Source organism: Sciurus vulgaris, assembly GCF_902686455.1.
Source record: "Sciurus vulgaris genome assembly, chromosome: 1".
Classification (NCBI taxonomy): Eukaryota; Metazoa; Chordata; class Mammalia; order Rodentia; family Sciuridae; genus Sciurus; species Sciurus vulgaris.
In genome coordinates this window covers 118,268,191-118,378,710 of record NC_136461.1, presented here as the reverse complement: position 1 = coordinate 118,378,710, position 110,520 = coordinate 118,268,191, and the positions used below count along the sequence as shown (strand labels likewise).

The 110,520-nt window shown below is 39.8% G+C and overlaps 1 protein-coding gene and 1 pseudogene across 2 annotated transcripts; both read left to right on the top strand.

The window, feature by feature from the left end:
* Window positions 1-20,913: 20,913 nt before the first annotated feature.
* LOC306643300 (Fc receptor-like protein 4) lies at window positions 20,914-53,223 on the top strand. The gene is made up of 13 exons (XM_079109358.1): window positions 20,914-21,032; window positions 22,723-22,743; window positions 29,346-29,597; window positions 30,665-30,916; window positions 31,203-31,487; window positions 32,758-33,045; window positions 38,237-38,350; window positions 39,671-39,698; window positions 40,597-40,679; window positions 40,911-40,979; window positions 50,500-50,531; window positions 50,621-50,733; window positions 52,845-53,223. Exons 1-13 carry the CDS (start codon window positions 21,002-21,004, stop codon window positions 52,885-52,887), a joined length of 1,611 nt encoding a protein of 536 aa, XP_078965484.1. The 5' UTR covers window positions 20,914-21,001; the 3' UTR covers window positions 52,888-53,223.
* A 9,309-nt stretch (window positions 53,224-62,532) lies between these two features.
* LOC306665083 (Fc receptor-like protein 4) lies at window positions 62,533-94,834 on the top strand (annotated as a pseudogene). Its single transcript has 13 exons — window positions 62,533-62,651; window positions 64,336-64,356; window positions 70,941-71,192; window positions 72,259-72,509; window positions 72,796-73,080; window positions 74,343-74,628; window positions 79,802-79,917; window positions 80,342-80,465; window positions 82,167-82,248; window positions 82,491-82,547; window positions 92,092-92,123; window positions 92,213-92,325; window positions 94,456-94,834. The product of its transcript is annotated as an Fc receptor-like protein 4 (transcript).
* The last annotated feature ends 15,686 nt before the right edge of the window (window positions 94,835-110,520 follow it).

The window sequence follows — 110,520 nt, the reverse complement described above, 5'->3', positions numbered from 1 at the left end:
AAAGTTCACATCAAAATGCTAAATAAAAGAAACCATACAATGACAAAGGGGGGCCACAGATTTTGGAATAGGTATTAAAAATCAGTATCTATGCCTAAAGTAATCCTCTCATAATTTCAAAGAATATTTTCTTAACATGATGAAGAATATGCATTCTAAATTGACATCCAGTGTTATACATAAAAGGATAGGATTAAAATTGCTGTTTAAATTGGAGCTAGAACTAAAATGTCTACAATTAACATCATTTGCAATAGTATTTAAATTCTAGCAGGCACACTAGATTATGAATTAAAATAAGTGGCATGCATAGTGGAGACTAAGATTTTTAAAATCATTATTCATTGTTTATTTGTCTCAACACGCTTCTTTAGCACTTGCTTGTTTGTTCTTACTGCCATGAACCATATAGCCTCTGCTCTTGATCATGTCATGTATGTGGGGAAGTTCAAAACGTGACCATGCCAGATGTGGTGGTGCATGCTTGTAATCCTGTGACAGGAGGCTGAGGCAGGAGGATCGCAAGTTCAAGACCAACCTCAGCAACTTAGTGAGACCCTGGCTCAAAATTTTAAAAACTTAAAAGAGCTGTGGGTGTAGTCAGTGGTAAAATGTCCCTATATTTGATCCCCAGTACCACCAAAAAACAAAACACAACAAACACAAATACACATTAGTTAGAAATATGTAAGATAAATATCAAAAAACAATGAAATCCTCGAATATTGTCCATCACCAGTTATAGATTATAATGAAGAAGTTACATACAAAATAGCAATAAAAGGGGAAAAATAGTGGAAATGTTATAAAAATATTGGTTCATCTCAAGTCAATGAGTCTATTCTGTACAGTTTTGAACTATCTGCAGAGTTTTCCTTGGAACTCAATAAAATATTCAGAAGTCTGATCTGGAAAAAAATATTGGTGAGAATATCAAAGGAAATATTTTTTAAAAGAACAAGGTTGAAAATCTACTTCCATATAAATATAAATCAGTGTAAAATAACATAAACCCAGAAATAAGAATATAAATAATATAAACCTAGAAATAAATCTAATCATATATTACTTAATGCATGATAAATAAACATCATCAAACAGATATTTTCAGGTTCTACTATAAATTTAAAAGTAAACTGTGGATTATTACAAGAAAAGTAAATTTTTTAATTCTCCAAAACATGATGGAAAATTAAGGCTATTTTAAAATAGATTACCTTCATAAACATTGATGTTGTGGAAAAATCAGAGATTTTATAATACAAAAACTAGAAATTTATGGTATTATAATAACAGAACTAAAGTAGAAACTAATTTTGCATTGGAAAAACATTTACAGCAAGCAAATCAAAATGTTGAGATATAAATAATTCATATAAACTGGGAAGAAAAACTTGAAAGTGTTACTGAGTAACACTGGATAGGGAGCATGCTTATATAAAACAAAAACACTTCCTCCAGCCGCTGCTTAGCTGGTCATGAGCTTCACAGGAACCACTGTTTATCCCCAAAACCTATCAGAGCACCTAGTACATAGCTTATGCTCAATAAATATTTCTTATGTGAATGAATGAATTCATTCAAGAAATACAAATGGAGGTGCAATTTATAGTCATTAAATTTATAGCGACGGCAACCACCCAAAAAAGGCTAAATGCTAATTAACCAGTGTGGGGAGATTGGCTGAGAGTGGCAGAGAGAGGCATTGCTGCTGGCAGCACAAACGGCCAAGCTCATTGGAAAGCCAGCGGGCAAAAACTGATGTATATTTTGACACGGTAATCTCAGTACCAAGATCTAAAATAAGTGTGCAGAAGATGTACACAATGATGTTCATTATAGTTATTATGATAATACTGAGGAAATAAAAGCAGAATCCTGAACCATATCTTAACACCTATTAAAACTAGGTTAGGACAAAAAAGAAAAAACCTAGGTTAGGGGGATGGAGATATGGTTGAGCGGCAGAGCAATTGCCTAGCATGTGTGAGGACCTGGATTCAATCCCTAGCACTGCAAAAAGATAAAAATAAAAATAATTTAAGTTAAGATCATGCATATACAAATAGTGAAACTGTTCATGAAACAAGATGAGCTCGAAAATTGAGACCGTTTTACTTTTTAAAATATAACTAACGTTCAACATATTTGAAAAAAATGATAAAAGAAAAAAAGGATCTCCAGCTTTATCATAATAGGCTTCACATTTTAACTCTTATTCCTGTAATATCCATGCTACACAAAGGGTCTTTTTTCTTTGGGGAGAGGGGATTCCTGGGGATTGAACTCAGGGGCACTCGACCATTGAGCCACATCCCCAGCCCTATTTTGTATTTTATTTACAGAAAGTATCTCACTAAACTGCTTAGCATCTCACTTTTGCCCAGGCTGGCTTTGAACTCGTGATCCTCCTACCTCAGCCTCCAGAGCCCCTGGGATTACAGGCATGTGCCACCGTGCCTGGCATAAATGCCTTTCTTAAACAGTGAAAGAAGTTGCATGCTATCGTCAGTGCTCTTACAACTTCCATTTCCCACTGTCATCGCTCTATCACACTGAATTATAACTGCTTTCTTACTTTGAATTTCCTTTGTTAGACTGTAAGTTTCTTGAGGGTAGGGGCAGGGTTTCACTCTTCTTGGTAACTACACTATTCATGCCCAGGAGGGCACAGTAAGTATTCATGGAGTTGTCTGTTGAAGAATGAATGAACATGGAAATTGTTTCCACTGGGAGCTCTTGCAAAGTTGTTGTACCCCAAGTAAGATTTTGGTGAGACCAGACATATGTCAAATCCTCCTTTGGACACTAAAGCCAAACCAGCAGTTAGGAAAGATCAGCTTCCAAGAAAGGTGAAGGACTAGACTTCATTCTCCATTGCCTTCCTATTTCTGTGCTATTCCACATCAGTGCTGGGGATCAAAAGAGGGAACTGCTGAAGGAGCCTAGCAGTACTGCTGATGAACTGGGGAAGTATCCATCAGCTGTCACCTGCTCCTGGATGAAGGATAAACCTAGAAAGGAAAAACATAATTGTCACTGGAGAAGATATGAGTGGGTGATTTTTGTGGGGAAAAGGGGTTCGAGTTATCATCCACCATGGAGATGATACCAAGCAGGATCTCTATGCAAGGTATCATCAAGCAAGGGAAAATCAAGGAGTGAATTAAGTGTCCTCTGTTGCAGACCTGCTGGTTCTCCAAGTCCCACTTCCTAATTCTGAAGGAGATAGAGTGATTCTGAGATGCCAGGCAAGAGAGAAAGAGAAAATGAATGAAAAATCTTATTACGAAGAAGGGAGAAAAGGTGTTTTTTTATAAGACACTCAAGTTTCATCATACCAATAGCATCCTCAAGCAACACAGTGGCCTCCCAACAGAGATCTGTGTGAGAGCACTGCTTCTTGGGAAGGTTATCTATGGAGCAGAACTTCAAATCTTACAAGGATTGAGGTTCAAGGTAATGGCTACAGTCTAGGTGTGATAGGGTTAGATGCAAACAAAGCCTGTAGAGGGTTAGAAGACAGAGAGTGTGCTCATCAAGGTCTCGTGGGTAGAAACTCTGACTATTCAGTTGGGCCAGATCAATGGCACATTGATTTGTTTCTAAAAGACCTGCTTGCTGGTGCTGGCAGCACCAGGGCTTCCCTCCAGGAGCTCTGAGCCTCACTTATCTGGGGGTTGTCTGTTCTTTCCTCTCCCTTGAGTTGTCTCACCTCCAGTCCTGATGCCTGCACTCAGGTCCTCCAAGGGGAGCCCAATGACCCTGAACATGAGATTTGGTTTTCTCTGTAGGTCAGATATTCAGCTCCAATTCCACTTCTTCAGCCTGAGCCCTGGGATCAAGCTGAAGTAACTCCCTGGTGAACCAGGTCAGCACCATACTGAGTGAAGACTCAGGGTCCCACTGAAGTGAGGCAGAGCGACGTCCCATGTCTGGAAACAGTACTAGAGATCCTGAATCCTTGGGCAGAAGAAGTTTTGATGTAAAAGGACATTATGACTAGAAAGAAGAGAATAGAACAAAGGTATCACTTGGGTGTTAGTTCTTTCTTTGTCTGTATGGTGGGAACAGATGTTTATTCCAAAGATTAAAAGTTTAATTGGGGGCTGGGGTTGTGGCTCAGTGGTAGAGCACTTGCCTAGCATGTGTGAGGCACTGGGTTTGATTCTCAGTATCACATATAAATAAATGAATAAAATAAAGATCTATCAAGATCTAAAAATATTTTTTTAAAGTTTAATTGGGAATAAACAAATGTGTTTATTTGTTGGGAATAAATATTACAATGGGAATATGTACAATGTAGTTTACTATGAGCACATTTAAGAAAGTTGGAATGGGGGAGACTTTGAGGTGAAATGAAGAGGATTACATAAATTGTTTTGAAATAATAATCCTTGGCTATGAGAATTAATAAGGAGGGTAGTGTCCATGTAAGTTTGAATAGGCCTTTGCTGGTCAGATGTCCTTGCAGAAATAATTTCTGTGTTAAGGTTGCATTGGCCTTTGTGCAGGGCTATGGTTCTAGCAGTCTTCTGTGATCATTGTTATCTCATATGTGCACAAGTAAGATCTTCTCCTTTATAACTCCCAGCTTTAGCCAGTTAGCTAGTTAGTATTTGACATAAGCAACTCCACGTTTGATTTTGACAAATTTCACACCCTCATGAGTCCCATGTAAATAAACACACTACACATAATAAGGTGGTGTGAGTAGTTTCCAACTGGAATAAGAAAACTAGTTGAAGAGCAAACAATTAAGGTCACACTCCACATCAACAGTACACTTTTATATACATCTACTTATGCTGTAATACTGTAATGATACTATGCTCTACTACATTAATATAGCTTAATCACATGAATTACTCAAAGCCATTAAGTTTCTTGCTAAAGGGTTTCCTTCTTCATTCCGCACCTTCTGTTTCCCACTCCTGAAACAAATGAATTATATTGTCATTGTTATCGTTCTTGTTTTGTACTACGGATCAAATCCAGGGGCACTTTACATCTCCAGTCCTTTTGATTTCTCATTTTGAGACAGGATCTTGTGAAGTTACCTAGTCTAGCTTTGAACTTGAGATCCTCCTCCTGCTCAGCCTCCCAAGTCACTGAGATTAGAGGTGTGTGCCACTGGACCCAGCAGGACAAGTTAATTCTCAATACAATTTCTAGACTAACTTTCAACTTGACATCAACTTAAAAGAAAAAATGAGCATTTGACTTTCTTAGGCAATCGGGGTCTGAATATTTTTCTCTTTTTTGCATCCATACTGTATCCAGTAGAGTTTGTCTCTGTGCTTTGAATCGAGTAATTCTGACATGCTCTCATTGGTGAACTATAAATCAATAAGACATAAAAACAAGATGAGGGTCTCAGAACATCTAGTTGGTACAGTGGTTAAGAAAGATACTACAGAGTCTTAAAGATAACATAAAGTCTGTGATGTATATTTAAGGATAGACTTTTTCTCTCTCTGTTTTCGGAAGAGTCAAGATGTGGCAGAACAAAAAGAAAATGGGATTTGGACCAACAAAATGCCAACTGGTGCTTTCTAGTTGTTTGATCTTAGAAGTTTATTGTATCTCTGACCTCGAAAGTCTTATCTATAAATTGGGAGTAATTGCTTCTCTCTCATCAGGTTGTTGAAAGATTACATGAGACCTTTTGCCTGTTGCAAAAGTGGTGAATAATAAATGGTACCTATAATATCCAATCATTGTAATCATTATTATGAAAAGTACTGTCCCTTATAGACTTTCTAAAATCAACTTAGTGGGATATCGCTAATGACTTTCGCCATGTTGCTGCCACCATATATTCCCATACTAAATCTCCAAGCACAGAAACATAGGCAGAGTCCTCATATGCATTCATAGTTCTAATCAGGGGAGTAGACTCTGCAGAAAGCCCAAGTCTCCTCTTCCAATATTTGGAGAACATTTTAGTCAGGCTTCTTGGGCCTAGCAACAGAAACCAATTCTGGCTCTCTTTTTAAAAGGGGGATAATTTACTGGAAGAATAGGCTTTAAAAATGAGTGTTGGAAACAAAAAGGAATTGACAGCCCAAGCAGCAGGAAGCACTGCAAATGTCATGCTATAGAAAGTTGTTATCCACGTAGTGTAGATCCATACACTGCCGAGGCTCCACACCCTGATGTCACCAGCTCAAGTTGGCAAGTCCCCAGATAGAAATCTAACTGGCTGAACCAAGGTTCCATGCCCAGGCTTTGACAGCATTTGGATAGAGAATGGAAGAATCCTGGAGGCTACACTATTTTCCACTAAGACCATGAACGTGGTGAGTCCACTTAAAAACAAATAAAAGTGCTAACTGGAAGGCTGTTTTGTACCAAAGACATCAAATAAGTAAATAACAAGAATCTGCTAAAGACCTGGGCAACTAACACTCTAAGTAAGTAGATCAGTAGTATTAATTATATCCTGGTGTCTATCTCTTGGCATCTTAACAAGTTCCAGCTCCTACTTTTTCTTTTTTTAATCCACCCTTAAGTCATTCCATGATGTGGAGATGATGCAAGAGAGGTTGGGAATCTGAGACAGGAGGATTGCAAGTTCAAGGTCAGCCTCAGCAATTTAGTGAGGCCCTCAGCAACTTAGCGAGACCCTATATCAAAATAAAACACAGGGGGTTTTCAAGATGGCGGCCTAGAGGGTGGCTGCATTACGTGTTGCTCCAGAACTCAGGATTCAAGAGAGGAGATATTGAGACGCTTGGGACCAACTCAAAGTAGCCGGGTGACTCTCACCCCCTGGGGGGGCATCCCGGATGGGACGGGGGTCCCGGAACGCAGGAAACTTTGTGAAGTAGAACTGCCGGCGAGACGCCCCTCCCCCCGCTGGAGCGCCATAGAGGAGGCCACTCGGCACAGCGCTGGGACTCGGAGCAGCCACTGGGGCTCCAGCGGCTGCCCGGGGGAGGAGTGGCGGGGAGAACTGTGTGGACTCAGGACACCGGGGCCTGCCCTGAGGAGGAGGAGAGGAGCGTGGCCACTTGGATTCGGAGAGACTGCGCCAGAGCTGCAGGCGGTTGCCAGAGGAGAAGCCGCGCGGCGAGCTGTTTGGAATCAGAACGACGCTTCTGAACCCCGGGGCCTGCCCTGAGGACGAGGAGGAAGAGGAGCGGCCGCTTGGATTCGGGTGACTATACGGGAACTACAGGCGGTTGCCAGAGAAGGGGCTGCGTGGCGAGCTGTTTGGACCCTGACCACTTCTGAACCCCGGGGCCTGCCCGGAGGAGTAGGAGAAGGAGGAGAAGGAGCGCGGCGGGTCCTTTGGACTCGCAGTGACTGCATTAGCGCTCCAGGCGGCTGCTCAGAGGAGAAGGCGAGTGGTGAGTGGTTTGGTCTTAAAGTGACAGCTCCTGAACACAGGGGGCTGCCTGGAGGAGAAGCGTGGTGGGACACTTGGTCTTGAGGGACCACACCAGAGCTCCGGGCGGTTGCCCAGAGGACCCGTGCAGCGGGTCACGTGGATTCAGAGCCACTCAGAGGGACTGCTCCTGAACACCCGGGGGGTTATCTGGAGAAGGAGGAGGAACGGGCAGGGTCACTTCGACTCGGAGTGATTGATTGCCCCGGGCTACGGGTGGTTGGTGGGAGGAGGAGGCACGAAGTGAGTTTCTTGGACTCCTAGTGACCACACCGGCATACTGGGCGGCTGTCTGGAGGAAGAGGCCTGTGGCGGGTCTCTGGGACTCAGAGCGATTGTTCGGGGCCACAAGTGGCTCATCAGAGGAGGGGCCACGCAGCCAGGCGATTAGGTGCAGAACAGGGTCCCAGGATCTAGGAGGCTTCTGGGTGGAAGAGCCGCACAGAGACAGGCTAAGGGCGGAGCGAAGGTTCCAGGCCTATGGGCAAATTCTCTGAGGAGGGGCAGCCTAAGGAGATTCATCTGCGAAGGGTGAGGCTCCCAGGCCCAGGAGGTAGGGCCGGGCCCCTGGAAACTTTGCAGAGGAAGGCAGCCCAGCCCAGGCAGTAGCTGTAAATTGAGGGGAACCTCTAGGAGAAAACTGACCAGCGAGACCTCCCCACCGGGTGAGTCTTCCCTGCTGGGTGAGGTTTCCCACAAGGACGGTAAAACCAGAGACTCAGGCCCAAACAGGCCTTGCCTCAGCCCACAGCCTAGGTCCCCTTTGGATGACCATTGGTCAACAAGTGGAGGCACCTCTGCCCACTAGCAGGGAATATACCCCACCTGAAGGCCACCACTCCTAGAGAGGCAGCTTCCTTGTGGAGCACCGCATTATCAACCTCCTCCAAGACTTCAGCCTACTGAAGGCTAAGGGGGGATATATATAGAAATCTTCAGGGTCATTGTGAATCAACAGAGGAAATCTGCAATATCTCAGCGGTCCACTGAAACCTGAACAGTATGAGAAAACAAGGAAAGAAAATGCTGCAAACAAATCTAGATGTTACATCAATAAAACCCAATGACAGCATGGCAGAAGAAATGACAGAAAAGGAGTTCAGAATGTACATAATTAAAATGATCAGAGAAGCAAACGAGGAGATGAAAGAGCAAATGCAAGCATTGAATGATGAGATGAAAGAGCAAATGCAAGCATTGATTGATCGCACCAATCGACAGTTAAAAGAGCAAATACAGGAAGCAAAAGATCATTTCAATAAAGAGTTAGAGATATTGAAAAAAAACCAAACAGAAATCCTTGACATGAAGGAAACAATAAACCAAATTAAGAACTCCATAGAAAGCATATCCAATAGGATAGAACACCTGGAAGACAGAACCTCAGACATTGAAGACAAAATATTTAACCTTGAAAACAAAGCTGAACAAACAGAGAAGATGGTAAGAAATCATGAACAGAATCTACAAGAACTATGGGATATCATGAAAAGGCCAAATTTAAGAATTATTGGGATTGAGGAAGGCCTAGAGAAACAAGCCAAAGGAATGAACAACCTATTCAATGAAATAATATCAGAAAATTTCCCAAATCTGAAGAATGAAATGGAAAATCAAGTTCAAGAGGCTTACAGGACTACAAATACACAAAATTACAACAGACCCACACCAAGGCACATTATAATGAAAATACCTAACATACAAAATAAAGACAGAATTTTAAAGGCTGTGAGAGAAAAGAACCAAATTACATTCAGGGGGAAACCAATACGCATATCAGCAGATTTTTCAATCCAGACCCTAAAAGCTAGAAGGGCCTGGAACAACATTTTTCAAGCCCTGAAAGAAAATGGATGCCAACCAAGAATCTTATACCCAGCAAAACTTACCTTCAAATTTGACGATGAAATAAAATCCTTCCATGATAAACAAAAGCTAAAAGAATTTACAAAAAGAAAGCCAGCATTACAGAACATTCTCAACAAAATATTCCATGAGGAAGAGATGAAAAACAAAGAAGCAAATCAGCAAAGGGAGGAATTATCCTAAAGGAATTGTCAAATAAAGGAGGAAACAAGTTGTGTCAAACAAATAAATAAACAAAATTTTAAAAATGAACCAAATGACCGGGAAACCAAATCATTTCTCTATAATAACCCTGAACGTTAATGGCCTGAATTCATCAATCAAAAGACATAGACTGGCAGACTGGATTAAAAAGAAAGATCCAACAATATGTTGCCTGCAAGAGACTCACCTCATAGAAAAAGATACCCATAGATTAAAGGTGAAAGGATGGGGAAAAACATACCATGCACATGGACTCAGCAAAAAAGCTGGAGTATCCATCCTCATTTCCGATAATGTGGACTTCAAGCCAAAGTTAGTCAGAAGGGATAAAGAAGGTCATTTCATACTGCTTAAGGGAAGCATAAATCAGCAAGATATAACAATCATAAACATCTATGCCCCAAACAGTGGCTCATCTATGTATGTCAAACAAATCCTTCTCAATTTCAGAAACCAAATAGACCACAACACAATAATACTAGGTGATTTTAACACGCCGCTCTCACCACTGGACAGATCTTCCAGACAAAAATTGAGCAAAGAAACCATAGATCTCAACAACACAATCAATAATTTAGACTTAACGGACATTTATAGAATATTCCATCCAACCAAGAGTGAATACACTTTCTTCTCAGCAGCACATGGATCCTTCTCTAAAATAGACCATATATTATGCCACAAAGCTAATGTTAGCAAATACAAGAAGATAGAGACACTAGCATGTATTCTATCAGATCATAATGGATTGAAGTTAGAAATAAATGAAAGAGTAAAACACAGAAACTATTCCAACATCTGGAGATTAAACAATATGCTATTATATGATGAATGGATAACAGAAGATATTAGGAAGGAAATTAAAAAATTCTTAGAGGTAAATGAGAACAAAGAAACATCATATCAAAACCTCTGGGACACTATGAAAGCAGTACTTAGAGGGAAATTTATTTCATGGAGCGCATTTAATAAAAGAAGTAAAACTCAACAAATAAACAACCTAACACTACAGCTCAAAGCCTTAGAAAAAGAAAAGCAGACCAACACCAAAAGTAGTAGAAGACAGGAAATTGTTAAACTCAGAGCTGAAATCAATGAAATTGAAACAAAAGAAACAATACAAAAAATTGACAAAATAAATAGTTGGTTCTTCGAAAAAATAAACAAAATTGATAAACCTTTAGCCACACTAACAAAGAGAAGACGAGAGAAAACCCAAATCACTAAAATTCGGAATGAACAAGGAAATATCACTACAGACAGGATGGAAATACAAAACATAATTAGAAGCTATTTTGAAAATTTATACTCCAACAAAATAGAAAATTTCGAAGACATCAACAGGTTTCTAGAGACTTATGAATTGCCTAAACTGAATGAGGAGGACATAAACAATTTAAATAGACCAATTTCAAGTACTGAAATAGAAGAAGTCATCACAAAACCTACCAACAAAGAAAAGTCCGGGACCAGATGGGTTCTCAGCCGAGTTCTACAAAACCTTTAAGGAAGAGCTCATTCCAATACTTCTCAAAGTATTCCATAAAATAGAAGAGGAGGGAACCCTCCCAAACTCATTCTATGAAGCCAATATCACACTGATACCTAAACCAGACAGAGACTCATCAAGGAAAGAAAATTTCAGACCAATATCCTTAATGAACATCGATGCAAAAATTCTCAACAAAATTTTAGCAAATCGCATACAAAAACATATTAAAAAGATAGTGCACCATGATCAAGTGGGTTTCATCCCAGGGATGCAAGGTTGGTTCAACATCAGGAAATCAATAAACGTAATTCACCATATTAATAGACTTAAAGTCAAGAATCACATGATTATTTCAATAGATGCAGAAAAAGCATTTGATAAAATACAGCACCCCTTCATGCTCAAAACACTAGAAAAAATAGGGATAGTGGGAACATTCCTTAATATTGTAAAGGCCATTTATGCTAAGCCCATGGCTAATATCATTCTAAATGGTGAAAAACTGAAAGCATTCCCCCTAAAAACTGGAACAAGGCAGGGATGCCCTCTTTCACCACTTCTATTCAACATCGTTCTTGAGACTCTGGCCAGAGCAATTAGACAAACCAAAGAAATTAAAGGGATACGAATTGGAAAAGAAGAACTCAAACTATCCCTGTTCGCTGATGACATGATTATATATTTAGAGGAACCTGGAAATTCCACCAGAAAACTCTTAGAACTCATAAGTGATTTCAGTAAAGTAGCAGGTTACAAGATCAATGCCCATAAATCCAACGCATTTTTATACATAAGTGATGAATCTTCAGAAAGAGAAATTAGGAAAACTACCCCATTCACAATAGCCTCGAAAAAAATAAAATACTTGGGAATCAATCTCACAAAAGAGGTGAAAGACCTCTACAATGAGAACTATACAACACTAAAGAAAGAAATTAAAGAACACCTTAGAAGATGGAAAGATCTTCCATGTTCTTGGATAGGAAGAATTAATATTGTCAAAATGGCCATACTACCTAAAGTGCTATACAAATTCAATGCAATTCCAATTAAAATCCCAATGACGTACCTTACAGAAATAGAGCAGGCAATTATGAAATTCATCTGGAAGAATAAGAAACCCAGAATAGCTAAAGCAATCCTTAGCAGGAAGAGTGAAACAGGGGGTATTGCAATACCAGATCTTCAACTCAACTACAAAGCAATAGTAACAAAAACGGCATGGTATTGGTACCAAAATAGAAAGGTAGATCAATGGTACAGAATAGAGGACACGGACACAAACCCAAATAAATACAATTTTCTCATACTAGACAAAGGTGCCAAAAATATGCAATGGAGAAAAGATAGCCTGTTCAACAAATGGTGCTGGGAGAATTGGAAATCCATATGCAACAGAATGAAACTAAACCCATATCTCTCACCATGCACGAAACTAAACTCAAAATGGATTAAGGACCTCGGAATCAGACCAGAGACCCTGCAGATTATAGAAGAAAAAGTAGGTCCAAATCTTCATCTTGTTGGTCTAGGATCAGACTTCCTTAACAGGACTCCCATAGCACAAGAAATAAAAGCTAGAATCAACCACTGGGATAGATTCAAACTAAAAAGCTTTCTCTCAGCAAAGGAAACTATCAGCAATGCGAAGAAAGAGCCTACAGAGTGGGAGAATATCTTGCCAATCATACTTCAGATAGAGCACTAATCTCCAGAATCTATAAAGAACTCAAAAAACTCTACTCCAAGAATTCAAACAGTCCAGTCAACAAATGGGCTAAGGAAATGAATAGACACTTCACAGAAGAAGATCTACAAGCAATCAACAAACATATGGAAAAATGTTCAACATCTCTAGTAATAAGAGAAATGCAAATCAAAACCACCCTAAGGTTCCATCTCACCCCAATTAGAATGGCGATTATCAAGAATACGAGCAACAACAGGTGTTGGCGAGGATGTGGGGAGAAAGGTACACTCATACACTGCTGGTGGGGCTGCAAATTAGTGCAGCCGCTATGGAAAGCAGTGTGGAGATTCCTTAGAAAACTTGGAATGGAACCACCATTTGACCCAGCTATCCCACTCCTTGGCCTATACCCAAAGGACTTAAAATCTGCATGCTACAGAAATACAGCCACATCAATGTTCATAGCTGCTCAATTCACAATAGCCAGACTGTGGAACCAACCTAGATGCCCTTCAATTGATGAGTGGATAAAGAAACTGTGGTATATATATACTATGGAATATTACTCAGCCATAAAGAATGATAAAATTATGACATTTGCAGGCAAATGGATGAAATTGGAGAATATCATGCTAAGTGAGATAAGCCAATCTCAAAAAGCCAAAGGACGAATGATATCGCTAATAAGTGGAGGTTGACACATAATGGGGGGGAGGGAAGGGTTAGAGTTAGGGTTAGGGAGGGGGGCAAGTATGGAGGAAGGAACTACTGTATAGAGGGTAAAGAGGGGTGGGAGGGGTGGGGGGAAGGGAAAAAAATAACAGAATGAATCAAACAACATTGCTCTATGTAAATTTATGATTACACAAATGGTATGCCTTTACGCCATGTACAAACAGAGAAACAACATGTATCCCATTTGTTTACAATAAAAAAAAAAGAAAAAAAAAAATAACAAAGGACCAATGACTGGCCAGGAAGGGCTAACAATCTGGGTTTAAAGTGGTATGGGGGAGGAAGAATAATGGTGGCAGCAAAATAGCAGATCTGATGCCAACAACATGTGATCTTGAAATAGATCCTTCATCAGAAAAAAGGGCATGATTGCTATAATTGGTAAAATTTGAATAAGTCTTATAAACTAGTTTTCAAATATTGAAAAAAAAAATAATAAAAAATAAAACACAATCAATAATGCGAAGAGAAAGCCAACATAATGGAAGAAAATCTTTACCACACACACCTCAGATATATCGAGCACTAATCTCCAGGATATATAAAGAACTAAAAAAAACTTAAAACCAAAAACCAAAAAACCCGCTCAATAAATGGGCACTTCTGTGAACAGGCACTTCATAGAAGAAGAAATACAATTGATCAACAAATACATGAAAAAATGTTCAACATCTCTAGCAATTAAAGAAATGCAAATCAAAACTACACTAAGATTTCATCTCACTCCAGTCAGAATGCCAATTATTAATAATACAAGCAACAGTAAGTGTTGGCGAGGATGTGGGGGGAAAAGATACACTCATACATTGTTGGTGGGACTGCAAATTGGTGCAACCATGCTGGAAAGCAGTGTGGCGATTCCTAAGAAAACTTGAAATGGACCCACCATTTGACCCAGCTATCCCACTCCTCAGGTTGGGCTCCAAGGACTTAAAATCAGCATACTACAGTGATGCAGCCACATCAATGTTTATAGCACCTCAGTTCATAGTAGCTAAACTATGGAACCAACTTAGATGTTCTTCAACAGATAAGGAAAATGTGGTATATATACACAATGGAATATTACTCAGCCTTAAAGAAGAATGACATTTTCAGGTAAATGAATGGAACTGGAGAATATTAACCTAAGCAACATAAGCCAATTCCAAAGAATCAAAGGTCAAATGTTTTCTCTGATAAGTGGATGCTGTTCCATAATGGGACGGGAGCTAGGGAAGAACAGAGGAACTCTGGATTGGGCAGAGGGGAGTGAGGGTAGGGGAGGCAAGGAGGATCGTGGAATGAAATGGATGTTATTACCCTATATACATATGTGATTGCACGATTGGTGTGACTCTGCACCATGTACAGCCAGAGGAATGAGAAGTTGTTCTCCATTTGTGTACTATGTGTCAAAATGATTTCTGCTGTCATGTATAACTAATTAGAGTAAATAAAAATAAATACATAAAGCACTGGAGATATAGCTCACTGGTAAAGTGCCTAAGTCTTCAGTACCAAAATAGGGGGAGGGGATCCAAAACGTTAGGGTCCTGTGGCAGAGCTTCTCTATTAAAGAGGAAGAGTAGCTCATCATGCTGAATTGAGGAAGCTTGAGGAGAGAGAGCTCTTTTCTTAAAAATCTCCTTCAGAACACCTCTGCCACTGGCCTTCTGACATCTTGTCTTCTCTTTTTTTCCCCGACTTATTCTACAAATCCTAAATCTAAACCAAAGACAAGATACTGAAAGGGTTTTGTCCTTCCCTATTCTGTGCTCCTATTAAGAATACTATTCTATCATTTATTCAAGTGTTCACTCAACTTGTCTGTGTTTAGGCCACTTTGCTTACTGGTCTGTATTGATCCTGAAGAAAATATAAGAGTCCTAAATATAAAATACACAAATGACCACACTGTTGGCTCATATAATGATATTGCATAAATCAATTACAAATTAAAAATGGGGAGGTTTCACATAAAAATACATACTTTGAACTTCTTTTTAAAAATTAGAAAAATCAGGTAATAGCTGATCTTTAGAACATGTGCTATTATCAGTTATTGATAGCAATACTCAGAAGTTAAATACTCAGAAGTTAAATAGCAACTGCCACCTTTAAGTGGAGCAAATGTTCTCCAATTGGCCATAGTCTCTGCCACTCTGTCTCCCAATACTGAAGCCAAGGACCAGTTATTCTCACAGATGTTTGATTTACAGTAGATTTAAGAAGACTATAACTTTTATCCATTTCTCTACCAAAAGTGAGAGAATAATGTTTCTATTTTATTCTCTCAAAAGTGAAAGAATAAAATAGAAACAGAAGAACTTGTGGTTTCATGAAGAGATTGTTTCTTTATGAAAGCAGAAAAAAAGTTCCTGAATATATATATAATATATATTATACATATATAAATATATTATGTATTATATATAATATAATATATAATATAATACTATGATATATTATATATATAATATGTATATAATATATATATTCAGGAACATTTTTATTATATATTATATATTATATATTATATATAATATATATATTATATATATGAAGTGATAATTGTTAAAGAATTAAAACAGACTAGAGAAACATGGCTGTTGAAGAGCTTAAACTAAAAAATAAAGAACTGAACTTTGAACTGGGTTTCTTTAAAGTGTTCATAAATTAAATATAGCCATGATAAAATTAATTTATGTATTAAGTAGAAAACAAAAAAAGTCCACAGAAGATAAATCTGCAATCTAAGTCTGTTTAATATTTAGTGTTTATGATATATAAGATTGTGTTTTAACATATGTATGTATTGTGAAATGGCCAAATCAAGCTAGTTAACATGGGCATTACCTCATATAGTTAGTATTTTTCTATAGTGAGAAAACTCAAAATCTACTTTCCTAATGAAAAACAACACAGTAAATCCCTCCATCATGTACATCCATAAGAATGGGGTCCTAAACAGAAAAAGACATATTTCATGCTTTTATAAATATATCAAAATGGACTCCATTGTCATGTATAAATAAAAAGAACCAATAAATTAAAAACAATTTTTCAAGTATACAACATACCATTATTAACAGTAGTCATCATGATCTACAGTAAATCTCTAGAATTTATTTCACCTAACAGAAATTGTGAATCCTTTGAGCAACATCTCCCACCCTTTCCACCTTCAGCCTGGTAACCATCATCCTACTCTCTTCTCCTTTGAGTGTGACTCCTTTTTTTTCTGTTTTTTTATTTTTATTTTTTTAAAATTTTCTAACACCATATAACATGATCTATTATTAACTTAATCTCCACTCTCTCTTCCCTTCCTGGAGAATTAGGGTGTGTATGTGTGAGAAGGTAGAATTGAAAATTCCAGGCTTCTATTCATGGCTTGTTCTTTCAAGACTTCTAACTAGAACTAGACCCTTTACTGATACTATCCAAGAATCCATCAAGAGACACCTTGCTAGAACAAAAGATGGTTCTATTGTCCAGGACATTCCAAATGATTTAATAGTTGGAGTCATGAACTGCAGTTAAAGAACAAATATTAGAATAAAAGATGTTCCTAGCTCCCCTATCATTCAGGAAATTATGAGTTTCATAAACTCCATACCAGAAACCAAAGTATATTTTTTATCATGTCGCAAAAATACAAGTTCAAAACATGATTAAGAACTATAAAAATAGATTCTACATTTTGGGAGAAGCTGTAAAGTTACACTGTAAGCATATGGATACAGGGAGAGAATTTATAGCCACTTTTGCAACTTACTACATCTTAAAAAGTCAAATATAGCTTGAACACATTAGTTAACAGAATCTAGATGTGCCCCTACCATGATCTTAATATCCTAACATTGAACTTGTTAGGAAATTTAAATTCAAGATGGCAATGTTCTGCAATGACAGAGAATGTAAAGCCATCATTACATCATTATCCAGCAATCAATCTATACTAAAACTTTAGATACAGAATATGGCACAAACTCAGTAATAAAAAAGGGGGAAAACCATGAGTTAGGTAAGTTCCTGATGTTGGAAGCACAGAGAGATTAATACTTTATTTGATGAATAATATGGTGATCAGCCATACATGAAGTTTAGGAGGCACTATGTCACTATGGGTATAATTTGAGTTTGGTCAGCTTTTTATTGCTGTGATACCTGCACAAAACAACTTAGAGGAGAAAAGATTTATTTTGGCTCCTGGTTTCAGGGGTGTCAGTCCATGATCCATTGCTTTGATTCTGAGGTGAGGCAGAACATCATGGTGAAAGGGCACAGCAGGAATATACTTTCATTCATGGCAGGCGGAAGCACAGAAAAAGAGGGAAAGGGGCCCAAAGGACAACAAACCCTTCTAGGGCACACTCCCAGTGACTGTTACTCTCAACTAGTTTCCACCTGCCAGTAGTCTGTTAACCATCAATAAATTAATCCACTGAAGATCCCAGAGCTCTCATGATAAAATCGCTTCCCAAAAGCCCCACTTCTGAGCACATGAGACATTCCAGATCTGAACCACACAGAGTGTCTTCCAAAGGTACATGTTTGGAGGACTGGGGATATAGCTCAGCACTTGCTTTGCATGTGAGAGGCTCTTCAATCTTCAGTATCAATCAAACAATCGACCAATCCAAAGGTATGTACTGTCTTGGTCTGTAGGGTGGAGACATTGGGAAGTGCTGTATTTTGGGAGACAAGTCTCTCCCAAAGTGGGAGATCCTTAGGCCCTTAAGGGAGTACCCTTGGAAGATAGTTTTCATGGGACACATTGGTAGTTCTCATGAGAGGATTAATAGAAAAGCCCAAGTTTGACTCTGCCCTTCCTCTCTCTGTTCCTGGCTCAGGATGTTCTGACACAGCTGTCCCTGCTGTTGTCATCTGCTCCCCTGACCACAACCAAGCCAATGAGGTGCTATGCCTTTGAACCTCCACAGCTGTGAGATAAATAGATGTTGCTTTTCTTTATAAGTTAGTTGCCTCATGTATTTCTTTGTAGTATAGGTAGTTTACTTGCAGCATGGTGAATTAAAAGGAAATAAATTGTTTATGTCATTCGCTGAGCAAACTTGGCCTCAGCTTCTTACCAAAGAACAAATAGTTGGACTTTTAGTGTACCATGCAACCCATTTAAGCACGTCGACTACTTCTGAGATAAGCATTTGTAATTATCCAAAATAATGATCCTATTCATTGAAATCAATTTCCAGAAATAAAAAGGAATAGATTGAACTACATATCCCAAACTGTGGAATTGAAAAATGAATTCAGAAAGGAAAGATCTGAAAATAAACCAGTATAGTTGAATTTGCTTTTTTTCCAATTAATATTGATAGTGAGACTGGAGAGTTACAAATAGAAATAATTGAGGAGTAAGGCAACACTGAAAAACAATATGGCAATGGAGGACTGCCAGAATTCTACAAAGAAGAAGTTCTCCTAAATATAAAAACTATTGTGCAAAGTTCCTTCCCATGGTCAGAAGTGCCTACATTTGCAAATAATTGTTTGCCTTTATAAAACAATAAACTAAATATGGCAACCATTTGAAGGATACAAAGCTGAATCCTACATTGCATATACAATGTGAAATGTAAGTTCTGACACTGATTTCTTGGTGTAGAAGAGGAGATGTCAGGTTTCCAGTTCCCAAACTAAAAAGTAATGAATAATGAAGAAAAAACTTTATGTCTGCATTACAATTTGTACTTGTCAAGTTTTGATTGAAAATATAGTCTCTAATACATTCTTACATTGTTACAAGCATATCCAATAGTTCAGTTAAAAAAAGTAATTGAATTTTATTGCATTTTGGAAGTTGATTATTCTAACATGTCATTCCCTTCACTCTACATTGCTGATCTGGCTCCCATAGGCTTTGAATTTGCAAAGCCTATTTGAAATAGACTAAGTCAGATTAAAACAAATGCCAGGGGCACCAATCTATGAAAAGAAATCAAACCAGAATAAATCAGTAAAATGTGCACTTGCTGCGCTCCCATAAAATAAAGAGGACCCTCCAGTGCAGTTTTTTAAAATATGCCTTTCTAAAACGGGCTTTTTGTTAAATACTTTTTGTGATGTTCAGTTCAAGTTAAAAATGGACAGTCACAGATAGCATTCAGAAGTCATGTAATGCAGAGTTTAATGTTGTGTACTGGTGAATTGGGAATTTTACTTTAGTCTCTAAATTTTAAGTTCTTTTACATACAGCTTTCCAATAAATTACTGATTTGGAAAATCATGAAATCTAATGAAGAATTATAGTTTAAGATGTTTTATTTTGGTGATCCTTTTTCAAGACATTAACTCACTTTTAGCCAGCAGAAAGGAAGTAGTAAGAAAGTCAGTTACCACATTAAATGAAGTGCATGGAAAAACAGCATCACCCCTTTCCCTTCTTGATAAGTATTAGGTGACTCCATGACTTTTGAAAGGGACCAGGGCAAGAGTAAAAATGTGTGTGTGTGTGTGTGTGTGTGTGTGTGTGTGTGTATACATATAATGATATATATATTATATATGGCTATAATTATATAGTTATATTAGAAATACAGAGTGCTCCTAATTCACTCCTATGTGCATTATCCTTCCTTGTAAGAAGACCAAGGGACATTTATTCACAGGTTTGTAGGATGATGATGAAGGTAATGGACTGCCTTCCACCTTAGCCCATGCTAACTTCCAGTTCTAGAATGACATTCCTTCAACTTTCATATCACTTCCACTAGGAAGCCTCTCCTGATTCCCCACCCAAGTCATTTTCCCTCCTACCAGAGCATTTTCATTCAGTGTATAATTCCATATTGACTGTTTGTCTCCCCTACTAGAATGAAAAGCTTGTTGAGTCTTGATTTCCACTATGTTCCCAGCATCTGGTTCTATACCTAGAATACAGTTATATAATATATCTGCCAAGATATACAATATATCTGCCAAGATAGTCCTGTAGCAAATTTCAGATTTTAGGACCTTAAGTGAAAATACATAGTCATATTATATAAGAAGAGTGTGATGAGGATATAATTTCCTCTTTAGCTCATCTTACTCAGATCAAAGGTTGTGACTTCCCCTGGGACAGATGAGTCAGGATATATTTTCATATATGTTAGAGATTTGAGTTGTCTTGTGACTGAGAAATTCATCATGGGGTGGGTCCAGCAGAGGCAGTAGGGAACAGGGGAGGATATTTCTGACTGAATGGAATATTCTCCATCTCAGGGTGTTTCAGGTACATCCTTGGATTATGTGAATCTCAGGAGGACTTCAGTCTTGCCTGGTTTCTGGAGGCAGAGAGGATCAACCTTGATCTCCTGGAAAGACAGAAGCTAGAAAGTTTTGGAAATGTGACAGCTAAATTGGAGAAACTCTTCATACCATGATGTCAGAGCAACGCTTAAATATTTTCACTTTCTGGATTGTCTTACACTGTGTAACATGGTATTTTTAAGAAAGATTGCTCTACTTCCGTCTTTCACATCATTATGCAAACATCTCTATTCAGAGAAGTACTCCTGCACTCAATTCTGTGAGTAGACAGTGTAGACACACGCTGCTTTGACAGTCTGGGTTGACCTGTCTTGTCTCCTAAGATCTACTCCTTCTCCGGCTGCTGGGGCAGGACTCCATGCTGCTGTGGGCATCCTTGCTGATCTTTGGTAAGTAATGGAGAGGAGTCTGGCCTGAGCCTCAGGCCAAGCCAAAGGCCCCTCTTCTGGCTAGTGACTGTGGATTTTTTACTCCCTTTTCAGAAGAGCAGAATATGAACAAAGGAGAAGGTATTGATTTAATGGCATGAGGGAAATAAACAAAATTGATTTCCAAAAACGTGTTCCTCATCCACTTTTGCTTTCAGTTGCCTATGAAAAAGCCCTCTCCATTTTTGTTTTCATGTGAAAACAAACATACAAAAAATAACTAGATTCAGTTACCCCCCCACTAAATTGAGTTCATGAAAACCCAGATAAAAATACAATCTGAGATTCTAAGAACCATATATATTCTAATTGTGAGCTGAGACAATTGATGCTCTGCTGAGAATTGTAATTTCCTTCTCTGTATCCTAAGATCAAACCTACTGTGACTTTGCAAAGACCATGAGAAGAGAAAAAAAATGAAATGGTTTCCTTCAAATTCACCATCCCCTGCCCCTGCTTCTGTATTATTTGACAATATTTGTCCCCATGAGGCACTGAATTCCTAGTAGTTCACACTAGGGAATTTTAAAAGTCAGTCTGTGTACTTGTTAAGTGAATTTATCTTGCTCCAACTTGGATCCCCGGACTCTAACTTGGGGAAGATTTATAATTAGTGTGATATGTGCATCATGGGAACTCAGTAAATAGTGAACGGGTGAATATTCTCAGCATAGCATAGAGATGAGCACCTCAGAGAGTCGAGAGGCCTGGATATCTCAGCCTCTGCCCTCAAGAACTGACACTGATTAGAACATTGAAGTTCCAATGCCAGAACATTTGACTTGCCTATACAAGAGAAATATTACATACTGGATCATAGGATAATGGGTGATGATAACAATTGTTTCTTTCTAACTCCCATGTCCCAGACACCATTCTAAGAATATCCCATGTATTAATCTATTCAGTTCTGTAACAATCAATAGCCAAAACTGTTATAACTCAAATTTACAAATGAGGAAACGAAGGCACAGTAACTGTGGTCTCATGACTAAGATTCATGCAGCTAGAATTAGTGGTGGTGTCAGGATTCAAACCCATCATCTGACTTTGGACACTATGCATTTAACATTTACCCCATATTGTGTGTTTAATTATGAGCTTCAATAAGCTATGATAGTCAGTGTTCTGAGTCAAGAGAAGAGGGAGCTTGCTTCAGCCTAGAGACACCTGAGAAGGCTTCATGGAGGAGGTAAGGTTTCATTTAGACCCTAATGCATGGATGTGACTTGACTTGGTACTGAAGAAGAAGAACACTCCAGGCAAAACTATCACGGAGTCAAATTTCAGCAATAGCCCCATACATTTTTAAAAATAGGACATCAACCATTAATTGAGGACTTACTAATTTAATTCACTATAATAATACCATGAAGTCACTTTTATGGTCCTCATTTTTCAGAAGAGGAAACTGAGAGTTGAAAGTTTATGTGGTTTGCCCAGGGTTTACATGGCTAAAATTGAAACCAGGTTATCTGAGCCTATAACATGAGATTTGGGTCACCATGCTACTTGGCTCCTCTGAATAGGTGGAACTGCATGTATTTCTCTTCCTTTTGTTTGGAAATAGAATATAGCATGCAGGTTCTCAGGGAGAAATGGTTGGGGACACCTTACCTGTGTTGATACCTGGCTTTTTACTATTTTGCAGCTCCAGTCCATGGACAATTTGGTAAGTTCCCCTTTTCTTTTCTCTTTCATATCTCCAGATGTTCTAATAACTGTCCTCTATCTCTTGTAACAAAGACCACATTGTCTTCTTCATTTCTTCTCTGAGTGCTGCAGAGACATAAAAATATCAGTTGTTTCGGTGATTCTGATGCTAAGCATTAGAGTTTTTGGAAGTACCTTTCTCAGACCAAACTTGCCATTGTGTTGGATGAACATGGAAGACTGGGACACGTGTCACTGGAGTTCACAGTAGGAAGAGGCATCACCTCACCTGATGTGAGATTCTGGCCAAGCCTGATGTTGGAATGCGCAGAATTCTGAGAGGGAAAGACTTTTAAAAGTCATTATTACAAATTGGGAGACTGGAGCTCAGCTTTGCCCCTAACAATGTATGACCAATTCTCTGTAGACACTTTTTTCTAGAAATAGCTCAAATCGTGATGACTCTGAGCTCCCATCCATCCTGCTAGTCAGCAGGAAGTCCAGTCTGTCTTGTCTTTTCTTTCTCTCTTTCTTTCTTTCTCTTTCTTTCTTTCTTCCTTTCTTTTCTTTTCTTTTCTCTTTCTTTCCTTCCTCCCTCCCTCCCTCCCTCCTTCCTTCCTTCCTTCCTTCCTTCCTTCCTTCCTTCCTTCCTTCCTTCCTTCCTTCCTTCCTTCCTTCCTCTTTCATGCTGGGGATTGAACCCAGGGCCTTATGCATGCTAAACAAGTGCTCTACCACTGAGCTACAACCCAGCCCTTTCAAAAAAACAATTTTTTTTTTCCATTTTGAGACAGGGTCCAAGTTGCTGAGGCTGGCCTTGAACTGGCAATTCTCCTGCTTCAGCCTCCCAAGTCACTGGGATTATAGGTGCACACGGCTACACCCTGATAGAAAGTCCAGTGTTTTATAGGGAACTGTCTCACAGATGTTTGGCAACCACTGTGGAATTCCTTTCAAACACATCCTGCGAATTGCTGGTGGTTACCCTGTTTGAGTCAACAGAAACCACAGCCCCCGGGGTATACACTGTCTCCCTCTCAATGTCATGGACACAAACTATTTCCCTGCCAAAGTGAGATAGGATTGTAACTCAGCAAGACTTTGCTAATGTTTCTAGGATGAGGAAATGAAACAGAATGTCTTACATCAGTCACTTAGTGTGATTAATCTCAGAATTCAATGCCAAACCTCACAAAGGTCCTGACAAAGGGTCTCCTCCTGGTCACAGAGCCATTGCACACCAGATGGGCAGCTTACTTGAACCAAAGAAGAATCTAGTTGAACTTACCAAAGGAAGGAAGGTCTCCTTCCTTCCAGGAAAGTGCCTGCAGCCAGCCCAAGTCCCCATTCCCTTGCCCCAAGATCTTCCTAGGAACATAACTGGTGGGGATTTCTACTTTCTTCAGGAGAAGCACAACTCCATTCCCAATGAGCACACAGGGCATTCTGTCCAAATATTTAAGAGACAAAACGTTTAATCTTTCTTATTGGTGCGTAACAGTAGAATTCATGGTTATACACAATAGTAGAATTCATTATGGCATATTTTACATGCATTTTACATAATTTGATCAATTTCATTCCCTGGTACCTTTCCTTCAGAGAAAAATTTTTTTCTTTTTTTGGGGCGGGGGACCAGGGAGTGAGCCCAGGGGTAATTACCACTTGAGCCACATCCCCAGCTCTCTTTAATTTTCTTATTTTGAGACAGGGTCTTGCTGAGTTTCTTAGGGCCTTGCTAAGTTGCTGAGGCTGGCTTTGAACTCACTATCCTCCTGCCTCAACCTCCTGAGATTACAGGCGTGCACCACTGTGCCCGGATAAGAAAAAAAAAATTTTTGAAGTCTACAAAAACTCATGAATGTTTTACATTACCAAACAGAAACATTTAACCTCTTCATCTAAAACATGCATTCAAGTGACCTTACAGTTTTTTTCCCCATAATCAGAGAAAAGTTATTTTCTTTTCATTTGGATATTATTAAAAGACTCATTTGGGAACTCCTTCCAGAAAAAGTTAAGAACATTTAATATCTCGAGCTTTAAAAAAGCAATTGCTTTGAAGTCTTTAACTGTGGACAGTTCCCCCTTAACTGAGCATGAAAAGGTAACAAGACAAGAATCAATCTAAAGTGATTCCACTTAAAATTGTATAGTAAATAACAGCACCCCAAAATTGAGATTTTATTTTTGAAAAATAAAAAAACAATTATAATTTGTTTTATTTTCCACTTCACAGAAGTTGGATTATCATAGGTGATTTGTAGAACAAAGCATGAATCTACTATTGTTTTTTTTAAATGTGGCGTCTGTGAGAGCTCCAGACCTCCTGGCTGTGTTCAAGACAGGAAGGGGTATGGGGCAGCAGAGAAGGGAACTGAAGCTGTCAAAGAATTCCCAAGTGCTTCTGTCTTTCAACATAAAGGCAGACTTTCCCCCAGAACCTATTGCCTGGTGTACCTTAGCTTTATTACTCTGACATCTTTTCATCCAGACCTGGACGGTGTAGCTGGGAAGGCCAGTTGCTTTACTTTTTCAAACCCACTGATGGGCAGCAGTCTAGAGAGGGCATTAGGACTAACCTCCAGGAACCAGACTAGTGCTTTCTTTTTATTCATTTCCCCTTTTTCATTTTAACAGATCTTTCTTTATTTCACTCCTCAGTGCTGTCAGCCATCAGAATAGTGGTTCCATGTCACTTTTCCAACTTCATGAAATACTGCATCTTAGGCAGGATCTGAAATAGTAATCAAAAAATTTTCACTTGCACACCCATTGAAAGATTAGCTTACCAAACCACTTATCTTTAAGCAGGTCAGAGAATAATATTAAATTGAGAAGGATGTTTCTAATAATAATTTTCTTGTTAGCTTCACAATCTTAAAACTACAGGACTCAGAGCACTACAAATAAAATCTTCTCCCAACCCAGAAATCCTGGGAAAAACTTTATTATTTATTATTAATAAAGGAAAACACTTTATTATTGAATAAGTGTTAAATCAGAATGAAACGCACATCATAGACAAACCACTAAAAGATAGCAAAGACAGAAAGGAATTTTGTTCCTCTATTTTGGCAAGCAGATAATCCATACATACATGTTTTCAAGATAAAAAAATAATTGGTCTTCAAAAAAAAGAAATTGACATATAGTTTATCTTAACTATGATAACCAGGAGGCACATGTTAGCTGATTGACTTTTACTATAGAGAAACAAACTTCTCATATTTTTATAACAACTGATAGTTTTACGTGTTGGAGTCAGGTGAGCCCACCAGAGTTAGACTTAGTCTCCCACAGAAGCTGGAAGAAAAAGGTGCCATCTTCCCATATGCCATCTCCCCAAAACCAAAAAGGTAGCATGTCGTGTCCATGGCCCAGTTGGGTGAGGGCAGTGGGGTAGGCTGTGGAAAGGCCAAAGAAGGTACCCAGAGATGGCATATGAGACATAGGATTTATTGGGGAAGAGTTCAGTGACAGCTCATGAGGCTGAAGCAGGGGCATTGCAAGTGTGAGGCCAGCCTCAGCAAGTTAGTGAGATCCTGTCCCAAAGTGAAAAACAAAAAGGGCTGGGGACGTAATTCAGTGGTAAAGCACCTTGGGTTCAATCCCCAGTACCAGGGATGGAGACAGTGACTGCTCCAAGGGGAATTCATGGGTGACAGGCTGAACAGAGAGCCCCTCCATCAAGCAAGTGCCTCCTCTCCCTCTTACTGCTTTGCCCAGTGGTGACTGGCTCAGGAATGACGTGTACTCTTTCTACAAGGCACTCAGTTCCATAACTATCCCTACTCAGAGAGGGGTTTTATACATTAGGCTGCAGCAGCAGTGACATCTTCAGCATTAGTTTGCTTGTATGACCAGCATCTCAAGGAGCAACTTTCCCAGCATATATTCAAGAAAGTAGCTTTGGACAGATGGCACTAACTTTCCCTGGTTCCCAGTGTGCCTAAGAGAAAGCCAGGGTCCTCTAAAAACGTATGTATCTGTACTTTGCATCCCAAAGCAGCTATTGCTCCCTTGACTTGGCTGAGCTTTTAGAAAAAGGAAGGGAGCATTTGGGGATGGTATTTTACTGTCCCCCTGCCTTTTTTAGGGATAATAAATGGCACCCAGGACTTTCCTGAGGTTTCAGATTGGCCAGACTCTTGTTTAGTCAGTCATTATAAAGATTTATAAACATTCAAACGGGACAGGAAAAGAAATTCTAAAGAAAAGGGAGAGAAATCTCTTCCCTTGTTTTCCACAGGGAGCATTAGATTTTGTTTTTTTTAAACTTGTTTTTACCCTATATTCTCCAAATCTGTCCATCCATGTTTCAAAGATCTCAGGGTCCAGTTTCACACAAGGTCAATATTTTCTTGCCATCAGAGTGTCTTTGAGGTTTAGAGCGTTGAGAGTACCTATCTCCCTGCAGTCTTACCCTTTGTAGCTGTCTAGAAGTATTTCATACCTCACACAGCAGCCTGCTCCCTGTTCTCACACCTACTTCTCATTGATATTATTACTGGAGTCCTAGGCCAAAGGCCTGACTCGGAGGATCCAACAAATCAGGTTCAGCCACTCACCCCAAAAACAAATAGAAAAGGAAATGATACAAAGCACAAAGGAACTTTAATCAGTGTAGCTACACTGGGAAGAGAAGTGGTTCATCCCCTTAGCTCTGTCTTCAAGGGTGTGGGAAGCCATCGTTATCTAGCAGAAACAGACAAGGTTGAGACATGAGACACAGAGGCCTGGCTTCTAGGAACTGGCAGCCAGGATGGCAAGTATGTGATGCTGCATGGGAGTGGTTCCCTGTCTAGTTCTATGATAGTTTCCTTGAGAAAGTGGCTCCCCTAACTCCACCACATCCTTTCATCACAGAAGTCCCTCCCAGTCCGGGCCCCTTTACCTGTGTGACTATAAATGAAAGAGAGTTGGGCTACTCCATGTTGTTAGAGGCGGATCTATCACGTCCCCTCTCATTTAAAAAGAGTGCTGGCTCTTGTGTTTTTATTGATTAGATAAGTTTATGAGTAATTGATTGATTGATTTTTTGATTGATTTTTTTAGATGTTGGTAGACCTTTATTTTATTCATTTATTTATATGTGGTGCTGAGAACCGAACCCAGGGTCTCACACATGCTAGGCAAGCGCTCTACCACAGCCACAACCCCAGCCCCTAATTGATTGATTTATAGCCAATATTGTCCTCCGGCAGTTAACACTTTTCTCATCCATGTGGGATGTGGCAGAAACCCCCACACAAGGCACTGACAATGACTTTGAGGCTTTTCAAGAGGAAAATGAAGGCAGAGCTAGAAGGTTTGCAGTGCTACCAAACATGTGACTTTGATCAGGTGTGGTCTGTTTCAATATTATCTCATTATTTCAGGATTGGTCAGGTCTGACCCTGACAGGTTAAAAAAAAATTGCTGTTGCCTGTCAGGGTAGCTTCAACTCATCACAGTTACTTACTGTATCAGATCCCATTCCTGAAATCAAAGGTGACTTAGAGCAAAGGAAATAGATGTAAAATGGAGGTGAGGATGCCAAGTCCTTAATACTCCTTTTAGCCACCCATCAAACATTTGCAGGCAGAAGTGAAGAGTTTAAGTCCTTGTTACAATATGAGTAGAAATACAACTTGGACTTTTTGCATACCAGCATAAGTGATCTCCAAATTTCTGTATTTCTTCCATATGTAAGTCCAGTCCCAATATATGCCAATGCTGCATATAAGGGGAGGGGGACAATTATTTTTACTTCAGCCCATCTTAGGCTCCTTGGCTGAGGCTGATATTTAATTGGTAAAAGATTAATAGGAGAAAAATTAAGCTTTAATTACATAAGTACCCATGGGAGCTCACAAAGTCAAGTGTGGCTCAAGCAGGCAGCAGATAACTGAGGCTTATATATCATCTTAGGCTAAACAAAGTTAAAGGGGTTGGGGGTCGTGGAAAGGCAGAAACAAGTTATGGGAAGATGACCAGGAAAAGCATAGCAACAAGGGTTGTTTATTACAATTTGTTGTGCAGATCTAAGCCAACATTCCTCTACCGAGAAGGTCCAATAGAAGGAGATGCCTTTATGAAAGCAAATTTTCTTTAGGAAAAGAAAACATATGCCCTATTTTTAGAGTTTTCCTTATTTCTGGTAGTCCTCAATGGGCTTTTAGCTCAAAATAATTCATATGCCAAAGAAGCATATTTTGGGATGGCATATTCTGATACCCTTCATGCACACGCACACTCATCTTAGAGAGATCTCTGTAGTGTGAAGAGCCCTGGAGGGAGGTTCATGTGCTGGAGAAATGCAATGCTCAGTTATGTACCTGAGGACTTGGTCCACCTGAAAAGGTAAGAGGGTTTGTAAGCCTCCCATCATTGATCAATCATGAATGAATCCCACTAGAGTTGCCCTCTGAAAAGTCAGTCTGCTCCTGGAAACCTCTGAGCAGCCACTGCACCTGGGAGTAAGGTGAGCCCAGCTGGAAAACCTGCAACTTGGGGAAGCAGTAGTCCTCCCCAGCACCCAGGGGATTCTTCAAATCCTGGTTCTCCTGTCTATCCCACATGAACCTCTGTGACAGGGATTGCAAGGACCACCACTCAGATCATTTTTCTTCTTCTCAGCAATTGCACCCAAACCTGTGATTTCCCTCCATCCTCCATGGACCACAGTTTTTCAAGGAGAAACAGTGAATCTGACTTGCAATGGATTTCATTTCTGTGCACCAGAGAAAACAAAATGGTACAGTGGACACACCAATAGAAAAGAAAGAGAAACCCCAGGAAATATCTTGCAAGTCCATGAACCTGGAAGTTACAGATGCCAGGTCCAGGGCTCACTTCTGAGTAACCCTGTAATCTTGACCTTTTCTACAGGTGAGAAAAAGGTGAATTGCTTAAAATCTTAGCTCTCTGCAGTTTTTAAGAATTAGGGTCCTTCCTTCCTTTCTATCCCTCAACTTCAGCTACTTTCCGTTTCACATTCTTCCTCATTGTCTGCAAATGTTTTTCACTTGAAATTCGAGTTTAAATGCTTAATATCAATCAGCAAACATCCCCACACATTTACACATTTACACAGTCAAGAAAATGAGTTTTGCTTTAGTCAATACAAAAAGGAAACTGTCTGAGATGCTACCCTGTAGGACTTTGCAGCTTTGTAAGGGAGAAATCACACACATGAACACGCTAAGCACAAAGGAGAAAGTGAAAAGCGTCATAAAGAAAGTTAGAAATTTCCAACCTCTGGCCTTTCATCCCTGCCTGTTCTGGTATCTGTCCCTTCTTCATTTCTATTTTTATCTCTGACTTACAAATGCTCCTATCTCTTCCTGTGCAGTTTTACCTCATTTCAACATAATGTTCTGGATCCCATTCACAGGCATGGCTCTATAGGGGGAGGTATTCACCACAGTTATCTAAGACAGAATAGATACAGCTAATCTCAGATCACAACCTGAACAGCAGGAAAATTTCCATAGAGGACCACATTCACTATTAGTTGAACCTAGACTTATGCCTCTGAAAATAATTATTCTATATAGCATTCCCCAATGGACCACCATAATTCCTTGTATATGTCTCCAAATGCCACTTCTTTGATAGCATCTGCTCAGAGATTCAGTGAGCAGATTGGTGTTGATTTTTGCTATATTATATGATGTCAGGGATTTTGATCACACCTTCTTTGGCTTTTCTTCTCCATATTAAAATCCTTACATTTTGAATCTGTCCTTAAAGGATTGAATAAATGTGTTTAGAATTTGTTTAGGTGTTGTATCTGAAGCAGGTCTCACTGATTGGGAAAGAAACAAATAGACTTTGTTCAGGAGATTAAATTCTGGTGGAGGGAGAAAAAACAATAAAGGCTTTGTCATTGAAGGGACACAGAGAAAGAAGGTGGTGCCCTGAATGATGATATCTTTTCTCTGTATTTTTTCCAGGATTCTTAATCCTACAGGCTCCTTATTCTGTGTTTGAAGGAGACACTTTGGTTTTGAGATGCCAGAAAAGGGGAAAAGAGGAGTTGACCTACATGAAATACACTTGGAATGGAAAAGTCCTTATTTCTAACAAAACCTTGGATCTTTCTATCCCCAGAGCAACATTAAATAATAGTGGCACTTATCAATGCACTGGATTTCGGAATGAAATTTTGATACTTAGCTCAAATAGAATATATATTGGAATTCAAGGTAAATCCTTCATTTCATATAGATCCATTTAGTAATGTCAGGGTGGGCAAGTTGGGCATGTCAAGAGGGAATTTGTGTGGTATTGGAACTCCAAATACTGGAGAGGAGGCAGAAAAAATAAGAGTGATTGGACTTGAATAGACCTAGGAAAGAAAAATGTAAAAGACAGCTTGATACAATTATCTAGTTGTATGTCTGAAGTTTCCTGGGACTTAGAACCCAAGCCTGTTTCTCCCCAAGTGTTAAATACTCTCGTGCTCCTACTTGATTCACCTTTTCTCTCTAGAATTATTTCCACGTCCAAAGCTGAAAGTCACAGCCTCTAAGCCTACAGAGGGAAACTCTGTAAACCTGAGCTGTGAAACACAGCTTCCTCCAGAGCGATCAGACACCCCGCTTCATTTCATCTTCTTCAGAGATGATAAAATCATCCTGTCAGATTGGAGCAATTTCTCAGAGCTCCAGATCTCCACCATCTGGAGAGAAAACTCGGGATCGTACAGTTGTGGTGCTAAAACAGTGACAAGCAGCATCCAGAAATTCAGCTTTCCCCGGAAGATCCTGGTACAGAGTGAGTAGCACAGCTGGGGGCTGGGTAGAACTGGGGCGTCTCCCCACCTCTCTGGGCTCCTTCTGGACCTGTGGAGATAGAGACTATGGGAAAGAGAGTGGTTTTATCATTCTGATAGGGGCAGCAGGCTTAGATTAAGAAGTGAGGAACTGTAATAATAATAGGGAATTTCATTTCCACCTTTATTTCCCTAACAACTCAGTCTTCCTTTCAAACTCTTTTCATGTGGTGTGATACAGCTGATTGGTGGAGTTAGATTCAAGAACTGGGGTTTGGAAAAAAAAAGAAAAGAAAACAAGGTTCTCTGTTATTGAGTTGGCAGATCTAGCCTGCCAGAACTTGGGGCAAACTATTTAGAAGACAATTATCCACCTCTTCCTAGCCAATAGTAAAAACAATGTACTGCCTGTGATGTATGCAGCAGAGGAGCTGTATACATATAAAGATAAATACACTAAATACCATTTTGTCTATGTTTACAAGTAATTGGAATTGGACTTGTATTTCTGTAGAAGAATTAGCATGTGTAAGCCAGGATGAAAAGAGGGTCAGGATTTTGTTGTTGTTGTTGTTCTTTTGTTTGTTTCTAAGGCAGGGTCTTGCTAATTTTCCCAGGCTGGCCTTGAACTTGCAATCCTCCTATCTCAGCCTCTTGAGTTGCTGGGATTACAGGCATGTGCCACTGTGCTTGGTAATGAAAGAGCCAGTTTTATTAAACATTATAAGAAAAATGACTTACATTCTCAAAGAAATTTTCTTCTTAAGGGCCCCAAAACTTCTTCGTATGTTCTTTAAATTGTGGCCTATTTTTTCCTGATATTAAATAAAAATTGTCCATCAACCTAAACATATATATATATGTCAAAATTATATACATATGTATATCATTATACAATTATATATATGTATATCATCTTGTCTTAGGTACCAAAGCAGGACTTCTGGAAACAGGTGTGGTCCAGCTTAGGGCCATAACAACCACTATTGCTATTACCTATATCTCAAAAATATTCAGACCATCAGCTAGGTCAGACAAAACTCAAATGCTTCTCCAGGAATGGTCTCTTTTTCTCTCCTGGGACATTGTGTATTAGGACAGAAAAGTTAGCACATTTAGTGACATTTTAGATTCAAAATCCACAGTCCATTGATCACAACACTATTATCTGCTAAGAAGTACACCTTAAAGTCACATGAAAAGTGACTCTGTCTAACACCCAATCCTGCCTTCCCCATACCTAGCCCTCAGTTTCTGCTCCTGTTCACGCAGGGGTCCCTGTGTCTCAGGTCTCCTTGGAGACCCAGCCCCCAGGGGGCCAGGCGGTTGAGGGGGAGATGCTGGTCCTTGTCTGCTCCGTGGCTGAAGGCACAGGGGTCACCACATTCTCCTGGCACAGAGAAGACACAAAGGAGAGTCTGGGGAGGAAAACTCAGCGTTCCCAGAGAGCAGAGCTGGAGATCCCTGTTGTCAGGGGAAGCCATGGCGGGGGCTTCTACTGTACAGCCGACAACAGCTACGGCCCCATCCAGAGCCAGGTGGTGAACATCATTGTGACAGGTAAGTTTCAATCACCACTGACCTTATTTATTCTCAGCACACTTCCTCAAACTAGGAGTGGGCATAGCCAACATTAGCTTTGTGACTCTCTTTATCTGACTACTTTCTCCATCCTCCCCTGTGATAGACAATTTCTTCCATTAGAATGTTAACAAACCAAGCAGTTCAGTGTAAAGTATTACAGTGAGGTAATGCTGGCCAGGAGCCATTTTGCCTCTTGGAGGTGATTTTGTATGTCTGTTCTCTGATCCACTATGTGCTCATTTCAAAGAGTAGCCTTATCTCATTAGCAGCATTGTAGGGTGGGCACAGCTCTGTTGCCTAAGTGTCACCTGTACTTCTTTCAGTAAATGATTCATTGCACATCTGATCAGTGTCCTCGAGGTGGACAGAACCAAAGGCATAAGGCAGTCCTTTGCTTCGTCCTGTAGGCCTAAGGGATTCTCAGCTACACAATTATATGCAGGAAACTTAAGTACAGTGAGCAGACACAGAGCCCAGCTTTGTCCCCTGAGCAGACAAACCTTGCTTTGGAATCCTATAGTTCTGGTTCACACCCTCCTGTGTACCCAAGAAGCCACAGTGGATCAAGCCATCCTCTCAGTCAACATCTTGGCACTAAGGAACTGGTTTCCACTGAGCTTCAGTTCCTTCCCTACCTCGAGTTCAGTACCTCCTTAGGCATTCAATAAATCTTCCAGGGAGGAGCTACTGGAAAACTAGATTTCCTTGTTTTCCTTTGCAGCAAAACTCCTCAGAAGAGTTATCTCTACTCTCTCCCTTCACTTCTTCCATTTCTCTCAAACCCTCCCCTCTCAGACTTGCCCTACTCTACTTAAGTTACTCTGGTAACAGTCACTAATGACCTCCATGGTGCTGAGGCAGGGCAATGCTCGGCCTCCACTTTACTTGATCTTCCTCCAGCTCTTGACTCAATGGATCCCACCTTCTTGAAATACTGTCCTTAACTTCTGGGGCACAACTCTTTCCTTTTCATCAGACACATTTTTTTAGGTTTCTTTTCAGAGCCTCATCACATTTCCAACTTGTATATTCTGGAAACTCCTAAGCTCTGTCCTCAGACTCTCTGTGCCAAGCCTTCCATCATCTCACCCAGTGTCATGGCTTTAAATGCACTTATGACTTCCAGGTACTAAGGACTCCCAAACTCAGCCTACAGCTAGACCTTTCATCGAAACTCAAGACCCATACACCCAAGTACTTAAACCAAGCACATCACAATTCCAATTAGCCTCTCAAATTTAACTCAAAAAACAAACAAAAAAATTAACTCTGAAACCAAACTCTTGATTTTCACCCGAAACAACATCAGAGGGAACACTTACGTCAGATCACATTACTCTTCTGTTTAAAATCCTCCTCTGGCTTCCCATCTCTTTCAGAATGAGAACCAACATTCTCAAAGACACACCAGGCCCTGCAGAGCTAACCTTCCTGTCACTTTGACTGCATCTCCCAACTCTCTCCCATCTCCTTCACTCTGGCCACCCTGACCCTCTGTTTCTTCCTTAAATTTCCCAGGAACACTCTCCCCTCAGGCCATTCGCATTGCTCTTCTTTGATATCCAGGGCTCTACCCTTACTCTTCTCAACGAGTCCCTCCCCAACCATGCTTTACAACATGGCAGCCCTTCACCTCAGCAGTCCCTTCCCCAGTCCTGCTTGAGTCACCCTCCACAACACTCATCACCAACTATCATGCCATGCGCACCCTTGTTCCTTGGTTGTCTTCTTCACTCCTCTTATGTTAGCCTCCTGACAGTGGGTTCGTGTTCTGACCACTATTGTATCCCACATGCCTGGAACAGTGCTTGGCTCAACTCAGTCATTCAATAAATACTTGTGGAATGAATGAATTTTTCATATATCATCTCTGTTTATTGTAGTAAGAGTCTTAGAAAACAAAAACCTTATTATCTACATTCTACAAAAAGGGAAAGTGAAGCTTAGAGAGGTTTTGTTATGTGCATGTAGTCACAGAGTTTATACATGGCAGCCCAGATTTGAACCTCTGAGACAGACAGCAATGCCAAAGTTCTCCAAAAGCCATGCTGTCAAGTACCTACACTGTCAACCATGCTAAATAAGCAGGGAACTGTACTATTTATATAAGCAGTCAGCTCTGGTAGACAGAGCCATGAACCTGAACAGCTTAGACTGTGGCTCTGGGAAAGGGTGACTATGCTAATAGCCCAGTTGCTGCTCAATTTTCTCTTCAACTCCCTTGAGGCAAGTCCTGTGATCAAGTGGGGGCCCTCTCAGGTCAGGGGACTGATGTTCTCCCAGAACTAGGTGCCACAGAAGGAGTTGCATCTCGGTCTTAGAACAACTTCAGGACCTGAAACATTGGGTGTAATTCCTGGCAGAAAAGGACTAAGACTGAGTGGATGGCATTTCAAGAATCAGTTTCGGGGAAGAGAAGAGGGGTTAGGAAAGCCAAAAGCCACCAGAGCATACCTAAAGACTCCCGAAATCCAGAGTGACTCTGAAGGTAGGAGGTGTTGCTTCTCCAGAAAGTCTCCTGTACTGACAAGTTTACCCAGGGAGCTGAGGTAATAATCCTGGAGGAGAGCAGTAGTAAATCTATTGGTGATTGACACTCAAGTGTAAAATTACTCTCCTTGCTTTGGGGAGGGTTAAGGTAATGGAATGGATTAGGCTTCTCTGATCCAGGGAGTGAGCCAGTTACTTCACACATGTAATTTCATTTTCCTCTCACAGCCTCCCTGCAGTTCTGGGCTTGACAGTTTTTTCATATACTAGGGAAACATCATCTCAGAGAGTTAGACAGATGGCAAGAATGCAGTTGATGTTTGATGAAGTGAGATTTCCTTCTAAATCTTTCACATTTATGGACTTAATGCAAAATCTCTCTGCTTAGAAATAGAATTTATAGCAGGAAAAAAATTCTGCAGTAGGCCTAAGATGGGTTGTCTGGGGCAGCTCAGGTCACCATAATAAAATTCCACACTGAGACCAGGGTTGTAGCTCAGTGGTAGAGCAATTGTCTAACATGCTTGAGGCCCTGGGTTCAGTTCCTAGCACTACAAGGGGAAAAACACCTCATCATTTAAAACAATTCCATAGACTTACTGGCTTAAACAACAGAAATTTATTTTCTCAATGATTTATTGGCTGGAAGTTTGAAATCAGGGCATCAATAGGGTTGGGTTCTGTGAGGGTTCTATTTCTGATTTGCAAATGGCTGCCTTCTTGCTGTATCCTCACATGGCAAAGAGAAAGACAAAGACAAGAGCAAGCTTTCTAATGTCTCTTCTTAGAAAGGTATTAATTCATCATGAGGCTCCCCACCCTCATGGCTTCATTTGAAGTTAATTACCTTCCAAAGGCCAGTGTTCAAATACCACCACCTTGGGGTTAGAGCTTCAACATATGAATTTTGAGGGGACTTACTGCAAGGGTTGAGGTTGACTGCTATGGTGCTATATGGAAGCAGGCTTAACCTGTGGGGTTAAGAGCTAATACTTAGGTAGATAGAACACTTACATTGTAGGCACTGTTTGTTCAAAGTGTGGAACACATATTAGCTCACTTAATCTACCAACAATAGTGCATAGATGCTATGGTCCCTGTTTTAGTCAGCTTTTTCGCTGTTGTGACTTGAAGACTCAACCAGAAGAATAGTACAGGAAAATTTTATTTGAGAGCTCATGGTTTCAGAGGTCTTAGTCCATAGAAGGCCAGCTCCTTCCTTGGGGCTGGAGGTGAGGCTGAATATCATGGCCGAAGAGTGTGGCGGAGGGAAGCAGCTCACATCATCAGGAAGCAGAGAGAGTCCACTCATCATATACAAATATACACCCAAAGCCATGCCCCAATCCCCTCCTCCTCCAGCCATACCCTACCACTTCATTTACCACTCAGTCAATCCCTATAAGGGAATTAAATCACTGACTGAGTTAACGTTCTTACAACCCAATCATTTTTCCTCTGAACCTTCTTGCATTGTCTCACAGTGAGCTTTGCGGGGACATCTCACATCCAAATCATAACAGTCCCCATTTTACAAATGAGAAAACTGAAGTACAGGAAGATTAAATTATTTTCCCTAGCCTCACAGCTAGTAAGTGGAAAAGGTGAAATCCTAACTCCATGATCTGGTTTTAGAATCCTGGGCCTTTCTAAGACAAATTTCAATTCCTTCCTCAAGAGTACCATTTCTTCTAGGTTGTTGGGTTATCAGAAAGGAGGGATAATTTGCTTTCTACCCATTAAACCTGAAATCCCAGGCCTGATTCTGATTTTGCTCAGGTAGATGCCCTAATAGGCAATGGGGAAAGATTCAATACGGGACACAGTGGCCAGTCGGCTCTGCCCCCGGATTTCTTTCTCCTACTCTCCAACCATCTGGTTCAACTGTTGTGATAAGGATGCTGCCCCCTGAACACTTCTTATAGATGAAACCACTCTTAGATCAAAGGGCAGTTTGTTAGATTTGTCAGGATGGGAAAAATAGAGACAGAAATTTCTCCTGCTGGCCAATGGCCATTTTGTTTCAAGAATCGTAGCTCAAATAATTGGAAATTACTGTTAGCATTTTTATTGTTCTAACATTAGGGTGTTCTCTGTTTAAATCTGAGACACTTATCATGTCTGAATTTGGCTTACCTGGGGACCTAGGATCTGTGTAAAAAGCACCACTGCTACCCCACACTTTGTCTTTCCATCCTGCTTTTGCTTTCTAGCCCTTATAAAATTGTTTCTTGTCTGTCTCCCCTCAGTAGATCATAAACTCCAAGAAGACAGGGTCTTTGCGATCATATTCTGCTGTATGTTCAAGGTTTAGATCTGTGCCTGGCACCTGCTGGGCATGTTTGTTAGGTGATGGAAGAACTGAATGAAATCTCTCTTGCTGTAGATGACAAGTTAGGCAAAAGAGCCATATGGAAAATCAGAAACACCAACAACTAACTTTGTTGTATGTATATTTCCCATATTTTCTGTGTCACTCCATCCTGGGCCACACGCGGTGAGTTCTTCTGGCCTTACCTTGGCCCATAATTTCTTTTCTACCGTTCCCCCCCCCCATAATTTCTTGTGCCTCTTCCCCTCCCAGCCAAGTTAAGGAAAAGTTCCAGGATTGGAATGCATGGCCATTCCAAGCCCTGAGCCTCTCCTGCTGGGGCTCACATGGGCTCTTTTCCCTTAGTGACTGCCCACAACAGGAATGCCCTCATCGCTGGAGGAGCCACTGGGGGACTGCTCAGCATTCTTCTCCTGCTTGGGACCCTGCTGTTTTTCTACTGGCACTGGAGGAGATCAGGTTTGTGTTCTTCTCTGGTCTTTGCTAGGGTTCCTTCCTGTCCCTGCCTCAGACACCTCAGCTTTGGTCAGCCTAACTACCAAGCCACTCCCAAGGTCTCCTCTAGGGCAGTTCCCCAAACAGATCAGTGCGTGACAGCTGCTTAGACCTAGTCTATTCTACTAAGTCTCAAGTGGAAGGAAGGACAAAGAGAATCTTTAATGAATAAAGTTTCAAAAACTGTCTTAACAGTTTTTGAGGGCAGTTTCTTTGGTTCATACAGATAGTCCAACTAGATCATTCAGACTGACCCAAATCTACTATAAATGGATATTCGAACTAAACTGATGAGCTATGAAGAAATGACAGAAAATAGAAGCTGGCAGGTTTCTACTCCGAGGCTTCCTTGGCCATCTTGGCTTGAACCTGCCATTTTGTGCTCCAGTGACCTTGCTCTCCACTGGTCCGCCTCCCCTACGTGGGAGAAGGCCTCCCCCACGTGGGAGAAGGCCTCCCCCAGGCACTTCTACCATGTGCTTCCAAAGCCCTCTGGCTCAAGACCAGGTCAAGTAAGTTTTAGATGGCAGAAAACATGGGATAAAAGACAGGTACAGAGCTGGGCACAATGGCTCGTGCCTGTAATCCCAGAGACTCGGGAGGCATCACAAGTTCAAAGTCAGCCTCAGGGATTTAGCAAATTCCTAGCACTTAGTGAGACCCTGTCTCAAAATAAAAAAATAAAAAGAGCTGGGGATGTAGCTCAGTGGTAAAGCCTCCTGGGTTCAATCCACAGTACAAAAAAAAAAAAAAAGACAAAGAAACATTTTTGGGGTCTAGAAAATTACCCACATCCTACAACTCTTTCTCTTAATTCAATTCAATTTTGCTGTCCAGATCCTTGGGAGAACTTCCACATACCATGTTTTGAGCTGGATGTGGGGAGCTTTGGACCTCTGACAAGTGTTAACATGCTTGAGTCAGAGCCTCAGTTTCCTCTGGACATAGCCACTGGTGTTGCTTGAAGTCTACTCACAGTCACTATTTTACAAGAGTGATGATTTGTTTATATTTAATATTTCTTGAGCTGTACTAACACAACCTTGAATCCTACTAAAGTCTCATATGATTGCATATGTAAACCCAGGAATGTGTAGCACTGGCCCCAGTAAGTTATATGCTTTGTTCCATCCCTTTTCACAATATGTTAATAAGAATCAGGACTCAGCCAGTGTTTGAATGGTGTCTCTTTCTGGAGGACCTCTCTTTAGGTGACTCATGTATGTAAAGTCTGAGAAAGAGCTCCCTCTGCTGACGTGAGTGTGCCTTTGCTTTATTTTGCAGGAGATGGTTTCTGGACAGCTGAAGCCAGGTGAGACCTTAACTTCTGCAAGTGCCTTTTTTGCTTCCCAAATACACAATATGCAAAACCATGGGGTTGAAAAATTAGGTCAAGTTATTTTTCTTGGACTCTGTGGCTAAATTCTTCCATTTTCATATTCCTTGAATCAGTCAAAAATGTGCTTCCTAAAGCTATTCTGTCAGTTAAAAATTACAAGTATAGCAAAAAAATAGCTTTTGCATATGTTCGGATTGATTTCTTATTTGAAATTAATGCACTCATCTTAAAGGATGATACCAAAGATTATATATTTTCTTAGGTTGGCACAAAATATTTCTGTACAAATAGCTCTAGAGTTAGTGTATTATTAAATATGTGTACGATAGTTAGATTCTAGATTTTCTACAAATGTTCTAGATTTTCCATCGAGACTTATATTTTTAATACTCTTATTTTCCTCCCAGATATGCAAATATATTAATTAGACTTTGTGTTCTTAACTTCAGTTTGGAAAATATGATCCTCTTCTATGTCAGTATTTCAGTCTTAGGTTATTCCCAGGAACTGGAGCTTGGATCATATCTAATTCCTTCTTGAATTTCCCAGACATAACAATGTGAAGACATTTAGTTACTACTTCCTGATGAGAAGGCCAGTTTTTATCCATTCTGTCTATGAGACAATTATTGTTAGTATGATGTCAAAGACTTTGATCTTGTCCCAGGGTAGACTTCCCTTACCAAAGCTCTCTGGTTTCTTTCAAAAGAACAATCCAGCTTAATATAGACATGTGGAAGCTTCAATTAAAGCTTCAGCTATTGACTGCTAACTTCTCTCCAACCCAATTTTTCCACAACCTCCACCTAAACGTCTCACCCTCAAGCATGTTGGAATGCTCCAAGGATTATCATGTGTTTTTGTCTCATAGGAGCCCTCCCACCCCGGACATGGGAGAGCCTTTTCCTTCCATCTCCTCTGCCCAGATGGAACCACAGATCTCCTGTGACAATGGTGAGGTTTCCCCTTATAAGAAACTGCTCCTGGACTCTGCCAGGGAAAGAGAAATTGCTCTGAGCCCCTGGAAAATGTCACTCATCTCCCTACAGTACTCTGGAGTCAGATATGCCCAATGAATAATCACTTCATTGTGTGACCAAGGAGAGTGGAGGGGATGCTTGGGAAGAGGCATCTGCAGAACATAACAGACAGAGACAGGCTAGCAAAGTTGTCTTTTCTTTCTAGTGCACCCCAAAGAAGGAGACTTGGTATATGCTGAGATTCAGACTATTCCGCAGGGAGAAGAAGGAGAAGGTATGTTTTGGGGAAAAGATTATGGCTGCAAAATGTACTAATTCATTCAGCAAATATTTATCTCTCATGTGCTAGGTGCTATTATAAGTGTGGAGAGTTGATCAGCAAACAAGGTGGACACAGATCCCTACACTGTGTTGCTTAGATTCTAAAGAGAGAAGATAGATATGACAATACATTCTGTATCTTTGCTGATGATCAGAACAAAAATTAAGTATCCTTCTGATAAATATTATGATCTCAATGGTTTGTGTACTAAGGTTGCCTTTAGGTCTGAATGAATGAATATTTGCAACATACCTACTACTATGGTAGGCATTGCACTGAGAACATTTATATATAAAACATCAAATACAAATTTACAATGGAGATATGTCCTGATGCACTTATTGTAAATGGAGAATATTTTAAGTTGAAAGCATATTTAATTCTGCCCTATCAAACATCAAGCTTAGCAGTCATTCTATGGTGTACCCATTGTTTACTCTCCTGCTTTCATGACTGAATAGGGGCTGTGGCTTCCTGTCACTGTCTAGCATCACAAGATCATCTCATGGGGGATATAACTAGTTCAGTGGTAGAGCACTTGCCTAGCATGCATGAGGCCCTGGGTTCAATCCCCATTATTGACAAAGGAGTATCATACCACATATCACTAGCCCAGGAAAAGGACAAAATTTTAAATCTGATGTATGGTTTCTTCTGTGATTTTTGCATCATTGTAAGGTCAAATGATTTTAAGTAGGAGTCAGTGTCTGTCCCTCTACCCAGGCCCTGGTCTCCACAGATGATGATAGATAGAAGATAGTTTTTTACTGGATGCTGAAAAATGGGAATTTTACATTAATTATTCCTTAATTACTGTTGAATTTGGGATTTTGTTCTGGACCAAGTTAAGTTACTTGGTGTGATTGGATCCTTTTAAGGCTTGCTTTTAAGCTTTATTATGGCGGATGCCAAACAACCTTATAGAAGGTTAATCTATCCCTAATACTAAAACAACATTTCTGAGGATTCTGCCACGGTTGCTCCATGTATCACAAGATCTACACTAGCATCTGGTATTATTTTGCCTGTTCCTTTTTAACTATTTTTACCCCACCCAAGATAGTTTCCTTGCTCATATGCACTATTAATATTCAGTCAAAGACTTGAGGCTACATACCTGTCTGGAGATCTCTGGAGCTTTCAATCTGCATTGCTGCTCTCTGATACTCTGTCCTGTAAATTCTAGCTACAGAGTTGTTAAGGACTATTAGTCTCTGCCACTTGAAGTCAGAGCCAGTCTGTTAGGGCTCTCCAACCTGTGGTACAGAGTAGAAACTGCCTCCAAGTGGCAAGACCAGGCAACTGCAGGACTCAGCTGTCCACTTGCTTTCTGTTATGTCTCCCAGTCCTGTACTGCCCATTATCAAATGCCTGAAAACCATTGCATTATCTGGTTTTTGTTTCTTTTTTTCTGATGGTTTAAAATGGAAAAATAAACATAGTCTTGTTAGTCCCTTTTGGCCAAAATGAACAGTCCTACTTCATTTTCTCGAATCTTATTCAGATCCCATTTCAAGACCCTCTAATGAGTGGAGATCTGCTGTTAGGAAGACATGACTGTGGCCTGTTGCAACCTACAGTCCACTGTGGCTTTCTCAGGTAGAAGTTTTTATTTTTTCCAAATAAGGGAAATCACTTCACAGTTTCTAAGAGGAATCTCTGAAGGCTCCTTCACCAGACTGGAGGCTTATAAAATATCAAAACCCCTTTCCCTAAACACACACACACACACACACACACACACACACACACACACACACACACTAACACTCCCGATAAAATTTCTGGGTAGAAACTCATTGCACAGAAACTGATCTCTCCTTCTGAAGAAATCTGTTCAACAAATTGTTTTCTCTCCATACTTCCTTGATTTGATTAACACAGGCTCTTAGAGTCAAAGAAACAAACAATATTTTTTATAAATCTAAATATGGCATCTCACCTGGGAATTTAAAATCTCAATTATCTTTATGCCGAGTGGGAATTTCATTTGTAACCTAATGTTTTTTTTTTTTTTTTGAGTTGACTTTTTTTTAATTAAAAATCATAAATTTACATAGGGTAATGTTGCTTGATTCATTCTGTTATTTTTTTCCCTTCCCCCCCACCCCTCCCACCCCTCTTTTCCCTCTATACAGTCCTTCCTTCCTCCATTCTTACCACCCTCCTTATCCCTAACCCTAGACCTAACCCTAACCCTAACGCTAGCCCCTCCTACCCCCCATTATATGTCCTCATCCGCTTATCAGCGACATCATTCGCCCTTTAGTTTTTTGAGATCGGCTTATCTCACTTAGCATGATATTCTCCAATTTCATCCATTTGCCTGCAAATGCCATAATTTTATCATTCTTCATGGCAGAGTAATATTCCATTGTATATATATGCCACAGTTTCTTTATCCATTCATCAACTGAAGGACATCTAGGTTGGTTCCACAATCTGGCTATGGTGAATTGAGCAGCTATGAACATTGATGTGGCTGTATCTCTGTAGTATGCTGATTTTAAGTCCTTTGGGTATAGGCCAAGGAGTGGGATAGCTGGGTCAAATGGTGGTTCCATTGCAAGCTTTCTGAGGAATCTCCATACTGCTTTCCAGAGTGGCTGCACTAATTTGCAACCCCACCAGCAATGTATGAGTGTACCTTTTTCCCCACATCTCGCCAACACCTATTGCTACTTCTGTTCTTGATAATCGCCATTCTAATTGGGGTGAGATGAAATATTAGGGTAGTTTTGATTTGCATTTCTCTTATTACTAGAGATGTTGAACATTTTTTCATATATCTGTTGATTGCTTGTACACCATCTTCTGTGAAGTGTCTGTTCATTTCCTTAGCCCATTTGTTGATTGGATTATTTGTATTCTTGGTGTAGAGTTTTTTGAGTTCTTTATAGATTCTGGAAATTAGCACTCTATCTGAAGTATGAGTGGCAAAGATATTCTCCCACTCTGTAGGCTCTCTCTTCACATTACTGATAGTTTCCTTTGCTGAGAGAAAGTTTTTTAGTTTGAATCTATCCCAGTTATTGATTCTTGTTTTTTATTTCTTGTGCTATGGGAGTCCTGTTAAGGAAGTCTGATCCTAGACCAACAAGGTGAAGATTTGGACCTACTTTTTCTTCTATAATCTGCAGGGTCTCTGGTCTGATTCCAAGGTCCTTGATCCATTTTGAGTGAGGTTTGTGCAGGGTGAGAAATAGGGGTTTAATTTCATTCTGTTGCATATGGTTTTCCAGTTTTCCCAGCACCATTTGTTGAAGAGGCTATCTTTTCTCCATTGCCTATTTTTGGCACCTTTGTCTAGTATGAGAAAATTGTATTTATTTGGGTTTGTGTCCATGTCCTCTATTCTGTACCATTGATCTACCTGTCTATTTTGGTACCAATACCATGCCGTTTTTGCTACTATTGCTTTGTAGTAGAGTTGAAGATCTGGTATTGCGATACCCCCTGCTTCCCTCTTTCTACTGAGGATTGCTTTAGCTATTCTGGGTTTCTTATTCTTCCAGATGAATTTCATAATTGCTTGCTCTATTTCTGTAAGGTACATCATTGGGATTTTTAATTGGAATTGCATTGAATTTGTATAGCACTTTTGGTAGTATGGCCATTTTGACAATATTAATTCTGCCTATCCAAGAACATGGGAGATCTTTCCATCTTCTAAGGTGTTCTTTAATTTCTCTCTTTAGTGTTCTGTAGTTCTCATTGTAGAGGTCCTTCACCTCTTTTGTGAGATTGATTCCCAAGTATTTTATTTTTTTCGAGGCTATTGGGAATGGGGTAGTTTTCCTAATTTCTCTTTCTGAAGATTCATCACTTATGTATAAAAATGCGTTGGATTTATGGGCATTGATCTTGTAACCTGCTACTTTACTGAATTCACTTATGAGTTCTAAGAGTTTTCTGGTGGAATTTCCAGGTTCCTCTAAATATATAATCATGTCATCAGCGAACAGGGATAGTTTGAGTTCTCTTTTCCAATTCGTATCCCTTTAATTTCTTTGGTTTGTCTAATTGCTCTGGCCAGAGTCTCAAGAACGATGTTGAATAGAAGTGGTGAAAGAGGGCATCCCTGCCTTGTTCCAGTTTTTAGGGGGAATGCTTTCAGTTTTTCACCATTTAGAATGATATTAGCCATGGGCTTAGCATAAATGGCCTTTACAATGTTAAGGAATGTTCCCACTATCCCTATTTTTTCTAGTGTTTTGAGCATGAAGGGGTGCTGTATTTTATCAAATGCTTTTTCTGCATCTATTGAAATAATCATGTGATTCTTGACTTTAAGTCTATTAATATGGTGAATTACGTTTATTGATTTCCTGATGTTGAACCAACCTTGCATCCCTGGATGAAGCCCACTTGATCATGGTGCACTATCTTTTTAATATGTTTTTGTATGCGATTTGCTAAAATTTTGTTGAGAATTTTTGCGTCGATGTTCATTAAGGATATTGGTCTGAAATTTTCTTTCCTTGATGAGTGTCTGGTTTAGGTATCAGTGTGATATTGGCTTCATAGAATGAGTTTGGGAGGGTTCCCTCCTCTTCTATTTTATGGAATACTTTGAGAAGTATTGGAATGAGCTCCTCTTTAAAGGTTTTGTAGAACTCAGCTGAGAACCCATCTGGTCCCGGACTTTTCTTTGTTGGTAGGCTTTTGATGACTTCTTCTATTTCAGTACTTGAAATTGGTCTATTTAAATGTTTATGTCCTCCTCGTTCAGTTTAGGCAATTCATATGTCTCTAGAAACCTGTTGATGTCTTCGAAATTTTCTATTTTGTTGGAGTATAGATTTTCAAAATAGCTTCTAATTATGTTTTGTATTTCAATCCTGTCTGTTGTGATATTTCCTTGTTCATTCCAAATTTTAGTGATTTGGGTTTTCTCTCATCTTCTCTTTGTTAGTGTGGCTAAAGGTTTATTCAATTTTGTTTATTTTTTCGAAGAACCAACTATTTATTTTGTCAATTTTTTGTATTGTTTCTTTTGTTTCAATTTCATTGATTTCAGCTCTGAGTTTAACTATTTCCTGTTTTCTACTACTTTTGGTGCTGTTTTGTTCTTCTTTTTCTAGGGCTTTGAGCTGTAGTGTTAGGTTGTTTATTTGTTGAGTTTTACTTCTTTTATTAAATGCGCTCCATGAAATAAATTTCCCTCTAAGTACTGCTTTCATAGTGTCCCAGAGATTTTGATATGATGTTTCTTTGTTCTCATTTACCTCTAAGAATTTTTAAATTTCCTTCCTAATATCTTCTGTTATCCATTCATCATATAATAGCATATTGTTTAATCTCCAGATGTTGGAATAGTTTCTGTGTTTTACTCTTTCATTTATTTCTAACTTCAATCCATTATGATCTGATAGAATACATGGTAGTGTCTCTATCTTCTTGTATTTGCTAACATTAGCTTTGTGGCATAATATATGGTCTATTTTGGAGAAGGATCCATGTGCTGCTGAGAAGAAAGTGTATTCGCTCTTGGTTGGATGGTATATTCTATAAATGTCCGTTAAGTCTAAATTATTGATTGTGTTATTGAGATCTATGGTTTCTTTGTTCAATTTTTGTCTGGAAGATCTGTCCAGTGGTGAGAGAGGCGTGTTAAAATCACCTAGTATTATTGTGTTATGGTCTATTTGGTTTTCTGAAATTGAGAAGGATTGTTTGACATACATGGATGAGCCACTGTTTGGGGCATAGATGTTTATGATTGTATATCTTGCTGATTATGCTTCCCTTAAGCAGTATGAAATGACCTTCTTTATCCCTTCTGACTAACTTTGGCTTAAAGTCCACATTATCGGAAATGAGGAGGATACTCCAGCTTTTTGCTGAGTCCATGCGCATGGTATGTTTTTCCCCATCCTTTCACCTTTAGTCTATGGGTATCTTTTTCTATGAGGTGAGTCTCTTGCAGGCAACATATTGTTGGATCTTTCTTTTTAATCCAATCTGCCAGTCAATGTCTTTTGATTGATGAGTTCAGGCCATTAACATTCAGGGTTATTATTGAGATATGAATTTGTATTCCCAGTCATTTGACTCATTTTTGTTTCTTGACATGACCTGGTTTCTCCTTTATTTGGCTATTCCCTTAGGCCAGTTCCTCCCGTTGCTGATTTGCATTGTTGTTTTTCATCTCTTCCTCACGGAATATTCTGCTAAGTATGTTCTGTAAATGCCAGCTTTCTTTTGTAAATTCCTCCAGCTTTGTTAATCATGGAAGGATCCTATTTCATCATCAAATCTGAAAGTAAGTTTTGCTGGGTATAAGATTCTTGGTTGGCATCCGTTTTCTTTCAGGGCTTTCAGGGTAAATGTTGTTCCTGGCCCTTCTAGCTTTTAGGGTCTGGATGAAAAATCTGCTGATATTCTTATTGGTTTCCCCCTGAATGTAATTTGATTCTTTTCTCTCACGGCCTTTAAAATTCTGTCTTTATTTTGTATGTTAGGTATTTTCATAATAATGTGCTTGGTGTGGGTCTGTTGCAATTTTGTATATTTGGAGTCCTATAAGCCTCTTGTACTTGGTTTTCCATTTCATTCTTCAGATTTGGAAATTTCCTGATATTATTTCATTGAATAGATTGTTCATGCTTTTGGTTTGTTTCTCTAAGCCTTCCTCAATCCCAATAATTCTTAAATTTGTCCTTTTCATGATATCCCATAATTCTTGTAGATTCTGTTCATGATTTCTTACCATCTTTTCTGTTTGGTCAACTTTGTTTTCGATTAAATATTTTGTCTTCAATATCTGAGGTTCTGTCTTCCAGGTGTTCTATCCTATTGGTTATGCTTTCTATGGAGTTTTTAACTTGGTTTATTGTTTCCTTCATTTCAAGGATTTCTGTTTGGTTTTTTTTTTTTTTTCAGTATCTCTAATTCTTTATTGAAATGATCTCTTGCTTCCCGTATTTGCTCTTTTAACTGTTGATTGGTACGATCATTTAATGCCTGCATTTCCTCTTTCATCTCCTGGTTTGCTTCCCTGATTGTTTTAATTATGTACGTTTGAACTCTCTTTCTGACATTTCTTCTGCTGTGCTGTCATTGGGTTTTATTGATATAGTATCTAGGTTTGTTTGGGACATTTTCTTCCCTTGTTTTCTCATATTGGTCAGATGTCAGTGGGACTCTGTGATATTGCACATTTCCTCTATTGGCTTATAGTGTCCCTGTAGATTTCCAGTGTATCACCTCCCAGCCTTCAGTAGCCTGAAGTCTTGGAGTAACTTGATAATGCAGTGCTTCTGAAGAAAGCTCCCCTAGCACTACTGGTTCCACGGAGAGAGACCTGGAGAGGTCTCTGGCTGCCCTGCCCTGATCCCAGAGGCTGCTTGCAGGTCGGAGATCTCCGTTGGCTTGGGGACTTGTTGCTGGCTCTGTGTAGAAAGGCTCTCACTGGGCGGTCTGCTCTGAGAAGCTAGCCTAGAAAGGCGCTTCCCTCTGGAGGGAGCCGGGCTGCTTGGGGAAGTCCCTGGATGCCCTGTCCTGGTCTCTGAAGCAACCTGCGGGTGGGCCGGAGCTCTCGCGCTGGCTCAGGGACTTGGAGCTGGTTCTGTGCAGAAAGGCTCTCACTGGGGGGCCTGCTCGAGAAGCTGGAGAATCTGGCCCTGTGGGGGGAGCCCACCACCGCCGGAGTGCTCAGGGCTGCCTGGGGGAGACTCCAGCTGCCCTGCCCTACTCTAGTAAGCCGCCCGAATCCGGGCCTGCCGCCTGGGCCGAGCTTCACCCAGTGGGGGAGACTCACCCGTGGTTCTATTTTAGTCTGAGTCTCTCGATGCCTCCCCTTCTTGAATCCTGGGTTCTGGAGCGACTGGAGATGCAGTCACCCTCTAGTCCACCATCTTGGATCACCCCGTGGAAAAAGCCTGCGGCCGGAGGTGGACAGGGCCGCCTGGAGAGGTCTCTGGCTGCCCTGCCCTGGTCCCAGAGGCTGCTTGCGGGTCGGAGGTCTCTGTTGGCTTGGGGACCTGTGGCTGGCTCTGTGTAGAAAGACTCTCACTGGGCGGTCTGCTCTGAGAAGCTAGCCTAGAAAGGCGCTTCCCACTGGAGGGAGCCAGGCTGCTTGGGGAAGTCCCTGGCTGCCCTGTTCTGGTCTCTGAAGCAACCTGCGGGCAGGCCAGAGCACGCCGCGTGCACTCGTAACCTAATGTTGAACCTGTTTTACAAATGAAGTACATAAGATTCAGAGAAGTTAAATACATTCCCAAGGTCACAAAGCCAGTAAAAGTCTTCTATCTTGGTTTAATATTTGCTGCTAGTACAACCTATTCCTGTGTTTGACCAATAATGTATCTATCACCTGATCAGATGCTTTGTCTGTCTCTTTGCTCCCTGAGCCACCCCATTAGTCATGACTCTCTGAAGAGTAGAATTAGAACTATCAGGTTGATTGAATGCATCTATCTTACAGAGTTACCTCAATTATCTTGCTGTTCTTCACTCTCTATCCTTAATATATTGTCCAAAACAGCATTTTCATTAATAGATTGGTTATATTTCAGGCACTTGATGTATTAGTGAACTGTAGAAAACCCTCTTCACTTGTGTCTCCAGGTTTTCATAAAGGCCCTGAAGTCATAAGCAAAGCTCTGTCCATTTAGGGGGGAAAGGGTGCACAATTGTTACCACTTCATTAACAATATCTGTCATCCCAAAAGGTGTATGGTGGGGCTGGGGAGATAGCTCAGCGTAGAGTGCTTGCCTTGCAAGCACAAGGCCCTGAGTTCGATCCCCAGTACCGCAAAAAAAAAAAAAAAAAAAAAAAAAAAAAGGTGTATGGTAAGAACATGGTGAAATGGAAACTTCAGTTGCCTCAAGATACAGCTCCTTTTCAGGTTCTATCTCTCCATAAGATTAGTATGTTAATCTAATGATTTTACCTTTTTCCCTGAGACTCTTAAATTCTAATATTCATGATCCATCAAAAATATATCTGCTAAACTTTCTTTCTCTGTGACTCCACCTCTTAAAAAATCATGGCAATAAAATCAAGAGCTAGAACATGCTAATGTGAGAGTGTTCCTCGTTGGGCATATGGAGAGTTTAATGAGAACTCGCCAATCCATCAATGACAGTGAGGTGGATATACTTCAAGTTAAGAGTACTAAGAATTAAATTAAGAGAAAAATAATCTTTTGACATCTGGTAGAAGAAGAAGTGAAGTTTCTTCAGTGATATTGAGGGAGGGAGAACTTTACAGATCAATGAAGCTTGAGAAGAACTTGCAGAGGGCTTAGTTAAAAAAGTAAAGTACCTAATGTTATGCATAACTAATATGACATGAACCAATAAAAAAAGAAAGAAAAGAAAAAGAAATGGTAGAATAGAAAATCAAAAGATATGTTGGGGTGTAGAAAACATGGACAGGGCCCAGTGACCCCTAGATTCTGGAACTAAGTTGGCAGACTGGGTTCTAAGTGAATTCTTATGCCCATGGTTCCCTTTTCCTCCACAGCTAATACCCCCCGGATACATCAAGAGGACAAGGTGAGCCTCATATCCCTCTATCACTATCACCTCCAGCCTTTTGCCTCCTCTCCCTTTCCAGTTCTTCTTTTATCTTCTTTCCATTGCAGCATGCCTTAATTGTCTACTCTGAGGTGAAGACACAGCTGCCAGTTAACTCAGCTGAAAAGATCAGCTCTAAGGATGAAGATGTAGCAGAATATTATGAAAATGTCCTACTCAGGTGACTTCACCCTATCCAAAGCACCAGGCCCAGTGCAGTCCTCCAGGTCCTTGGAGCAACCAACAGACCCAGCTTTCCCACCCTTCTCACCGTATGCATGCACTCCCAAGAATTCTAATTTATTCACCCTGAAGCAGTGATGGAATACCTCTGAAAGTCTTTGCTAAAATGACTGGTTCTTCTCCAGAGTTAGGAGAAGACTCTGTGCACCTATGCTGGGCCTGACCTTATGTGTTCCCCAGGATCTGATTTGGGGAAGAGGAATAAGGTGAGAGAAGGAATGCTTTTGAAAAACAGAAATATACATTTTAGTGAATTAGGACTTGCACAAAGATAGAAAAGATGAGCAACCTGGGTCTCTTTAATGCCTTATGATTCTATCAGTGGAGAATCATCAACACCCTTTGGTGTATCTGTGAGCAGTTGTACAGGTGCTGCAGAGACCATGAATCACCCCTTCTCACCTGCCTATAGTTTGCACTGTCAGGATTCAGTTGAAGATCAAAAGATCCACATAAAATAGTTTATGGAGACAGGAATTTTTTTTAAAGATTTTAAAAACCTTACAAAATCTTCAGGAGAGCTGGAAAAGCAGGTTCTAGGCTGAATTATGTTACTATCACTTTGGACACAACATTTTAACATCAGAGAAAAATGTTATAATAGAAAATTAAAAAGCAACTTTTCAAACCTAAATTTGAATTTGAAATATCAGTATAAATTCATGATAAATTCTGCATTTTAAAAAAATATGTGCATTTCTAGGTTCATCCACTGGAAAGACTTAGACATAATTATCAATTAAATAGCAATACGCACCCTTACAAAGGTTATAGTCTCTGAACACCACTTCCTTCTCAAGTGAAAATAGGACTTCCTTTCTTGTAGGAGTTGTGTCTTTGAGTTATCAAATAGTTGACATGAGAATAATTCTTCCAATAAGTGAAAAAACAATGAAAGGAATAGGAAATCACTGTTTTTCATGAATGTTTCATGCTACCCACTACTGGTTAACATAAAAAAGAAAAACAACAGCCAAACATTATGTGACTCCTAATAGAAAAATACAGTACAGTACTACCTACAAAGCACCCATGCCCCAAATATCAAAACTGAATCCCATCAAGTCTTTAGACCTAAGTACTAGTTTATCTAGTTTATAGGAAAAACATGAGACAAAGGAACAGATTAGAATAGCATCAGGGGATTGCAACCAGCAAAATGCAAACTGTGGGAAAACTTTATAGGACCCATGATCTGGCTTCTTCAACTAATAAATGGGAAGGAGGGAGGGAGAAAAAAAAAGAGAGAGAAAGGGAGAAAATGAAAAAAGAAGAAAAGAGCAAAGCAAAGGAAAGAGAAAAGGGAGGAAGACATAAATTAAAGGGGACTTGAGACCTTTCAACCAGAAAGAATGAGCAGTCCTTGTTTAGAGCCTGATTCAATCAAATCCAGTGAAGAAAAAAAAATTATGAAATACTAGGAGAAAATTGTATGCTAATATTAGAAGTTCTTGTATTTGGGATATAAGTAACAGTTATATATATATATATATATATACATATATATATATGTAATTTTTTTTTTTTTTTTTGGAATCGAACTCAGGAACCCTTAAACACTGAGCCACATCCCCAACACTTTTTTGTATTTCATTTAGAAACAGGGTCTCACTGAGTTGCTTTGGGCCTTGCTAGGTTGCTGAGGCTGGCTTTGAACTCACAATTCTCCTGCCTCACTCCTAAACTACTGGGATTATAGGCATGTGCTACCATGCCCGGCTTCATGGCTATATTCTTATAAAAACAAAAAAGGCACTCATTTTTAGAGCTTATATTGAAGTACTAAATGAAATTATTAGCATGAATTAAATACACTTTAAAGTAGTAAATTAAATGATAGATTTGACTGTAAGGAATCAATGGGGGAGAGTGGGTAGGAAGAGGAGAGGGATACAGAATTGGTCACGCATACATCATTTCTGAAGCTGATGATGGGTACATTGTGGAAGCAAGTGAGGTTTATACTATTATTATTACTACTTATACTATTCTCTTCTTTTTGTATGTTTTCAATTTTCCACAATAAAAACTTAAAATCTCTGTGACCAGAATGCCACCTCATCTGTCACTCCCAGATTCAACCCTTGACTGAGATGACTCTCACTTCTGTTACAAGAATGGTTGTCTCCTTTCTTTGTCGCTTTCCTCCCCAAGTCCATTCTCAGCACTGTGATCATTGTGCTCCAAACTCTGCAGTGACTCCTCAATGACTGTCAGAGTCCATCAGTACCCCCATGGCCTCTCCAACCTCATCTCCTGCCATGCTCCCTCATGACATCACTGCAGACACTACCTTCCTTGCTACTTCCTTCACACATCAGGCAAATGTCCTCTGAGACCTTCGCCCTGGCGGCTCTATCTATCTGCCTAGGAAGATTCCCCCCAGATACTCACAAAGTCTTTGAGGTCTACCCTGAATCACATGTAAATTTAGAAACTATTTTGCCCATTGTAATGGTTGATTTGATTGTAAACTTGATTGGATTAAGAAATGCCAATTAAGCGGTTTCTGGGTGTGTCCATGGGTGCCTGTCTAGGAATGATTGGCATGTGGGATAGTGAACTGAAGGGGAGACCCTCCCTAAACATGGGCAGCACCACCCAATTGGATGGAATAAAAGTTGGAAGAACAAGGAAGCAGATGCAGATGCAAGCTCGACTCTTCTTGATTGCTGCTTCCATCATCTGAGGATATTAGACTCTCCTCACTCTTCCAAAGCAGACTCTGCCAGCCATTCTCCAGGGAGTTTCCAGAAACCTTGGACTCAGAGTAGGGTAGTACTGTTGATTCTTCTTGTCCTGGGGCTTCCACCTCTTGGACTACGTAGCTACTGGTTCTTCCAGCTCTCTAGCCTGCAGATGGCCATTGTGAACTATCCAGCTTCTGGTCATAGAAGTCATTCTAATAAATCCCCTTTTTATAACCATACTTCCTGTTGATTCTGTTCCTTTAGAGAACCCTAATACACCCATCTTCACCACTTCCAATCTCCATTACCCTGCTTTACTTTTCTCTCCATAATGCTTATCACTTTCAGCTATAAAATTTGCTTATTTAGTATCCTTTTTGCATATCACCCCCGAGAAAGTCACTTAAGAGCAACAACCTTTGTCTTTTTTTGTCTACTGACAGATCCTAATACCTAGAATTGTGCCTACTATATAATATATGGTATAATACATATTTTTGAATGAATGAATTATCTATTTTGATGAGGATCACTTTCCTTTCCGATAGAAGGGATCCAATGTAAACAATCTGCCACACATGGAAAACTGCCCTCCAAGGATCTGGTGCTCTATGAAAGGCTCAGGTTTAGGCTCTGTCAGGTTGGGCCATTGGCAGTGGGCAGAGTAGCTTTGGCTAGCATATGCTTATGTAATTGTACCCAAATATAGCCTCCGCAACTTCCACAAATCCACCTGATACATGAGCCCTGGAATAACTGGAGTAACTGGAAAGGAAGGCTGGTTACCTAGGGCAGGTTACCATGTTCTCCTGAATGTTGAAATTCTTGCAGGAAGTCCACTGGTGAGTATTCATATCAGGCACAAGAATTCTCTTACTCTGCTTTGGTTCATTTGGAGAAGACTACCAATATGACTCTTTCCTAATTTTGCAATTTTGATCTTTCTAAACCCAACCACTTGGCTCTAATCACTAGTCACCACTCATAAACCAGAGTAAACCCCCAACTCTGGTAATCTCATCTTCTAGGCAAAGTGAAACCCTGGGACTAATCCCTCATCTCCACAGTCTCCAGGGACTCCCTGCTGCATGGGGCTACAGGGCTGCATAATGACCTCCACCTGATGCTGGCATATTTAAACCAAGGTAGATATTTTTCTATCTGTCAACTGGTCATGGGGAATTTACCACCAAGCCATAGTTGTGGGGTTAGAGAGCAGCAGAATATGAGTCAGTCATTGTTCATTCAATTCACTGTTGCTTTCAGGTTATGTCAGAGTCAGATCTGCCCACTGTGTCCACTTAGTGATGGAATGATCTTGAACATGTATGACTTTTTGGTTCTTGGATCAGGAACTTACAGTTCACAATGAGCAGGTCAGATCTCCGGTATCATGGTAAAGTGTTCAATGACCACCAGGATGCAATTCTAACCAAGAGCTTTCTTTAAAAAGAAAAAATAAAGATAGTTATTTTAAGAGGGCACAGATTTGCTTCAAAACTGTAGGGTATCCTCTCAAGGCTTGCTGCAGATTTTACACAACATCCTGAATAGCCACAGCACTCTTGGGTTTTTTCAATATGCTAGATTATAAAAGCCAAGGACAAAGCTGGCAGCACTGTAGCTCTAACAAGCTAAAGATCACTTGTTTGCTCAAGGGCCCACTCAGAGACAGTAGTTTTATGGGTTATTCAGTTATTGAGGCTGAACAGGGCAACCAAATGTTACCTAGAGGCCTTTGAAATGTTGAATTTCTTTCCTGAAAAAATGGCAAAAACAACTTAATTTTCCTTGAAAGCATGTTGCATAGGGCCAATTACATAGTAAAAACTAAGAGAGAGAGATTAATAAAACACAAATAAAAGAATTTGCTAATTTATAGCAGCAAAAAATCTGGATAGTTTGCTAAGAATAAAATACCAGAAATGGAAGAATAGAATTGTTTGGGATTAAGTAAATCAATATAGGTACACTTGGAAAAGATTCTGAATGCTAGTACCGGTTCAAAGATACAGGAGAAATCTTAATTCGTTACTTTCTTGGTGGATCAAAACCTGTACTCAACAGTGGTCTGAGATAAATTCAGTTGAGATAATAATTCCTTGACATAATATAGAGGAAGGATTCAAAGATTTATAGAGATGAATTATTGAAGTGAATTTATCACCCATTCACATATTCCTATGTTAACTAAGAGAACATTACTTTCCACATAACACTGAAAAATACTTTTATATTTTAAAAAATAAATACCAGACTCTGTGAAAAGCATAACAGAAACAGGTCAGGAATAAAAGTAAAGATGCTGCTACTGAAACCCATGGCATGGCTACCATAAGAGGAAGCAAGGCCAAGATGGCAATCAGAATACTACAACTGACGTTGGATAATGGGACCAACAGAGGCAAGCAGGTCTTAACTGTATAAATGGAAACAAACTCAAAGCCTGGCTTGAATCATCAAAGTCATGGGCACCCCTTTTCTGTGCCAATTAGTATGAGAGTCATGGCTCAGAGCAGACAATAGGATCTACTCTAGCTGACTGAGAAAGAAAAAGATTTAATGCAGGATATTGAGGGAAAGGCTAGAAGGTGAGGCCCTAGGCTGAGTGAGCCTCAGGGAACACTCCCAGAAACAAACTGCCAAACTGAACTGGCAAGAGAGCGGACACTGTCACCAGCTGACTCAAGAGCCATAGAGAACAGGAAGCCACTGCAACTGCCACTCAGCACCACAAAATTAGAGATGGACCAAGGAATTAGCTCAGAAGACTCAAAATGCTCACATCCATCACCCAGCTTCCAGAAGACACACACAGTCATAACATCATTACATTCAAAATGACTCTCAGTCTTGTAGATGGTCTCTTTAGTGAAGAGAGGCTACATACAGAGACCCTGGATGTACCCTTCCAGTCCCTGTTAAACAAGAAGGCACTCTAGAAAAGGCTGATTTTAAGAGAGCCATTCTTCAGTAATAATTCACAATAATTCGTTTAGAATGGTGTGTGTGTGTGTGTGTGTGTGTGTGTGTGTGTGCCCACACCTATGTACTCTGAGTATCACTAACAAAAATTGCAGACAGAAGAAGCATATTAAGATAGCATTGAAGAGAAGGTTCTGGGGAATAAGGTTGATCAACTTGTGTGTCCATGTACAAATATGGCATAATGAATTCCACTGTTATGTATACCATAACACTTCAATAAAAATTTTTAAAAAATACAAGATGTGTTTTTTACTATTATTTTTAGTAAGCACATAATAATTGTACATTTAATACATGTATAAAAGTGTAATATGATAAAAATCAAGGTAATTGGCATATCTATCACCCCCCTCCCCAATTTATCATTTCTTCATGTTAGATACATTAAAAATCCTCTCTGCTAATTCTTTAGAAATATATAATTGATTGTTGTCAACCATAGCTATCTTGCTGTACTGTTAAACATTACGAGTTATTCCACCTAATCAACTGTTTCCCTATACCCCGCTTCAGTTAACTTTTTGTAGCTGTGGCCAAAATACCTGAAAATAACAATTTAGAGGAAGGAAAGTTTATTTGGAGCTCATGGTTTCAGAGGTCTCTCAGTCCACAGATGTCTGACCCCATAGCTCTGTGCCTGGGGTGGGGCAGCACATCATGGCAGAAGGATGTGGCAGAGAAAAGCAGCTCAGGACATGATAACCAGGAACAGGGAGAGTGTTCCACTCACCAGGGAAAAAAATATAAATCCCAAAGGCACATCCCCAGTGGTCTACTTCCTCCAGTCACACCCTACCGGCTTGCAGATACCACCCAGTTAATCTATCAGTGGATTAATTCACTGATTAGCTTAAGGCCCTCATAATCTATTCATTTCACCTCAGAAAATTCCTTCATTATTCGCACATGAGCATTTAGAGGATGCCTCATATCTAAATCATAACATTCTTCTCCTGGTCCCCCAAAGCTCATGCCCATCTCACAGTGCAAAGTGTAGTCACAATCTCCTATAAGACTCAAGCAAAACTCTTAGCTGCAAGAGTAAAGATTAAAAGCAATTTGCATATATCCAATATATAATGGCACAGAGTAAACGTTTCCATTTCAAAAGGGAAAATGGGCATACAAAGAAGGGATGGGATCAAAGTAAGACTGAAATCCAGTTGGACAAACAAGTCTGTGGATTCATCTCCAGCATCTAGGGTACATAACACTGTGACACTCCTTCCAAAGATCTTGTGTACCCACTAACAATCCTCTCCCCAACCTCACCCTTCTCCGCCTCTGGCAAACACTATTCCACTCTCTACTTCTATGACGCCACTATTTTAGCTTCCACATAGGAGAATATACAGCATTGTTCTTTCTGTGCCTCCACATATTTCACTTAAAATAATGAACTCCAAGCTCATCCACGTTGCCACAAATCAGGATTTTCTTCTTTGTCTGGGTAAATAGTATTCAAGTGTATATAAGGCCATATTTTTTTATCCTTTCACCTATTTTTTATAAGTTTTATTTTACAATTTTTATTGGTACATGATAATTATACATGACAGTGAGATTCATTGTAACATATACATAATACATATACAGATACATAATATTTGATTAATTTCACTCCCCAGCATCTCTCCTAGCTATCCCGTCCTGCCTCCTAGGATGATTTTCCTCTACCCTCTGATCCTCCTTATATTTTTTGAGATCCCTTTGTTCCTTTTTTCTGCCTTCCATATATAAGAAAACATATGACTCTTAACTTTCTGAGTCTTGCTTATTTCATTTAACATGAACCTTCCACGAACTGAGTTTTTTAAGTTAAGAGATTCAAGTCCATGATGTGCTGCTTGTTAGCTTTAAGCTCTTAGACAAGTTGCAAATAACTTTCTGGGTTCAGTTTCCCTCTATGCAAAATTAAGGTACTATCTCCTTTGCATAGCTCTTGGGGGGACATTCCTGCCTCAGGCTCTGCACTTGCTGTTCCCTCTGCTACCATGCTCTTCCCCCTGGCAGCCACTGCTCACTACCACAACCTTCAGCACCTATTCAAATGTTACCTTTTCTGTGAGGTCTTCTGTGATCATCTGTTTAGGTTAGCAACCTGCCCAGCTCCCAACAATACCTCTCATCCAGATCCATATTTCTCAAAGTACACCAGAACCAAAGTATATTTTTTATCATGTCGCAAAAATACAAGTTCAAAACATGATTAAGAACTATAAATAGATTCTACATTTTGGGAGAAGCTGTAAAGTTACACTGTAAGCATATGGTATACAGGGAGAGAATTTATAGCCACTTTGCAACTTACTACATCTTAAAAATCAAATATAGCTTGAAAACAATTAGTTACAGAATCTAGATGTGCCCCTACCATGATCTTAATATCCTAACATTGAACTTGTTAGGAAATTTAAATTCAAGATGGCAATGTTCTGCAATGACAGAGAATGTAAAGCCATCATTACATCATTATCCAGCAATCAATCTATACTAAAACTTTAGATACAGAATGGCACAAACTCAGTAATAAAAAGGGGAAAACCATGAGTTAGGTAAGTTCCTGATGTTGGAAGCACAGAGAGATTAATACTTTATTTGATGAATAATATGGTGATCAGCCATACATGAAGTTTAGGAGGCACTATGTCACTATGGGTATAATTGTGAGTTTGGTCAGCTTTTTATTGCTGTGATACCTGCACAAACAACTTAGAGGAGAAAAGATTTATTTTGGCTCCTGGTTTCAGGGGTGTCAGTCCATGATCCATTGCTTTGATTCTGAGGTGAGGCAGAACATCATGGTGAAAGGGCACAGCAGGAATATACTTTCATTCATGGCAGGCGGAAGCACAGAAAAAGAGGGAAAGGGGCCCAAAGGACAACAAACCCTTCTAGGGCACACTCCCAGTGACTGTTACTCTCAACTAGTTTCCACCTGCCAGTAGTCTGTTAACCATCAATAAATTAATCCACTGAAGATCCCAGAGCTCTCATGATAAAATCGCTTCCCAAAAGCCCCACTTCTGAGCACATGAGACATTCCAGATCTGAACCACACAGAGTGTCTTCCAAAGGTACATGTTTGGAGGACTGGGGATATAGCTCAGCACTTGCTTTGCATGTGAGAGGCTCTTCAATCTTCAGTATCAATCAAACAATCGACCAATCCAAAGGTATGTACTGTCTTGGTCTGTAGGGTGGAGACATTGGGAAGTGCTGTATTTTGGGAGACAAGTCTCTCCCAAAGTGGGAGATCCTTAGGCCCTTAAGGGAGTACCCTTGGAAGATAATTTTCATGGGACACATTGGTAGTTCTCATGAGAGGATTAATAGAAAAGCCCAAGTTTGACTCTGCCCTTCCTCTCTCTGTTCCTGGCTCAGGATGTTCTGACACAGCTGTCCCTGCTGTTGTCATCTGCTCCCCTGACCACAACCAAGCCAATGAGGTGCTATGCCTTTGAACCTCCACAGCTGTGAGATAAATAGATGTTGCTTTTCTTTATAAGTTAGTTGCCTCATGTATTTCTTTGTAGTATAGGTAGTTTACTTGCAGCATGGTGAATTAAAAGGAAATAAATTGTTTATGTCATTCGCTGAGCAAACTTGGCCTCAGCTTCTTACCAAAGAACAAATAGTTGGACTTTTAGTGTACCATACAACCCATTTAAGCACGTCGACTACTTCTGAGATAAGCATTTGTAATTATCCAAAATAATGATCCTATTCATTGAAATCAATTTCCAGAAATAAAAAGGAATAGATTGAACTACATATCCCAAACTGTGGAATTGAAAAATGAATTCAGAAAGGAAAGATCTGAAAATAAACCAGTATAGTTGAATTTGCTTTTTTTCCAATTAATATTGATAGTGAGACTGGAGAGTACTCAAATAGAAATAATTGAGGAGTAAGGCAACACTGAAAAACAATATGGCAATGGAGGACTGCCAGAATTCTACAAAGAAGTTCTCCTAAATATAAAAACTATTGTGCAAAGTTCCTTCCCATGGTCAGAAGTGCCTACATTTGCAAATAATTGTTTGCCTTTATAAAACAATAAACTAAATATGGCAACCATTTGAAGGATACAAAGCTGAATCCTACATTGCATATACAATGTGAAATGTAAGTTCTGACACTGATTTCTTGGTGTAGAAGAGGAGATGTCAGGTTTCCAGTTCCCAAACTAAAAAGTAATGAATAATGAAGAAAAAACTTTATGTCTGCATTACAATTTGTACTTGTCAAGTTTTGATTGAAAATATAGTCTCTAATACATTCTTACATTGTTACAAGCATATCCAATAGTTCAGTTAAAAAAAGTAATTGAATTTTATTGCATTTTGGAAGTTGATTATTCTAACATGTCATTCCCTTCACTCTACATTGCTGATCTGGCTCCCATAGGCTTTGAATTTGCAAAGCCTATTTGAAATAGACTAAGTCAGATTAAAACAAATGCCAGGGGCACCAATCTATGAAAAGAAATCAAACCAGAATAAATCAGTAAAATGTGCACTTGCTGCGCTCCCATAAAATAAAGAGGACCCTCCAGTGCAGTTTTTTAAAATATGCCTTTCTAAAACGGGTTTTTGTTAAATACTTTTGTGATGTTCAGTTCAAGTTAAAAATGGACAGTCACAGATAGCATTCAGAAGTCATGTAATGCAGAGTTTAATGTTGTGTACTGGTGAATTGGGAATTTTACTTTAGTCTCTAAATTTTAAGTTCTTTTACATACAGCTTTCCAATAAATTACTGATTTGGAAAATCATGAAATCTAATGAAGAATTATAGTTTAAGATGTTTTATTTTGGAGATCCTTTTTCAAGACATTAACTCACTTTTAGCCAGCAGAAAGGAAGTAGTAAGAAAGTCAGTTACCACATTAAATGAAGTGCATGGAAAACAGCATCACCCCTTTCCCTTCTTGATAAGTATTAGGTGACTCCATGACTTTTGAAAGGGACCAGGGCAAGAGTAAAATGTGTGTGTGTGTGTGTGTGTGTGTGTGGTGTGTGTATACATATAATGATATATATATTATATATGGCTATAATTATATAGTTATATTAGAAATACAGAGTGCTCCTAATTCACTCCTATGTGCATTATCCTTCCTTATAAGAAGACCAAGGGACATTTATTCACAGGTTTGTAGGATGATGATGATGGTAATGGACTGCCTTCCACCTTAGCCCATGCTAACTTCCAGTTCTAGAATGACATTCCTTCAACTTTCATATCACTTCCACTAGGAAGCCTCTCCTGATTCCCCACCCAAGTCATTTTCCCTCCTACCAGAGCATTTTCATTCAGTGTATAATTCCATATTGACTGTTTGTCTCCCCTACTAGAATGAAAAGCTTGTTGAGTCTTGATTTCCACTATGTTCCCAGCATCTGGTTCTATACCTAGAATACAGTTATATAAATATCTGCCAAGATATACAATAATCTGCCAAGATAGTCCTGTAGCAAATTTCAGATTTTAGGACCTTAAGTGAAACATAGTCATATTATATAAGAAGAGTGTGATGAGGATATAATTTCCTCTTTAGCTCATCTTACTCAGATCAAAGGTTGTGACTTCCCCTGGGACAGATGAGTCAGGATATATTTTCATATATGTTAGAGATTTGAGTTGTCTTGTGACTGAGAAATTCATCATGGGGTGGGTCCAGCAGAGGCAGTAGGGAACAGGGGAGGATATTTCCTGAATGAATATTCTCCATCTCAGGGTGTTTCAGGTACATCCTTGGATTATGTGAATCTCAGGAGGACTTCAGTCTTGCCTGGTTTCTGGAGGCAGAGAGGATCAACCTTGATCTCCTGGAAAGACAGAAGCTAGAAAGTTTTGGAAATGTGACAGCTAAATTGGAGAAACTCTTCATACCATGATGTCAGAGCAACGCTTAAATATTTCACTTTCTGGATTGTCTTACACTGTGTAACATGGTATTTTTAAGAAAGATTGCTCTACTTCCGTCTTTCACATCATTATGCAAACATCTCTATTCAGAGAAGTACTCCTGCACTCAATTCTGTGAGTAGACAGTGTAGACACACGCTGCTTTGACAGTCTGGGTTGACCTGTCTTGTCTCCTAAGATCTACTCCTTCTCCGGCTGCTGGGGCAGGACTCCATGCTGCTGTGGGCATCCTTGCTGATCTTTGGTAAGTAATGGAGAGGAGTCTGGCCTGAGCCTCAGCCAAGCCAAAGGCCCCTCTTCTGGCTAGTGACTGTGGATTTTTTACTCCCTTTTCAGAAGAGCAGAATATGAACAAAGGAGAAGGTATTGATTTAATGGCATGAGGGAAATAAACAAAATTGATTTCCAAAAACGTGTTCCTCATCCACTTTTGCTTTCAGTTGCCTATGAAAAAGCCCTCTCCATTTTTGTTTTCATGTGAAAACAAACATACAAAAAATAACTAGATTCAGTTACCCCCCCACTAAATTGAGTTCATGAAAACCCAGATAAAAATACAATCTGAGATTCTAAGAACCATATATATCTAATTGTGAGCTGAGACAATTGATGCTCTGCTGAGAATTGTAATTTCCTTCTCTGTATCCTAAGATCAAACCTACTGTGACTTTGCAAAGACCATGAGAAGAGAAAAAAAATGAAATGGTTTCCTTCAAACACACCATCCCCTGCCCCTGCTTCTGTATTATTTGACAATATTTGTCCCCATGAGGCACTGAATTCCTAGTAGTTCACACTAGGGAATTTTAAAAGTCAGTCTGTGTACTTGTTAAGTGAATTTATCTTGCTCCAACTTGGATCCCCGGACTCTAACTTGGGGAAGATTTATAATTAGTGTGATATGTGCATCATGGGAACTCAGTAAATAGTGAACGGGTGAATATTCTCAGCATAGCATAGAGATGAGCACCTCAGAGAGTCGAGAGGCCTGGATATCTCAGCCTCTGCCCTCAAGAACTGACACTGATTAGAACATTGAAGTTCCAATGCCAGAACATTTGACTTGCCTATACAAGAGAAATATTACATACTGGATCATAGGATAATGGGTGATGATAACAATTGTTTCTTTCTAACTCCCATGTCCCAGACACCATTCTAAGAATATCCCATGTATTAATCTATTCAGTTCTGTAACAATCAATAGCCAAAACTGTTATAACTCAAATTTACAAATGAGGAAACGAAGGCACAGTAACTGTGGTCTCATGACTAATTCATGCAGCTAGAATTAGTGGTGGTGTCAGGATTCAAACCCATCATCTGACTTTGGACACTATGCATTTAACATTTACCCCATATTGTGTTTAATTATGAGCTTCAATAAGCTATGATAGTCAGTGTTCTGAGTCAAGAGAAGAGGGAGCTTGCTTCAGCCTAGAGACACCTGAGAAGGCTTCATGGAGGAGGTAAGGTTTCATTTAGACCCTAATGCATGGATGTGACTTGACTTGGTACTGAAGAAGAAGAACACTCCAGGCAAAACTATCACGGAGTCAAATTTCAGCAATAGCCCCATACATTTTTAAAAATAGGACATCAACCATTAATTGAGGACTTACTAATTTAATTCACTATAATAATACCATGAAGTCACTTTTATGGTCCTCATTTTTCAGAAGAGGAAACTGAGAGTTGAAAGTTTATGTGGTTTGCCCAGGGTTTACATGGCTAAAATTGAAACCAGGTTATCTGAGCCTATAACATGAGATTTGGGTCACCATGCTACTTGGCTCCTCTGAATAGGTGGAACTGCACGTATTTCTCTTCCTTTTGTTTGGAAATAGAATATAGCATGCAGGTTCTCAGGGAGAAATGGTTGGGGACACCTTACCTGTGTTGATACCTGGCTTTTTACTATTTTGCAGCTCCAGTCCATGGACAATTTGGTAAGTTCCCCTTTTCTTTTCTCTTTCATATCTCCAGATGTTCTAATAACTGTCCTCTATCTCTTGTAACAAAGACCACATTGTCTTCTTCATTTCTTCTCTGAGTGCTGCAGAGACATAAAAATATCAGTTGTTTCGGTGATTCTGATGCTAAGCATTAGAGTTTTTGGAAGTACTTTTCTCAGACCAAACTTGCCATTGTGTTGGATGAACATGGAAGACTGGGACACGTGTCACTGGAGTTCACAGTAGGAAGAGGCATCACCTCACCTGATGTGAGATTCTGGCCAAGCCTGATGTTGGAATGCGCAGAATTCTGAGAGGGAAAGACTTTTAAAAGTCATTATTACAAATTGGGAGACTGGAGCTCAGCTTTGCCCCTAACAATGTATGACCAATTCTCTGTAGACACTTTTTTCTAGAAATAGCTCAAATCGTGATGACTCTGAGCTCCCATCCATCCTGCTAGTCAGCAGGAAGTCCAGTCTGTCTTGTCTTTTCTTTCTCTCTTTCTTTCTTTCTCTTTCTTTCTTTCTTCCTTTCTTTTCTTTTCTTTCTCTTCTTTCCTTCCTCCCTCCTCCTCCCTCCTTTCCTTCCTTCCTTCCTTCCTTCCTTCCTTCCTTCCTTCCTTCCTTCCTTCCTTCCTTCCTTCCTTCCTCTTTCATGCTGGGATTGAACCCAGGGCCTTATGCATGCTAAACAAGTGCTCTACCACTGAGCTACAACCCAGCCCTTTCAAAAAAACAATTTTTTTTTTCCATTTTGAGACAGGGTCCAAGTTGCTGAGGCTGGCCTTGAACTGGCAATTCTCCTGCTTCAGCCTCCCAAGTCACTGGGATTATAGGTGCACACGGCTACACCCTGATAGAAAGTCCAGTGTTTTATAGGGAACTGTCTCACAGATGTTTGGCAACCACTGTGGAATTCCTTTCAAACACATCCTGCGAATTGCTGGTGGTTACCCTGTTTGAGTCAAGAAACCACAGCCCCCGGGTATACACTGTCTCCCTCTCAATGTCATGGACACAAACTATTTCCCTGCCAAAGTGAGATAGGATTGTAACTCAGCAAGACTTTGCTAATGTTTCTAGGATGAGGAAATGAAACAGAATGTCTTACATCAGTCACTTAGTGTGATTAATCTCAGAATTCAATGCCAAACCTCACAAAGGTCCTGACAAAGGGTCTCCTCCTGGTCACAGAGCCATTGCACACCAGATGGGCAGCTTACTTGAACCAAAGAAGAATCTAGTTGAACTTACCAAAGGAAGGAAGGTCTCCTTCCTTCCAGGAAAGTACCTGCAGCCAGCCCAAGTCCCCATTCCCTTGCCCCAAGATCTTCCTAGGAACATAACTGGTGGGGATTTCTACTTTCTTCAGGAGAAGCACAACTCCATTCCCAATGAGCACACAGGGCATTCTGTCCAAATATTTAAGAGACAAAACGTTTAATCTTTCTTATTGGTGCGTAACAGTAGAATTCATGGTTATACACAATAGTAGAATTCATTATGGCATATTTTACATGCATTTTACATAATTTGATCAATTTCATTCCCTGGTACCTTTCCTTCAGAGAAAAATTTTTTTCTTTTTTTGAGGCGGGGGACCAGGGAGTGAACCCAGGGGTAATTACCACTTGAGCCACATCCCCAGCTCTCTTTAATTTTCTTATTTTGAGACAGGGTCTTGCTGAGTTTCTTAGGGCCTTGCTAAGTTGCTGAGGCTGGCTTTGAACTCACTATCCTCCTGCCTCAACCTCCTGAGATTACAGGCGTGCACCACTGTGCCCGGATAAGAAAAAAAAAATTTTTGAAGTCTACAAAAACTCATGAATGTTTTACATTACCAAACAGAAACATTTAACCTCTTCATCTAAAACATGCATTCAAGTGACCTTACAGTTTTTTTTCCCCATAATCAGAGAAAAGTTATTTTCTTTTCATTTGGATATTATTAAAAGACTCATTTGGGAACTCCTTCCAGAAAAAGTTAAGAACATTTAATATCTCGAGCTTTAAAAAAGCAATTGCTTTGAAGTCTTTAACTGTGGACAGTTCCCCCTTAACTGAGCATGAAAAGGTAACAAGACAAGAATCAATCTAAAGTGATTCCACTTAAAATTGTATAGTAAATAACAGCACCCCAAAATTGAGATTTTATTTTTGAAAAATAAAAAAACAATTATAATTTGTTTTATTTTCCACTTCACAGAAGTTGGATTATCATAGGTGATTTGTAGAACAAGCATGAATCTACTATTGTTTTTTTTAAATGTGGCGTCTGTGAGAGCTCCAGACCTCCTGGCTGTGTTCAAGACAGGAAGGGGTATGGGGCAGCAGAGAAGGGAACTGAAGCTGTCAAAGAATTCCCAAGTGCTTCTGTCTTTCAACATAAAGGCAGACTTTCCCCCAGAACCTATTGCCTGGTGTACCTTAGCTTTATTACTCTGACATCTTTTCATCCAGACCTGGACGGTGTAGCTGGGAAGGCCAGTTGCTTTACTTTTTCAAACCCACTGATGGGCAGCAGTCTAGAGAGGGCATTAGGACTAACCTCCAGGAACCAGACTAGTGCTTTCTTTTTATTCATTTCCCCTTTTTCATTTTAACAGATCTTTCTTTATTTCACTCCTCAGTGCTGTCAGCCATCAGAATAGTGGTTCCATGTCACTTTTCCAACTTCATGAAATACTGCATCTTAGGCAGGATCTGAAATAGTAATCAAAAAATTTTCACTTGCACACCCATTGAAAGATTAGCTTACCAAACCACTTATCTTTAAGCAGGTCAGAGAATAATATTAAATTGAGAAGGATGTTTCTAATAATAATTTTCTTGTTAGCTTCACAATCTTAAAACTACAGGACTCAGAGCACTACAAATAAAATCTTCTCCCAACCCAGAAATCCTGGGAAAAACTTTATTATTTATTATTAATAAAGGAAAACACTTTATTATTGAATAAGTGTTAAATCAGAATGAAACGCACATCATAGACAAACCACTAAAAGATAGCAAAGACAGAAAGGAATTTTGTTCCTCTATTTTGGCAAGCAGATAATCCATACATACATGTTTTCAAGATAAAAAAATTTGGTCTTCAAAAAAAAGAAATTGACATATAGTTTATCTTAACTATGATAACCAGGAGGCACATGTTAGCTGATTGACTTTTACTATAGAGAAACAAACTTCTCATATTTTTATAACAACTGATAGTTTTGTGTTGGAGTCAGGTGAGCCCACCAGAGTTAGACTTAGTCTCCCACAGAAGCTGGAAGAAAAAGGTGCCATCTTCCCATATGCCATCTCCCCAAAACCAAAAAGGTAGCATGTCGTGTCCATGGCCCAGTTGGGTGAGGGCAGTGGGGTAGGCTGTGGAAAGGCCAAAGAAGGTACCCAGAGATGGCATATGAGACATAGGATTTATTGGGGAAGAGTTCAGTGACAGCTCATGAGGCTGAAGCAGGGGCATTGCAAGTGTGAGGCCAGCCTCAGCAAGTTAGTGAGATCCTGTCCCAAAGTGAAAAACAAAAAGGGCTGGGGATAATTCAGTGGTAAAGCACCTTGGGTTCAATCCCCAGTACCAGGGATGGAGACAGTGACTGCTCCAAGGGGAATTCATGGGTGACAGGCTGAACAGAGAGCCCCTCCATCAAGCAAGTGCCTCCTCTCCCTCTTACTGCTTTGCCCAGTGGTGACTGGCTCAGGAATGACGTGTACTCTTTCTACAAGGCACTCAGTTCCATAACTATCCCTACTCAGAGAGGGGTTTTATACATTAGGCTGCAGCAGCAGTGACATCTTCAGCATTAGTTTGCTTGTATGACCAGCATCTCAAGGAGCAACTTTCCCAGCATATATTCAAGAAAGTAGCTTTGGACAGATGGCACTAACTTTCCCTGGTTCCCAGTGTGCCTAAGAGAAAGCCAGGGTCCTCTAAAAACGTATGTATCTGTACTTTGCATCCCAAAGCAGCTATTGCTCCCTTGACTTGGCTGAGCTTTTAGAAAAAGGAAGGGAGCATTTGGGGATGGTATTTTACTGTCCCCCTGCCTTTTTTAGGGATAATAAATGGCACCCAGGACTTTCCTGAGGTTTCAGATTGGCCAGACTCTTGTTTAGTCAGTCATTATAAAGATTTATAAACATTCAAACGGGACAGGAAAAGAAATTCTAAAAGAAAAGGGAGAAATCTCTTCCCTTGTTTTCCACAGGGAGCATTAGATTTTGTTTTTTTTAAACTTGTTTTTACCCTATATTCTCCAAATCTGTCCATCCATGTTTCAAAGATCTCAGGGTCCAGTTTCACACAAGGTCAATATTTTCTTGCCATCAGAGTGTCTTTGAGGTTTAGAGCGTTGAGAGTACCTATCTCCCTGCAGTCTTACCCTTTGTAGCTGTCTAGAAGTATTTCATACCTCACACAGCAGCCTGCTCCCTGTTCTCACACCTACTTCTCATTGATATTATTACTGGAGTCCTAGGCCAAAGGCCTGACTCGGAGGATCCAACAAATCAGGTTCAGCCACTCACCCCAAAAACAAATAGAAAAGGAAATGATACAAAGCACAAAGGAACTTTAATCAGTGTAGCTACACTGGGAAGAGAAGTGGTTCATCCCCTTAGCTCTGTCTTCAAGGGTGTGGGAAGCCATCGTTATCTAGCAGAAACAGACAAGGTTGAGACATGAGACACAGAGGCCTGGCTTCTAGGAACTGGCAGCCAGGATGGCAAGTATGTGATGCTGCATGGGAGTGGTTCCCTGTCTAGTTCTATGATAGTTTCCTTGAGAAAGTGGCTCCCCTAACTCCACCACATCCTTTCATCACAGAAGTCCCTCCCAGTCCGGGCCCCTTTACCTGTGTGACTATAAATGAAAGAGAGTTGGGCTACTCCATGTTGTTAGAGGCGGATCTATCACGTCCCCTCTCATTTAAAAAGAGTGCTGGCTCTTGTGTTTTTATTGATTAGATAAGTTTATGAGTAATTGATTGATTGATTTTTTGATTGATTTTTTTAGATGTTGGTAGACCTTTATTTTATTCATTTATTTATATGTGGTGCTGAGAACCGAACCCAGGGTCTCACACATGCTAGGCAAGCGCTCTACCACAGCCACAACCCCAGCCCCTAATTGATTGATTTATAGCCAATATTGTCCTCCGGCAGTTAACACTTTTCTCATCCATGTGGGATGTGGCAGAAACCCCCACACAAGGCACTGACAATGACTTTGAGGCTTTTCAAGAGGAAAATGAAGGCAGAGCTAGAAGGTTTGCAGTGCTACCAAACATGTGACTTTGATCAGGTGTGGTCTGTTTCAATATTATCTCATTATTTCAGGATTGGTCAGGTCTGACCCTGACAGGTTAAAAAAAAATTGCTGTTGCCTGTCAGGGTAGCTTCAACTCATCACAGTTACTTACTGTATCAGATCCCATTCCTGAAATCAAAGGTGACTTAGAGCAAAGGAAATAGATGTAAAATGGAGGTGAGGATGCCAAGTCCTTAATACTCCTTTTAGCCACCCATCAAACATTTGCAGGCAGAAGTGAAGAGTTTAAGTCCTTGTTACAATATGAGTAGAAATACAACTTGGACTTTTTGCATACCAGCATAAGTGATCTCCAAATTTCTGTATTTCTTCCATATGTAAGTCCAGTCCCAATATATGCCAATGCTGCATATAAGGGGAGGGGGACAATTATTTTTACTTCAGCCCATCTTAGGCTCCTTGGCTGAGGCTGATATTTAATTGGTAAAAGATTAATAGGAGAAAAATTAAGCTTTAATTACATAAGTACCCATGGGAGCTCACAAAGTCAAGTGTGGCTCAAGCAGGCAGCAGATAACTGAGGCTTATATCATCTTAGGCTAAACAAAGTTAAAGGGGTTGGGGGTCGTGGAAAGGCAGAAACAAGTTATGGGAAGATGACCAGGAAAAGCATAGCAACAAGGGTTGTTTATTACAATTTGTTGTGCAGATCTAAGCCAACATTCCTCTACCGAGAAGGTCCAATAGAAGGAGATGCCTTTATGAAAGCAAATTTTCTTTAGGAAAAGAAAACATATGCCCTATTTTTAGAGTTTTCCTTATTTCTGGTAGTCCTCAATGGGCTTTTAGCTCAAAATATTCATATGCCAAAGAAGCATATTTTGGGATGGCATATTCTGGTACCCTTCATGCACACGCACACTCATCTTAGAGAGATCTCTGTAGTGTGAAGAGCCCTGGAGGGAGGTTCATGTGCTGGAGAAATGCAATGCTCAGTTATGTACCTGAGGACTTGGTCCACCTGAAAAGGTAAGAGGGTTTGTAAGCCTCCCATCATTGATCAATCATGAATGAATCCCACTAGAGTTGCCCTCTGAAAAGTCAGTCTGCTCCTGGAAACCTCTGAGCAGCCACTGCACCTGGGAGTAAGGTGAGCCCAGCTGGAAAACCTGCAACTTGGGGAAGCAGTAGTCCTCCCCAGCACCCAGGGGATTCTTCAAATCCTGGTTCTCCTGTCTATCCCACATGAACCTCTGTGACAGGGATTGCAAGGACCACCACTCAGATCATTTTCTTCTTCTCAGCAATTGCACCCAAACCTGTGATTTCCCTCCATCCTCCATGGACCACAGTTTTTCAAGGAGAAACAGTGAATCTGACTTGCAATGGATTTCATTTCTGTGCACCAGAGAAAACAAAATGGTACAGTGGACACACCAATAGAAAAGAAAGAGAAACCCCAGGAAATATCTTGCAAGTCCATGAACCTGGAAGTTACAGATGCCAGGTCCAGGGCTCACTTCTGAGTAACCCTGTAATCTTGACCTTTTCTACAGGTGAGAAAAAGGTGAATTGCTTAAAATCTTAGCTCTCTGCAGTTTTTAAGAATTAGGGTCCTTCCTTCCTTTCTATCCCTCAACTTCAGCTACTTTCCGTTTCACATTCTTCCTCATTGTCTGCAAATGTTTTTCACTTGAAATTCGAGTTTAAATGCTTAATATCAATCAGCAAACATCCCCACACATTTACACATTTACACAGTCAAGAAAATGAGTTTTGCTTTAGTCAATACAAAAAGGAAACTGTCTGAGATGCTACCCTGTAGGACTTTGCAGCTTTGTAAGGGAGAAATCACACACATGAACACGCTAAGCACAAAGGAGAAAGTGAAAAGCGTCATAAAGAAAGTTAGAAATTTCCAACCTCTGGCCTTTCATCCCTGCCTGTTCTGGTATCTGTCCCTTCTTCATTTCTATTTTTATCTCTGACTTACAAATGCTCCTATCTCTTCCTGTGCAGTTTTACCTCATTTCAACATAATGTTCTGGATCCCATTCACAGGCATGGCTCTATAGGGGGAGGTATTCACCACAGTTATCTAAGACAGAATAGATACAGCTAATCTCAGATCACAACCTGAACAGCAGGAAAATTTCCATAGAGGACCACATTCACTATTATTGAACCTAGACTTATGCCTCTGAAAATAATTATTCTATATAGCATTCCCCAATGGACCACCATAATTCCTTGTATATGTCTCCAAATGCCACTTCTTTGATAGCATCTGCTCAGAGATTCAGTGAGCAGATTGGTGTTGATTTTTGCTATATTATATGATGTCAGGGATTTTGATCACACCTTCTTTGGCTTTTCTTCTCCATATTAAAATCCTTACATTTTGAATCTGTCCTTAAAGGATTGAATAAATGTGTTTAGAATTTGTTTAGGTGTTGTATCTGAAGCAGGTCTCACTGATTGGGAAAGAAACAAATAGACTTTGTTCAGGAGATTAAATTCTGGTGGAGGGAGAAAAAACAATAAAGGCTTTGTCAATGAAGGGACACAGAGAAAGAAGGTGGTGCCCTGAATGATGATATCTTTTCTCTGTATTTTTTCCAGGATTCTTAATCCTACAGGCTCCTTATTCTGTGTTTGAAGGAGACACTTTGGTTTTGAGATGCCAGAAAAGGGGAAAAGAGGAGTTGACCTACATGAAATACACTTGGAATGGAAAAGTCCTTATTTCTAACAAAACCTTGGATCTTTCTATCCCCAGAGCAACATTAAATAATAGTGGCACTTATCAATGCACTGGATTTCGGAATGAAATTTTGATACTTAGCTCAAATAGAATATATATGGAATTCAAGGTAAATCCTTCATTTCATATAGATCCATTTAGTAATGTCAGGGTGGGCAAGTTGGGCATGTCAAGAGGGAATTTGTGTGGTATTGGAACTCCAAATACTGGAGAGGAGGCAGAAAAAATAAGAGTGATTGGACTTGAATAGACCTAGGAAAGAAAAATGTAAAAGACAGCTTGATACAATTATCTAGTTGTATGTCTGAAGTTTCCTGGGACTTAGAACCCAAGCCTATTTCTCCCCAAGTGTTAAATACTCTCGTGCTCCTACTTGATTCACCTTTTCTCTCTAGAATTATTTCCACGTCCAAAGCTGAAAGTCACAGCCTCTAAGCCTACAGAGGGAAACTCTGTAAACCTGAGCTGTGAAACACAGCTTCCTCCAGAGCGATCAGACACCCCGCTTCATTTCATCTTCTTCAGAGATGATAAAATCATCCTGTCAGATTGGAGCAATTTCTCAGAGCTCCAGATCTCCACCATCTGGAGAGAAAACTCGGGATCGTACAGTTGTGGTGCTAAAACAGTGACAAGCAGCATCCAGAAATTCAGCTTTCCCCGGAAGATCCTGGTACAGAGTGAGTAGCACAGCTGGGGGCTGGGTAGAACTGGGGCGTCTCCCCACTCTCTGGGCTCCTTCTGGACCTGTGGAGATAGAGACTATGGGAAAGAGAGTGGTTTTATCATTCTGATAGGGGCAGCAGGCTTAGATTAAGAAGTGAGGAACTGTAATAATAATAGGGAATTTCATTTCCACCTTTATTTCCCTAACAACTCAGTCTTCCTTTCAAACTCTTTTCATGTGGTGTGATACAGCTGATTGGTGGAGTTAGATTCAAGAACTGGGGTTTGGAAAAAAAAAGAAAGAAAACAAGGTTCTCTGTTATTGAGTTGGCAGATCTAGCCTGCCAGAACTTGGGGCAAACTATTTAGAAGACAATTATCCACCTCTTCCTAGCCAATAGTAAAAACAATGTACTGCCTGTGATGTATGCAGCAGAGGAGCTTATACATATAAAGATAAATACACTAAATACCATTTTGTCTATGTTACAAGTAATTGGAATTGGACTTGTATTTCTGTAGAAGAATTAGCATGTGTAAGCCAGGATGAAAAGAGGGTCAGGATTTTGTTGTTGTTGTTGTTCTTTTGTTTGTTTCTAAGGCAGGGTCTTGCTAATTTTCCCAGGCTGGCCTTGAACTTGCAATCCTCCTACTCAGCCTCTTGAGTTGCTGGGATTACAGGCATGTGCCACTGTGCTTGGTAATGAAAGAGCCAGTTTTATTAAACATTATAAGAAAAATGACTTACATTCTCAAAGAAATTTTCTTCTTAAGGGCCCCAAAACTTCTTCGTATGTTCTTTAAATTGTGGCCTATTTTTTCCTGATATTAAATAAAAATTGTCCATCAACCTAAACATATATATATGTCAAAATTATATACATATGTATATCATTATACAATTATATATATGTATATCATCTTGTCTTAGGTACCAAAGCAGGACTTCTGGAAACAGGTGTGGTCCAGCTTAGGGCCAAACAACCACTATTGCTATTACCTATATCTCAAAAATATTCAGACCATCAGCTAGGTCAGACAAAACTCAAATGCTTCTCCAGGAATGGTCTCTTTTTCTCTCCTGGGACATTGTGTATTAGGACAGAAAAGTTAGCACATTTAGTGACATTTTAGATTCAAAATCCACAGTCCATTGATCACAACACTATTATCTGCTAAGAAGTACACCTTAAAGTCACATGAAAAGTGACTCTGTCTAACACCCAATCCTGCCTTCCCCATACCTAGCCCTCAGTTTCTGCTCCTGTTCACGCAGGGGTCCCTGTGTCTCAGGTCTCCTTGGAGACCCAGCCCCAGGGGGCCAGGCGGTTGAGGGGGAGATGTGGTCCTTGTCTGCTCCGTGGCTGAAGGCACAGGGGTCACCACATTCTCCTGGCACAGAGAAGACACAAAGGAGAGTCTGGGGAGGAAAACTCAGCGTTCCCAGAGAGCAGAGCTGGAGATCCCTGTTGTCAGGGGAAGCCATGGCGGGGGCTTCTACTGTACAGCCGACAACAGCTACGGCCCCATCCAGAGCCAGGTGGTGAACATCATTGTGACAGGTAAGTTTCAATCACCACTGACCTTATTTATTCTCAGCACACTTCCTCAAACTAGGAGTGGGCATAGCCAACATTAGCTTTGTGACTCTCTTTATCTGACTACTTTCTCCATCCTCCCCTGTGATAGACAATTTCTTCCATTAGAATGTTAACAAACCAAGCAGTTCAGTGTAAAGTATTACAGTGAGGTAATGCTGGCCAGGAGCCATTTTGCCTCTTGGAGGTGATTTTGTATGTCTGTTCTCTGATCCACTATGTGCTCATTTCAAAGAGTAGCCTTATCTCATTAGCAGCATTGTAGGGTGGGCACAGCTCTGTTGCCTAAGTGTCACCTGTACTTCTTTCAGTAAATGATTCATTGCACATCTGATCAGTGTCCTCGAGGTGGACAGAACCAAAGGCATAAGGCAGTCCTTTGCTTCGTCCTGTAGGCCTAAGGGATTCTCAGCTACACAATTATATGCAGGAAACTTAAGTACAGTGAGCAGACACAGAGCCCAGCTTTGTCCCCTGAGCAGACAAACCTTGCTTTGGAATCCTATAGTTCTGGTTCACACCCTCCTGTGTACCCAAGAAGCCACAGTGGATCAAGCCATCCTCTCAGTCAACATCTTGGCACTAAGGAACTGGTTTCCACTGAGCTTCAGTTCCTTCCCTACCTCGAGTTCAGTACCTCCTTAGGCATTCAATAAATCTTCCAGGGAGGAGCTACTGGAAACTAGATTTCCTTGTTTTCCTTTGCAGCAAAACTCCTCAGAAGAGTTATCTCTACTCTCTCCCTTCACTTCTTCCATTTCTCTCAAACCCTCCCCTCTCAGACTTGCCCTACTCTACTTAAGTTACTCTGGTAACGTCACTAATGACCTCCATGGTGCTGAGGCAGGGCAATGCTCGGCCTCCACTTTACTTGATCTTCCTCCAGCTCTTGACTCAATGGATCCCACCTTCTTGAAATACTGTCCTTAACTTCTGGGGCACAACTCTTTCCTTTTCATCAGACACATTTTTTTAGGTTTCTTTTCAGAGCCTCATCACATTTCCAACTTGTATATTCTGGAAACTCCTAGGCTCTGTCCTCAGACTCTCTGTGCCAAGCCTTCCATCATCTCACCCAGTGTCATGGCTTTAAATGCACTTATGACTTCCAGGTACTAAGGACTCCCAAACTCAGCCTACAGCTAGACCTTTCATCGAAACTCAAGACCCATACACCCAAGTACTTAAACCAAGCACATCACAATTCCAATTAGCCTCTCAAATTTAACTCAAAAAACAAACAAAAAAATTAACTCTGAAACCAAACTCTTGATTTTCACCCGAAACAACATCAGAGGAAACACTTACGTCAGATCACATTACTCTTCTGTTTAAAATCCTCCTCTGGCTTCCCATCTCTTTCAGAATGAGAACCAACATTCTCAAACACACCAGGCCCTGCAGAGCTAACCTTCCTGTCACTTTGACTGCATCTCCCAACTCTCTCCCATCTCCTTCACTCTGGCCACCCTGACCCTCTGTTTCTTCCTTAAATTTCCCAGGAACACTCTCCCCTCAGGCCATTCGCATTGCTCTTCTTTGATATCCAGGGCTCTACCCTACTCTTCTCAACGAGTCCCTCCCCAACCATGCTTTACAACATGGCAGCCCTTCACCTCAGCAGTCCCTTCCCCAGTCCTGCTTGAGTCACCCTCCACAACACTCATCACAACTATCATGCCATGCGCACCCTTGTTCCTTGGTTGTCTTCTTCACTCCTCTTATGTTAGCCTCCTGACAGTGGGTTCGTGTTCTGACCACTATTGTATCCCACATGCCTGGAACAGTGCTTGGCTCAACTCAGTCATTCAATAAATACTTGTGGAATGAATGAATTTTTCATATATCATCTCTGTTTATTGTAGTAAGAGTCTTAGAAAACAAAAACCTTATTATCTACATTCTACAAAAAGGGAAAGTGAAGCTTAGAGAGGTTTTGTTATGTGCATGTAGTCACAGAGTTTTACATGGCAGCCCAGATTTGAACCTCTGAGACAGACAGCAATGCCAAAGTTCTCCAAAAGCCATGCTGTCAAGTACCTACACTGTCAACCATGCTAAATAAGCAGGGAACTGTACTATTTATATAAGCAGTCAGCTCTGGTAGACAGAGCCATGAACCTGAACAGCTTAGACTGTGGCTCTGGGAAAGGGTGACTATGCTAATAGCCCAGTTGCTGCTCAATTTTCTCTTCAACTCCCTTGAGGCAAGTCCTGTGATCAAGTGGGGGCCCTCTCAGGTCAGGGGACTGATGTTCTCCCAGAACTAGGTGCCACAGAAGGAGTTGCATCTCGGTCTTAGAACAACTTCAGGACCTGAAACATTGGGTGTAATTCCTGGCAGAAAAGGACTAAGACTGAGTGGATGGCATTTCAAGAATCAGTTTCGGGGAAGAGAAGAGGGGTTAGGAAAGCCAAAAGCCACCAGAGCATACCTAAAGACTCCCGAAATCCAGAGTGACTCTGAAGGTAGGAGGTGTTGCTTCTCCAGAAAGTCTCCTGTACTGACAAGTTTACCCAGGGAGCTGAGGTAATAATCCTGGAGGAGAGCAGTAGTAAATCTATTGGTGATTGACACTCAAGTGTAAAATTACTCTCCTTGCTTTGGGGAGGGTTAAGGTAATGGAATGGATTAGGCTTCTCTGATCCAGGGAGTGAGCCAGTTACTTCACACATGTAATTTCATTTTCCTCTCACAGCCTCCCTGCAGTTCTGGGCTTGACAGTTTTTTCATATACTAGGGAAACATCATCTCAGAGAGTTAGACAGATGGCAAGAATGCAGTTGATGTTTGATGAAGTGAGATTTCCTTCTAAATCTTTCACATTTATGGACTTAATGCAAAATCTCTCTGCTTAGAAATAGAATTTATAGCAGGAAAAAAATTCTGCAGTAGGCCTAAGATGGGTTGTCTGGGGCAGCTCAGGTCACCATAATAAAATTCCACACTGAGACCAGGGTTGTAGCTCAGTGGTAGAGCAATTGTCTAACATGCTTGAGGCCCTGGGTTCAGTTCCTAGCACTACAAGGGGAAAAACACCTCATCATTTAAAACAATTCCATAGACTTACTGGCTTAAACAACAGAAATTTATTTTCTCAATGATTTATTGGCTGGAAGTTTGAAATCAGGGCATCAATAGGGTTGGGTTCTGTGAGGGTTCTATTTCTGATTTGCAAATGGCTGCCTTCTTGCTGTATCCTCACATGGCAAAGAGAAAGACAAAGACAAGAGCAAGCTTTCTAATGTCTCTTCTTAGAAAGGTATTAATTCATCATGAGGCTCCCCACCCTCATGGCTTCATTTGAAGTTAATTACCCCAAAGGCCAGTGTTCAAATACCACCACCTTGGGGTTAGAGCTTCAACATATGAATTTTGAGGGGACTTACTGCAAGGGTTGAGGTTGACTGCTATGGTGCTATATGGAAGCAGGCTTAACCTGTGGGGTTAAGAGCTAATACTTAGGTAGATAGAACACTTACATTGTAGGCACTGTTTGTTCAAAGTGTGGAACACATATTAGCTCACTTAATCTACCAACAATAGTGCATAGATGCTATGGTCCCTGTTTTAGTCAGCTTTTTCGCTGTTGTGACTTAAGACTCAACCAGAAGAATAGTACAGGAAAATTTTATTTGAGAGCTCATGGTTTCAGAGGTCTTAGTCCATAGAAGGCCAGCTCCTTCCTTGGGGCTGGAGGTGAGGCTGAATATCATGGCCGAAGAGTGTGGCGGAGGGAAGCAGCTCACATCATCAGGAAGCAGAGAGAGTCCACTCATCATATACAAATATACACCCAAAGCCATGCCCCAATCCCTCCTCCTCCAGCCATACCCTACCACTTCATTTACCACTCAGTCAATCCCTATAGGGAATTAAATCACTGACTGAGTTAACGTTCTTACAACCCAATCATTTTTCCTCTGAACCTTCTTGCATTGTCTCACAGTGAGCTTTGCGGGGACATCTCACATCCAAATCATAACAGTCCCCATTTTACAAATGAGAAAACTGAAGTACAGGAAGATTAAATTATTTTCCCTAGCCTCACAGCTAGTAAGTGGAAAAGGTGAAATCCTAACTCCATGATCTGGTTTTAGAATCCTGGGCCTTTCTAAGACAAATTTCAATTCCTTCCTCAAGAGTACCATTTCTTCTAGGTTGTTGGGTTATCAGAAAGGAGGGATAATTTGCTTTCTACCCATTAAACCTGAAATCCCAGGCCTGATTCTGATTTTGCTCAGGTAGATGCCCTAATAGGCAATGGGGAAAGATTCAATACGGGACACAGTGGCCAGTCGGCTCTGCCCCCGGATTTCTTTCTCCTACTCTCCAACCATCTGGTTCAACTGTTGTGATAAGGATGCTGCCCCTGAACACTTCTTATAGATGAAACCACTCTTAGATCAAAGGGCAGTTTGTTATTTTCAGGATGGGAAAAATAGAGACAGAAATTTCTCCTGCTGGCCAATGGCCATTTTGTTTCAAGAATCGTAGCTCAAATAATTGGAAATTACTGTTAGCATTTTTATTGTTCTAACATTAGGGTGTTCTCTGTTTAAATCTGAGACACTTATCATGTCTGAATTTGGCTTACCTGGGGACCTAGGATCTGTGTAAAAAGCACCACTGCTACCCCACACTTTGTCTTTCCATCCTGCTTTTGCTTTCTAGCCCTTATAAAATTGTTTCTTGTCTGTCTCCCCTCAGTAGATCATAAACTCCAAGAAGACAGGGTCTTTGCGATCATATTCTGCTGTATGTTCAAGGTTTAGATCTGTGCCTGGCACCTGCTGGGCATGTTTGTTAGGTGATGGAAGAACTGAATGAAATCTCTCTTGCTGTAGATGACAAGTTAGGCAAAAGAGCCATATGGAAAATCAGAAACACAACAACTAACTTGTTGTATGTATATTTCCCATATTTTCTGTGTCACTCCATCCTGGGCCACACGCGGTGAGTTCTTCTGGCCTTACCTTGGCCCATAATTTCTTTTCTACCGTTCCCCCCCCCCATAATTTCTTGTGCCTCTTCCCCTCCCAGCCAAGTTAAGGAAAGTTCCAGGATTGGAATGCATGGCCATTCCAAGCCCTGAGCCTCTCCTTGCTGGGCTCACATGGGCTTCTTTTCCCTTAGTGACTGCCCACAACAGGAATGCCCTCATCGCTGGAGGAGCCACTGGGGGACTGCCTCAGCATTCTTCTCCTGCTTGGGACCCTGCTGTTTTTCTACCTGGCACTGGAGGAGATCAGGTTTGTGTTCTTCTCTGGTCTTTGCTAGGGTTCCTTCCTGTCCCTGCCTCAGACACCTCAGCTTTGGTCGCCTAACTACCAAGCTCACTCCCAAGGTCTCCTCTAGGGCAGTTCCCCAAACAGATCAGTGCGTGACAGCTGCTTAGACCTAGTCTATTCTACTAAGTCTCAAGTGGAAGGAAGGACAAAGAGAATCTTTAATGAATAAAGTTTCAAAACTGTCCTTAACAGTTTTTGAGGGCAGTTTCTTTGGTTCATACAGATAGTCCAACTAGATCATTCAGACTGACCCAATCTACTATAAATGGATATTCGAACTAAACTGATGAGCTATGAAGAAATGACAGAAAATAGAAGCTGGCAGGTTTCTACTCCGAGGCTTCCTTGGCCATCTTGGCTTGAACGCTGCCATTTTGTGCTCCAGTGACCTTGCTCTCCACTGGTCCGCCTCCCCTACGTGGGAGAAGGCCTCCCCCACGTGGAGAAGGCCTCCCCCAGGCACTTCTACCATGTGCTTCCAAAGCCCTCTGGCTCAAGGACCAGGTCAAGTAAGTTTTAGATGGCAGAAACATGGGATAAAAGACAGGTACAGAGCTGGGCACAATGGCTCGTGCCTGTAATCCCAGAGACTCGGGAGGCATCACAAGTTCAAAGTCAGCCTCAGGGATTTAGCAAATTCCTAGCACTTAGTGAGACCCTGTCTCAAAATAAAAAAAATAAAAAGAGCTGGGGAGTAGCTCAGTGTGTAAAGCCTCCTGGGTTCAATCCACAGTACAAAAAAAAAAAAAAAAGACAAGAGAAACATTTTTGGGGTCTAGAAAATTACCCACATCCTACAAACTCTTTCTCTTAATTCAAATTCAATTTTGCTGTCCAGATCCTTGGGAGAACTTCCACATACCATGTTTTGAGCTGGATGTGGGGAGCTTTGGACCTCTGACAAGTGTTAACATGCTTGAGTCAGAGCCTCAGTTTCCTCTGGACATAGCCACTGGTGTTGCTTGAAGTCTACTCACAGTCACTATTTTACAAGAGTGATGATTTGTTTATATTTAATATTTCTTGAGCTGTACTAACACAACCTTGAATCTACTAAAGTCTCATATGATTGCATATGTAAACCCAGGAATTGTGTAGCCACTGGCCCCAGTAAGTTATATGCTTTGTTCCATCCCTTTTCACAATATGTTAATAAGAATCAGGGACTCAGCCAGTGTTTGAATGGTGTCTCTTTCTGGAGGACCTCTCTTTAGGGACTCATGTATGTAAAGTCTGAGAAAGAGCTCCCTCTGCTGAAGTGAGGTGCCTTTGCTTTATTTTGCAGGACGATGGTTTCTGGACAGCTGAAGCCAGGGTGAGCCTTAACTTCTGCAAGTGCCTTTTTTGCGTCCCAAATACACAATATGCAAAAACCATGGGTTGAAAAATTAGGTTCAAGTTATGTTTCTTGGAACTCTGTGGCTAAATTCTTCATTTTATATTCCTTGACTCAGTCAAAAATGTGCTTCCTAAAGCTATTCTGTCAGTTAAAAATTACAAGTATAGCAAAAAAATAGCTTTGCATATGTTCGGATTGATTTCTTATTTGAAATTAATGCACTCATCTTAAAGGATGATACCAAAGATTATATATTTTCTTAGGTTGGCACAAAATATTTCCTGTACAAATAGCTCTAGAGTTAGTGTATTATTAAATATGTGTACGATAGTTAGATTCTAGATTTTCTACAAATGTTCTAGATTTTCCATCGAGACTTATATTTTTAATACTCTATTTTCTCCCAGATATGCAAAATATATTACTTAGACTTTGTGTTCTTAACTTCAGTTTGGAAAATATGATCCTCTTCTATGTCAGTATTTCAGTCTATAGGTTATTCCCAGGAACTGAGCTTGGATCATATCTAATTCCTTCTTGAATTTCCCAGACATAACAATGTGAAGACATTTAGTTACTACTTCCTGATGAGAAGGCCAGTTTTTATCCATTCTGTCTATGAGACAATTATTGTTAGTATGATGTCAAAGACTTTGATCTTGTCCAGGGTAGACTTCCCTTACCAAAGCTCTCTGGTTTCTTTCAAAAGAACAATCCAGCTTAATATAGACATGTGGAAGCTTCAATTAAAGCTTCAGCTATTGACTGCTAACTTCTCTCCAACCCAATTTTTCCACAACCTCCACCTAAACGTCTCACCCTCAAGCATGTTGGAATGCTCCAAGGATTCTCATGTGTTTTTGTCTCATAGGAGCCCTCCCACCCCGGACATGGGAGAGCCTTTCCTTCCATCTCCTCTGCCCAGATGGAACCACAGATCTCCTGTGACAATGGTGAGGTTTCCCCTTATAAGAAACTGCTCCTGGACTCTGCCAGGGAAAGAGAAATTGCTCTGAGCCCCTGGAAATGTCACTCATCTCCCTACAGTACTCTGGAGTCAGATATGCCCAATGAATAATCACTTCATTGTGTGACCAAGGAGAGTGGAGGGGATGCTTGGGAAGAGGCATCTGCAGAAACATAACAGACAGAGACAGGCTAGCAAAGTTGTCTTTTCTTTCTAGTGCACCCCAAGAAGGAGACTTGGTATATGCTGAGATTCAGACTATTCCGCAGGGAGAAGAAGGAGAAGGTATGTTTTGGGGAAAAGATTATGGCTGCAAAATGTACTAATTCATTCAGCAAATATTTATCTCTCATGTGCTAGGTGCTATTATAAGTGTGGAGAGTTGATCAGCAAACAAGGTGGACACAGATCCCTACACTGTGTTGCTTAGATTCTAAAGAGAGAAGATAGATATGACAATACATTCTGTATCTTTGCTGATGATCAGAACAAAAATTAAGTATCCTTCTGATAAATATTATGATCTCAATGGTTTGTGTACTAAGGTTGCCTTTAGGTCTGAATGAATGAATATTTGCAACATACCTACTACTATGGTAGGCATTGCACTGAGAACATTTATATATAAAACATCAAATACAAATTTACAATGGAGATATGTCCTGATGCACTTATTGTAAATGGAGAATATTTTAAGTTGAAAGCATATTTAATTCTGCCCTATCAAACATCAAGCTTAGCAGTCATTCTATGGTGTACCCATTGTTTACTCTCCTGCTTTCATGACTGAATAGGGGCTGTGGCTTCCTGTCACTGTCTAGCATCACAAGATCATCTCATGGGGGATATAACTAGTTCAGTGGTAGAGCACTTGCCTAGCATGCATGAGGCCCTGGGTTCAATCCCCATTATTGACAAAGGAGTATCATACCACATATCACTAGCCCAGGAAAAGGACAAAATTTTAAATCTGATGTATGGTTTCTTCTGTGATTTTTGCATCATTGTAAGGTCAAATGATTTTAAGTAGGAGTCAGTGTCTGTCCCTCTACCCAGGCCCTGGTCTCCACAGATGATGATAGATAGAAGATAGTTTTTTACTGGATGCTGAAAAATGGGAATTTTACATTAATTATTCCTTAATTACTGTTGAATTTGGGATTTTGTTCTGGACCAAGTTAAGTTACTTGGTGTGATTGGATCCTTTTAAGGCTTGCTTTTAAGCTTTATTATGGCGGATGCCAAACAACCTTATAGAAGGTTAATCTATCCCTAATACTAAAACAACATTTCTGAGGATTCTGCCACGGTTGCTCCATGTATCACAAGATCTACACTAGCATCTGGTATTATTTTGCCTGTTCCTTTTTAACTATTTTTACCCCACCCAAGATAGTTTCCTTGCTCATATGCACTATTAATATTCAGTCAAAGACTTGAGGCTACATACCTGTCTGGAGATCTCTGGAGCTTTCAATCTGCATTGCTGCTCTCTGATACTCTGTCCTGTAAATTCTAGCTACAGAGTTGTTAAGGACTATTAGTCTCTGCCACTTGAAGTCAGAGCCAGTCTGTTAGGGCTCTCCAACCTGTGGTACAGAGTAGAAACTGCCTCCAAGTGGCAAGACCAGGCAACTGCAGGACTCAGCTGTCCACTTGCTTTCTGTTATGTCTCCCAGTCCTGTACTGCCCATTATCAAATGCCTGAAAACCATTGCATTATCTGGTTTTTGTTTCTTTTTTTCTGATGGTTTAAAATGGAAAAATAAACATAGTCTTGTTAGTCCCTTTTGGCCAAAATGAACAGTCCTACTTCATTTTCTCGAATCTTATTCAGATCCCATTTCAAGACCCTCTAATGAGTGGAGATCTGCTGTTAGGAAGACATGACTGTGGCCTGTTGCAAACCTACAGTCCACTGTGGCTTTCTCAGGTAGAAGTTTTTTATTTTTTCCAAATAAGGGAAATCACTTCACAGTTTCTAAGAGGAATCTCTGAAGGCTCCTTCACCAGACTGGAGGCTTATAAAATATCAAAACCCCTTTCCCTAAACACACACACACACACACACACACACACACACACACACACACACACTAACACTCCCGATAAAATTTCTGGGTAGAAACTCATTGCACAGAAACTGATCTCTCCTTCTGAAGAAATCTGTTCAACAAATTGTTTTCTCTCCATACTTCCTTGATTTGATTAACACAGGCTCTTAGAGTCAAAGAAACAAACAATATTTTTTATAAATCTAAATATGGCATCTCACCTGGGAATTTAAAATCTCAATTATCTTTATGCCGAGTGGGAATTTCATTTGTAACCTAATGTTTTTTTTTTTTTTTTTGAGTTGACTTTTTTTTAATTAAAAATCATAAATTTACATAGGGTAATGTTGCTTGATTCATTCTGTTATTTTTTTCCCTCCCCCCCCCCCCCCCCCACCCCTCTTTTTCCCTCTATACAGTCCTTCCTTCCTCCATTCTTACCACCCTCCTTATCCCTAACCCTAGACCTAACCCTAACCCTAACGCTAGCCCCTCCTACCCCCATTATATGTCCTCATCCGCTTATCAGCGACATCATTCGCCCTTTAGTTTTTTGAGATCGGCTTATCTCACTTAGCATGATATTCTCCAATTTCATCCATTTGCCTGCAAATGCCATAATTTTATCATTCTTCATGGCAGAGTAATATTCCATTGTATATATATGCCACAGTTTCTTTATCCATTCATCAACTGAAGGACATCTAGGTTGGTTCCACAATCTGGCTATGGTGAATTGAGCAGCTATGAACATTGATGTGGCTGTATCTCTGTAGTATGCTGATTTTAAGTCCTTTGGGTATAGGCCAAGGAGTGGGATAGCTGGGTCAAATGGTGGTTCCATTGCAAGCTTTCTGAGGAATCTCCATACTGCTTTCCAGAGTGGCTGCACTAATTTGCAACCCCACCAGCAATGTATGAGTGTACCTTTTTCCCCACATCCTCGCCAACACCTATTGCTACTTCTGTTCTTGATAATCGCCATTCTAATTGGGGTGAGATGAAATATTAGGGTAGTTTTGATTTGCATTTCTCTTATTACTAGAGATGTTGAACATTTTTTCATATATCTGTTGATTGCTTGTACACCATCTTCTGTGAAGTGTCTGTTCATTTCCTTAGCCCATTTGTTGATTGGATTATTTGTATTCTTGGTGTAGAGTTTTTTGAGTTCTTTATAGATTCTGGAAATTAGCACTCTATCTGAAGTATGAGTGGCAAAGATATTCTCCCACTCTGTAGGCTCTCTCTTCACATTACTGATAGTTTCCTTTGCTGAGAGAAAGTTTTTTAGTTTGAATCTATCCCAGTTATTGATTCTTGTTTTTATTTCTTGTGCTATGGGAGTCCTGTTAAGGAAGTCTGATCCTAGACCAACAAGGTGAAGATTTGGACCTACTTTTTCTTCTATAATCTGCAGGGTCTCTGGTCTGATTCCAAGGTCCTTGATCCATTTTGAGTTGAGGTTTGTGCAGGGTGAGAAATAGGGGTTTAATTTCATTCTGTTGCATATGGTTTTCCAGTTTTCCCAGCACCATTTGTTGAAGAGGCTATCTTTTCTCCATTGCATATTTTTGGCACCTTTGTCTAGTATGAGAAAATTGTATTTATTTGGGTTTGTGTCCATGTCCTCTATTCTGTACCATTGATCTACCTGTCTATTTTGGTACCAATACCATGCCGTTTTTGCTACTATTGCTTTGTAATAGAGTTGAAGATCTGGTATTGCGATACCCCCTGCTTCGCTCTTTCTACTGAGGATTGCTTTAGCTATTCTGGGTTTCTTATTCTTCCAGATGAATTTCATAATTGCTTGCTCTATTTCTGTAAGGTACATCATTGGGATTTTTAATTGGAATTGCATTGAATTTGTATAGCACTTTTGGTAGTATGGCCATTTTGACAATATTAATTCTGCCTATCCAAGAACATGGGAGATCTTTCCATCTTCTAAGGTGTTCTTTAATTTCTCTCTTTAGTGTTCTGTAGTTCTCATTGTAGAGGTCCTTCACCTCTTTTGTGAGATTGATTCCCAAGTATTTTATTTTTTTCGAGGCTATTGGGAATGGGGTAGTTTTCCTAATTTCTCTTTCTGAAGATTCATCACTTATGTATAAAAATGCGTTGGATTTATGGGCATTGATCTTGTAACCTGCTACTTTACTGAATTCACTTATGAGTTCTAAGAGTTTTCTGGTGGAATTTCCAGGTTCCTCTAAATATATAATCATGTCATCAGCGAACAGGGATAGTTTGAGTTCTTCTTTTCCAATTCGTATCCCTTTAATTTCTTTGGTTTGTCTAATTGCTCTGGCCAGAGTCTCAAGAACGATGTTGAATAGAAGTGGTGAAAGAGGGCATCCCTGCCTTGTCCAGTTTTTAGGGGGAATGCTTTCAGTTTTTCACCATTTAGAATGATATTAGCCATGGGCTTAGCATAAATGGCCTTTACAATGTTAAGGAATGTTCCCACTATCCCTATTTTTTCTAGTGTTTGAGCATGAAGGGGTGCTGTATTTTATCAAATGCTTTTTCTGCATCTATTGAAATAATCATGTGATTCTTGACTTTAAGTCTATTAATATGGTGAATTACGTTTATTGATTTCCTGATGTTGAACCAACCTTGCATCCCTGGATGAAGCCCACTTGATCATGGTGCACTATCTTTTAATATGTTTTTGTATGCGATTTGCTAAAATTTTGTTGAGAATTTTTGCGTCGATGTTCATTAAGGATATTGGTCTGAAATTTTCTTTCCTTGATGAGTGTCTGGTTTAGGTATCAGTGTGATATTGGCTTCATAGAATGAGTTTGGGAGGGTTCCCTCCTCTTCTATTTATGGAATACTTTGAGAAGTATTGGAATGAGCTCCTCTTTAAAGGTTTTGTAGAACTCAGCTGAGAACCCATCTGGTCCCGGACTTTCTTTGTTGGTAGGCTTTTGATGACTTCTTCTATTTCAGTACTTGAAATTGGTCTATTTAAATGTTTATGTCCTCCTCGTTCAGTTTAGGCAATTCATATGTCTCTAGAAACCTGTTGATGTCTTCGAAATTTTCTATTTTGTTGGAGTATAGATTTTCAAAATAGCTTCTAATTATGTTTTGTATTTCAATCCTGTCTGTTGTGATATTTCCTTGTTCATTCCGAATTTTAGTGATTTGGGTTTTCTCTCATCTTCTCTTTGTTAGTGTGGCTAAAGGTTTATCAATTTGTTTATTTTTTCGAAGAACCAACTATTTATTTTGTCAATTTTTTGTATTGTTTCTTTTGTTTCAATTTCATTGATTTCAGCTCTGAGTTTAACTATTTCCTGTTTTCTACTACTTTTGGTGCTGTTTTGTTCTTCTTTTTCTAGGGCTTTGAGCTGTAGTGTTAGGTTGTTTATTTGTTGAGTTTTACTTCTTTTATTAAATGCGCTCCATGAAATAAATTTCCCTCTAAGTACTGCTTTCATAGTGTCCCAGAGATTTTGATATGATGTTTCTTTGTTCTCATTTACCTCTAAGAATTTTTAAATTTCCTTCCTAATATCTTCTGTTATCCATTCATCATATAATAGCATATTGTTTAATCTCCAGATGTTGGAATAGTTTCTGTGTTTTACTCTTTCATTTATTTCTAACTTCAATCCATTATGATCTGATAGAATACATGGTAGTGTCTCTATCTTCTTGTATTTGCTAACATTAGCTTTGTGGCATAATATATGGTCTATTTTGGAGAAGGATCCATGTGCTGCTGAGAAGAAAGTGTATTCGCTCTTGGTTGGATGGTATATTCTATAAATGTCCGTTAAGTCTAAATTATTGATTGTGTTATTGAGATCTATGGTTTCTTTGTTCAATTTTTGTCTGGAAGATCTGTCCAGTGGTGAGAGAGGCGTGTTAAAATCACCTAGTATTATTGTGTTATGGTCTATTTGGTTTCTGAAATTGAGAAGGATTTGTTTGACATACATGGATGAGCCACTGTTTGGGGCATAGATGTTTATGATTGTTATATCTTGCTGATTTATGCTTCCCTTAAGCAGTATGAAATGACCTTCTTTATCCCTTCTGACTAACTTTGGCTTAAAGTCCACATTATCGGAAATGAGGATGGATACTCCAGCTTTTTTGCTGAGTCCATGCGCATGGTATGTTTTTCCCCATCCTTTCACCTTTAGTCTATGGGTATCTTTTTCTATGAGGTGAGTCTCTTGCAGGCAACATATTGTTGGATCTTTCTTTTTAATCCAATCTGCCAGTCAATGTCTTTTGATTGATGAGTTCAGGCCATTAACATTCAGGGTTATTATTGAGATATGATTTGTATTCCCAGTCATTTGACTCATTTTTGTTTCTTGACATGACCTGGTTTCTCCTTTATTTGGCTATTCCCTTAGGCCAGTTCCTCCCGTTGCTGATTTGCATTGTTGTTTTTCATCTCTTCCTCACGGAATATTCTGCTAAGTATGTTCTGTAATGCCAGCTTTCTTTTTGTAAATTCCTCCAGCTTTTGTTAATCATGGAAGGATCCTATTTCATCATCAAATCTGAAAGTAAGTTTTGCTGGGTATAAGATTCTTGGTTGGCATCCGTTTTCTTTCAGGGCTTTCAGGGTAAATGTTGTTCCTGGCCCTTCTAGCTTTTAGGGTCTGGACTGAAAAATCTGCTGATATTCTTATTGGTTTCCCCCTGAATGTAATTTGATTCTTTTCTCTCACGGCCTTTAAAATTCTGTCTTTATTTTGTATGTTAGGTATTTTCATAATAATGTGCCTTGGTGTGGGTCTGTTGCAATTTTGTATATTTGGAGTCCTATAAGCCTCTTGTACTTGGTTTTCCATTTCATTCTTCAGATTTGGGAAATTTCCTGATATTATTTCATTGAATAGATTGTTCATGCCTTTGGTTTGTTTCTCTAAGCCTTCCTCAATCCCAATAATTCTTAAATTTGTCCTTTTCATGATATCCCATAATTCTTGTAGATTCTGTTCATGATTTCTTACCATCTTTTCTGTTTGGTCAACTTTGTTTTCGAGATTAAATATTTTGTCTTCAATATCTGAGGTTCTGTCTTCCAGGTGTTCTATCCTATTGGTTATGCTTTCTATGGAGTTTTTAACTTGGTTTATTGTTTCCTTCATTTCAAGGATTTCTGTTTGGTTTTTTTTTTTTTTTTCAGTATCTCTAATTCTTTATTGAAATGATCTCTTGCTTCCCGTATTTGCTCTTTTAACTGTTGATTGGTACGATCATTTAATGCCTGCATTTCCTCTTTCATCTCCTGGTTTGCTTCCCTGATTGTTTTAATTATGTACGTTCTGAACTCTCTTTCTGACATTTCTTCTGCTGTGCTGTCATTGGGTTTTATTGATATAGTATCTAGGTTTGTTTGGGACATTTTCTTCCCTTGTTTTCTCATATTGGTCAGATGTCAGTGGGACTCTGTGATATTGCACATTTCCTCTATTGGCTTATAGTGTCCCTGTAGATTTCCAGTGTATCACCTCCCAGCCTTCAGTAGCCTGAAGTCTTGGAGTAACTTGATAATGCAGTGCTTCTGAAGAAAGCTCCCCCTAGCACGCTACTGGTTCCACGGAGAGAGACCTGGAGAGGTCTCTGGCTGCCCTGCCCTGATCCCAGAGGCTGCTTGCGGGTCGGAGATCTCCGTTGGCTTGGGGACTTGTTGCTGGCTCTGTGTAGAAAGGCTCTCACTGGGCGGTCTGCTCTGAGAAGCTAGCCTAGAAAGGCGCTTCCCTCTGGAGGGAGCCGGGCTGCTTGGGGAAGTCCCTGGATGCCCTGTCCTGGTCTCTGAAGCAACCTGCGGGTGGGCCGGAGCTCACCTCGCGCTGGCTCAGGGACTTGGAGCTGGTTCTGTGCAGAAAGGCTCTCACTGGGGGGCCTGCTTCGAGAAGCTGGAGAATCTGGCCCTGTGGGGGGAGCCCACCACCGCCGGAGTGCTCAGGGCTGCCTGGGGGAGACTCCAGCTGCCCTGCCCTACTCTAGTAAGCCGCCCGAATCCGGGCCTGCCGCCTGGGCCGAGCTTCACCCAGTGGGGGAGACTCACCCCGTGGTTCTATTTTAGTCTGAGTCTCTCGATGCCTCCCCTTCTTGAATCCTGGGTTCTGGAGCGACTGGAGATGCAGTCACCCTCTAGTCCACCATCTTGGATCACCCCGTGGAAAAAGCCTGCGGCCGGAGGTGGACAGGGCCGCCTGGAGAGGTCTCTGGCTGCCCTGCCCTGGTCCCAGAGGCTGCTTGCGGGTCGGAGGTCTCTGTTGGCTTGGGGACCTGTGGCTGGCTCTGTGTAGAAAGACTCTCACTGGGCGGTCTGCTCTGAGAAGCTAGCCTAGAAAGGCGCTTCCCACTGGAGGGAGCCAGGCTGCTTGGGGAAGTCCCTGGCTGCCCTGTTCTGGTCTCTGAAGCAACCTGCGGGCAGGCCAGAGCACGCCGCGTGCACTCGTAACCTAATGTTGAACCTGTTTTACAAATGAAGTACATAAGATTCAGAGAAGTTAAATACATTCCCAAGGTCACAAAGCCAGTAAAAGTCTTCTATCTTGGTTTAATATTTGCTGCTAGTACAACCTATTCCTGTGTTTGACCAATAATGTATCTATCACCTGATCAGATGCTTTGTCTGTCTCTTTGCTCCCTGAGCCACCCCATTAGTCATGACTCTCTGAAGAGTAGAATTAGAACTATCAGGTTGATTGAATGCATCTATCTTACAGAGTTACCTCAATTATCTTGCTGTTCTTCACTCTCTATCCTTAATATATTGTCCAAAACAGCATTTTCATTAATAGATTGGTTATATTTCAGGCACTTGATGTATTAGTGAACTGTAGAAAACCCTCTTCACTTGTGTCTCCAGGTTTTCATAAAGGCCCTGAAGTCATAAGCAAAGCTCTGTCCATTTAGGGGGGAAAGGGTGCACAATTGTTACCACTTCATTAACAATATCTGTCATCCCAAAAGGTGTATGGTGGGGCTGGGGAGATAGCTCAGCTGGTAGAGTGCTTGCCTTGCAAGCACAAGGCCCTGAGTTCGATCCCCAGTACCGCAAAAAAAAAAAAAAAAAAAAAAAAAAAAAAGGTGTATGGTAAGAACATGGTGAAATGGAAACTTCAGTTGCCTCAAGATACATCTCCTTTTCAGGTTCTATCTCTCCATAAGATTAGTATGTTAATCTAATGATTTTACCTTTTTCCCTGAGACTCTTAAATTCTAATATTCATGATCCATCAAAAATATATCTGCTAAACTTTTCTTTCTCTGTGACTCCACCTCTTAAAAAATCATGGCAATAAAATCAAGAGCTAGAACATGCTAATGTGAGAGTGTTCCTCGTTGGGCATATGGAGAGTTTAATGAGAACTCGCCAATCCATCAATGACAGTGAGGTGGATATACTTCAAGTTAAGAGTACTAAGAATTAAATTAAGAGAAAAATAATCTTTTGACATCTGGTAGAAGAAGAAGTGAAGTTTCTTCATGTGATATTGAGGGAGGGAGAACTTTACAGATCAATGAAGCTTGAGAAGAACTTGCAGAGGGCTTAGTTAAAAAAGGTAAAGTACCTAATGTTATGCATAACTAATATGACATGAACCAATAAAAAAAGAAAGAAAGAAAGAAAAAGAAATGGTAGAATAGAAAATCAAAAGATATGTTGGGGTGTAGAAAACATGGACAGGGCCCAGTGACCCCTAGATTCTGGAACTAAGTTGGCAGACTGGGTTCTAAGTGAATTCTTATGCCCATGGTTCCCTTTTCCTCCACAGCTAATACCCCCCGGATACATCAAGAGGACAAGGTGAGCCTCATATCCCTCTATCACTATCACCTCCAGCCTTTTGCCTCCTCTCCCTTTCCAGTTCTTCTTTTATCTTCTTTCCATTGCAGCATGCCTTAATTGTCTACTCTGAGGTGAAGACACAGCTGCCAGTTAACTCAGCTGAAAAGATCAGCTCTAAGGATGAAGATGTAGCAGAATATTATGAAAATGTCCTACTCAGGTGACTTCACCCTATCCAAAGCACCAGGCCCAGTGCAGTCCTCCAGGTCCTTGGAGCAACCAACAGACCCAGCTTTCCCACCCTTCTCACCGTATGCATGCACTCCCAAGAATTCTAATTTATTCACCCTGAAGCAGTGATGGAATAACCTCTGAAAGTCTTTGCTAAAATGACTGGTTCTTCTCCAGAGTTAGGAGAAGACTCTGTGCACCTATGCTGGGCCTGACCTTATGTGTTCCCCAGGATCTGATTTGGGGAAGAGGAATAAGGTGAGAGAAGGAATGCTTTTGAAAAACAGAAATATACATTTTAGTGAATTAGGACTTGCACAAAGATAGAAAAGACTGAGCAACCTGGGTCTCTTTAATGCCTTATGATTCTATCAGTGGAGAATCATCAACACCCTTTGGTGTATCTGTGAGCAGTTGTACAGGTGCTGCAGAGACCATGAATCACCCCTTCTCACCTGCCTATAGTTTGCACTGTCAGGATTCAGTTGAAGATCAAAAGATCCACATAAAATAGTTTATGGAGACAGGAATTTTTTTTAAAGATTTTAAAAACCTTACAAAATCTTCAGGAGAGCTGGAAAAGCAGGTTCTAGGCTGAATTATGTTACTATCACTTTGGACACAACATTTTAACATCAGAGAAAAATGTTATAATAGAAAATTAAAAAGCAACTTTTCAAACCTAAATTTGAATTTGAAATATCAGTATAAATTCATGATAAATTCTGCATTTTAAAAAAATATGTGCATTTCTAGGTTCATCCACTGGAAAGACTTAGACATAATTATCAATTAAATAGCAATACGCACCCTTACAAAGGTTATAGTCTCTGAACACCACTTCCTTCTCAAGTGAAAATAGGACTTCCTTTCTTGTAGGAGTTGTGTCTTTGAGTTATCAAATAGTTGACATGAGAATAATTCTTCCAATAAGTGAAAAAAACAATGAAAGGAATAGGAAATCACTGTTTTTCATGAATGTTTCATGCTACCCACTACTGGTTAACATAAAAAAGAAAAACAACAGCCAAACATTATGTGACTCCTAATAGAAAAATACAGTACAGTACTACCTACAAAGCACCCATGCCCCAAATATCAAAACTGAATCCCATCAAGTCTTTAGACCTAAGTACTAGTTTATCTAGTTTATAGGAAAAACATGAGACAAAGGAACAGATTAGAATAGCATCAGGGGATTGCAACCAGCAAAATGCAAACTGTGGGAAAACTTTATAGGACCCATGATCTGGCTTCTTCAACTAATAAATGGGAAGGAGGGAGGGAGAAAAAAAAGAGAGAAAGGGAGAAAATGAAAAAGTAAAGAAGAAAAGAGCAAAGCAAAGGAAAGAGAAAAGGGAGGAAGACATAAATTAAAGGGGACTTGAGACCTTTCAACCAGAAAGAATGAGCAGTCCTTGTTTAGAGCCTGATTCAATCAAATCCAGTGAAGAAAAAAAAATTATGAAATACTAGGAGAAAATTGTATGCTAATATTAAGAAGTTCTTGTATTTGGGATATAAGTAACAGTTATATATATATATATATATATATACATATATATATATGTAATTTTTTTTTTTTTTTTTTTGGTATCTGGAATCGAACTCAGGAACCCTTAAACACTGAGCCACATCCCCAACACTTTTTTGTATTTCATTTAGAAACAGGGTCTCACTGAGTTGCTTTGGGCCTTGCTAGGTTGCTGAGGCTGGCTTTGAACTCACAATTCTCCTGCCTCACACTCCTAAACTACTGGGATTATAGGCATGTGCTACCATGCCCGGCTTCATGGCTATATTCTTATAAAAACAAAAAAGGCACTCATTTTTAGAGCTTATATTGAAGTACTAAATGAAATTATTAGCATGAATTAAATACACTTTAAAGTAGTAAATTAAATGATAGATTTGACTGTAAGGAATCAATGGGGGAGAGTGGGTAGGAAGAGGAGAGGGATACAGAATTGGTCACGCATACATCATTTCTGAAGCTGGATGATGGGTACATTGTGGAAGCAAGTGAGGTTTATACTATTATTATTACTACTTATACTATTCTCTTCTTTTTGTATGTTTTCAATTTTCCACAATAAAAACTTAAAATCTCTGTGACCAGAATGCCACCTCATCTGTCACTCCCAGATTCAACCCTTGACTGAGATGACTCTCACTTCTGTTACAAGAATGGTTGTCTCCTTTCTTTGTCGCTTTCCTCCCCAAGTCCATTCTCAGCACTGTGATCATTGTGCTCCAAACTCTGCAGTGACTCCTCAATGACTGTCAGAGTCCATCAGTACCCCCATGGCCTCTCCAACCTCATCTCCTGCCATGCTCCCTCATGACATCACTGCAGACACTACCTTCCTTGCTACTTCCTTCACACATCAGGCAAATGTCCTCTGAGACCTTCGCCCTGGCGGCTCTATCTATCTGCCTAGGAAGATTCCCCCCAGATACTCACAAAGTCTTTGAGGTCTACCCTGAATCACATGTAAATTTAGAAACTATTTTGCCCATTGTAATGGTTGATTTGATTGTAAACTTGATTGGATTAAGAAATGCCATGATTAAGCGGTTTCTGGGTGTGTCCATGGGTGCCTGTCTAGGAATGATTGGTATGTGGGATAGTGAACTGAAGGGGAGACCCTCCCTAAACATGGGCAGCACCACCCAATTGGATGGAATAAAAGTTGGAAGAACAAGGAAGCAGATGCAGATGCAAGCTCGACTCTTCTTGATTGCTGCTTCCATCATCTGAGGATATTAGACTCTCCTCACTCTTCCAAAGCAGACTCTGCCAGCCATTCTCCAGGGAGTTTCCAGAAACCTTGGACTCAGAGTAGGGTAGTACTGTTGATTCTTCTTGTCCTGGGGCTTCCACCTCTTGGACTACGTAGCTACTGGTTCTTCCAGCTCTCTAGCCTGCAGATGGCCATTGTGAACTATCCAGCTTCTGGTCATAGAAGTCATTCTAATAAATCCCCTTTTTATAACCATACTTCCTGTTGATTCTGTTCCTTTAGAGAACCCTAATACACCCATCTTCACCACTTCCAATCTCCATTACCCTGCTTTACTTTTCTCTCCATAATGCTTATCACTTTCAGCTATAAAATTTGCTTATTTAGTATCCTTTTTGCATATCACCCCTCGAGAAAGTCACTTAAGAGCAACAACCTTTGTCTTTTTTTGTCTACTGACAGATCCTAATACCTAGAATTGTGCCTACTATATAATATATGGTATAATACATATTTTTGAATGAATGAATTATCTATTTTGATGAGGATCACTTTCCTTTCCGAGATAGAAGGGATCCAATGTAAACAATCTGCCACCACATGGAAAACTGCCCTCCAAGGATCTGGTGCTCTATGAAAGGCTCAGGTTTAGGCTCTGTCAGGTTGGGCCATTGGCAGTGGGCAGAGTAGCTTTGGCTAGCATATGCTTATGTAATTGTACCCAAATATAGCCTCCGCAACTTCCACAAATCCACCTGATACATGAGCCCTGGAATAACTGGAGTAACTGGAAAGGAAGGCTGGTTACCTAGGGCAGGTTACCATGTTCTCCTGAATGTTGAAATTCTTGCAGGAAGTCCACTGGTGAGTATTCATATCAGGCACAAGAATTCTCTTACTCTGCTTTGGTTCATTTGGAGAAGACTACCAATATGACTCTTTCCTAATTTTGCAATTTTGATCTTTCTAAACCCAACCACTTGGCTCTAATCACTAGTCACCACTCATAAACCAGAGTAAACCCCCAACTCTGGTAATCTCATCTTCTAGGCAAAGTGAAACCCTGGGACTAATCCCTCATCTCCACAGTCTCCAGGGACTCCCTGCTGCATGGGGCTACAGGGCTGCATAATGACCTCCACCTGATGCTGGCATATTTAAACCAAGGTAGATATTTTTCTATCTGTCAACTGGTCATGGGGAATTTACCACCAAGCCATAGTTGTGGGGTTAGAGAGCAGCAGAATATGAGTCAGTCATTGTTCATTCAATTCACTGTTGCTTTCAGGTTATGTCAGAGTCAGATCTGCCCACTGTGTCCACTTAGTGATGGAATGATCTTGAACATGTATGACTTTTTGGTTCTTGGATCAGGAACTTACAGTTCACAATGAGCAGGTCAGATCTCCGGTACATCATGGTAAAGTGTTCAATGACCACCAGGATGCAATTCTAACCAAGAGCTTTCTTTAAAAAGAAAAAATAAAGATAGTTATTTTAAGAGGGCACAGATTTGCTTCAAAACTGTAGGGTATCCTCTCAAGGCTTGCTGCAGATTTTACACAACATCCTGAATAGCCACAGCACTCTTGGGTTTTTTCAATATGCTAGATTATAAAAGCCAAGGACAAAGCTGGCAGCACTGTAGCTCTAACAAGCTAAAGATCACTTGTTTGCTCAAGGGCCCACTCAGAGACAGTAGTTTTATGGGTTATTCAGTTATTGAGGCTGAACAGGGCAACCAAATGTTACCTAGAGGCCTTTGAAATGTTGAATTTCTTTCCTGAAAAAATGGCAAAAACAACTTAATTTTCCTTGAAAGCATGTTGCATAGGGCCAATTACATAGTAAAAACTAAGAGAGAGAGATTAATTAAAAACACAAATAAAAGAATTTGCTAATTTATAGCAGCAAAAAATCTGGATAGTTTGCTAAGAATAAAATACCAGAAATGGAAGAATAGAATTGTTTGGGATTAAGTAAATCAATATAGGTACACTTGGAAAAGATTCTGAATGCTAGTACCGGTTCAAAGATACAGGAGAAATCTTAATTCGTTACTTTCTTGGTGGATCAAAACCTGTACTCAACAGTGGTCTGAGATAAATTCAGTTGAGATAATAATTCCTTGACATAATATAGAGGAAGGATTCAAAGATTTATAGAGATGAAATTATTGAAGTGAATTTATCACCCATTCACATATTCCCTATGTTAACTAAGAGAACATTACTTTCCACATAACACTGAAAAATACTTTTATATTTTAAAAAATAAATACCAGACTCTGTGAAAAGCATAACAGAAACAGGTCAGGAATAAAAGTAAAGATGCTGCTACTGAAACCCATGGCATGGCTACCATAAGAGGAAGCAAGGCCAAGATGGCAATCAGAATACTACAACTGACGTTGGATAATGGGACCAACAGAGGCAAGCAGGTCTTAACTGTATAAATGGAAACAAACTCAAAGCCTGGCTTGAATCATCAAAGTCATGGGCACCCCTTTTCTGTGCCAATTAGTATGAGAGTCATGGCTCAGAGCAGACAATAGGATCTACTCTAGCTGACTGAGAAAGAAAAAGATTTAATGCAGGATATTGAGGGAAAGGCTAGAAGGTGAGGCCCTAGGCTGAGTGAGCCTCAGGGAACACTCCCAGAAACAAACTGCCAAACTGAACTGGCAAGAGAGCGGACACTGTCACCAGCTGACTCAAGAGCCATAGAGAACAGGAAGCCACTGCAACTGCCACTCAGCACCACAAAATTAGAGATGGACCAAGGAATTAGCTCAGAAGACTCAAAATGCTCACATCCATCACCCAGCTTCCAGAAGACACACACAGTCATAACATCATTACATTCAAAATGACTCTCAGTCTTGTAGATGGTCTCTTTAGTGAAGAGAGGCTACATACAGAGACCCTGGATGTACCCTTCCAGTCCCTGTTAAACAAGAAGTCACTCTAGAAAAAGGCTGGTTTTAAGAGAGCCATTCTTCAGTAATAATTCACAATAATTCGTTTAGAATGGTGTGTGTGTGTGTGTGTGTGTGTGTGTGTGTGTGTGCCCACACCTATGTACTCTGAGTATCACTAACAAAAATTGCAGACAGAAGAAGCATATTAAGATAGAACATTGAAGAGAAGGTTCTGGGGAATAAGGTTGATCAACTTGTGTGTCCATGTACAAATATGGCATAATGAATTCCACTGTTATGTATACCATAACACTTCAATAAAAATTTTTTAAAAAATACAAGATGTGTTTTTACTTTTACTATTATTTTTAGTAAGCACATAATAATTGTACATTTAATACATGTATAAAATGTGTAATATGATAAAAATCAAGGTAATTGGCATATCTATCACCCCCCTCCCCAATTTATCATTTCTTCATGTTAGATACATTAAAAATCCTCTCTGCTAATTCTTTAGAAATATATAATTGATTGTTGTCAACCATAGCTATCTTGCTGTACTGTTAAACATTACGAGTTATTCCACCTAATCAACTGTTTCCCTATACCCCGCTTCAGTTAACTTTTTGTAGCTGTGGCCAAAATACCTGAAAATAACAATTTAGAGGAAGGAAAGTTTATTTGGAGCTCATGGTTTCAGAGGTCTCTCAGTCCACAGATGTCTGACGCCATAGCTCTGTGCCTGGGGTGGGGCAGCACATCATGGCAGAAGGATGTGGCAGAGAAAAGCAGCTCAGGACATGATAACCAGGAAACAGGGAGAGTGTTCCACTCACCAGGGAAAAAAATATAAATCCCAAAGGCACATCCCCAGTGGTCTACTTCCTCCAGTCACACCCTACCGGCTTGCAGATACCACCCAGTTAATCCGTATCAGTGGATTAATTCACTGATTAGCTTAAGGCCCTCATAATCTATTCATTTCACCTCAGAAAATTCCTTCATTATTTCGCACATGAGCATTTAGAGGATACCTCATATCTAAATCATAACATTCTTCTCCTGGTCCCCCAAAGCTCATGCCCATCTCACAGTGCAAAGTGTGTTAGTCACAATCTCCTATAAGACTCAAGCAAAACTCTTAGCTGCAAGAGTAAAGATTAAAAGCAATTTTCATATATCCAATATATAATGGCACAGAGTAAACGTTTCCATTTCAAAAGGGAGAAAGATGGGCATACAAAGAAGGGATGGGATCAAAGTAAGACTGAAATCCAGTTGGACAAACAAGTCTGTGGATTCATCTCCAGCATCTAGGGTACATAACACTGTGACACTCCTTCCAAAGATCTTGTGTACCCACTAACAATCCTCTCCCCAACCTCACCCTTCTCCGCCTCTGGCAAACACTATTCCACTCTCTACTTCTATGACGCCACTATTTTAGCTTCCACATAGGAGAATATACAGCATTGTTCTTTCTGTGCCTCCACATATTTCACTTAAAATAATGAACTCCAAGCTCATCCACGTTGCCACAAATCAGGATTTTCTTCTTTGTCTGGGTAAATAGTATTCAAGTGTATATAAGGCCATATTTTCTTTATCCTTTCACCTATTTTTTATAAGTTTTTATTTTACAATTTTTATTGGTACATGATAATTATACATGACAGTGAGATTCATTGTAACATATACATAATACATATACAGATACATAATATTTGATTAATTTCACTCCCCAGCATCTCTCCTAGCTATCCCGTCCTGCCTCCTAGGATGATTTTCCTCTACCCTCTGATCCTCCTTATATTTTTATGAGATCCCTTTGTTCCTTTTTTCTGCCTTCCATATATAAGAGAAAACATATGACTCTTAACTTTCTGAGTCTTGCTTATTTCATTTAACATGAACCTGTCCACGAACATGAGTTTTTTAAGTTAAGAGATTTCAAGTCCATGATGTGCTGCTTGTTAGCTTTAAGCTCTTAGACAAGTTGCAAATAACTTTCTGGGTTCAGTTTCCCTCTATGCAAAATTAAGGTACTATCTCCTTTGCATAGCTCTTGGGGGGACATTCCTGCCTCAGGCTCTGCACTTGCTGTTCCCTCTGCTACCATGCTCTTCCCCCTGGCAGCCACTGCTCACTACCTCACAACCTTCAGCACCTATTCAAATGTTACCTTTTCTGTGAGGTCTTCTGTGATCATCTGTTTAGGTTAGCAACCTGCCCAGCTCCCAACAATACCTCTCATCCAGATCCATATTTCTCAAAGTACTTTTTACCTTCTGGAGAGTTCTTATTTATCTGATTGCTCCACCTACAACTGATGGTCTACAAGGATGGGGATTTTGATCTGTCTTGTTCACTCACTCATGTATTCCCAGTGCCTCTTTTCAGAAACCAACACACAGTAAGCACTTAAGTAACATTTGTGAATTATGAGGATTATAAAAAGCAATAAATGTAAGTGCCCAGTAATGAACTTCTCTCATATAAGTACTCAATACATGTGAATTGATAATATTAACTCACATTTTGTAACTCAACAAATATTTATTGAGAACTTAGTATATATCAAACACAAAGATTGGTCAGAAAAAGTGTCTCTTCTTAAGAAGTTTCCAAAGCAGTTTACTGAAAGAGATAGATACATTAAAAAAATTACTTTCATAGGACATAGTAAAAACATTAGATGTGTACTTAGCCTGTGTGTTAGGAAAAATAACACTAATAGTTATAACTGATGACCCCAGACATCTCAAGAGCTCTCCAAAACAAAATACTCACTCTTGCATCCAGGCTGAAAGGCATGGTTCTGCTCCACAGAGTCATTCTGGAACCCAGGGTCCTTGAATCTCATAGTGACACTATGGTCAGGGTTCCAAATTCTCTGCAAAAGAAAAGAGTGTATGAAAAGTGACCTAAGAGAGGCATGCATTAATTCCTCCCACTTCCCATCTGCCAGAACTTAGCCACAGTTCCTGCCTAATTCAGGGGTAGGTGAGAAAAATGGTGGAGCTATAGCTCAGGAAAAAGCAGAGGATACAGATCAGATCAGCATCCTAGTCAATCACTGCCACATTCTGCCAAGGGAAATACTCAAGGACATTTTCTTTGGGAGACAGCACACAGAGAAAGAGCACTGACATGTGGAGACAGGAAAATATGAATTCAAAGCTAGGTCACAATTGGTAGCTATACAATCTTGATTAGTAGCTATGTGACTTTAGTTAATTTACTCAAATTCTGACCTACTTTCCAGCTCAGAAAAATGGGAATAACTACAGAATTTAATTAATGTGAATTCAGAAGCTCATGAAATTTTAAGAACATAGTATTTAATAAATGTGTGAAATAGATAATGCATTAAGGCATAAAATAGCAAAAAGTGTTCAGCACAATAGAGTTTAGTAGTATAGTTGCATAATGTTCTACTGTATGTATGACTTTTGCTTATAATTACAGAGGGCCACTGAAGTTTTAAAATCAATCAACATTTATATTTGTCCTTCAGACAGGCTCCTGTGGCTATGTAAAAGATAACTCCAAGGAGGGAGACACGAGCTGGTGACAGGGAGGGTAGCTAGGTGAGATCACGGTTATCAGGTTAGATGAAGGGGACCAGAGTCACAGATGTGTCAGAAAGGTCCGGTGCAAAACTTGTTTTGTGGGTTACTCTTTAAAAGCAGTTGATTGATTGAAGGTGAAAGAAGGAGTCTAGAATGACTCCCTGGAATAGGTCTGGAGTGACCAGGGAAAGGAGGAAACCACAAATAGACGGAAGCATAATACAAAACCCACTGGCCGCCCTGCAGTCTCACTTGGTTCAGATTGTCCCAATCTGCTCCCAAAACAATTTTGAGTCTCCCTCAACTTTCTTTCTCCCCAGTTCATCATTTTGTGCCCTAGTTTTTTTTTTTTTTATTGCTATTTTATAATTATACTTAATAGTGGGATTTATTATGCCATATTTGTACATGCACATAATGTAGTTTGATCAATCTCATTCCCTTTTCCTTTCCCTTTTCTTCCCCTCCTGCCTTTCCCTGATTCACTTTCTTTAATATACTGATTCCCTTCTATTATTATTATTATTATTCCAGGGATTGAACCCAAGGGTGCTTAACCGCTGAATCACATCCCCAGTTCTTTTTATTTTTTATTTAGAGACAGGGTCTTACTGAGTTGCTTAGGGCCTCACTAAGTTGCTGAGGCTGACCTTGAACTTGTAATCCTCCTGCCTCAGCCTCCTGAATCACTGGGATTACAGGAGTGCACCCTGCTCCTGGACTATTATTATAACTTGAACTGTTGCATTATAATCACACACAAAAGCGAGATTCATTGTGATGTATTTGTACATGGACATAACATAATTTGATAGATTTTTGCTCTCCAGTACTTCCCCATGCCCTCCCCTCCTCACTCCCTATAGATCCCTTTTCTCTACTCTGTTGGTCTCATTTCTGTTTTTGCAAGATCCCCTTTTTTAAAAAATTCCTTTTCTTTCTCTCTCTTTCACATGAGAAAATTTTTAAAGAGTTTCGTATGCTTTTGACAATTCCTTGCCTTTATTCTTGAGTCAAATTAGAAAGTTTATCTGTATGATTTCTCTGATCCTTCCAGTTCAACGGTTTCATGATTCCCCTATATGCACCATCATCATACTGTGCACTGAAACTCCATCCCAATTCTTGCTGGTCATATTTAACAAAATTTCTAAAGCTTAGTGTGAACTTGACAGCCCCCACCCAAACGTCAGTTCAAGAGCCACAGAAAGAGGAACCCCAAGATAAATATATCATTCATGTTTACGCAAAAGTGTGTTGGGTCATCGGACTTCCCAGAGGCATGGAAAAATAATACCTCAAACATTTACATAAATGTTTGGCTTTTATTACTTTCTGGTTTAAAAATTAGGATTTTCATTAGAAAAGGAAGTTGGCCCCTCTGCTCAGTGTCCTTCACTGAGAACACATCTATTTAAGAAGCCACAGTTCTTCCCAGGAATCTACCCAGGAACCACAGAAAAGACAATTTGTAGGACCTGGTGTGAAATTAAAATGCAAAATCCCTTGTTTAAAAGATAAGAAAATAAATGTACTGTAATAAATAACAGCTACTAGATCCCATGTTTAAGGCTAGCCTGGGCAACTTCGTGAGACCCTGTCACAAAATAAAAAACAAAAAGGTTGAGGATGCAGCCTTGGGGTACAAAGATCTAGCTCCAGTACTACACACACAGAAAAGTAATAAAATATAAAACTTTTTCCTTTTCTTGCTTAGTCTCTCTCTTGACTTGTCATGATCTTTTTTATTTCCCATCTGATGTCATCCTAAGAAAAGAAAAAATAAAATTTTAAGTTATTAACATGAATGTTCCTGCAATGCCAATTTTACCTGCAAATATAAGAGCATTTAATTAATATGTAGATATGTTAGTCAGTTTTGCGCTGCTTTGATCAAAACTTGACAAGAGCAATCTAGAGGAAGAAAAGATTATTTTGGCTCATGGTTTCAGAGATGTAGTCTATGGTGGGCCAACTCCATTGCTCTGGACCCATGGTGAAAGGGCATGGTGGAAGAGTATTGCTCCATTCATGACTGGCCAGGAAGCAGGGCGCAGGGAACCACGGTGAAGATGCACCTTTCCAGGGCATGCCCCCAGTGACATACGTCCTCCAGCCATGTGGCACCTGCCTACAGTTAACCACCTCCTTTGTCCATTCAAACTAAAATAGACTGATTACAGCTCTCATAATCTAGTCGTATCACCTCTAAATATTCCTGCATCAACACAGGAGCTTTTGGAGGGCACCCCATACACAAACCATGTCAGTGTAATCACCAAAAATTAGTTCTTATTTTATAGCTTGTACAAACAAAATGCATTTTGTTCTTATCAGAACGGTAGAAACGCTGCAAAAATTTAAAAATACTCCACTGTTTGTATTCCATTTCTTACTAATGTTAAGAAACATTTTCCTATGAACACTTTCTGCCTTTAGCTTATTGATGAGTAAGAAAGAACTGAAGGGCAAAGCAACTCCAGGTTGCCCTGTCTTTGCTTTCCTTTTGTGTTGTTTTCATCATAAGTAATTAACTAATGCAGAGAGGCAACATAAAAAGGACAGTAAACTGAACCTTCATTGTTTCTTAGAATACCATCTTCTTCTTTCTATGTGATGAACTAGTTCTAGTTCAAATGGAAAGTGCAACTTCTCTGGGCTGTCAGTCATCCACATTCTACAAGAAATAGCTTTCAGTCTCCTTGAACTCCCACCTGGAGTTCTGTGACCACAAAGTATCACAAACACCATTTGTAAACTGGCAGCAGGAAAGGTGGACATGCTATTGCAGATACCTCCTCAACTCAGATCACACACAGACTGTTGTCCCTACAGATTTAATTTACAAAGCACAAGTTTGAAGTTAATACTATTAGTAATTTCAAGATGGCAAAAGCAGAGTATTAAACCAAGCTTGGGATCCTTCTGAGTATAGGGTCCTATGGGACAGGCCATATCCCATGATACTAGCTATAGTTAGACATTTTCATCAAGTCATGAAGGATGATCAGAGGCCTCTCCAATAGAGAACTACTCTGGAATCAAATAGGACCTAAATAGCATTATCTACCCTCAAACAAACAAGTTACTGTCTAACTAACTGAACCTTCATTGGAATATCTAATCATGCTAATGCTGCGTTTGGAAGCCTAACTGGACCTAAAAATCCCAGACTAGAAACAGGTTTGGTTGAACAGATATGTGAATAAGAACAGCTAAAAGCAGTGTTGGCAGGCTAACATACTTCATAACTGCCTTTTATGCAGCTTTTTGGTATATACTTTATGTACATATTATTTAATTCTATAGGCAAGTATAATATCAATTTTATAAATCAGGAAACTGGGGCTCAAAATCTTGCAAAGTTTCTCAAAGTCATTCATATAATAAGCAATAGAACTAAGATTGTTTCATATCTGAACAATTCAAGTATCCATGTTCTTCCTATACAACATGCTCTTTTACTGGTTTATTAAAGAATTGGAGTCTGATTTTAAAAGACTGAGTGGGAAAAGAACTACAAAAAGGAGAAGGGTCTTTCTGTAGAGATTTTAGGTGAGATTCACCTAGGCAGATCCAGCGTGTATTCTAAAATGAGGGGAAATTTGCCTGAGAAACCTAATGCTAAGTGCCTGTGAATTTTTTTTTTTTTCCTAAATATAACTGGGTAGTTAAATTATCTGTTTGTTTTCAGTGCTAGGGATCCAACCCAGGGCTTTGTACATGCTAGGCAAGTGCTCTACAACTGAACTACATGCCCAGTCCAGGTAGCTAAATTAGGAAGAAATATCAATATATGAGCAGAGTAATGGGTGATATCCAGGTTTGGCTTAGGTGAGAGAATGGATACATCAGAGAACTACCAAAGAATCTGAAGGCTTGAGAGCTTTGGCCCCTGGAGCTTGTAAGCAAAGATGGAGTAAACAAAAAGTAGGCCCAGAATTCAGAGACAAAAGTCAAGGGTTAGATTAATCTGGCATAATATCCCTTCTGGATATGGTTAGGGAAATAGCAGCAAGAATGCAAATTGACCCCAAAGCATAGGTAACTTGCCCAAAAAGTCTGAGAAGCTGCTTATGGTGGATATCAGACATTTTCTTTCTTCCTTTTCTCTGACTGTTATCTTTATTTATGAACCTTGGGTTGAGGCAGTACCCTAAAGACAATTGTGAAATCTTCCAGTAGTTTTTAATAAATCTTGTTATACTGCTCAGGAAGATTCAAGCTATAAAATACATATCAACAAAGCACCTAGGCTTGCTCTGACATGAACAGCCTCAGGATCTTTACACAAAGTGAAAGAAGCAAGACCCAAGAATATCGCATACTGTATAAATCCATTTCTGTGCTCATAACAGGCAAATCTATAGAGAAAGAAAGTAAATTATTAGTAACTGATTTCCTGGAGCTGTGGGTGGGAGTTGAGAGTGACTACAAATGGGTACTAGGTTCTTTTTGAGGTAGAGAAAAATGTTCTAAAATTAAATTACAGTAGGCTGGGGGATAACTCAGTGGTACAGCATTTTCCTAGCATGCATGAGGACTTGGATTCAATGCCCAGCACCATAAAAACGTAAAAGTGAAAAATAAAATAAAGGTTGAATTGAAATTGTTTTATGTTGATTAAAAGCAAGTGCCTTTATTTTACTTTATTTGTTTGTTTGTTTATTTTTGCAATGATGGACATCAAACCCAGGGCCTTGTGCACACATGCTAGGCAAGTACTCCGTTGCTGAGCTGCATTCCTATCCCCAAACAAGTGAATTTTCTCATTACAAATTATACCTCAGTCGAGCTGTTATATATATATATATATATATATATATATATATATATATTTTCATTCACCCAGCGATTTTTAACAAGCATCCATTACCACAAGGTAAAGACAACTTGGTATAAAGGCTAGAGGGGAAAAAATGAATAGAACTTTGAAAGAGCAACAAATTTTGTGTCACCTACATTTAAGTTTTGAATAAGCAAAGAAAACATTATCAGTTTTGATTTTCATACCTGCCCAGTGAGGTAGGCATCATGGTATCCATTTTAAAATGAAGAAAATTAACTAATAATTTGCCCAAGTCATGGAGCTGGTTAGTGGCAGAACCTGGTGACAGAAACTGTGTTCCTTTGTCTCTCTGTCATGATAGTATATTGTCTGTAATATTTTTCCTGCAGAAAATGATCCAACATTAACATTTAAGAAATAAAGTCCTGGGGCCGGGAGATAGCTCAGTTGGTAGAGTGCTTGCCTTGCAAGCACAAGACCCTGGGTTCGATCCCCAGCACCAAAAAAAAAAAAAAAAGAAAAAAAGAAATAAAGACCTTTCACTGTTCTAATTTGGTTTTGCTTCCAGTATTCCCTTTTTTCCTGTACCAACTCTCTTCCCTACTGTATTAAGACGTTTTTCTCCTATTAGTATGCCACAGCATCATTCTCATCAACATTTAAAATTCTCCTCATCACTCAAAGAGCTCCTGAGAGGTCCTGCCCCTTCTCCAAATTGATGAACAGAACCCTAAAATATATTCCAGCCCCACTCAATGATCATGAGATTGCTACAGCTAATTTCCCACCTCCTGCTGAAATACGTCCTCCAAACAACTTTGACTATGATCTGTATGTTTTGTAAATAGCTCAGTGTTCATCTTTAAACTTCAGAACACTGAGTTTCCATTTCCTGTCACCAGAATAGCCCTTAACATTTGCTCTTGAGAGGTAACTATTCAGCTATGAAATCTGACACTGCTACAGGTGGCTTCAGGACTCCATTGCATCTAAGTTCCTGTTCCAATGCCTATGACTAGTGTATCTTTTTACTGAATTTGTTAAGGCTCAGACAGATCTGAATTCTAGTCTTGGCTCTACCACTTATAGTCCATAAGTCTTTGGCTTACAAAGAACTTGAAACTAAGATACATAATTTCCTTGAGCCTCTGTTTTCTACAGTTATAAAATGTGGATAGCAATATCTGCCTGAAAGAACACTGCCTGTGTTATTTCACTGTTTAAGTTTTCTAGTGTTGATGCAAAGATTAAGAAAGTACTCTTTACAAATATCTGATGTGATGCTTTATTACAGTAACCATCCAATATATGTAGCTATTATTGGGCTAAGACTCTTTCAGTTCAGAATAAAAGCATATCTACCACATTTTACTTTCTGAAACCAACCACAATGACAGAAAAAAGAATCTTAATCTTCAACGAAACTTTTTAAAAGCCACAACCCCAACCTATAAACTCTGAAAAACTGTAGTGAAATTCAAACAAAACCAAGGGAAGAAAGAAGCTGATAGTGATCATCAGCTCCTATACACACTTACATGGGCCTTTAAAAAGAATAGAAGGTGTATTATTTATTTAACTTCAGGATAGAAGAGTTTAACATAGTTCATTGTAGTCACTTATTAAATATGCTACATTAACTTTGTAACATTAGTATTCTTCTGACTCTAAAATTCAAAGATAATTACAAAGTACTTAAGCAGTCCTGCAGCACATAAAAAAATAGAACTAGAAGGATCCTTCCTTACTACAAAAATCACTATGTGTCTCAAAAGTCAGATTCACTTTGAATGAAGAATACTACAATAATTTCCAGTAAGGCTGGAAAATGTATGATAGCTTGGAATTTTTCTGATAGTATGTTGTAGGAAAGGACAGTTTGTACTGCGGTAACAACTCCAAAACTCGAGTAACTCATCACATAAAAGCTGACTTTAATCCCAGTTATGTGTCCAATGTGCCCCAGCAGAAGACCCAAGCAGATTGAGGCTTCACCATTTTCTACCTCCACTCTCCACGCTTGGATTGTGATCCCAAGTGCCAGGGAAGGGCTGATGAACATTTCATACCTGTTCTTATATATTTGAGCCTGGAATTAGTATACACCACTTCCACCCACAGTTTATTGGACACACAAATCATGTGATTCTCTATTATCTGGGAGCTGGAAATGTTGAGCATATGGCTATTCCATGAGCAGTAAATGCCTCTGCCATATAGTACTAGCCAATGAATAATATTCAAGAGAAATAAAACATCATAAAAATTATTAATGCTTTAAAGTTAAAACATACCTGCATAAAAACCAGGAGCCATGGCATAGAAGAAATCAAGAGCTGAGGTAGACTAAAATCATAAGAATGCAGATTTGAATAACATGATTAACAAACTTGACCTAAAGAAAAAAACTTTAAGAGAAAATCATTATTAAGGATAAGTGGATATGGGGAGAAGGGTACTGGGGATTGAACCCAAGGGCATTTAACCACTAAACCACATCTCCAGGTCTTTTTTGTATTTTGCTTAGAGACAGGGTCTTGCTGAGTTGTTTAAGGCCTCGATAAGTTGTTGAGGCTGGCTTCGAATTCATGACCTCCTCCTGTCTCAGCCTCCCAACAACTGGGATTACAGGCTTGCATGCTCCCAACTGGATTATTTCTTTTTTTTTTTATTATTGTTTGTTCTATTTAGTTATAAGTGATAGCAGAATGGATTAATTTTGATACATTGTACACAAATGGACTACAACTTTTCATTTCTCTTGTTTGTAGAGTCACACCATTTGTGTAATCATACATATACATAGGGTAATGATGTTTGTTTTATTGAATTCATCCCATTTACTGATTCTTGCTTTTGTTTCTTGTGCTTTAGGAGTCAGTCTAGTTAAGGAAGTCTGGTCCTAAGCTGACATGATGAAGATTTGGGCCTACCTTTTCTTCTATTTGGTGCAGGGTCTCTGGTCTAACTTCTAGGTCCTTGATCCATTTTGAGTTTAGTTTTATACAGGGTGAGAGATAGAAGTTTAATTTCATTTTGCTGCAAGGCCAACGGATTTTTGAAAAGTCTAGTTCCCCAATGAATCCCTACAAAGACTGATCAAGAATTAAAAAAAAAAAGATGAGAATGAGAAAGCACAGTTATTAAAATTAGGAATGAAAAAGGGGATATCACTACAGATCTCAGAACTATTAAAAACAACATGAAGACATTATAAGTAATGTCAATATGTTTTGAAATGTAATTGAACAAATTTCTGGAAATATGCAAATAGCACAAAAAGAAAGTATCTGAATAAACCTATTTGGATTTCAAAGTCAAATCTGTAATTAAACATACACATGCACAAGCACACACACACACATACACACACAAACATACACTAGTGAAAATTCAGGTCCAATTAGCTTTACCACTAAAATCTCCCAACAAAAACTGTTTAGGACAATAGAGAAAAAAGGAACTTGTTTTATGAAACCAATATAATTTTTATACTAAAATTTGTCAAGAAAGAAAAAGTATTGGGTCCATCTTTCTCATGAACACAAATACTAAATTATAAGTCAAATCCAGTAATTCATAAAAAAAAAAAAAAACTCATCATGGCCAAGTTGAATGCATAATTGATTTTACATTGGTAATCATCAATGTAATTGACCATACAAGCGATAAAAAAAATCATTTCAATAAATGCCATATAGGTATTTACTAATACTCAACATCCATCATGAAGGAGAAAAAGAAAAACTGTTAGCAAACTAAAAATAGAAACTCACTAAATCTAATGAAGAGTATCTACCAAAACACCTATAGAAAATATACTATTTAATGGTGAAACATTAAGAACTTTCCCTGTGAGACTGAAAGGATACCTGATTATCACTTCATTCAGCATCATGTTGAAGATTCTAGTTAGTGTAAAAATTCAGAGAAAAAAGTGACTAGAACATAATCTACAAAAATATCTTCATGGCCTTGGAGTAGACAAAATCAGAAGGGATTGTAAAAATTTCTAACCATAAAGAAAAAGATTGACGAATTGGAATCCGTCAAAGTTTAGAATGATCATTAATCAGAAGGCCCTATCGATGAGCAAAAAGGAAAGCCCAGGCTGGGGAAAGACATTTGCAATATTCAACAAAGGATCTATATCCAG

Coding starts and splice junctions, on each gene's coding strand:
- LOC306643300 (XM_079109358.1), top strand. CDS start 21,002: ATGCTGCTGTGGGCATCCTTGCTGATCTTTG. Junction 31,488..32,757: donor CCGGAAGATCCTGGTACAGA/GTGAGTAGCACA, acceptor CTGTTCACGCAG/GGGTCCCTGTGTCTCAGGTC. Junction 50,734..52,844: donor TATGAAAATGTCCTACTCAG/GTGACTTCACCC, acceptor CTCTGTGACCAG/AATGCCACCTCATCTGTCAC.